Here is a 143083-nt window from a genome sequence, read left to right as displayed (position 1 = left end):
CGAGTTTTTAAATCGTATATTTAAAAAATTGGGAATCCGTTCTAATAATTAAAAAAAAATCCATATAAAAACGTTAAAAACCGGGTTGGAAAATTTATCCAAATATCCAAATTAAGCAATAATTACGTAAAAAAACGTATAAATTATTAAAATAATTTGCGATTTTGAAAAACCTATAATATTTAAAAAAAATAGCCGGTTATTAGAATATTATATCGAAAAATTTAAAGGTTGGAAAAAGGAAAATTTTAAAAAATATAATAAAAGGTTTATACGAATTTTGAAAAATTATTTACAAAATTAAAAAATTATAATACCAGGTCGAAAATACGGAAAAATAGGCCGAAAATTAATAAATATTATAGAAATTACAAAAAAAAACCGCAAACGGTAACCACGCAAAACCGTAAATTTAACAAACTTTTAATTAAAAAAACAAAAAATCGCATTTTATTATTTATTAATTTATAACCCGTATATTCCACGTTTAAAATAAATTTTTTAAAGCCCGATCCAAAATTACAATTATTACCCAATATACAATATAATTATACCCGCCACCTATTTACCGTTTCCGGAAAATAATTTTTTAATAATATAAGGCCGTTTAACGAAAAATATAAAAATTTTTTTTGGATTAAACGGACAAATATTTAAAAAGAATAATTAATTGCGTACGAAATTTTCCAAACGTATAATCGTTTTACCACGGTATAAAATATTATTATATATAAACGTTTACCATTTATTTAAATATTTAATTAAACGTTTTTATTTACCACATTAAAATTTTTTTTACAAATTTAAAAAAAAATAATAATTATTTGAAAAATCCATACAATTTTTTAAATAAAAAAATATTTAATTTTATAAATATTTGCCAAATAATACAAATTAAAATTTTTTTAAATATAGGCCGTATTTCCGTAAATTTTAAAAAAACAAATTAACGATTATTTCCGAATATATATGGGTAAAAATAAAGTTTTTAGGAATATATATTTACGTTTAAAAAAAAGGTTTAATATCGATTTTATCCGTTAATAATACCATTTAAATTAAAATTTAATTACGTTTTATTCCGTAAAAAATAAACCCGAAAATACAAATAAAATCCCAAAATAAATTTTGGAACTTTTTTTTAATAAATTATAACGGTATTAAAAAACCATGGGATTAAATTATTAATTTAAATACCAATTCGTTAATAATATAATAGGGGTTATATAAAAAATATTAAAATTAAAATTAATATTTGTAAATACGAAAAAAAAATCGTACGAAAGGTTTTGCAATTAATTACACCGGTTAATAATTATTAAAAATAAACCACAAACCAGCGGCTAATATTTGGTTAATCGCAAATACCAAATAATAAATTAAAACGAACGGCCGTTATACCGCAAATAATTGGGTTTAAAAATTTAAACAAAATTAGGGATTAAATTTAAAAAAAACAATATAAAAAAAGGGAGGGTATTATATTTGTAAAAAAAAAATTATAAATCGTGGAAATATACCAAAAAAAATAACGCGTTAAAAAAAAACGTTGGAAACGCGAATAAAAAAATTATGGCCAAAATATATAAAATTATAAAACGTTTTTGCAAACCACGGAAAAATTTAACGAAAATTTTGGTAATAATAGTTTAAAAATATTAAAACATTATTTAATAAAATCTGTAAACGAAAAACCCATTATAATTAACCATTATATAATAATATAAAATGTAAAATTTTTAATAAACGAATTTTTTAAATATAAATTTAACATTGTATAAAAATAAAAAATAACGTAATTAATTAATCGTTTAAATTATATATTTGTTAACAGGAGCCGATTTTATAAGGCTACCCTGTACCCAAAATAAATAAATAAACAAAATAAATAAATAAAACGCATGCACGCACAAAGCTTTAAATATTACATCTTTTTTACAATAAAGCAAATAAGACAAATAAGTAATATAGCTTAGTGGTATAATTCATATAATAAATATAACAATAATATAAAGTGCATGAGTTCGATTCCCAGTATTGTCGCATTTTCTTATAAGTGCAATAAGTGCAATGAGTGATCCAGGTAAACGGTTCCAGCCAGCCCTGCGTGGCAGAACCGGTCACGTGGTTCTACCCCGCACTTCCGGCAATCCGGATCGAAGAGATCATACCATAAAATCGGTACACGTATCCAATTCTAATACTCTACATAACAACGAACATAACAACGATCTTACAATCAATTGTGCAATCAACTATAAAAACAATACAAATTTCTACTATCCGCTAGCAGACGGTTATCTGCCATTCTACGGTTCAATTATCCCTACAAGTGATCTCCAACCTTAAAACCTTAAAGCTACCTCGTAACCTCCCTCAGAATATTTATACAAATTAATATAAAATGGAAAAATCTTTTACCAAATATAAACGCGGTTAAATATTTAACGGCAGGATTTAAACAATTTATAATATTATAACGATATAAAATAAATTTGTATATAAATTAATAACGCATTGGAAAAATATGTATACGTTTTGGCCAAAATGGCGTGGTAATATTAATAAAAATTACCAATATACCTACCTTTATAAAAATAATTACGTTTTATATTATGGAAATAAATATACCATTTTTAATATTATTAAAAAATATGGATAAATTGTAAATTTATTATAATAACGTCCAAAACGAAATTATTTACGGTAACGGTAAATAAATATTTGTAAAACGGAAAAAAAGCACCCCTGGTTTTATTTGGATAATATCGTATAAGGGATTACATTTTTTACCGATTTTAAAATTGCGGAAACGTTTTTAACGGAAAGAAGGTGCGGCGGGTTTATAAACGTTTTAAATATTTTCTCATTAATAAATTTTAACGTTTATTATAGCGTATAAACGAAAGCGCGGATTTTAAAATAATTTAAATAATTAATAAAATGTGCCATTTTTACCAAAAAAAAGAAAAATTACCGCAACGTTTTAAATTTGCTTTAAAAAAAAATATTAATTTTAATTACGAAATTATCGTTAATATTATATATTTGGATGGCCGGTTAATATTTTATATAATTAATGTAAATATTATATTTTAATTAGTCCAATTTTTGGTTAATATATTAATTAAAAAAACGTGGAAAACGTTAAAATAATATTGGATTAATATTTATTTAGGTCCGTTAAACGTATTAACGTTCGACCCAAGGCTTAATTTCCGTGCAATTAAATTTTACGTAAAAATACGTTTTTTAGGGATTATATATTATTAAATTTTTATAAAAGCGTATTAAATTATAAATGAAATCGAACGTTTTTATATATCTTTAAAAAAAGCGTATAAAATTATCCGGACAAAATACGGTAACGATTATTTATAAAAAACTACCTTTTAAACAGCGGTAAAAATGGTTAATAATATTACCGGACCGAACGGGCTAATACCCACGTTATTTATTTTTAGAATTATACCAAAAATAATTATAAATTTATTATTAACGTTTATTTAAATAAAACGCGCGGGAATAATAAATAAAACCATAATTAAATTTCGCAAAATTACCGTAAAAAGGAAATTAAATAACGTGTTAATTATTAAAAACGGGCGTAATATAAAAAATAAATTACCGCGTACGTTGGCGGTAAATAATAAAATATTAATATACCGCGAAAAAATAATTAAAATAGCCTTTATAAAATTATTTTTATTATTAAAAATATAATACGGATAACGTTACCCGACGGCAATTCCAAATTTAAAAACACGCACGTTAAATTTTATTATAAATATTAAAAATAACCGAACGATATATAAAGTAATTAAACCGAATTTGCGAATTTAAAAAGAATTTAACCACGACGGAAAAAACGCCCAAAAACGGCATTAAAACCTCCGAAAAAACCTTTTAAACCAACGTTGAATTTTTTTACAAATATATTTATTACACCATAATAAATTACCCCCGAAAATAATTTTATAATTTATATAACGGTTAATTTAAAAAATTAACGGCGTAATGCCAGGTAAAAACGGCCCAAATTACATTACGACGAAACGTTTATATTAATTAAAAAAACCCAATCCAAAAAATTGGCTATTAAATATAGGGTTAAGAAAAAAATAATAACGCCAAAAACTCCATTCGAATAATTAAATATAACGGAAATAAATATTTTATTAAACGTAAAAATATTCGAATTAATATACGGAAATAACGCATATAATCGAATTTTTAATGTTAAAATAGTACGGAAGGTTAAAAAAATAATAAATCGCCCGTACGAAAAATTACGCCTTATTATCCAAAAATATAATAATAACGAAAAAAAAACCTATTAACCCAAACGTTAACAATTATACGGTGTAATTAACGTTTAATTTTAACGATTATATTTATTATAATGGCGTAATTTGGCTATATTCTTATAATTAAAAATATTAACCAAACGTATACCCAATCCAAAAATTAATTCGTTAAAAACGTATTAGTAAAAATTCCGAAAAAATTATTATATAAATATCCGCCGGAAATCTACCTTAAAATTAATAAACCATTATAAGGGTTAATTAAATTAAAATTACACTGGTTTAATATTTATTAACGTTATTATAAAAAAAATTAAATTATATAATATTTAAATACGATATTTGTTTTTTAATTACGAAAAACGGCCCGTTTGGGTTAATGGGCCTATAAATAAACGATACGTTAAATTTGGAGGATTTCGAATTTGTTACGTGCGAAAAAACAGAATTTTAAAAAATAGGGTTATTAATAAAACCGCAAAAAATATTACAAACGGGGAACGTTAAAAATTGTAACGGTTGCAAAATAATATTACGAAACGGCGATATATTAATATAATAAAAAAAATAAATAAACTATTTGGAGTTAATAAATTTGCAGGTATTAAATCGTAAATAATAATACGTGGCCCAGCGGGCCAAAAACGTTTATATTTCGATTATTTACCAATTTAAAACTATATTGGATTTTTTAATGGCCGCGCAGGTAATTAACCCGTTAAATATAAAAATCGAAACGTTTAATAAACAATTATAATTGCAAATCGAAAATTAGCAAAAAAGGTTAAAATATATTCCGTTACTTATAAAAATAACAAAATTATACGTATTTATGGACGAATTATTCGCCAATTTGAAAAATTTAAATTTACAAATAGGTTACGTAATTTTATATGGTAATAAAATTAACCATAAAAACGAAAATAATTTCGAAATATAGGGTAATATTTTACATTGGTTTTCCACCAAATGTAAACGCGTAATACGCAGCGTTTTGGTTAACGAAATTTACGGTATAACGAACGGATTAAATATAGGTTTTATATTAGCACGTACGTTCCGAACAATTTATAAACGTAATAATTTACCGCCTTTAAATCTCGTTATTTGCACAAATTCCAAATTATTATACGATTATTTAATATAATTTGGAATTATTATAAAAAAAATTAAAAATTAATATTATGGCGATTAAATAATTGTACGAAAAACGTGAAATTTAAAAAATCCGATAAATTAATAAATTAAATAACCTTACAAACGCCATAACGAAAAAATACCCGAATAATACGTTGGAAGATTTAATATTAGCGAATAAATTACAAATACGTGTAAAAGATTGGGTATAACGTAATTAATAAAAAAATGCGAGGGAGGGTTATAATATAAAATATAATATAAATAAAATATAATATACGGATTAATATTTACCCTTTAAAAAGGATATAAAAAATAATAATTTTTTAACCCCCGAAAGGGATTTGCAGGGAATAATTAATAAATTAAAACAAAACTTTTACGAGCCGTAAAACGGCCCGTTTGGCCTTTTTTTTCGGCTAATATAACCGCCACGGTTACGCCACCATCCTCCTTTTTTTTCAAATTTCCATTTTTTTTTAACGACGGGGCGTTATTTAGTAATTATTTAAAATATACGTTAATATTAAATAAAAAAGGAAAAAACGGTAAATATTATAATTAATAATTTTATCGTTTTTGGCGATAATCGTTAAAAGATGGACGGTAAAAAAACGGGTTAAAACGGGGATTTTTTCGCAAAAATATCCGGAAACGTATTTATAATATCGCCCAAAAAAGGGTTTATTTTACGGTAAACCGTAAAATCACCGGAATTTTATTTACCCGCGAAAATAAAACGCAGGTAATTTAAATAAAATTTCGGCCGGATTACGCCGGCGGCGGGACGGAAATAGGGAACGGTAATAATAAAAACGCGTATTATATATAAATTATTAATTTTAAACAATTAAACGAAAAATAAATAAAAAAAAATACGTATATTTGTTTTTAATTTTGGTAATCCGACCAACGGGCGTAATAATAATAAATTTTTTACTTTTACGGGCACCGGTAAAAATAATAACGGTAACGGTAACGGTAACGGTAGGGGCGGGGGTAACGGCGGCGGTAACGGTGGGCGTAAAGGCCCGAAAACGGCCCGAAAATAAAAGGTGCCGGATAGGGCCGGTAAACGTAAAATTATAAACGGCGCAAACCGTTAAACCAAAAAATAATAGTTTAATTATTTTTTAATTTATATTAACGATAATATATTTACCAAATAATTGTTAAAAATAAATGGCCTATTTACGATAAATTTAATAAAACGTAAATTGGAAAATTAAAACGAAAAAATTACGAATTAAAAAAAACGGTTTATTTATAAAAGGATTAAAAAAAATTGGTAATTATTATAATATAAAATTTTTATTAAATTTTCGTATTATGGTTGGTTATTTATAATAAATTAAATGTTTACGTAAATAAAAGGTTATTTTATTATTATTAAAAAATAATAAAATCCCCCCTATTTATTAAAAAACGGTTGGAATAAAATATTTGTTTATAACGTTAAAAGATTTTACAATTTCCCAAATACGTTATTTTTATTTATTTATTTATTAATAATTATTTACGGGTTTAGGGGGTACGTATATTTGCAATTAATATAAAAAATAACCTATATTTATTCGCGGGCAAATATACGTGTAGGTAAATTACATGTGGTAATACGTAATTTTAAAACACGTAATAAAAATTTTAACGGATTTCTGTAGGATTATAAATAGTTACAAAACGATAAATAATATATATAAAAATACCGTTTTATTTATTATATTATTTTTACCGATCGCAGCGATTACTCTATTTCTATTAACAGTAATAATATTAACCGCGGCCAAAGTTTTCCAAACCGCGTTACGGTTTTAACGGAAGTATTTTCGACACCCCTTATTATACGACGATTTATTAACGTTATTTAGGGTTTAAATTTATTTTATAAAATATAAATTACGCGGAACGCAAATTTTATAAATAATTATTAAAATTAATATAAATATTTTTGGATAAATTTAAAATTTACCGTCCAAAAAATCGTTTGTTTTTATTATAAAATCGGCAGTAAAAATGAAATTTATAATTACATTAATTTTAATTTTTAAAATATTTAAAACGTATATATAATAATTTTTATAAAAATATTTAGGTTTTCGCCAAATTTAAATTATTAAAAATAAAATTAGGTTAAGTTTTCGTCCAATTTATTATAATTTTCGAAAAAACTTTAATAACGGCGGGCGGGTTTTTTTAATCGGACGAAATACGGATAAATTTTTTACGTTTTAAAATTTTGGCCCAAATTAAAAAAATATACGTAAAATAAAATACCGTAAATAATTTATATTTTAACGCGGTAATAATTTACCGTTAAATAACCCAAAATTTGGAAATTTTTAATTTGGAAAAAGGGTAAAATTAATATTACGTCCAAATAACCACGATTTCGAAATTTATAAACGACGGAAATATTTTAATAACGGGCGTTAATATTTTAAATATAAATAAATATAATTTACCCAAAAATAAACGCCGGTACGGACGTTTTTCGGTTTTAACGACGACGGGGGGCGAAATAAAATAACGCGTTTTTTAAATTTTACAAAAAAGATATTAACGGCGGTATAAATTAAAGGCGTATTTCCGTTATAAAAACGTTATTTACTAAATAATAAATTGCAAATTCGTAACGGTATTACGCCCAAATATAAAAATTATTATAATATTATTTAAAACTTTTAATAAAAAAATAAATAATTCCTAATACGAAATTTAATTAAAAATTTAAACCAAATAATATAAAAAAAATGGAAACCGTAAAAACGGTAAAAATAATAACCGAGGATAATAAAAAAAAATTTACCAAATTATAAATAATTTACCCTTTTTATCCCCGTTTCTTTAAATAATTTATAATTCGTTAATATATAAATAAATTTAAATTACGAATATTACGCGGCGATAAACGAATAATAAGCGGTTTAATTATAGGTCGATAAATCTCCGTTATTTACCCTGCGTTAATTGGGTATTTAAAGGAGGTTACAAGGTAGCTTTTCTAAGGGAGGTTACGAGGTAGCTTTAAGGTTTTAAGGTTGGAGATCACTTGTAGGGATAATTGAACCGTAGAATGGCAGATAACCGTCTGCTAGCGGATAGTAGAAATTTGTATTGTTTTTATAGTTGATTGCACAATTGATTGTAAGATCGTTGTTATGTTCGTTGTTATGCAGAGTATTAGAATTGGATACGTGTACCGATTTTATGGTATGATCTCTTCGATCCGGATTGCCGGAAGTGCGGGGTAGAACCACGTGACCGGTTCTGCCACGCAGGGCTGGCTGGAACCGTTTACCTGGATCACTCATTGCACTTATTGCACTTATAAGAAAATGCGACAATACTGGGAATCGAACTCATGCACTTTATATTATTGTTATATTTATTATTGTATGAATTATACCACTAAGCTATATTACTTATTTGTCTTATTTGCTTTATTGTAAAAAAGACGTAATACTTAAAGCTTTGTGCGTGCATGCGTTTTATTTATTTATTTTGTTTATTTATTTATTTTGGGTACAGGGTAGCCTTATAAAATCGGCTCCTGTTAACAGCTTTAAGGTTTTAAAATTGGAAACTACTTGTAGGGATAATTAAACCGTAAAATGGCAAATAACCGTTTATTAGCGGATAGTAGAAATTTGTATTATTTATATAATTAATTGCACAATTAATTATAAAATCGTTATTATATTCGTTATTTTTTAAAATATTAAAATTGGATACGTATACCAATTCCATAACATAATATCTTTAATCCGGATTGCCGGAAATGCGGGGTAAAACCACGTGACCGGTTCTGGCCACGCAGGGCTGGCTAAAACCGTTTACCTAAATTACTTATTACATTTATTACACTTATAAAAAAATATAATAATACCGGAAATCGAATTTATACATTTTATATTATTGTTATATTTATTATTATATAAATTATACCATTAAGCTATATTATTTATTTATTTTATTTGCTTTATTGTAAAAAAAACGTAATATTTGAAGTTTTGTGCGTGTATGCGTTTTATTTATTTATTTAGTTCATTTATTTATTTTGGGTACAGGGTAGCCTTATAAAATCGGCTCCTGTTAACAATATTGGGAAAAATAAAACCAATTTTAAATTTTTAACGGGGTAAATATATATTATTTTGGCCCGAAAACTTGGAAAAATTCACCATTGAAAATTAGTAATAACGTAAAAGTACACGAAACGTAATAAAAAAAAAGATTTTATCCACCCACCCATTTACGGAACGGAAAAAAACCCATTTACTTTGTTAATAATTAAATTATTGTAAAAATATGATTATAAGTATATATTAACGACGATCGTATTTATTTATTTTTTAATTTAATTTCCAATTATTTAAATTATAATTTGGAAATAAATTGAATTTAAAATTATTTAAAGGATTATTTTGGGAAAAGTCCATTTCCGGGGCGGAAATTTGCCAAATATAGGAAAAGTTTGGTCGGAATAATTACGAAAAACGTTAAATTGGTTATAAAACCCGCTGCGGCGAAAATTATTGAATATATTAAGATTAAAACGGCGAAAAAAATTCCTCCTAAAATTATTTTTAACAAATTTAAGAAGTTTAATTTAACGGTAACGTTGGAAAAAATTATAAAAATATATTAATAAACGTAAAACGAATTATAATAATTGGATAAAAATTTACGTTTAATTTTATTATTATATAACGGTAAAAACGAAAATAACCGCGTTAATTTTGCATTAGACGGCGATATATTTACGTACGTATCGTATATATATTTTAAAAATTTTAAAATAACGTTAATACAATGGGATTATAAAGGGGTCGGCCAACGGCCCTATAACTATTGGGTTTCCAAATGGAGTTATTATTAAAATTAAAAGGTAAAGGTATAAAACCGTTATTTATTCGCGTTGGAAAGGTATTTATATAAAAAAGGGTCACGTATATTCCCGTTATTTTAACACGTTATATAATACGTGTATTTAACACGAATTCGTTATATAATTTTTTTAAACGTCCTTTTTTATCGGGGCGAATTGGCCCGGGTTTAAAATATCGCGTCCCGTAATTTTGTATTATTTTTTTTTTATTTCGATATTATATTAACCGGTTTTACCCAATTATTTAAATTATTATTTTTATAATATTGGTTGGGGCCGTGGTCCGTATTTCCTACCCGTTTTTTTTGCGCGTATTTCTTTTTTTATAAATCTTTTTTATTTCTTTTTATTCCGTTTTTATTTTATTTTTATTTCGTTTTTATTTCGTTTTTATTTTATTCTTAATCCGCGGTTATATTTAAATATATTTTAAATTAATCCGGGGCGCGGGTTTTTTTTTATCGCCCCGTTTACGGTTTAATGGTAAATAAATCTTTTTATTTACCCGTCCGTTATTTATTCTTTTTCGCATTTTTTATTTATTATTATAACCGTAAATAAAATTTTTACTTTATTTATTTTTTCCGTATTTTTATCCTTTTTTCGGTTATTTTTTTTTTTTATTTTTTTATTTTTTTTTAAATGACGATTTTTCGTTTTCGCGTAATTTCGCCGTTATTTCTCGTTTTTTGTAATTCGTTTTTTGGTTTGGCGTTAATTTTTTTTTCGGCCACGATTTATTTTTTACCCGTTTTTTATACGTTTTTCGCCTATATTTATTATTACGCCGCCGTTTATTTTTATCGGATTATATTTAATTGTAAATTGGTTAATACGTTTACCGGTATTTTTAAAAAAAAAAAAATTTTTAATATTTTTTTAATTTACCGGATAATTATAATAATTTTAATATTTCCGTAATAAATTTACGCCGGTATTTCTTTTTTTTTATTTTTTTCCGTTAATATATTATATAAAAATCCCGCCGCGTTATAAACGTAATTATCGTTAAAAATAATTTTAACGATAAATTATTCGTTATATTTAAATAATAATTTCCGTTTTATTTTTTATATATTAATACGGCGAAAATTATTGGTATTTTCGATTACGTCCCCCGTTTTAACAATACGGTTTATAATAAATGCCGTAAAAATAAAAAATCGGCCTGCGATTATAGAAAATCCTTTTACGCCAAAAACCCGTTTTTCCGCCGTAAATTTCGTAAATTGTAAAAAATTATATATTATAATTAATATATTACCGCCGTTATTATATTTTGCGAAAAAAAAACGGCCGTATTATAAAGTTTGGCCGTTATATCCGTTTGTCGAACGAATTTTATATTATTTACGCGGTTTATTTAAAAGATATTATTATTTATATAATATTAAAAACGTAACCATTTCGGATAATAATTGTAATAATAATAATATAATTATTATATATAATAATGGTAATAATAATAAAACTACGTAATAATTTACCCGTAAATTCGTCTAAAATATAAATTATTTCGAAATAAATCCCGTTTTCTTTAATTTTTATTTCGCCGCGTTAACGTATCGGCGTCCAAAAACGTAATTATTAATAATATTTCGAAATTTTTAAAATATACGCGTATTACGTGCGTAAAATTATCGCCGTCCAACGTAAAATTAACGCGGTTATTTTCGTTTTCGCCGTTATTTAATAATAAAATTAAACGCCGGTTTTTATCCGGTAATTATAACCCGTTTTACGTTTGTTTATCCGTTTCCGTAATTTTTTTTAATATTACCGTTAAATTAAATCTTTCGAATTTATTAATAATAATTTTAACTATATTCTTTTCCGTTATTTTAATATTAGTGTATTTGGCGATTTTCGCCGCCGTAATTTTTATAATTGTTTTAACGTTTTCCGTAGCCGTTTTATCCAAATCCCTTTTTTTTTGGCGGATTTCCGCCCCGGAATTTGGTTTTTTATAAGATAATTTTTCGGGTAATTTTAAATATAATTCGCCCCGGGACCATTATTTAAATAACCGGAAATTGGACGATAAAATAAGCGAATACGACCGTTTTTAATATATACCCGTAATAAAATTTTTATAATAATTTAATTATTAGGTGGGTAGGTAGGTTTCTTTCCGTCCCGTAAATAAATAAATGGGTGGAATTTATTTTTTTATTACGTTTTATACGTTTTTATATTATCGGCCGTTTTTAATGGGGAATTTTCCCCGGTTTTCGGGCCAATATAACGTTTATTCGCCCCGTTAAAAATTTAAAATTTATTTTACTTTTTTTAACGTTTATATTATAAAATATATAATTCGCGTGGCCTTTATATTATATATATATTTTTTAATTTTCCGGCTTTTTATAATAATTTATCGGAATTATTTACCCCCCGGGCCGTTATTTATATATATATCGTTTTATTATATTTTAAATCGGTTAATAATTTGTAAATTTTCGAAATATTTTAAAAATTCCTATATAAAATTATCGTAATTTATTTATTTAACCAATATTATACGGCCGTGGCCCTTTTTTTTGCGGTTTTTTACGGATAAAACTTTTTTTATTTTTTATTCGTTTTTTTATTTTTTTTTTCCTCGTCCGCCGTTATTATCGGCCCCGGTTTAATATTAATACGTAATTAAAAAAAACGGGTCGGTAATTACGCGTTCGACCAATTTCACGTGGAAAATCGGGTAAATACCCCCCAATACGTTTAACGTAATTATTAATGGCGTAAATACCGTGGTTATTATATATTTTCCATATATATAATCGAATTTACGGCACGGACGATTATTATAAATATTACGGAAATTAAAATATACCTTATCGTTTATTTTAAATATTTTTACGGAATATTTAAACAAATTCGCCCCAATTTTTTATTATTATATATATATATTATAATAATTTGGATAATATTTATATTTTAACGTAAATATTCGATAAAATGGGTCGCGCGTTTTTTTAAACTTGTGGAAAAAACGGGTAACGGGGGTTATTAAAACGGGGTGGTTTTAATATTAAATTTTAATAATAATATATTTGGGTTAATACCCGTAATTAAAACATTGTTATTATTAAAGGTTAATTGGATTGCGTTAAAATATTCGGACCAATCCCCTTGGTTAAACGTTACGTAAATTCGTAAATAATATTCCATTTTTTAATTCGTTTATTTTATACCGCCGTCGGTTTCGGGATAATATATTGTAAAAAAAAATTATTTAATTTTTATTTATTTGTATAATTCCGTCCAAAATTCGCCCATTTAATTTAATTTTTTATTTAAAATAATTTGGTCGGAAAAACCCCGAAATCGCCATTATACCGTTTTAAATTTTATAACGTAATTTTTTACTTTTATTAAATATATTATTTTTAATTATACGTATTTGAATAATTTATCGGTTATAATTATTAAATACCGGGGGGCGGTTTCGTTATATTTAAATAAATCCGTTATAAAATTTATAAAAATTTGTTTTTAATATTTGTCCGGCGTTGGTAAAAATTATAATAATTTTTATCGAAAACGTTAAAAAAAATTTAATTTTCGGTATATATTATAATTGCGAATAAATCGCTTTACGTATTTTACTATCCCGTTCCAATAGTAATTCTTTATTAAAACGGCGAAAATATTATCCCGGTTTATATAATTTATAATAAAAATTTATAAATTTTTTAAAAAATAACGGTGGTTAAAAATTTTTAATTTGGTAATTATAAACGTTTTCGGTATAAAAATATATTTAACGCGTTAACCAAATAATTTATAATTTACGTTTTCGTTTCGGTTTTTGGGGGGAAACGTCGTATGTTATTATTAACCGTTTTTAAACGTACGTGGTATATATAATTTTTCCGCAATATTTTTTATTAAAAGGCGGCTAAATGCGGTTATAAAAACGGGATAATGGGTAATATATTAATTCAAATCCGAAAATTAATTTGGTTTAATACCAATATTATTACCGGGTAAAAAAAACGTAATACGGTAATTAGTTTTAATTTATAATATTCGTCTTATTTTTTCTTAATAAACGTGTCGGGGATTATCGTTAATTACCCCGGACGGAAACGGAAATGGTAATAAAATTTGGCAAATATTTTTGCCTATCGTATTTATTTTTCGAATATTGTTTTTAATTTGGAAAAAAGTTTAATATTTTATAATTTGTTAAAATTAAAAACGGTTAACGAATATTTTATAATTTCGCGTTTCAAATTTTTAAATATATTATTACCGTTAAAATTTTTTTATCGTAAATTATATAGTTTTTTTATATTGGGGATAATTTCGCCGAATGGAAAATTATTAATTTTTATAATCCGTCCGCCTTTTTTTAAAATAAATAACCGTTTAAAACCGAACCAAAATAATTGATTTTAATTTTAATTTTTATTACGTCGTTCCATTAAACGAAAATTAAAATTTGGAAAATTCTTTTTTTAATTTTTCGAATATATTATTAATTTTTGGAATTTAACGGAAGAATATCCCTTTTTTTATTAATAATATAAATAATTTAATTAAAATAAAATCATTTTAAATAAAATTTCGGTAAAAATTAGCGAATTTTAAAAATTTTCGTAAATTTTTTAACCGGGTAAATATTTTTTATTTCCGTATTGTTCGAATTTTTTCCGAATCCGTTTAAATTCCCTTTTTTGTTTTAATAATAAATTCCAAATATTTTACCTTTTTTACCGCGAATACGTTTTTTTTAAATTTAAATTTAATCCGGCGTCGTTCAATTTTTGGGAAATTAAACGAATTTTTCGTTAATAATTGTTTTTAAAATTTAACGAATAAATTAAAATATCGTCCAAATACGCCGACGTAAAATTACCCAAAATAGTTTCCAATATTTTATTAACGTAACGTTAAAAAATTGCGGGTGCCCCGGTTAAATTAAAAAAATATACCAGCTATTTAAAAAAACCCGAACCGTATCCGGAACGCCGTTAAATATTCGTCGTTTTTTGTTATTTTTATTTTATAAAAAACGGTGCGTACGTCCATTTTTATAAATTATTTAACTTTTATTAAAAAATGGATTATTATTTTAATTAACGGTAACGGGTAATGGTTTTATATTATAATATTATTACATATCCGGTAATTAACGTAAAAACGCCATTTTTCCGACGTTTTACGAATTATTAATATTGGTGCCACCGCCGAAAAAAAATTTATTCGAATTTAATTTTTATCCATTATATTTACAAATTATTTTCGTAATTTTAATAATTGGTTTTTAAATATATTATGTAAATATCCCCAAAATAATACCGGGGTACGTTTTTAATCGTTTTTTCGTAATTAAATATAATGGTTAAATTATCGTTTATATGGGGAAAATTCGAATAATTGTATTTGGTTAAATAGGTTTTTAAAAGCGGCCAATTTTTTAAATAAATTAGTCGGTCCGAAATTATCCGTAATAATAATATTTATTTTTAAAATTTGGGCCATTTCGCGTAAAAAAATCATTGTAAATTTTATTTACCCGGGGGTATTTTATTTTATTTTTTATAAATTATTAAAAATACGTTACCAATAATTACGGTGGGTTTATTTTAAATTCGTCGCGCCAATAATTCGCGAATTAATATTTCCTTTATTATTTTAATTCGGAATTTATTATGGTCGGTTTCGAAAAAAATCCTTTTATAAATTATTTAAAAAAAAATTTAATATTACGTTCCGGATTAAATTCGCAATAATATAAAATAATATCGGTATTATTTATTTATCCACGTTTATTTCGTATTTTGCAATTTTCTATATTATTGGGGACGCGTAATTTAATACGGTGCCCAATTAACGCGGGATAAATAACGGAAATTTACTAACCCGTAACCGAATTGCGTATTTTTCGTTTATCGCCGCGTAATATTCGTAATTTAAATTTATTTATATATTAACAAATTATAAATTATTTAAAAAAACGGGAATAAAAAAAAATAAATTATTTATAATTTGGTAAATTTTTTCCTCGCCGCCGTTAATTATTGTTAACAGGAGCCGATTTTATAAGGCTACCCTATACCCAAAATAAATCAATAAACAAAATAAATAAATAAAACGCATACACGTACAAAACTTTAAATATTACGTCTTTTTTTACAATAAAGCAAATAAGACAAATAAATAATATAGCTTAATGGTATAATTCATATAATAATAAATATAACGATAATATAAAATATATAAATTTAATTCCCGGTATTATCGCATTTTCTTATAAGTGCAATAAGTGCAATAAATGATCCAGGTAAACGGTTCCAGCACAGCCCTACGTAGCCAGAACCGGTCACGTGGTTCTACCCCGCACTTCCGGCAATCCGGATCGAAGAAATTATACCATGGAATCGGTACACGTATCCAATTCTAATACTTAATATAATAACGAATATAATAACGATTTTACAATTAATTGTGCAATTAATTATACAAATAATATAAATTTCTACTATCCGCTAGCGGACGGTTATTTGCCATTTTACGGTTTAATTATTCCTACAAATAATTTCCAATTTTAAAACCTTAAAACTACCTCGTAACCTCCTTTAAAATTATTATCCATACCGTTTTTATAATTTTTATTTTTTTTATATTATCCGGTTTAAACCCCTAATTAAATTTCGAATTAAAAATTATTCGTTTTTTTATTAAAATTTTTTAAATAATATTAAGGTAATCGTCGTATTTGGGCGTAATATTATTGTAAATTTATAATTTATTATTTGGTAAATAATATTCCCGTAACGGAAATATACCCCTAATTTACACCGCCGTTAATATTTTTTTTATAAAATTCAAAAAACGCGTTATTTTATTTCGCCCCCCGTTATTATTAAAACCGGAAAACGTCCGTACCGGCGTTTATTTTTGGGTAAATTATATTTGCCTAATTTTAAAACGTTAACGTCCGTTATTAAAATATCCCCGTCGTTTACGGGTTTCGGAATTTTAATTATTTAAATATAATATTGGTTATACCGTTTTTCCAAATCGAAAATTTCCAAATTTTGGGCCATTTGGCGGTAAATTATTACCGCGTTAAAATATAAATTATTTACGGTATTTTATTTAACGTATATTTTTTTAATTCGGGCCAAAACCCTAAAACATAAAAAATTTATCCGTATTTCGTTCGATTAAAAAAACCCGCCCACCGTTATTAAAATTTTTTCGAAAATAATAATAAATTGGGCGAAAAATTGGTTTAATTTTATTTTTAATAATTCGAATTCGGCGAAAATTTGGGTATATTTATAAAAATTATCGTATATATATTTTAAATATTTTAAAAAATTAACGTAATTATAAACTTTATTTTTACCGCCGATTTTATAATAAAAACGGACGATTTTTTAAACGGTAAATTTTAAATTTGCCCAAAAATATTCGTATTAATTTCGGTAATTATTAATAAAATCCGTATTCCGTCGTAATTTATATTTTATAATATAACGTTAAACCGTAAATAACGTTGGTAAACCGTTATACGGTGGGAAATTCCGAAAGGGTTTCCGTCGAAATAATAACGCGGTTTAAAAAACCTCGGCCGCGGTTAATATTATTAAAACGCCTAATTAAAAAAATTGGATTTTCTTTTGTAATTTATTAATTATTCGTATAACGGATTCGTGCTAAATGTACGTATTATATAACGTGTTAAAACGACGGGGATATACGTAACCCTCCCATATATAAACACCCTCCCAGCGCGAACAAATAACGGTTTTATACTTTTACCTTTTAGTTTTAATAATAATTCCATTTGGGAACCCAATAGTTACAGGGCCGTTGGTTTACCCCTTTACAATTCGTTACATTTTTTGGAGGGCGATCACCGTTATTAGGGCGGTGTTTTTAATTATTAGTGGTAAATTTATAAATAATCGAAAAAAAAAACGAATTTTAATAAATGTAAAAAAATAGGCCAACGGCCCTGTAATTGTTGGATTTCCAAATAAAATTATTATTAAAATTAAAGGGTAAAGGTATAAAACCGTTGTTTATTCGCGCTGGAAGGGTGTTTATATAAGGGAGGGTTACATATGTCCCCGTCGTTTTAACACGTTATATAATACGTGTATTTAGCACGAATTCGTTACAGGGATAAAAATTAGAAAAGATTAGAAAAAAACGGGATTTGTTTTAAAATAATTTATATTTTAAATAAACCCGCGAACGAATTATTACGTAATTTTATTATTATTATTATTATTATTATTATTATTATTATTATTATTATTATTATTATTATTATTATTATTATTATTATTATTATTATAAATAATTATAAATAATAATTAATGCCCGAAACGATTATATTTTTTTATATTACGTAAATTATAATATTTTTTCAAATACGCCGTGTAAATAACGTAAAATTCGTCCGTTACACGAATATAATAATCCAATTTTATAATACAGCCTTTTTTTTATAAAATATAATAACGGCGGTAATATATTAATTATAATATATAATCTTTTATAATTTACGAAATTTACGGCGGAAAAACGGGTTTTTAACGTATAAAGATTTTCCGGGGTTGTAAACCAATTTTTTATTTTTATGGTATTTATTATAAACCGTATTATTAACCAATATAATAATTTAAAATATAAAATAAATCGTTATTAATTATTTTGCTAATTGCTATATTTAACGTACAAACCGTATATTTTTAGGATTTTTATTTAATTAATTATAACGGAATATCGGTCGCCGAATTACCGAAATTACCTTCACTTGCGACGAAAATAAACAAATTATCTTTAAACCTAAACCAAAATAATTTTTGGTTGGATTTACAAATACAAGCAAAGCTACGAATTAAACCACGGTTTAATTAATAAAGCTCGCGTTTAGGGATAAGCCCTAAGATTACAAATATAAATAAAGCCACGAATTAAACCACGCGGCTCAATTAATATAATTCCGATTTAGGGATAGTTTTAAGGCTTATCTTTAAACGCGAGCTCCATTAATTAAGCCGCGTAGCCGTGGCTGAATTCGTGGCTTTGTTTATATTTGTGGGTCCAACCAAAAATTATTTTAATTTAGGTTTGAGGATAATTTATTTATTTTGGGTTTAAATGGAGGTAATTTCGCCAATTTGGCGACCGACATTCCGTTATAATTAATTAAATAAAAATCGTAAAAATAGACGGTTTGCACGTTGGATATAGGAATTAACGAAATAATTAACAACGATTTATTTTATTTTTTTAATCGTTATATTGGTCGAATTGGAATATGGGTGCCCTTAATTTTTAAATGGAGGTGGGATTTTTAATAAATTTTTAATTTTTTTAATTTCTTTTAATTATATTTTTATTTTTTAAATAAAATTTAAATATTTTTGCACATGGGGGGTGGTATATACGTATATACTATATATATAAACTTTGGTTAATATATTACGTAGTATAAAATATTAAATAATTAAATAGGTAAAATAATAAATATTTTTAATAAATTTGTAATCGAAACGGGATTATATTTTCACCAATTTTAACGGTATTAATACCAAAGTTTTAACAGTTATAAAACCGGTATACCCAAACGGCTAAGTTGAAAAAATTATCAAATATTATTAAACTTGCGTATCCTATCTCCAAATTTAATAAATTTACATATTTTTAAATTTTATTTTATATTTATTTTAAATTAAATAAAAAAATAAACGTTATTAAATTATTATATAAACTAAGTATAAGGATTTATTATACCAAATTATATTTTTATAAAACCTTTTATTAATAAATATATTAATTATTAAATATTTATATAAATAAAAAACTAACGAACGATAATTTGGAAAACAAATTATACGTGGATATTAATATAAATATATTTATTATTTTATAAAAAATAAAAGGTTTATATATATTATTATTTATATATAAATTTTTAATGGGGCGTTAAAAATGATAATATTATTATTTATTTTTATTTTTATTCCTTTATAACGATTACAAATATAAGGCTTTAACCGTTAAAAAGCCCCAATTTTAAGCTTTATACCACTACTTTCTTTATATTTATACGATTTTTATTTAATCAAATATTTATAAATAAAGGAATACACAATGTTTTCACTATATCGTTATTACGTGTACAGTGCATGCACAGTGTGTATATTATGCGATAACCTCCATTTACGGCGATAATCGATAACATATCCTTAGACTAAAACGGGCGCGATTTTTTTGGCCAATTTAATTGGCCGAAAAGCCGTATAGCTAAAAGGTATATGGAACGCCCGGTCCATATTGTAACGCAGGGGGGTTTAAATAGTTTTAATGCTCAAACTAGACCACCCTTGTTTCGCAATGGTGGACCGGGCGTTTCATATACCTTTTAGCCATATGGCTTTTTGGCCAATTAAATTAGCCGAAAAAATCGCGCCCGTTCTAGTTTAAGGATTAGTCTCAATGCTTAGACTAGACCCCCCTGCGTTATAATCTCAATACTCAAACTAAACCACCCCTGTTTCGCAGTGGTGGACCGGACGCTCCATATACCTTTCAGCCACACGGCTTTTCGGCCAATTAAATTGGCCAAAAAAATCGCGCCCGTTTTAATTTAAGGACATTTTGTCGATTTTCGTCGCAAACGATATAAATTTTACCATATTACGAATAATAATTTTATTCGCTACAAAAAAAAAAAAAAAGAATCTACGCCTTTATTACCCATTATTAAATCCAAACCAAAATCCCTTTTATTAAATTATACGAATAATTCGTTATATATTTTAAATAAAAATATATTGGCGATAATATTAAATTTAATATTTACGGAAATACTCCTATTTACGCAATTAATAATATATTATTTTCCGTCGTTAAATTTAAATATTTTACCCCTTATATTTTCGCCTTTTTTATTATTTAATTCCGAATTGGAAAATAAATGGAAATTTACGCGTTTTTTATATAAATAACGTTAATTTTCGAACGAATTTAATTTCGAACGCGATAATATTATCCCCGAAACCGACCCCAAAATCTTTTTTATCCGAAATATTTTTAAATTTTAACGTAATGGTACCCGACGTATTAATTTCCAACAATTTATCCGCGTTTGGGTAATAATATTAAATATTTATAATATTTACCGATTTTTTTCGTAACGGATATATTATTTTAAAAAAATATTAAGATATTTTATTATTTAAAAACGTTTACATAATAGCGGGGTCGAATACCGTTTCGACGAAAAAAAAATATTAACCTTATTAATACCGCCCTATTTCGTTAAAAATTCCGGGGTTTAATATAATATTTTTTTAATTTTAAACGTTTTAAACCAATAAATTTCCAATTTCCGGGGACGGAGGAATATTTCGCCAAAAATATTTGTAATATAAATTAATTTAAATAAATATTCGATACGTTTTCCTAAAATATTCCAATTAAAGTTTTAATATTATTTGTATTTATAATATTATTATTTTCGTATTTTCGGAATTACCGTCCGTTTTATATATTATTATAAACCGCGAATTTACTATATTAGGCCCCAAATGCCTTTTTCGAAATTATAAACCCCTTAATATTAACGGATTAACGCGTTACGTTAATATTGGTTATTTTAACCTACGGATATTCCCCGCAAAAAAACAATTATTTATTACGCGTATTTACGATATATTTTATATATAACGGGGTCTTAAAACGTATTATAAATACGTTATCCGGGTTTGGAATATATTTATTATATAAAACTATTAAACGGTAAACGTAATAGTTTATTACCGTTACCCAAATACGTAATAAATAATAATTATTTATATACCTAATATTAAAAATAATAATAATAATATATATATGCAAACCAATTTAAAAAAAATTGCCCGTAACCCAATTTTATTTTTCGTATATAATAATTTTAATTTCCTGGAAAAAATGCAAAATTTCGGTTATAAAAAATATAACCGAATATAAAATTTAACCTCGTATTTCCTTATATTAACGCCAAAATTTAAAAAATATACGTAATCCTAATAATACGCTATTGTGCCTTTTTACCAAAAATGGCTGTAAACGTCCAATTTTTTACAATATTCGGATATTTATTATAAAAACGCCAAATATTATATTTTGGGCCAAATTTGCGGTTTTTTATTCCCCGATAGCCTTTTTTTACCCGATATAATTTTATAATATCCTATATTTATATAAATTATATTAATATTTTATTTTATCCAAATTCCCGCCATTATAAAAAACGAAAGGGATTATATAAACGTTATCCAAATTTATAAAATCCTGTTTAAATATTTTTTAAACCTAAAAACCATTTATTTTAATTATTTATCCGTTTTGGTTTTCGTTTACGGGGATTAAAAAACGATATTATATATCCGTATTATATAAAACATTTATATTAAATCGTCCTAACCTTTCGATAAAAAATAATAAATATTACCCGTACTAAAGTTTTTCCATATCGAATTTAATTTTATTAATTATTTTTGGTATACGTATATACCTATTATATTTATAAATATAACGGAATTGGGAAAAAATAGCAAATTTTAAAAAAATAAAAAGGAAGTTTACTACGTTTTACGGTTTTTACAAAATATTTTCCGTTCCCGTATTTTATATATTATTATTACCGCCCTAATTTACAATGGATTATTAAAAAGGGATTACATATCGAAAAACGTCCTAAAATAGGCTTTTGCCGATATATTATTTAATATATACGCTTTTATAATAAACCGCGTTTACGATAATATATTTACCGGTTATATTAGCGGTTTAATAGGTGCAGGATTATAAAATTTAAAACCTAAAATTAACCTTATTTTCCGTACGTAACGCCGTTATTTGCAAATAATCGCCCTTTTATAAATAATGTTTAACGCGTTTTAAAAAGGAAATTACGGTATATTAGAAATTATAATACCGCAATTAATCCTGTTTTTTTACGGGTATAAAGCTAAAAATTATAAACCGGAATTATTATATTTAATTTGGTTATTACGACCAAAGGTTATAAATTAACCGTTACGGACGGCGATTTTAAAATTAACTTTTGTAAAATATATTACGGCCGGAAATAAATATAAATTAGCAAATTTGGCAATTAAATATATTAATAGGGGTTTCGTTTTAAATATTAAAAATAACCGCAATTTAACGTACGATTTGCGAAAAACCTTTATAATTTACGCAATTTTAAAACTAATTGCGAATATATTACGCAAAATTTTGGAAAATATTTCCCGTATTCGTATTAATAATAAATACCATATAATATTAACTAATAACAATATTATATATTATACGTATTTGCTATTTTAAAATGGTTGGGGAAACGAAAAAAATAAAATAACGCCCAATTTCGATTTTAACGCCCCCGACCTATTATATTTGGGTATAAAAGAATTAATAGGCGATAAATTGGCGGCGTTTAACCAAAAAATTATATATCCCGATAACGTATTAAATTAAATAAATATTAAAAAAGTAGGGCGATATTTGGAAAAAGGAAATAATAAACCAAATAGGTTAAATATAAATAAAATAATAAACATTAAAAAAAAGTTAATTTACGGGATATACGCAAAATCCGACGAGGAAAAAGTATAAATATTTTAAAAATAAATAATACAATATAAAAGGTAAATTAATTAAAAATAAACAGGTTTTTATTTAAAATAGGACGTAAATAAGGGTCCGAAAATTATTTTCCCCGCAAATAACGAAATAAAACAAAATACCGAAATATATACCTATATAATAATTTTAATTATAATAATTAAAATATATATTACCCCTTTTAAACCCCCCAATAAAACGACGAGCCGTTTTTTTTACCAATTTTATCCCCCTTATTAAACCTTTTTATTAAAAACCCAAAAATAAAACCAAATAAAAAAAAACCGCATTTGTAATTTTCGTTATAATAATATATATATATAAACTTTATTTTTCCACTAATAAACCCCAATATTAAATTACAAAAAAAAAATAAAAACAAATTAAAAAAAAAAGGAACGTTTAATAACGGCCAATTTTTTTTTAAAAATAGGATCTTTAAAGCCACGTTTTTTTTTGCGGGTGGGGGTCCGGGTAAACGAACCAGGCGTTTTTTCGCCCTCTTCCTTACCTTCGACTAAAACGGGTATATAAGGTTTTTTAAATAAATCGAAATCGATTTTATTATAATCGTTATTAAATTCGACCGACGAAAAAGGTGGGATAATAACGGTTAAAAAGTCGTATTCGCCGTTATTTTGGATATTTTTTTTAAAAGGCGCGTTGGTTTTCCGACGTTTAATTACCCAGGCATTAAAATTTTTTATAAACGCCCCGATTACCTGTATATTTTCGGTAATTTCGTAATATCCGTTATTATTTTTAATCCATTTTATTAATTTAACTATAAACCTTTAATTTATAGTGGTAAAATTAAAATAAAATAAATATATACGATTAATATAATCGTTAATCGTATTACGTTTATTATTTTAATTTTGGTACTGGTAATTAATATAAGTTAAATTAAATAATAAAATAAATACCGAGGTTTTTTCGATTAAATTCTATTCGTTAAACGGGATAAAAATATTAAAAACAAATATGGAAATAAGGCGGGAATAAAATTCGCCCATACGGCGCGTTTTATCGGAATAAAAATCGTTAAAACGTTATAAGGGTTCCGTTATCCAAATAAAATAGTTAAATGGCCAGGAAAATATAACCGTTATTATTTCGTACGTTAAAAACTATTTTACAATAAAAAAAACGATAATTTCCGGCAAATATATACGCGTAATATATTTTAATAATATTTAATATATATTAGCAAAATCCGCAAAAAAAGGGTTCGGGAATTAATTTTTCGGAATATCCGGTTTTTTACCCAATCGAAAAAGGTACCCCGCATTTCGAAAATCCTTTAAATAATAGGTTTGGATTAACCCAAACGAATTAACCGATTATAAATTTACAATTAAATATTAACGTTCCATATTAAAAAAATAATAATACCGGTATAATAATTATAGTATAAATTAAAGCCGGCGTTCGAAATATTAATATTTAAAACGTAAACGTTAAAAGTGGAATTTGATTCGGTAAAATCGGTAATTATTTTATTACGTTCGGTTTGGAATAAACCAAACCGGATGGTGATTACGTCGAAATTAACCTTTTCCAAAATAATAACGATTAAATTAAAAAAGTTAACAATAAAATTTAAAATTGTAATAATCGTTATATAAAAAACCAAAATTGGGATTTATAATAGCTATTATAAATAAATAAAAAATAAAAGGGCGTTTATAATTATTATTATAATAAAAATAATTTACGATTAAATTTATAAATTCGGCGTTATAATTAAAACGCGTTAACCTTTTTTTTTTTTCCATGCAAATTTCCATTACGCGGGCGATAAAAGGAAATTCGTTTAATATAAAATGGACTATTTTAACCCTATTAAAAGGAGGTAACGTTCGGGAATTAATATAAATTTTCGAATAAACCCAATTAAAGGGACCGTCGCCGTTATATTAAATTAAAACGCTAACGGTAACCGATCCGAAATGGGTTTTTTTTTTTTATAAATTTTTTTTAAAATTTTATCGGATATTACGGTATTTGGCCTTAAATTCCACATTTTTTAACGTTAAAATTTTATTTAATTCGGCCGAATCCGTATTCCGGATATTATTTTCGGCGTAAATTATAAACCAAAAAAAGTAATTTATCGTTAAAAACTATAATAATGGAATTAGCTTTATATTTAAAAAAGACGAAATTTTTCGCCCTAAATCCGCGTTATTCCCGTTTATATCGTTTCCAAATGGGGCGGTATTAATATCGTTTATATTTTCGCCTACGAAAAAAATGGAAATATTTTTTAAAATAATTTCCGTATTTATTATTATATTTTCGAATTGGTGGCCAAATTGCAATTTTTCCGTAATAATATAATAAAAAGGGATTTTTTCGCGGGAATAAATAATAATACCGTTCGGTAACGTTAATTTAATATTTATACCGTAACGTATAATAAAAATGCCGGTATAATAAATAATAAACGTCGATTTGGCGTTGGGCGTTATTATAGGTATAATAAATTCCAAAATACGAAGGTAAAAAAATTACCATTTTTAATCTATCGATTTAAATTCCATTAACGAAATTTTAATATTAAAATTAATATACGAAACGATAAAATAATTATTACCGTTCCAAATATACGTTATTAAAAATATATTTTTTTAAAATAAATTTTTAAAACGGGCGAAAGGGATTTAAACTTTATTTTATATTAACGTACCGGGCCTAATAACGTTTTTAATTTTATTAATAATCGGGGTTACGGTAGCCAAACCCCGATTAATATAAAATACGAGGCGAAATACGCGGTATATTATAAATTTCCGGTAACGGAAATATTGGGCCTCGTTTCCAATTATCCGTTAAAATAAAATTCCAAAAAAGAAATATATAACCAAACGTCGGATTTATTTGGTATTTTCGCTAATAAAAAAATCGTTTTTACGGCCGTTTGTACGTTAACGGGATTTAACGAAATTATTAAATTTAAATAAAATATTATTAAAAAATAAAATTATAATAATTATTACGAAAAAAAAATTTATTGGAAATTATTAATTACGTCGAAATTATCGTTAATTTTTTTGATATTGGCGGCGTATAATTAAGGGGTAATATTAATAATTTTATTTATATATTATAGGTTAAATATTTTATTTACGTTATAAATTTTATTTAATTATTCGGTTTCGCGGATAAAAAAGGTTAAATAAAACGTAATAATTACGGTACCGGCGGATTTAAAATCGGATTTACTGGTAATAAATTTCGTTAATATTTTATAAAATTACAATTAGGTTAAAATAATAACCGCCCGCGCCGGGTTAATAATATACGTTTTCGCCGAACCGTAATAATATTTAACGTCGAAAATAGGAAAATTCGTTACGGCTTTTTTAAAAATTTACGAAACGAAATTAACGAAAACGATAATTAGGGTGGGAAAATAACCGTTAAAATTTTAAATGGTTTTATCGTATAAATAACGAAAATACTATATATAAATAATCGTAAAATAAATAATCGTTTTACCTATACCCATTTTATTTGCAAATAACCAATTTTTAAAAACCGACTATTCGAATTTAAAAAGGGTATAAACGTTTGTAAATAAACAAAATTAATTCCCTAAAATTAAAAATTATAATAATAATTATAAAAAAAAAGGAAAAAATAAAATTAAAAAGGCCAATAATTGTAATTGTAATTATAATTTTTATAAATAATATATAAAAAATTTATTAACGAATTAATAGGGAAACTAATAGCGACCGGAAAAAATATTGGGAAAATTCCAATTCGATTAAAAATATTTGCCTTTAATTTTTGGGTAATTAAAGCCTATTCCACCATCGACGTCCAACCCGTTAATAAAAAAATCGTTTTTGGAAAATTGCAAATTTTGGACGGTAATTTAAATCGCGTCCGAATTAAATATCCGACCCGACCAGGGGTAATTTTTGGTTAAAATGGAAAATTGGGTATAATAAGCTAATAATATTTTAAAGATTTTTACGCGGGTTTTTTCGAAAATTTTTTCGTTACCGCGGTTAATTTCGGCCAAACGATCGGCGATAATTAATTAAATTTGTATAAAATTAAAAAAATTGGCCTATTAATTATTATTAAAAAATTTGGAATAAAATTTAATAATATTAATTTTAGGTTTAATAACGATAAAACGATAAAAACGATTTTCGTAATATAAATTGTTAATAATATTTTTAAACGTTAGTAAATTTAACGGGTATATTTAAATTTGGTCCGTACGTTTTTTTTTTTTTTTTAACCGTCCGATTTCGGTAGGTTCGAAACGGGATTAAATATTTACAACCAATATTATTATCGTCCTATTATAACAAATACAATTTAAAACCGATAAATTTATAACGTCGATAATTTAATTTATTCGCGAACGAATATTTAAACGATATTAGGATTTTATTAAATGGAAATTATTTAAATCGATAATATTATTGGCGATTGTTAAATAATTAACCGCGGTAAATAGGGTGGATAATTATTCGATATTAAATTTAAATAAATTCCGGTAATCCCCGCCGAAATTATTGGAATTTTTTTTATTACCGACGATAATTTTATTTTACCGGCGAAATATAAAATAAAAAAAATAATAATAGGTTTTAAATTAATTATCGATATAAAAACCGCCGTATATATAAAATTTTAAATCCGCGGATTTAAATTTTAAAATCCCGGATCGGAAATTAGGGCCAATTGTTATTTTCCGCAAATAAAATAATATCGTGGTAAAAATGGTAGAAATTATAACCGGTTTAAATTTTTCCGCAAATATTTTTAAACTAGGGGCGTTAATATTATTTTAACGTATAAAAAAGGGGATAACGGGTAAACGTTATTAAATGGCCAAATTATTAAAAATAAATTTAATATTTTTATCGCGGAATATATTTGGAATAAAAGCCAAAATTTTTTACCAAACGGGTATTTTATTATTTTTAATAAATTTGCCGGGATTACCGGTCTTAAAATAGGCCAAATAACCGAATATATCCGCCATTAAATAAAAATTAATTAAAAAATATAAATTATAATTATTATTACAAAAAAAAAAAAAGCCAAAAAATTTAAATTATAATAATAATTACAAAAATTTAAAAAATTAAAACGTTTAAATTATAATAATTATTATAATAAAAAAGGAAATTATAATTTATAAAATATAATAATTATTATAATTTCCAAAAAATGTAAAAAACTTTTATTTAAAATATTTATATATTATACCAAAATATTGGTCGTTTCGTAACCGAAAACGATTATAATTTCGTTTATATTTAATAAATTACTATTAAAATAATATATCAAAATTTGGCCGTTAACGCGCGTTTTCGCCGCGGAAATTCCAACGTTTAATTAAATACGTTCGGGTATTTAGGCGATCGGAATTTTTTAAATATTACGAAAAATATTATTTCCGGTTCCAAACCAAACCGGGGGTTGGATATTATTATCGACGTTAAAATAATTAACGTAACCCAAATAAAAATAAATACAAACTATTTTAACGATATTAATATTTCCGGCTTTACGCCAAACCGTAATTATTATCGCCGTTAATATTACGTTTTTTTCGATTTGGAATTTTTTCCAAAACGGGGCGGGTAAATGGTTTAATAAACCGGTATTTTTATACGACGGAAAATAATATTCCGGTTAAACGTAATTTACCGGTTTATTATCGGGGTTACCGTCGGATTTGGAATATAATTTTATTATTTTTGTAAAAACGGTTTTAACGGGTAAAATAATATTATTGAATTATCGTTAAAATAACGGCGGTTTTTAACCAATACCGTTCGCGTTAATAAAATTAAACGCGTTAATTAAATTAATACCGGAATTAATACCGTTTTCATTAATGGGATTAGGCGCGTTAGTTAAACCCGTACCGGAACCAATACCGTTTTCGGTAATAGGATTAGCCGGTTTATTAATAGTAGGATTAACCGGTTCGTTAATAATAGGATTAACCGGTATATTAATAGTAGGATTAACCGGTTTATTATTGGTAAAATCGATCTATATTTTAATGGTAGGATTAGCCGGTTCGTTAATAACGGGATCGACCTATATATTAATAATACGATTGGCCGGTTCGTTAATAATAGGATAATTAACCGGTTCGTTATTAATAGGCTCCATTTATATATTATTAATTTATTAAAACGTATTAAAAAAACCCGTACCGTTATCGTTAAAATTACCGGCCTTTTTATTAATAATATTATCGTTTTTAAAATTAGGGATAAAAGGTAAATTTAACGTTACGTTTATTATATTAAAATAATTTTGTAATAAAACGCGGTTTTTACGCGCAATTTAAAATTTTATACCTACCCGGTAGGTCGGTTCGTATTACCCCAAATCCTTTATATATTAATTTAATATTTTCGTTCGGATTATTTTTTACGGTATAATTATAAAACCGGTCGGCAAATCCGTATTTAGAAAAATATATCCGAATATAAATTGTACGGGCGCGTTAATTCTTTTACTTTTTTTACCGCTTTTTTTCGAAAATATTACAATTTACGATCGTAATTGTAATTATTATTACAATTTTTTGGGATTTAATGCAAAAATTGTAATTACTATTATAATAAAATTAATTAAATTGTCCCGGATTTAACCGAATAGGGTTATAATTATATTACGCTTACGTTAATAAAAACCTATTTTCGTTATAATGGAATTAATCCTTTAATAATTAGGTAGGTACGGACAGCTTTATCCAATTAAAATATATTTAAATAATATTTAATAATTTTAATTTGGCCAATATAAAATATTTTTACGATTATAATAATTATTACGTTTAGCGACGAATTTAAATATTGGTTTAATCGTTATAATTTTAAATTAATAATTATAAAATCGAATTGGTAATAATTAGCAAATTAATAATAAAAAAAAAAAAAAAAAGTTGGAAAAGGAAAAAAAGGAAATATTTATAATTATGGTAAAATATAAAACCCCCAATTATTTAAATAATATTTCCGGTAAAACGGTAGGCCCGATTGGGTTTAAACGTAATAACCGTTACAATTTATAAAAATAAAATTTTTTATTAATATAAAGGTTTATTCCGGAAACGGGCCTTTTCCTATTAAATTTATTTACGGTCGCCCAAATACTTAAAACGTAAAATATTAAATTAACGTTATTTCGTTAAATAATTTTAATATTACCGTAGTTTTTTTTACGAACGGTAAATTTATTTACGACGGTTATAATAATACGGGCCGCGGTTACGTAAAATTTATATAATATTCCGATTATTTGTAATACCCGTTTAAAAGGAATAGGGCCGCGGTTACGTTAAATTTATATAATATTCCAAATTTTCGAAATATACGCCCAAAACCAAAACAATCGGGCGGTTAATTTCGGTGGAAATAAGGCCCAATTTATTTAATATAATACCAATAATATAATAATATTTATTCGTGTAAAAGACCCCGTAACCGTACCCAATTTTTTTACCCCCGTAATAATAAAAACGGCAAATAAATTATTTTTACCCAGGGCGTTAAATTTTTTTAAATAGAATATAAAAGACGGATTATAAACGAAATACGGGATAATTTCGCGTTATTATAAAATTATATATATAATAAAAATATAACGGGGTAAATATTATTTTTTAGAAATTATAAATAAATTGGCGTTAACCTTTTTTGGAATTTTTTTCGTATTTATATTTATTTATAAAAACGTAACGTAATACGATTATATATATATGGTTTATATAGTCGATTGGCCGTTTTCCCGTAATTTTTATATTATTACAAATACTGTAACGATTATTATAATCGGATTATATTTTATTTTTTTATTAGGCCGTTAAAAAAGTATTTTCGCCGTTATACAAAAATAACGTTTTAACGTTTTTATATATATTTGTGTAAAAAATATAAAAAATATATATTAATTTCCATAAATATTTTTTCGTGGTATTAATATTAAAAAAACCGTTAAAATTTTTTTAAAAATTCGCCGTATTGCCCGTAAATATGGTGGTAAATTGGGCTATTAATAAAAAAAAATCGGAATTTTATACCCGTATTTTTACGGAATTATATTTGGTTTAACGATTCCGTTATTAATTTCGTATTATTAACGAATTTATATATGGTTATAATATTTATTATTTGGTCCGTTATCGTTTGCGCCGCTTTTTTCCGTTTCAATTATTTATTTAATTGGCCGGTTGCGAAAATCCTATAATATTTATATTTCCGCGCCTTTTCGCCCGTTTTTTTTGGATATAGGATTTGTAATTTTTTACGTTATATTTGTAAATTTTGGGGAATTTAGCTGAAAAATAATCGCCGTATTATTTAAATTATAAATATAATTATATAATTAAAAAATATTCTAATAAATCTTTTTTCGTCCAAACCTTATTATAAAAATAAATAAATATTTTGGTAAAAATACCAGTTTTTAATTGTAATAATATTAATTATAAAAGTAAATTATATAAATATCGCGGGTTTAAAAATAACGTAATTATTACGAAATGGGTACCCCATTTTTCTAATTGTTAAAATATATAGGTTTTTTTGGAATTTTTTTTGGGCAATTTATACGGTTATTTTTTTGCAGGTAAAATTGGCAAAACCCCGATATTATACTAATAAACGTTATAATAATTTTCAAAATAATTTATTATATCGGGTAGTATTATTTTTTATATAAAATTTAAAATAACGCGCCGAAAATAAAAAATATTCGCGAAAACGTATATATTTGGTATTTATTATTTTAATTTTTTTTTATTAATTATATCCTATAACGATTAATAAAAAGGAATTTATAGTTTAAATATACCGAAAAAGCCGGTTTGGGGGGATTTTACCGGTTATAAACTATTATTTTCGTTTAAATTTAATTTAGGTATATTTTAGAAATTTATAGGGAAAAATCGCGTTTATAAATACGTCGAAAAATTCGATTATATAATTTGTAAATTATTGCCATTTTTTCGTAATATTACGGGTATTTTGGCTAGTTTGGCGGTAAATTTTAACCTAATTGGTTTATATTTCGCGGTTAAATTTTAAATATCGAAATATTAATAAAACGTAAAAAAATATGCGGTTTTTTTAAAATTGGGCCCGCGTACGGTTTTTCCAAATTTTTATTATAGGTCCGCGGGGTCGTTTAATATTAACGTTTTATATTATATTACGCGTTTTACGTTTTATATATTTATATTTATACCCAAAAATAAAATTACAAATATAATTCGGATTTTGGATTCCGGTTTGGAAAAGTTTTTATAGATTTTGGTTTTATCGATTTTTAATATAAATAAATCGTACCGAATAATAATATTGATAGCGTTTTATTTATTAAAACCCCGGAAAATAAGGTTTTTTATTAAAAATTAACGTATTTAAATAATACGGTTTTTATTATTTATATATACGATAATTTTAGGGATTTGGAAAGCGGTTAATAGGGTAATATCCGCGGTTAAAAAAAAAAAACGCCTATAATTATTAGCGAATAATTTACGTTCCAAATATTATATTATAATTTTTATATTGGGTTTATTAAAGGGAATACGGACAAATTATATTATTTTTTTATAATAAAATTGGTCGAAAATATAAGCTTTAATTTTTATTGTAAAAATTGCGGTATATTTAAATAAAGGTACGGTTTTTGGTATAATTAAACGAATTATACGTAATATAAAAAACGTTTTTTTAAAAATTTTTTATTATAAAATTATATAAAATTCGTTAATGGCAAATAACGCGATACGTTGGTAAAAAATAGGATTTCGTAAAAATTTAAAAAATCGGTAATTGGTAATTTATTTTGGACCTAATAAAATATATATATATTTGTAAACAATATACGGATTTTAAAAATTATTATATTATAAACGGTTAGTTTTGGTAATTGGTCCGGGGTATTTATATTTACGTTTATTATAAATTAATCGATTAATTTAGGGTTAACGGCGGAATACCGTTATATATTACGGAATTATTTTTTCCCCAATTTATTTAATAGGATTATTTGGATAATAATCGCGTTATTCCGAATAACGGATATGGTTTATAATATTAAATTTTTACCGTAATCCGTTTTCGCGAATAATATAATATTTGCTATATAGTAAAAAACGCGGTATATATAATTAATTTAATCGTAGTAAAAAATTCGCGGGGGGATATTGGGTAATATTTATATATTTAAAAAACGTATAATAATTAAAAAAATAAATTTGTATTGGAATATTGGGTTATTTAATATTTTGGTTTATTTATATAATTCCGGAAAAATATTAATAATAATTAAACCGTGGTTCGAACCGGTAACGAAATTAGGGTTATTTGAAATTACGTTAATTTGGTTTAAAAAAAAAGTATATACGGAAAAATATTTAGGTATGGTATATATATAATTTCGTCGATATAACGAAAAATTTGGGGGAATAATAATTTTTTTTTTTGGGGATTATACCGTAAATACATTATTATATTACCCTACGAATTAAAAATAATAAATTCCTTTATTTATTAGTAAATATATTTGTATATGGGTATTAATTTCGCCTTTACGATTTTCTATATATTAATTTTAAAAGGTTTTAAACGGTTAAAATAAAATAAGGGGTTAATATCGATATTATTTAAGGTTTGGGAAGGGCTAACCTTTATTTGCAAATTAAAAAAGGCCTATATTAAATTTTTAATTAAACGGGGGTATGGTAATTTTTTAAATTTTGGGTAAAAGCCCTGCTAATTCCTATTTTTAACGATATATTTAATTGTTTGTATTATACGCCGTTGCAATATTATTGCGGAGTAAAATTATTTAAAATGTCGAAATTATTTCCACGTGCGACGAAAATAAACAAATTATTTTTAAACCTAAACCAAAGTAATTTTTAGTTGGACTTACAAGTATAAGTAAAGCCACGAATTGAGCCACGGTTTAATTAGTGGAGCTCGCGTTCAGGGATGAGCCCTGAGACTACCTACGTTGCAGGGTGGACCGGGCGCTCCATGTACCTTTTAGCCATACGGTTTTTCGGCCAATTAAATTGGCCAAAAAGATCGCGCCCGTTCTAGTCTAAGGACATATTATCGATTATCGCCGCAAATGGAGGTTATCGCACAGTGTACGCACTGTGCACATACTGTACGTGTATTATATGCGCAACGGCGATATAGTTTTTTAACTGTATATTTTTTATTTACAAATATTTAATTAAATAAAAATGGTAAAAATAAAATAAAAATATTAGTATAAAGCCTAAAATCAGGGCTTTTTGAAAAATAAAACCTTATATTTATATGCGCTATAAATAAATTAAAATAAAATTAAATAACAATAATATTATTTTTAACGCCCTATTTAAAAGTTTATATATAAATAATAATATATATAAGTTTTTTATTTTTAAATAATAATTGGTATAGTTATATTAGCCCCCACGTACAGTCTTTTTTTCCAAATTATCGTTCGTTATTTTTTTATTTATATAAATATACGTTAAATTTAATATTTTATATAAATATTTAATAATTAATATATTTATTAATAAACGGTTTTATAATAAAAAATTTCGATATAATAAACTTTTATATTAATTATATATAATAATAAAAAAACGTTAATTTTTTTATTTAAATTAAAATAAATATAAAATAAAACTTAAAAATATATAAATTTTATTAAGTTTAAATATAAAATACGCAATTTTAATAATAATAAAAAAGTTTTTAAACGTGGACGTTTGTTTTTACCGGTTATATAATCGTTAAAATTTCGGTTTTAATATCGTTAAAATTGGTAAAAATATAAACCCGTTTCAATTATAAAATTTATTAAAAATATTTAATATTTTACCTATTCGAATATTTAACACTTTATATTACGTAATATATTAATAAAAATCTAAATATATAATATATACGTATATACCACCCTTCACGTACAAAAATCTTAAAATTATATTTAAAAATAAAAATATAATTAAAAAAAATCAAAAAATTTCAATTTTTTTTAAAAACCCAACCTCCATTTGCGAATTAAGGCCACCCATATCCCAATTCGACCAATATAACGATTAAAAATATAAATTAAATCGTTATTAATTATTTTGCTAATTGTTATATCCAACGTACAAACCGTATATTTTTACGATTTTTATTTAATTAATTATAACGGAGTGTTAGTCGCCGAATTGCCGAAATTACCTCTACTTGCGACGAAAATGAATAAATTATCCTTAAACCTAAACCAAAATAATCTTTGGTTAGACCCACAGGTACAAATAAAACCACGATTAAGCCACGCTTAATTGTGGAGCTCGCGTTTAGGGATAAGCCCTGAGACTATTTAAGGATATATTGTCGATTATCGCCGCAAATGGAGGTTATCGCACAGTATACGCACTGTGCATGCACTGTACGTGTAATAGCGATATAGTAAAAATGTTATATATTCTTTTATTTATGAATATTTAATTAAATAAAAATCGTATAAATATAAAAAAAATATTGGTATAAAATTTAAAATTGGGGCTATTTAATGGTTAAAACCCTTTATTTATTATCGATATAAGTAAATAAATATAAAAATAAATAATAATATTATTATTTTTAACGCCCTATTTAAAAATTTATATATAAATAATAATATATATAAACTTTTTATTTTTATAAAATAATAAGTATATTTATATTAATATCCACGTATAATTTTTTTTCCAAATTATCGTTCGTTAATTTTTTATTTATATAAATATACATTAAATCTAATAATTTATATAAATATTTAATAATTAATATATTTATTAATAAAAGGTTTTATAAAAATATAATTCGGTATAATAAACCTTTAAGTTTAATATATATAATAGTTTAACAACGTTTATTTTTTTATTTAACTTAAAATAAATATAAAATAAAATTTAAAAATTAATAAATTTATTAAATTTGAATATAAACTACGCAATTTAAATAATATTTAAAAAAATTTCAACGTGGACGTTTCTTTATACCGGTTATATAACTGTTAAAATTTTAGTATTAATATCGTTAAAATTGGTAAAATTATAAACCCGTTTCGATTATAAAATATATTAAAAATATTAAATATTTTACCTATTCGAATATTTAACACCTTATATTACATAATATATTAACCAAAATTTGTATATATAATATATACGTATATACCACCCCCCACGTGCAAAAAATTTGAAATTTTATTCAGAAATAAAAATATAATTAAAAAAAATCAAAAAAATCAAAAATTTATTAAAAATCCAACCTCCACTTGAAAATTAAGGGCACCCATATCCCAATTCGACCAATATAACGATTAAAAATATAAAATAAATCGTTGTTAATTATTTCGTTAATTCCTATATCCAACGTACAAATTTTTTATTTTTGCGATTTTTATTTAATTAATTATAACGGAATGTCGGTCGCCGAATTGGCGAAATTACTTCCACTTAAGCCCAAAATAAATAAATTGTCCTTAGACCTGAACCAGAGTAATTTTTGGTTGGACCCACAGGTACAAGCAAAGCTACGAATTGAGCCACGCGGCTCAATTGGTGGAGTTCGCGTTTAGGGATAAGCCCTGAGACTAGGGTTTAAACCGGGCGGGCCTAAAGTGGTCAGGGCCCTAAAGTGGTCATTTCTCTTTTGCTTTTATAACCTTTATAATAATCCAGCCAAATGCCCGATACAGGCCAAATTTGGTACGTATATAGAACCGAAAAACCGCTTTTCAATGGTATAATATATATATTTGTAACGCTAATAATAATCGAAATATTAAAGATAATATAAATTTGTTATTTTTATTGTTTAAAATTCGAATTTAAATATAATAAATATAAGGTAAAATCCATTAAATAAATTAAAGTTTAAAAAATATTTAGCATTTTAGTTTGAGTGTATAGTATATTCGGTTAATTTTATACGATTTTTTAAAATAAAAATTATAAAAACGCATATTAAATTAAAATTTAATTTATGATATTTTTGGTTAATAAATAAAAAAATAAAAAAATCGTACTAATAATAAAAAAATAAAAACGAAATTACGAATTTTTTTGGCTTTAATTATAAAATTCTTTATATTTAAATATTTATTTAAAAATTTTATTAGTAAAACTTTACTATGGGGATTTTTTAAAAAAATATTTAAATATAAAAAACTTTAAATACAAATTCAAAAAAATTCGTGATTTTGTTTTTACTTTTTTATTACCAGTTAAAATTTTTTATTTTTTTATTCATTAATTAAAAATATTATAAATTAAATTTTAATTTAATATACGTTTTTATGGTTTTTACTTTAAAAAATCGTATAAAATTAACCGAATATATTATACATTCAAACTAAAATTCTAAATATTATTCAAATTTTAATTTATTTAATGGATTTTACCTTATATTTATTACATTTAAATTCGAATTTTAAACAATAAAAATAACAAATATATATTATCTTTAATATTTCGATTATTATTAGCGTTACAAATATATATATTATACCATTGAAAAGCGGCTTTTTGGTCTTATATACGTACCAAACTCGGCCTGTATCGGGCATTTGGTTGGATTGTCATAAAGGTTATAAGAGCAAAAGAGAGATGACCACTTCAGGCCCGCCCGGTCTAGTCTGAGCACTGAAACTAATTTAGGGATAAGCCCTGAGATTAAACCCGAATAATACAGTTTAATAAATTGGGCCACCTCTTACGATGATAATTATATAATTTATAACAGTTTAAAGCTAAACGTAAAATAATATCCGCATAAATTTATAAAAATACCGGAATTCAACAATCGAAAATCGAATTTTTAATGAAATAAAACCACTAATTAATTTACAGACGTTGCAAGCTGCGAGAAGGTTTGGTCCAGGGACGGAATTCCTCCTTTTCAATATTGCGCTTTAATTCTAGCATACAGTATGCTTGTGATTCAGAAAAAGGCTTTCTCGTTCGAGACTTCAACAAATATAACTTGGACCCTGAACGGCCGTACCCTATCCTCGCAGTGTCCTTTATACCTCAACCTTTCGGGGTTTGAGGTAAACATATTGGGGTGGTTTGTCCCACAAGCCAAAGACCTGCATATTATCGGCCCAGTTCTCGCTGCGATTGTCCAGCTGGATATCAAAGTTCCAAAGCATGCGGGCCAAAATAATGCGCATTTCGGTATACGCCAAGCTGTCGAGTGGTTCATCGAACGGTTAGCTTTTGTCTTTCGTTTCTGTTTTGCGAAGTGGTAACTGGGAAGCAACTTACTTTTTTCCAATGCAGTCTCGACTGCCGTGGGAGAAAGGCTGGAAGGCCATTTTTTTATCGTTCTTGAAAATGGCATTGGCTGTTGGGAGCCACCGGTCCGGGGCGAATATCTCGGGTTGAGCAAAGTTCTTTTCGTAATGAGCCATCGTCCATTGGGAAATGGTCAACAAACACTGGTCGAGAGTTGTAAGCGAAATGTTTAACACGGAGCACTCAAACGTTTTTCTTCTTCCTTCACTAGATGTTATCTCTGGGGTTTAAAAGGGATAAATACTCACGTCGCCCGGAATAAAATCCCCACACACCATGTTTCCCTCCGGAGGGGTTCGTCTGGTCAAGCTCCATGGCACCGCAGGGTACAAGCGCATAGTCTCGTTCAGAACGGCTGAAAGGTATTCCAGATGCTGCACACGCACGGCGTCGATCTCCTGCTCGGTTGCAAAAGCCGCGCGAACCTCAGCCACTGCTTTGGTACAGATTTCCGGGTGTTTGCACAAGAGGTACGTGGCGAACGAAAGCACGGTGGCGGTGGTCTCGGACCCGGCAATGATTATTGTGCCCGAGGTTTTGCAAATTTCATCCATCGTCATTGTCGTAACATCCTGACGCCTCATAGAATCCATAAAATCGGGCCGGTCCGTCTTCATTTCCAATCGTTTGCTCACCCTGTTGAAAATCAAGGCTTCGTGCTGTTGACCGGCCTCCGCGACGAAGGGCAGAAGCTTGCGAACTACCGTGTCTGTGGAACTGAAGAAATGGCGACTGACGTTGAACAATATCATTCCTTTAATGCTTTTAAAAATGATTTTGACCCATGGATGTAAATCGTGATTTTCGAGACAGTGGAACGATTCGCCAAAGGTCAAATCGCCGATAACGTCAAAAGTGGTGTAGTTGTACCAGGCAACGATGTCGAGCGATTGTGTTCCGTTGTCGGAATTGGAGTGTAACTTTTCAAATAAAAGATCAATATATTTTTGGATCAAAGGCTGCTGTTCAAACATTCGCCTGGCAGAAAACCCGTGGCTCAAACTGCGGCGTATTTGTCCGTGTCTTGTTCGCTCCATTGTAATAAGACTACCCATTTGTTCGTGATACGCAATCGGGTCTTTGGAATTTTCCGGCTGACCTTGTCTGAGATAGCCCATAACATCTTTCCAGGCATCGGGCCGGGCGAAGGAAAGTTCGTTTGGTGCAATTCTAACGATGGCGCCGTAGCGGTGGTGAAGTTCGACCATTTTGTGGTGGCTACGGCCGCTGAAAACGGCGCAGGCGTGGGGGATTCGCGATGCCGCCCACAACTTAGGACCGGGATATTTGCTAAGGGGGTGGAAAAGAATGTTGTAAATGGGACGGGCAACAGAAACGTAAAGCAAAATTGCGGCAGCGATATAAACGAAAGGACGTAATGTAAAGCTGATGTTTGCAAGCCCTAAAGGCTGCGGTTCCCGGGCTGTGTCCATTCCGTCAAACAAGGTAATGTTGGATAGAAATGTTGCGGGATGAAACTTTAAATCTAAACACAATCAGTAAAAAACTTATAAAGACAACCAAGATCAGCAACAAGAAGCCCAGTTGAAGGCTATATATTAAAAACGATGGTTGAACAGACCCACTTTATAGGTTGGTTATACGTGTTTCTAATGTTACGCCGTACCACCGAGTCAAGAATTTTGAACATTCCGGCCGGGGATCGCGCTGTTAGTCATGGGCGTCGCATATTATGAAATTGATTCATATATCAAGCTGCATATGCAGCCAGTCAGTGGGAGGGGAAATTGCTAGGGNGGGGGGGGGTTGTTTAAGGGTTTAAATGTTTTGCGAAGCGTTTGACAAAGACGAACGGTTGCGCTATGTCATGTTCCAGCATGCCTGGCTGTCGGCTGCTGTTTGGTGTGTATGATAGGCGTTTTGCAGTAGACATGTAGGCCACTTTTTAGTGTACAATACGACTCGCTATTGGCATACAGGTACTTTTAATGCGCCAAAACCCCTAGACCGGAACTTGGGTAAAACCCTCAAGTTGTACAGTTTGCTCGCTCGCGGCCAATGGCGCTCCAGTACGAATAGTTACAGTCCTAGTTTTATCAAATTCAATAGGTAGCTTATTCAACCCTTTACCGGAGAACCTCTTGCCTGTAAGTTCCTTGTCATTGCTGGAAACAAGTATCTGGAAATTATTAACAACAAGACCTACATTACCTGGCCAGGTAGCCACCAATCCAGCATGGGTACTACGAGCAATTAGTACCACGTAATTCTCCCTTCATCCTGACAGCACCGATCTTGTCTGCACAAAATCTCTCAATTGAACTGCCAGCCGGCTATTGACTACAGCATCGGAGCTGTTTGATCGTTTTGATGAGTCTTAAGGATTGCAATTGGGTCATGATTAGCTTCTGTAGCAGCAGGACGCAGAGCTGGGCAGGCGTGGGCGCGTTCCCACTATAATCAACAACGGGTTTTATATGTTCAGTCACAGCAACCGCGATGAAAAGGATGGAGAATGGAATAGGAAGCATCTTCGTGCTGGTTTTGGTCTTGCAAAGTTCAAGTTTTCTTGTCATGGCAAAGAGATAAAGCTTGACACTGTAGGCTAGTTTGACTTCTTTCTGATATATGCAACTGTGTGCAGAATTAGCCAGTGTACTTATAATTATCGTGAGCCTCCCAGTTCAAAAAGAGTGTTCGCAGGCCTTTTTACTGCTGTGTTGACCTAAAATGCCTCGCTCAATATCACTAGAGGACCGAAATGACATGTTAACTATAGAGCTTACCACCTTATTGGCCTTTATGCTCTTAGGCAGACTATTAACATCTCAGATCCGCTCATCTTGTACTACCCTACCTTTAATGAAAGAAGGCAGTACTCCCTGTCCAGGTATAATATAGAGCGCAATGCTTAAACTTCTGTACCCATTGTTTATCCCACTAATCTTCAATCTTTCAAGGAAGGAGCATAGTACTTTAATAATGTAGTCTCCTGTATATCTGTTACGACCAGATAGTTGGGCCGGTACCAAAGAGGCCAGGTGGGATCACACCCCTCCTGACGACATTCATCCAAAAAAATCACCGACCGGCAGAAACCGGATTACATAAAGGAAAAAACACGTAACATCACGTGATCGCCAAAAAAGAGATATAATTAATATATCGCATATTAAATATAGCAAAATAAATAATATATCGGTTATGGAATATATTAAATATATCGCGATTAAAACCACAATTTATATAAAACGCATTTATTACCATATAAATAAATTCGATTTTAGGATTATTTAATAGCAATTAAACTTTAATTAATTTTAATATTTATTTAAAACCGATTATAATTTTACCCCAATTGTTAAAAATATTTAATTACCAATTAAAACGTTTAATTGTTTCGACCCACTATATTTTATTATAAAAATAAATTACCCTGATATTTTAATTATAATATTTTACGTTAAATAATTACGACGTTTTAAACCGAGAATTGACAATTTTAGGAATAAATAATCGAATAAATTAACCGAATTAATAAAAATAATATTAAATATTTTTTGCCTACGCCTTTCGACGGTATTATAAATATTTTATAGGGATTTTTTACGGGAATCCGGGTTTAGTTATATTTTAATAAAATTATTTACGTAACCTTATTTTTAAAAAACGACGCGTTTACCTAATTTAAACCTATATTACGAAATTATTTGGATTATAAAAAGAAAACCGTAAAATTAAAATTAACCGTATTTTCGACGATTACGATAATTTCGAAAAATATTTTAGGGGAATATTTTGTAATTTAAACGAAAAATATACGGTTAAACGTAAATTAATACGTTTTACCCAAATTAAAGCGGTATTTAAATATACCAGTAAATTTCGATAAATTACCGTGAAATTGTTATAAGGCCCCGAAATTTTAATAGCACGTTTTTATATAAAATTTAAAAAAAAAATTAAAAACGAATTTATTAAAAAAAAACGACCCGATATTTTAATTAAATATGTAAAATTAATAATTAAAATTAATAATTAATAATACGAAAAAAAGCTGGAACGACGCGAAAAACGTAATATATAAAAATTAATTTTGCGATAAATTAATACCGGACGTAAATATTAATATTTTAAATCGCCTCGTTAATATAATATTTTATACGGAACGTATAACGGATTTATAAATTTTAACGCAATATAATATAAAAAACCTCGCAAAAACCCCAAAAATGGTAAATATTTTAAATATAATAAAATAAAACATATTGCCAAAAATTGCCCTAAAAATTAAAATAATATTTCCGGTTTTACCTTCGATTTTAGGGGTAAACCCGAAAAAATATAGGGATTTAACGTTATAAACCACCAATAAATACAGCCTAATTAATATAATTTAATAAATTAGACCATTTATTACGACGATAATTATATAATTTATAATAATTTTAAAATGGATATAAAATAATATTTTTAAAAATTAAAAGGTATTTAAATATTGGTAATAAAAAACCGAATATTTACAAAAATAAGGCCATTAACCAATTTACACCGATAAAACGCCATATTATTCGAATTTACAAATTTAAACGTTTTAAAAAAATCCAATACAAAATTATTGGAATAAACCCACCGTATTAAAATAACCAACCAATTTTTAACGGAAATTCTTTTTAATAACGTTTTAAAAAAAGGTTTAAACGACGAAAAAAAGGTAATTTTAACCGTTATAACGTGGAAAAAACCAACAATTTTTATAAATACGTTAAAAAATAAATTAATTTATACCGAAACGATTAATCAATTTAATTTCCAGGATATAATCCGGTATAATAAAAGTAAAATCTTTAAAAAACCCAAATCCTACGTTTAAAAACCACCCAATATTTAATATTAAATATCCGGAATATTCACGTATTTTTTGGGCCAAATATTTTCGAAATAATTATAAAATCCATTTAAATAAAAAAATTTACCATAATTTCTTTTTTCGACGACGATTAATTATAAAAATTAGCAAAATTTATATAATTAAAAAATTATTAAATTGGGAAATTAAAATTAAATTACGGAATAAACCAGTAATTATTTTTACGCTATACGATAAATATTTTATAATATATTATAACCAATTTAATTTTCCATGGTACGAATATACCCGTAATATATATAAAATCCATATATTAACCAAAATATAGGATTGGTACGCGCGAAAATAATAATACCAAATATTTGCACCCATAATTAAAATTATATGGAACCCGAAAATAAAAAATAAATAAACGCCCACGAACGCGTATAAAATATTTATATTAACCAAATATTTATTCGATAAAATTAAAACGAAAAACAGTTTCGCACCCCGAAATAAAAAAATAAAAACCCAAAACGCAAATTTAATAAGTTAAAAAATTAAAAAACCAAACGGTATAAAATACCGAACGGCGATAATAAAAACGAAATAAAAAACCCTAAATATTACGTAAAATACGGTAATAAAATACGAATATATATTTTTTAATATATAATTTGATAAAAAATTTATACGAATATTTTTCGATAATAAAATATAAAATAATTATATATTACGAAAAATTGTAACGGAACGATAAATATTTTAATAATAAAAGAAAAATTATATTAATTATAAACCGTGGAAAAAAAAAATTTTATACGGGAACGATATTATTAAAATAAAAACCGTATATTTTTGGATAAAAAATTACGGACGAAAAAAATAAATTATTTTAAATATTACGGAAATAAAAAATAAAAATATAATTTTAAAAACTCCCTAATTTAGGAAAAATAACCCCAAAATAAATTGGATAACCTGCCAAATTTATTAAAAAAAACACCTAATTATTAAACAATTTACAATATATAAAAGTTTATATAGAAAATATAAGGTACGGACAAATTAAATAAAATAAATGGCGTATTTACGAAAAAAACGATTAAACCCGGAGCTAATATTGGAAAAAAAACGATTATTTACAAATTAAAACCAATCCAATTCCATAATACCAAATATAAACGGATAAACTAAAAATAGCAAAATTCCAAAAAAATACCAAATTTATATACGATTATTTAACCGAAAATTCGAAATAAAATTACCCGAATATAATTTATTTAACTATAAAATACTATTTAAAAAAAAATCCAACCAAAATTTTACAAAATGTACGGTTTAAATTTAATATAAATAAAAATATTAAACGAATATTTTGCAAAAAATTTCGAAAAAGGTTATATTAAATTATCGATATTACCAATAAAATACCCAATTTTTTTCGTATTAAACAAAAACGGAAAATTACGATTATACGTAAATTACAAATAATTAAACGATATTATTATTAAAAATTATTACCCATTCCCATTAATAAAAAAACTCCGAAAAATATTTTATTAAATATAATAATTTACAATATTAAATTTTAAAAAAACATATAATTTAATTCGTATAAAAAAACGAAAAATGGAAAACCGTGTTTCGCACCAAACGAAAATATTATAAATATTTAATAATATTTTTCGGTTTTATTAACGTTTTAATAATTTTTTAAACCATAATTAACCACGTTTTTAAAAAATGGTTAAATATTTTCGTCGTTATTTATTTGGACGATATTTTTATTTTTTCTAAAATATTGGAAAAATATAAAAAATACGTTTATACGGTTTTACGAAAATTATAAAACGTTAAATTTTTAATTAAATTAAAAAAATATTTTTTTTTACATTAAATAAATAAATTTGTTAAAATATATTATCGTTTTTAGAAAAATAAAAATGGAAAAATTAAAAATCCAAACAATAAAAAAATAATTTTAACCGCAAAACGTAAAAAACGTTTAAACCTTTTTCGAATTTATAAATTTTTACAAAAAATTTATTAAAAAATACGGCGCGATTACCATTTTATTAACCAATATAATTAAAAAAAATTTAAAATTCCAATGGACGGAATAAATATAATAAACTTTTAAGTAATTATAAAACGTAATAACCCGAAAATCGATTTTCAAAATATTAAACCCAACGAAATTTTTCGAAATTAAAGGATAATTAAACCAATAAAACGAAAAAAAAAATTGCATTTTTACGTTTTTTTTTATAAAAATTATATAAATTAAAATTTAATTACCAAATGTACGATAAAGAATTAATGGTTATTATTCGAATATTCGAAAAATAAAAATCCCAATTATCCGGAATTAAATACGAAATGTTAATTTACACGGACCCTAAAAACCTAATCCATTTTACCATTAATAAAATATTAAATAAACGATAAATTAAATGGTTAAAACTTTTATTAAAATTTTATTTTAAAATTATTTACCGAAAAAAATAAAAAACGGCAGAGCCGACGTTTTTAACCGAAAACCAAACCACGAAAATATTATACCAAAAAAAACACGCGTTATTTTTATAATAAACGAAAATAAAAACCTTTTATTAATATACCGGAATTTTATAATAATAAATATAATAATTATACCAAAAAATAACGGAAAATCCACGAAAATAAAGCCTACGGACATTAAAAAATTTCCAAAATATGGAAACGGTTAAAACAATATTATAATTTTAAAAAAATACGATAAAGAATACGAAAAACCATTAAAAATTGCGAATTTTACGTTAAAAATAAATCCGCAAAATATAAACCTTATAAATTATTATAATTTTTACCAACCCCTAATAAGGTTTGGTAAATTATTATAATGGATTTTATCGTTAAATTACCACCTTTTAAAAACCATTTACACGAACCAAATATAATAATATATTAATTATAATGGATAAATTTATTAAATATATTTATTTTTTATTATATAAAAAAAATAATAATATCGAAAAAATCGCCTATCTATTTTTACGAATAATTATTAATAATTACGGATTACCAAAAAATATTATTACGGATAAAAACAAATTTTTTTACATTAAAATTTTGAAAATTATTAATGGAATAATTAGGAATTAATTACAAATTATTAACAATATTTTACCCCCAAATAAACGGATAAATAAAATAAATTAACCAAATATTCGAATAATATTTAAGATATTACGTAAATTATAAATAAAATAATTGGGTATAATTATTACCTATAATATAATTCGTTTATAATAATTTAAAAAACGAAAATACCAAAATAACCCCGTTTTACGCCAATTACAAATTTAACCTTATAATATACGAAAAACCCAAAATAATTATTACGGTATTACGGACCAATAAACAAATAAACGAATTACGATAATTATATAAAAAATTCCAGCAAAAATTAAATTTCGTACGAAAAAAAATAATAAAATACGCCAATTAATATCGGATAAAAAAACCATTTTTTAAAAAAAAATAACGTTTACTTTATTCGACGTAATATTAAAATATAACGACCAAATAGCAAATTAAATTTTAAAAAATTTGGACTTTTTAAAATTAATAAAAAAATTAGCGATACCAATTACCGATTATCGTTACCAAATATTATAAAAGTTTATCCAATATTCCATATATTATTATGGGAATTAATACTATACGGTATTATTATATAAAAAACGATTAAAATCGACGTAAAATAAACCTACGACGTTAAACGAATATTCGACCATAAACAAAATTACGGCAAAATAAAATACCTTATTAAATAAAAAAATTATAAATATAAAAAAAATATTTGGAAATTTTTTAACCATTTTAAAATTATTAAAAACCGTTCCGCCAATATTATTAAAAATTAAATCTACTAATTAATTAACCAAAAAAGAACGATTTAAAAAAATATTATTTATTATTTTTAAAAATTAAAAACCGACCAAAATTTAAAATTATACCATTAAACGAATTTATAAAAAAATTATTAATATATAATATAAAATAGGAAATATTAAAAAACAATTTATTAATGGAATATTACGTAAAAATATTTATTTCGTCCAATAACGAAAAATTTAAAAAACCCATCGGAAAAATTAAATTTTAAACAAAATTAAAATCCGGAAAAAACGATTTTAAAAATATTTTAAAAAAAATTTCGGTTAATTACCGCCGTTTTATTTATTTTATTTTTTCGCGTTTTACGTAATCCAATTTTTCCAAATTATCAATACCCCGACGGACCGTTTTTATTATTTTTTTAAATTATATTTTTTTTTATTTTCGCATACGAAAAATTTTTTTTCCGCCGTTTTTAATTTAAATTTAAATTTTAAATATTAAACCGTAATTTTATATAATTATTTCCGAAAAACACCCATAACGTTATATCGCGAACGATTTAAACAAATATATTCGATATAACGAAAAAAATTCCGAAATAATACCGCGTATTTCGTAATTTTTTGCGATTTGTAAACAAAATAAAAAAATATTTTAACCGCCGAAAAAAATAATATAAAAAATAAATTGTTACGACGAACGGTGGAAAAACGACCGTAAAATTTATTAATTCGGTTAAATATAACGTAAAAAAATTAATAAAAAAAAAACCAAAAACTAAAAATAAAAATTAAAAAAATATAAATTATTTAAAATTAAAGAAATTTGGCCAAAAAAAAAAATTTAATATTACGACCAAATAATTGGGCCGGTATTAAAAAAGCCAGATGGGGTTACACCCCTTTTAACGATATTTATCCAAAAAAATCACCGACCGGTAAAAACCGGATTATATAAGGGAAAAAATATATAATATTACGTAATTGTTAAAAAAGGAATATAATTAATATATCGCATATTAAATATAATAAAATAAATAATATATCGGTTATAAAATATATTAAACATATCGCGATTAGGACCATAATTTATATAAAACGTATTTATTATTATATAAATAAATTCGATTTTAGGATTCTTTAACAGCAATTAAATTTTAGTTAATTTTAATATTTATTTAAAACCGATTATAATTTTACCCCAATTATTGAAAATACCCAATTACCAGTTAAAACGTTTAATTGCTTCGACCCACTGTATTTTTCCATAAAAACAGGTTACCCCGATACCTTGATCGTAACAATATCCAGGCTTGAGAGCGTTGTTTGCTCTTTTCGACAATCTTTTGTGAACACAAGGGTAAAGCCACTTTTGCAAGAGCTGGCAGTTTAGAGACTCTGCTTTTACCCAAAGCTGCACTTTGGCTGCAGATATTACAAACTCTTGTGCTGAGATTACTTTTTATTTAATTTCTTTGTTTCCGTTCTTCGTATTCCGCCGCTGGCAATGCTAGGGGCTCTTTGGCTGAATGCGACACCTACACCAACCAGAACGGGCTCGGGGACCGTTACCCTTCACTTTATAAAGTAGCCAACCATGCTGGTACTTGACATCCATGTCATCTTTCAGTCGATCACCATTTTGTACGATACGCGCTCTGATGGTTTCTATCTCCTGTCCTAGTAGCTTCATCAATGGCCGTTGCTGCTCAAAACTTGAGTCTAAGGAAAACCTGAATCAAGGCAACTTGCAACAAGGGGTAAAATTCGAAAATGATCATTAAAATTTATGGCTAGATCTTGGATGGAGCAGCAGGCAGTCGAGAGCAAGAGGCTGATATAGGTGCAGCGGTGATAATGTTCACTTCAAGACCGACAGTTACCCTGGAGTTGTGAGATGGATTGGGTAGCATCTTTCATGAATGATGTCCGACTGCACAGGTGACTTTCATACTGAAGATACTCGAAAAGGGTCCATTAAGGAAAGTTCATCAGACGTGTTCATAGTGGGTTTGCAAAGTCGTTGGCTCTTATGTTTACTCCTCTTTATGCTGGTTCTGCACGTGAGTCCTCAAAACATTGTCCTCGGCATAACGCACCACCATCTATCATAAATCCGCTGCAAGAAAAAGCCTCTAAATAACCCTTTGCACTTAAACTCGATGATTTGACAAAATTGATACGAGGATTCAGGCCCGCAGAGCATTAAATAGCTCCATCAACACCTGGTTCTTAACACCTGTAGTCCTCTCTATGTTTTCCACCTCGGCACAAAGAGACTTTTCTATCTCGCCGAGCATTTCGGCCGTGTGTTCGAGAGACCCAGCTTCCTTGAGGATAGAGAACATCAACTCTTTGTGGCGTTCCCCCGCGCAGCCCGCTCTGCTCGTCTGCAGGAGGAGATTCTTGAGCAGATACCGCGCATGTGGTTTGGCGTTGTTCATGGCGTGCAGTATTATGAAACTGCATTTACCTTCGTCCAGATCGGTGCAAAAGCCTCTGGCGTCATTATACTATACGAAGGGTTGGGAAATTATTTTAGCACCAATATTGTAAGCAGCCCACGGAGAAAGTCGGTGTCATTTACCTGGGTCGATGCCAGATTGACGTAATCGTCTCTTATCTGGAAATATCGTCCGAGAAGCAACATGAGCTTTTGTAACGGCGCCTTGGGCGCCGACGCCGGTAAGAAAGCTTCCATAAGCCTAATTACCATGATGAACAAGGCTCCCGTCTCTGGCAAATCTGTTAGAGAGAAGATATAAACAGATTTGACTGTGTCCGGCAACAGGAGGTGCTTACTTCTGTCAATCATTTGCAGGTATTTTTCCAAAGATGGAACTGCGACCTCGGATGTCCAGGCCAGATCCAGACCCTGTCCCACCAACAACTCCTTCATTCCCTCTACGCATGTCGTCAGCGCGAGCAAAGTTGTGCACACTAGGATTGATACCTATCTTACCCGTTACTACCTGCACCAGTTGCGGATTTCCCTTGTCTGAGGCTCTCTGTATCGTGTGAACGGTCTGGTAAACAGCCGAGTTGATTGTCTGTGGTATGCCAAAAACGGTGTGGGTAGCAGGGCTAGACCGACGAAGCGCGGAAGAATCTTGAATATCATCCAGCCTGGAATCATATGGAGTCTGCCCGTTAGAACGAGAATGAAATCGACCCTTTTAGTCAACGGTGTTGATTTGCTTACATCAAGGAGGTGTTATGTATGTCCGCCACGAGGGACATGACAAACTCGAGATCTGGGTGCGCGATTGGAACCCAGGGTTGCAAGGCACAGATGAGCTTTTCGCGAACATATTTGGATTTGAGCGAGCAGATGTATTCAAAAGGGGCCGTTACAGGCTGGGACAGCGGTAAGCATCAGAGTTAAAAAAAAACCAAAGAAGCAGAAAAAAGGTATCGTCGAGGGCTGCACGTGGCTGTGGGCCTACCTCCAACGTTGGGCTGAGAACATTGACATTCACCAATGCTTGGATGACATCAGCTTTCCTTTCTGAGCCATTCAAGTAGTCGGTCTTTTTGATGTGTGTGCCGTTACTAGTATGACACAACGAAGGAATGACATCTGCTTTCAAAGATTGGGAGCAATCTATGGCCTCTAGTAAAGGTTTCGGGGCCTCAGTGGCAGCGGTCAAAAAGATAAAATCTTAGCACATGCAGTTTTGTATAGCCTTTGGGTCAAGACTCACCATCTTTGATTCCTGGAATGATGAAGGAGGGAATCGAAGGAGAAGACAGAAGCATAATAGTTTACCCCAATTTTGTAGGAAACAGGGACTAATATGCTATCGGACGAATGAATGCGCTCAGGTGGTATTGGTGCATATTTAGGTACATAATAACTGCTGGGGGGCTCTATATACGTGCTATCTTTCACTATGATGTACTGTGGCGCCCGCTACGGGAATGCCATGTGCGGCTTAACGCCGCAGCTGGGGCTTGCTGACACGTATTTCTGGCGTTAAGCCTAAGAGTTTCAAACAAACGACCATTTTATGAGCATATATGCGGGTGTATTACTCGCCCTGTAGTATGCCTCTCAACATACCAAGCTAACCCCGTGACTACATACAGCCTCTCAAGGTTGCAGTTTTCTACCCCGTGTATTGTTCTATATAATTGGATATAATTGGTCCATGAGGTCTTTGGGAACACCCTGCATGTGATATTCATTCACGGTTTGGGGTGTTAAATTTGGAAGAGCAATGGTTTGTTTGTCATGGAACTTTTACCTCGGTCAGGGTAATTCTACTACATAGGTGAGCCCCCCGTAAGGATGTTAAAGTTCTGTGCTATAGGTAGATGATAAACGTTATGTCGTAAAAACGGAAGCATGTCCCTTCAAGAACCGCTAGTCACTGTCATGAAATCTTTTATACTTGACGGTATCAGGCGAACCCCCCCCCCCCCCCCAAAAAAAAAAAAAAAACTGCTGTTCTGAGTAGCGTGAGTCTGAGCCGACTCTATTTCGAGAGGCTTGGCGCGTTACATCATCCAAGGGTAATTTTAGTGTCAAAAAAATTCACTTTTTTTTTTGTTTTTTTTTGTAGCAGTTCAACTTTGGCTTTTGAAGAGAAACAAAAAAAGAAAACTGCTGTTCTGAGTAGCGTGAGTCTGAGCCGACTCTATTTCGAGAGGCTTGGCGCGTTACATCATCCAAGGGTAATTTTAGTGTCAAAAAAATTCACTATCCACTATTAAACGCCTCTTCCTAATCGATTTCCCCCCAAAAAAAAAAAAAAAAATTCGTCAGCATATGTGTATACGTGGGCTTCTACTAATTAAACTGTTTGCTAGAGCCAATAAATACCGCAATGACTTCTTTATTCAAAACTATTACCAAACCTGGCAAAGCCTAGACGCCCCAGACACTGTACAGGGGCATCGATTTTTATCCTTACCAGCATCGTGGTTTTATGTAGGTATCCAAACTTTCAGCGTCAGCTTGAGCTACAATGCGTCAGGTACGGTTCCCGAATGGGCGCTAATACTGATTAAGCTACTTAAGACGATGCGAACTACCGGTGAATTCCTAGGTAGGGTTGGAGCGTTCGTTTCATTCGCGCATCTACACTGGATGTACCGTTTCACATGGGTCTACACCGTGGTCGGCTGATTGGTCGCCCTGTCTTTTTCAACCTACCCTTATCTAAACTTTTTGTTGGTTTACGGATTCCTTAGTCGAGATAAACTTCGCGTCCTGGGTTTGTAGGTAAGATCTCATTGCAGAATTCGGCGATTACTCTATGCGACGTTCACCCACTTTTTCTGCATGTAGATGAGGGTCATATCCTTGCAGACCCGCGCTTGAGTTTGTTCCCAATATCAACGACCAAGAATAGTCGTTCAACTCTGAAATACCGATGAACGGTGAGCTCCACGCGAGCGTTTAGGTCATGTTAGCCGCTTTGTGTAGCGCCGGCCTAAGAAAGAAAACTGAGATAACCTGACACAGTATATAGAAATTTATCAATAGAATTCGTAAGACAGTCTTTTACAGACATACACAATGAAAATATCGCATTTTCAAGGCAGACTCTGGACTCCCAGATCGCCTCTTTCCCTGTGGGATCCTAGGGGTAACAGCCAACAAAGTTTGAGAAGTTCGACAAAAGGGGAATTCCGGTACCCAGGAAGCTTGTCGCAACCCTTAACTTTATCAGACTCTGGCCACGTACGTCGCCCACATTCCTACAGCTGTGTTATACAAATTTAAACCGAGAGCGGGCGGGATCTCACTATAGCTTGCGCAGCTTTGATATGAATTTCTGACTCGATTGTTGTTGGGGATGGGAGAGTCAATTGCCCTGGCTGAATGCACCCCCTGAACTAATAAACGGTTATATTATCGACAAATGCATATCTCCTTGAAGATTCCAATTTGTATCTCCGATGCAGCTAGAATTTTCCGACTTTTGCCGATTTCTTTTCTCAATAGCGAACAGAGACTGGAAGTTTGGCATCGTTGTGAATCTGCGAACCCTTGATTCCAGGCGACGGGAGCTCTTGGGGGGATTGCGGTTCTGATGGTTGGCTAGTGCGTAATGTACATCCGTACTTCCTAACAAGGGGTACGCTGGCGGGTTATTTCTCCTTTTTGGGAAAAAGAAAACAAGCCTGTAGTCAAGACTTGCGGCATAATATTTAGGCTCACGCAAGGGTTTCATCAAAGATGAATGTGTTTTGATATATGCATGCAAAACGTATTGATACCGACCTGCAACCGGGCCTCGATTACAAAGAATTATGCGTCGGGCAATATAGACTTGGATCGAAATGGTCTCGCTTTCTTTAAACTTTCTAAAGATTTGAATGAGACAGAATACGTAGATTGACCTTTGGAACCTAGATTAGAAAAAAAAAAGAAAGAAAAAAAAAGCTTTTGACTAGGTATTATGTGTTCTTTCAAAATCTGACGGAATTAGTCATTTCCTAATGCGGGGTATGCTTTCTTATTTATTTTATCTTCACGGGGAATTATCATATGATTGTTCATGGGTACCTTGATACGAGCTGCCACGTTTTTCGGTCTGTTTCAAGCTCCCACCTAGTTGAACTTATGCTGACACGTGTTAACCACGTAAATTCAGCCGATTTGGGCCCGAAATCTTATTTTGAAGCTGACTTGTCCAGCAAACAGTTTCCAAGGGACTGGTCTAGAGCTCTAGACTGCAGACACCCCAAGCCCTGTCTGAATATGGACGTCAGGGCTCCTTGCAATCTACCCACCAACGAATAAGTTCAGATTAGGATAATAAGCGGGACTGAAACCAAGGGAAGTACGAAGTGGTTTGAAAAATCGTATGTGATTACAGGGTAAGTTAAATACCCTATAACACAGACTTGTTTGGGAAATATGGGAGGTACTAAATGGGGCTTTACAATCTGCGTGTATTTACATGGTGAATTTGAGTAACTATCAAAATGCACATTAATCTAGGGGTTGGGGTGTACTGTGGATTTCAGGGGTAATGTAGTGTAAATATACGTGGGGCTGGGCAAACACACTTCATTGACCCGTTCAACGCGCAGGCTGGAAAACAGGAGCCGAGAAATCCCGCAACACCCAGATTTGTCCATACAAATCCGTAATGTCACAATACATGCGCCAATACTTCATCCTTATCTCGGTCACCTTTTTCTCTTTCTCCCCCATGCCAGCCATACGCTTCCTTGTGGCACGGAACAGTCTCGCGAGGGCATCTTCGAAAGCCTCCCTTTCGAACTGGGCAATATCCCACAGCGCCTGCTTTTTGTTTTCAGCGACTGTCTTGGCGAACTCGGGGAAATGGACCGAATTGAGATTCTTTTCGGCGGTGTCGCGCGGAATAGAGCCCATATCATTATACATGCGGCACATGGCGCCAGAGTGCTTGCTGACCGCCTCGCCGTAGTACTTTTCCTCCATGGTGGGTAGGATGTCCGAGCCAGCCAGCGAGGGCAGCACGGATTGTGGGATCATGCACGCCATGAAGGAAAAGTAGATGGGCGAGGCAATGTGCTCGGTGCCGACAATGCGTGCCCACATGAAATAGCTCTGAGGATGCTTGAATGCGTCACCTTGTCGGGCTATCTGGATGTTAAGCCCCGTCTGGTGGATCTGCGAGAAGAGGTATGCTCGCAGCTCACGTGCCATATCGAGTCTGTCGGCGGGAGTAGCCCTTTGGACGGCCCAATGGTTCATAATATAGTCTGTGTAAATTGCCATTGGCTTGAGGCGGTCGATGCCTGGGACCTTGTCGGGCTCGAAATGCGAATCATCAAACTCGATTGGGACGAGGTATCGTACGTACCGCCTGAAGAGGTCCAGGTCTTCAGGCCGCAAGATCCCCTCGAAGAATTCGTCCGTTTGGAAGCCCAACACACCAACCTTGGTCATTTCCCAATACCATTCAGCCGACGGCTGCAGGCCATTAAGCATGCAGGAGCCTGTCCATGTGAAAGGTACCAAGGTAAAGTATTTATCTTTGGACACGCCTTCCCGCGAGAATATATCGTATTTTCGCTCCCTCAACACTTTTAAAAAAAGCGAGCTTTCAAGAACAGCGGTGAAAAGCTTTGGTTCTGGAATTTTGCAAAACAATGGCGTGCGGCTATATACTTTGATATAGCCTTTCGATTCGGGCCAAGAATCGGCGTTGTCCAGGCAATTTCCTATGGTGCTTTTTGCGGCTAGGAGAGACGCGCACTTAAGGGCGGCGAGGCGGAAGGCTCCAGTTAAAAGAGAGCTTCCGTAGGTGACCTTTCCAATCCAAAGGTGTTCGCCCTCCGGTGAGGCTTTGGATTGATTTTGTTGAAGCCAATTTTCGCCAGTTCGCACCGCATCGACGAGCCGTTGCCGGATTGGGTCAAACATGGTGACTTGGGCTGCCATCGAAATTAGAATGACAGCGTAAGCCGTCTCTTCCACTGACTGGTTCCAAGAGCCCTCGCCGTCCTGCGCCTCGAGCGTGCGAATGGCTGCATGAAATATAGCCAACGATATTTTAGTCTTGATCATGGTGTCTGATACCAGAGATTCGGGGAGTTTGTTGCTTTCCACCAATTTGATCAGGTCAACAAGTGTTTGTACAACGAGCATGCAGGGATAATAGGGAGAAAGGTTCTGTTGTTTTTATTTCTCAAGAGTTAGGCACTAACTTGGCTCTATTGCAGCTTCTCATCGGGACACTTACCCTTTTGTCTTGCATCGGCCAATTACTCTTCCACCAGAAGGTGCATATAACCTCGAGTAATTTGGCAATTTGGTCGATATATTCGACCGCATTGGGCTGGTGCAGCAGCGCGAGGAGAATGTTGCAATTGGCGCTGAAACTGGTATCCCGGTGACTGCCTGTCTCATAATCTTGTACCAAATTTGCGGCAGATTTGGCAATCCCGAACCTGTTTATCAAGCTGAGCATTTTGGCCGTTTCGTCGGCGTCGACCATGATGTTGGGCACTGCAGGGCCGAGTTTGATTAGCATTCCTCTGCCTTCTCAATGAGTGCAAATCATGACATACCAAACCCAACTGCGTCGCTTCCTGCCTCAAACGCTCGGTCCAGCACATGAGCGACCTCTGTGGCCGATGAGCCTAGCTGCTCAGCCGAAAACCCTGCATGTGTCAAAGCCGACAGTACCTTTCTCCTGATGTTAGTTCTTGCTGTGGTTCGTGGAAGCCAAGGGCTCAGTATCATACCCATAAAAGTTCAAAGTTTATGGAGGGGAATGCATTGGGAACACTTCTCCCACCCGTCCTTGTCAAAACCTTGACCAAATAACCTTCTGCCTCATCATCCCACGCTGCATCCGATAAACCAATCAGGTATGCCGCCGTAGAAGAAGGTGACCACATGAAAGCACCATTGACCTTGTGGTGTGCAATTTTGCTGTAGTCGATTTGGCCCAGAAATGCTTCGAGGTAGTGAATGGCTGTGATTTTCGTCTGTCCATAAAGATCTTCTGGATTGCAAGCCAAAAGTCTCGCCCTGTATATCTCAGTTAGGGCAGCTTCACCCTGGAATTCGAACGAAATCCCTTCATCTTTTAAAAGACGCAGCAACGTTGGTACTATAACTTCGTAGCCAACATGCGTGTTCTCCTCGGCCGTCTCTGCCACCTCCCAGGCATTCAACATGACCTGCAAGGCAGCCGTTGCTCGTTCCACCCGAGCATGCACATCTCCAGCCTGCACGATCGCGATTTGTAGCGGTTCAGAGGCATGGCGGCGGAGGGCCAGCAGCGAGGCCGCAGTGTTGAGAATGCCGTCCACCTGAGAGTAAGACTGCCAACCACCATCGGCTAGCTGCGTGTCGAGGATGTATTGAAAGCAATCTGAGAAAAGCCATTGGTGCTCTCCGTTGGCATTTCGCTTTTTGACTAGCGCTAGCCAGGCTGTATCGTAGACACTCGGTGTATTGAAACCTGCGTCAAGACCTGGGCTCTGGCTGTTCAACAAATGCCTTGTTAAACTCGCGGCTTCTTGGTCGACATCTGTCTTGTGGAGTACAGTAGTGGAGCTCATTGTTGTAGTGTTCTTTCCAGCTAGGGTTTTGATTAGGGCGGTATGGAAATCTCCCTTCTTGCTGGTTTTTCTTTGGTTTTATCTTCTGGGTTTCTTTTTTTCGTTCTCAAGTACAATCTGATAGTATGAGAACTATTTGGTCGCCACGACTGACTTCAAGTCACGCTGCAATGGCTATTAATTTCTTGGTCAGGCTTGACTAATATAAAGTACTCTCACGGCCTGGGTTTCGCCTCTGCTCTTCTTGTTTTGCTTTTCGTTTCTCTTTTCCATTTTAGGTTTCCACATACAAATCTTTCCTGCAGTAGCACTGGTACAATAAAATAGCCTTGGTCAGCCCCAACACTCAAAATGGGGGGGGCTTTGTACAGTATCGAGACTTTGCGGGATAGGCCAAATCCTTAGTCAAGGTGAAGATATAAAGTTTCTCGGTGGATTGAGGAATTCCACCCTTGTACATGGGAACATTGCTGACATTTCCAGGGGCGTGGGCGGAGCTCACCAAATCTATTGGTAGATTTGGCCTAACACTTGAGTAATCACACAATTGATACAGAGCTAGGGAACGAGTTTGTACTTCAGCTGATATTGCAGAGTTTGAGTCTTTGACAGCCTAGTCCGGATAAGGCAAGTATCACAACCCCCTACATAGTAGAAATTTTATGCTTTGTAATTGGATTAGAACCATGCTGTACATATCCTCTCACATTATCTGCAACAGTCTGATTAGAGATGAACGGGGCTTGTTGAAAGATTCAGATATCAGGATCATGGTTACTGTTGATAGTTTCAGGCATTTTCATATTGTTCGAAGTTTTGACACATTAGCATGTCGTATTTGTATTTGCACAAAAACCACTGAATCAACGTTGCATGGGATGCAAGGTCCAAACGGTCACAAGGGCCACGATCAACCACGTCAAATAAATTTTAACTTTTGGTTTCTCTCACCCCCTTTCGAACAAGGTACCCGCTGGGTCTCAAGTGGATCACCAAACTCCTGACCTCAGATAAGGTTAGCTAAGGTCAGCAATGTGTCAATACGCCGCGATATGTCACTAATATAGGGGTATGCAGTATAATTTGTATAGAAATTCCGGGTAGATGTTGAACACTGCTTCGCCAAGCCCAAAGTCCGTTATCGCCCTTGACCGCCTCTACAAGTTCCGACTAGCTCATCCGATGTACTATGATATCGGGCGGAAATATCCCTCCCCTGCCACCGTACGTATATACGTGGCCCTTTACCGGTACAGCCTTACTGTTTGCGGGAGGAACCAAGTGCCTGAATCAAATTTTTCTCCAAAACTATCACCAAAGTCAGCAACGGCAACGCCCACAATGCCCACCCCACATGACGATACTACGACCGAGCCAGAGGAGGAATTCTTACCCGTACCATCCTAGTGAACATGGGATTTGGTGTTCCTTATGCAATGAAATAAATAGGCTTGGAGGTATATTAATTTGTGTTTAAACCCTTTGTCAGTTACACGTACCCCACAGTAACTACCATACCACGTAGTGATCGCGGGCCGTACAGTACTAACATAGTACGCACTGCTGACCCTTGTCAACTTTCTTGAAGGTTTAGGGGTCTAGACCCCGACTGCAGTTACCCCCACAGTGATATTCACTTTACCCCAAAATCCAATCTGATCATACTGTGCCGTACTCCTCCTAGATGCTACACCGAGGTCTTGACTAGCTAGCGCCTGTTCAAAGATGAATAGTTCCATTATGCATGATCGGGTTCGTGGCGACTCGCCGTGCTGCACTCCGGCCGGATGCGGTCCCTTAGTTTAGGGCCACGAGAACAGTGTAACTACGAATTCAAGGCTGATTCATGTGTCGTGTATCTGCAGATGGATTTGTTTACATTCCACTTCCGGAATCAGCCTATCGCGTGTAGTGGCTTGACCAAAGGTTAATGCTGACGCACATACCTCAACATAGTACCACGGAAGCCTAGTAGTCGCGAATATTTGTGCATGGATTCCATCCCTACTTCGTACGTACATCTTTTTATTTTCAACTTGTTGAACCTCATATATTTTCCCCCTCGCTTATGTCTTGCCCTGGTCTTGGAGCCATTGATGCAACGGTGTATTTGATACTGCCAGCAAGGTTCATCTCGGCGCTGTTTACTGTAACAATTTCCTCTTAATCAGAAGCACAACAACTGCTCCAAAGCTTGGATTGTTAGAGTAGCGAGTGCTTTTAAATACAACTCTTTCTTGCTTATAATCTTGAACACAAGCAGCTGGCCACACAAACTTCATTTCAGTCTTTCAGAGATGAACGGAACACAGCCAAAATCATCCAGCGCAGCCGCGAGCCTAGCGTCGTCTGCAAAAGACCTCATTAGACGGCTATCTTGCATCAGCCATGAAAAATATTCCTTCAGCACGGCCAGCTGTGAGCCTTATAATACGGCCTGGGTGGCCATGGTCACAAAGGAGACCGACGGTCAGAAGAAGTGGCTATTTCCGGAATGCTTTTACAACCTGCTGAAAACGCAGGCCAAAGATGGAAGTTGGGCTTACCACCCCAAAAGCAAAACGACGGGCGTGCTGGCAACGGCAGCAGCTTTGCTGGCTCTGTTAAAACATCTTAAAGAGCCTCTTCAAGTCTATGACGTGTCCTCCGAAGAGGTCCGCAAGCGTATCGCTCTGGCAACCGAATCCTTGAAAATTCAGCTGCAAAATTGGGACGACGCCCAAAGCACCAACCACATTGGCGTCGAAATTATTACGCCGTCCCTGTTGGCCTATTTGGAACAGGAAGATGCGAATATGCGGTTCCAATTTCCGGCCCAGGCCGGACTTCAAAAAATGTACAGCGCCAAAATGTCACTTTTTAAACCCGAATGCCTGTACGAGCAAAAGGTGTCGACAGCCGCCCACTCGCTCGAGGCTTTCATCGGCAGAATCGATTTCGACCGCGTTTCCGGCCATCTCTGGAACGGGTCCATGATGGCTTCGCCGTCGTCCACGGCCGTGTACCTGATGTACGCGTCAGTGTGGGATAACGAGGCCGAGGGTTTTTTGCGGCATGTTGTGGCGGCTGGTTCAGGCCGCGGCGATGGAGGAGTGCCGGGGACTTTCCCGACGTCGTACTTTGAATACAGCTGGGTAAATTATTCCGTGTAACCGGTATCTTTTCTTTGTCGTTTATCTCTAACAAGCATGCAGTCAGTTGTGACCCTTCTGCAGAACGGGTTTTCTGTTCAAGATTTAGGTTCCAAGGAATTAGGCGTTATAGCCGATCATCTCGAGGCTGGATTTAAACAAGAAGGCGGAATTATCGGATTTGGTATGTTACAAGGAAGTGCAGCATTACTTGCGAGTTGATTAAAGTTAAAGATTAAATTGGTGTGCTAACATACCTCCAGCGCCGCGAGCCCCGGACGCAGATGACACGGCCAAAGGTCTCATGGCTTTGGACTTGATGGGTCGTCATATTTCCCCCGACCAAATGATCAAAGTCTTCGAGGGCCGTAATCACTTTACCACATTCGGCTCCGAACGCGACCCCAGCCTGACATCTAATTGCCATGTTCTTCTTGCCTTACTACGGCAGCCAATCGTTTCTCAATATTACCCGCAAATAACCAAAACGGCCAATTTTATTTGTGAGTATTGGTGGAAGACCCAAGGCCATATTAGAGATAAGTGGGTAAGTAAAAATCCAGATGCTCGGTCCCAGCTTCAAAGTCAACTAGATCCTTTTCACTAACTATATACACACAGCATCTGAGCCACATGTACCCAACCATGCTAATGGTAGAGGCATTTACCGAACTCCTCCACCATTTGGAAAGAAGCAGCGCCTTGCTCGAAAACACTGGCCAAAAACTGCTTTGGCGCGCCCGCATTTGTCTGTTTCAAGCTTGCATTCGCACCCTGCTGGACCAGGACGAAGACGGCTCCTGGGAGGGTTTGCCCGAACAGACCTCGTACGCGATCCTTGCGCTGGTCGAAGCACAAAAGTCCAACCTCTTCAACGACATCAACGTCCAGCTTCAAACCGCCATCAGCCGCGGGGCCCAGTCTCTCAAAACACGGAAGGTCGGCGCCGGAGAACAAGGCTGGACGTCCAAGGCGGCTTACCGCGTCGAGTTTGTTGCAGAGGCTTACGAGCTCGCGGCGCTAAATTCGGCTGCCCTTGCTCTGGGGAACAAGGCCACAGACGCAGGGAGTGACGTAGCGATGCCCTTGGCTGGTCCCAAATTCGAGGCCTATATCGGAATTCTCAAAGAAACGCACCCGTTCTCGGAATTGCCCGCGTGGAAGCTTAGGGCGTCCTTGTTCGAATCTAGTCTGTTTGTGCCGCTGCTCCATGACCAAAATGAGGAGTTCAAAACTTCCGACGACAAATACCTCGACATGATCCCCTTCACCTGGGTTATCTGTAACAACACGAGCCGCTTTTGCCTGTCGACCGCACGGCTGTACGACATGATGCTCGCCTCGTTGCAGAGCGCTCAGGCCGAGCAGATCAGCCACGATGGCGCCGCAACCGCCGCCCCCGACATGTGTGAGCTGCGCCAGCTCATGGACACCGTTTTCAAACAAACTCCACAGACGGAGAAGCCTCTCCCGGCAAACACCAATGGCCACGCTGTAAACAAACCGGCTACCAATGGCAGTGGCCTCTCGGATACCCACGGGAATTTCGAGGCTTCCATAGGCCGTTTCGTGGCGCATGTCCTCAACCTTGTGCCCTCGGTTGCCTAGGGACTTTCCAAGAATGCAGCCAGGCCCAAGTTGTCCAGGAATGAAGCTCTTGTTTTGCCATAAATTTGCAGTCGCAGCACCGTGTACCGCACCGTGCATCGCCTCCTTTTCTTTTCTTTTGCCGGAGGCAGCCGAGAGGTGCCTGGTTTGTGAGTCTTTGTGGTTATACATAGGGTCTAGAATGGAAACATGACCCTTGGGTAGCGAGTGATGTGTGGACTGGGATACTGCTAGAAGAGGAATACGGAAATGTTAACTCCATTATGGAAAGGGTGTCCCCACCCGGAGTCTTAAGAGGAGCGACGAGATAAAGCACTAGGGATTTGGAAGACAGAAATCAGTGAACCAAACTATATGTCATTTGCCAATATTGAACAGGGTATGTAGACTTACAAACTAAACATTAACTTGCATTACAAATCTTGAGGTTGTAGCTCTGGACAAACAGGCAGAGTGGAGCACGTTCGAAATTCCACAACAACCCAGTTGATTCGAAAATATCGTTTGATACAGAACGGCAGTCTGACGAGACCCAGCTTGACGCACGTGTAATGAATGTCAAACAAGGTGAGCATTAGTCATACTTTAAAGCGAATCTAATCTCGAACTTACCTAAGGTAGTTAGTCAAATGACAGTCAAAGTTACAATGCAAGCTGCAAAACAATTTCGACTTTTATAACCCGTATTTATTATGGTAATCCCTACTTGGGACTGGGGATAGTTGCCTATCAGCAACCTATTGGGTACACAAGGTGCAGAATTAGGAAAGAATCACATTCTACGTACATGATCTGCTTCTATACTCCGCACTGTACCGCTCCAGCCCTCTAGTCGGATCAACGCTTAACCCAGGCAGGCCCTAACCAATAAGATTACTACAACCCTTTTCTTATCACTACCTTGACTAACTTGTAGCTTTACTTCCAGTTGCGGCTATGCGAGTAACATGTGTACAGCGGTGTATATAATGGCAATACTATCAAGCTGACCGGTTCGGGTTAACTGCTTCGACAACTCCCATTTCGCCTTGATGAACAGATTACGTGGATGTGGTGGGCTAGCCCTTCGACCCCCTTGTTGTGCCACGAGTAATACTAGTATATGGCCGCATTCAGACATGGGATAGGGAGTCACCGTACTCTGTTACAACTACGTCGTACGATTGGGAATGACACGAGAAGTAAGGTTTGTTTCGTTAGGTTCCCCCGCTTTGACTCGGTGTCGTCTTCAAATTCACTCGCTGGAAAAACACACATACTACCTAGTTGCCCGGTGTATCATCCATTTTCCTTCCCATAGTGTGAGTATTGGGACCGGACCCCATGAAATGTCGCTCAAACACTGCTGGTGAACAACCCACATCACCCGCCACCAGAGCGCACTTTCAACATCTCCAAACCAGCATCACAAGAACGGCAATACAAGTTATGGCTAATCCTCCTAATGCCCACTCAGCCTGGCTCCAGGACCAATTCCTGGGCGGGATTCCCTCATTTCATTTTGACCGGTCGACAGTTGCGCTAACTTTGGCCGCTGTTGTTATGGTTCCGGTGATCGCTAGCTATATTCTTAGCGGCCGCAAAGATGACAAAGTTCCATTGATCAACCCGCGAGGGCTGTTCGAATTAAGTCTCATAAAAAACGTGGAATTCATGACCACGGGTATGGGTCTTTTTCACGAGGGTAAAAAACGTTTTCCGGGACAGCCTTTCAAGCTTTTGAGCAACGTCGGTCCCGTGACTATTTTGCCTCCTGATCGGGCGAATGAGGTCAAGAGCCTGCCGACATTGAACTTTCGCAAGGCATTTGCCTATGTAAGTTAACTGGGTCGTAAAGGCCTCCATAGCGAGTATGTCTTCGATAAATGCGATTTCTAACATGGATAAAAACAATTTGATAGGCTCTCCCTCCTGGTTGCCCGGGCAGAGATGTTTTTTGGCTGCTCGACCACCCGAACGAGATCGTGCAAAAGATTGTCATGAAGCATTTGACAAAACGCCTTAGTAAGTATCGAACGGTTTGCTACAGCATCGCCCTGGCTTGCGACTTTTACTGACCCAAACCCAATTCCAAAGACACCGTCACAGGGCCGATGGCTTTGGAGGCCGCCTTTGCTATCGACAAGGTTTTTGGGAACAATCCCGGTAAGCTGTCCTTGCCTCCGTCCCTACCAATCTGTCTTTACACAAAACCGTAGTGAAGATGATGTCGATGCCGCTAACCGATAGTCCGTATGCAACCTGGGGTGTTGAAAAAGACTGGACCGAGGTCACAATTTATAACAATATCACGCAAATCGTCGCCCGGATCTCCTCCCGCGTGTTCCTAGGACCCGAGCTTTGTCGGAACGAGGAATGGCTCGACGTAACTATCAAAAACGCCATGGTGTCCTTTGGGATTTTGATGTCGGTGCGCTGCTTCCCCAGCTGGCTGAGGTCGCTCATCTTTTGGACCAGCAAGCCCGGCAAGGAATTCCGGGCATTGTATGCCAGCGCGTGCAACATTGTGGAGCCGGTCGTTGAGCGCCGGCGCAAGGAGCGTAAGGAATGCGAGGCAAAGGGGGTGGCCCCGCCCGTGTACAACGACGTTATTGAATGGGTCGAGATCGAGGCCAAAGGCGATCCCACGTGCAGAACAACGGGCGTGCAGCTCGTCTTCTCGACCGCGGCCATCCACACCACGGCGGACCTGTTCACCTATACCCTGATACAGCTGGCGGCCAACCCGCATCACATCGATGCGCTGAGGAAAGAGATATTGGAAACCCTCCCCGTCAACGGGTGGAAAAAAGTATCGCTCTCGTCGCTCAAGCTACTGGACAGCACTATCAAGGAAGCCCAGAGGCTCAAGCCCGTCCAGGCCAACTCTATGCAGCGGATGGTGACGAAAGACACCGAGATCGAAGGCGGATATGTGCTGCGCAAGGGCGAAGTTGTCAGCGTCGACGCCAGCAGGGTTTGGGACCCGGCCAGGTTCGAAAACCCGAGATGTTTTGACCCCTACCGGTTTTTCGAGGCCCGCAAAAAGCCTGGCGGTGAAAACATCTCGCAGCTCGTGTCGGCCACGGCCGACCACCTACCTTTTGGGTACGGCAAATACGCCTGCCCGGGCCGCTTCTTCGTCGCCCACGAGGTCAAGCTGGCATTTTGCTACCTGCTTTTGAAATACGATTGGAAAATATCTGGAAACAATGCAGCTTCCTTCACCATTGATGCGGGCCTCGATACTTTGGTCAATCCGCAGGTTAAACTTGTATATCGACGGCGCAAGGAGGAGATTGATCTAGACTCGTTGGTCTTTGAGACTGCGGAATAGGGGAAGAAGCCAGGGCTGCGCCTAGAATAGAGATGTGACGTTTCTACCAAGGGTATTTCTCTTGAGATAAACCAAGCAGTTGGGATCTAATTTATATCCCAGGGTTTGGGGGTGGGGGGTATGTGACTGTGTGCACTTCTCCTCCAAGGCCTGAATTAAAAGTCCAAGTGCATACATGCCTACCCATCACCTGGTCACGATAAATACCATGATAAGCAATAGAATAAATTCCAATATGTTTGGTTGGCCGTCTGGGGGACACTGGGTCAGTAAAAGAATTGTCACTATATCAGGCAGGGATGAAGCTCCGCCTTGGCCTCATAACGTTGGCTACCTCGAGCTTTCCCAAGTTCGAACTTGGCGGCAGACAATTTTAGCTCATGCGTGTACATGCACATCCAATCAAGGGCACGGTTGCACTAAGCTACTTGCCCTAAGATGGGGAGGGAAAGGGGTTCATGACCTCGGCTATTCGACTCGAAGGTGGGTAAGCCTGACTGACTTGTATCACTAGTACGGAGGTTGGAATGGACAGGTTCTGACAGGCTGGAAACAGTTGAAAAGCATATTGTTTACCTCAGAACCCTGCATGACATTGCAGCACGTTGATATATTTCGTTATTCTAGTTCGTTCTCCACTTGCCACATCATCAGGGATCGGGGAAGATGAAAGCAAACCCCAAGCATTAGTGCCATTCGCAACTGTATGAAATAACGCTGACACGAAGTGTCACAAAACATGGTCATTCCAAAATGACACATACAAATAAGTGAATTTAAAACTGCAAATGACAATGTGGCCCATCCAGCAAACAGGGGTCGGCTTCTGACTCTGAACATGTCGCATTTGAAGTAGCTTGCCCAAGTTTGTGTGCGGGCTAATCTACTCCCCACTCGCTGAATATCTCAACTATGTACGCGAGTGAATGTAGAGACGCGCGCACTTTTCTTTTATCTCTTCACAAATCTGGGTGCATAAAAGGCATCAATTTCAAAAAATAAAACGGCACCTTGTACGGATGCAAATACGTTTCCTATTACAAGTGAAGAAGTGGTTGCACACTGCTAGCGGGCTGCCGTCCAGTTACTCACGATTGTTCATCTCAAAGTACTCGTCTCCTCAAATCCGAGGGTGCATTGTTGTTAAAAGTTTCGCTTCATCATATCTTTTATCGTCACCGTACCTGCTCAATGGCGGCTGAACTTGTAGCCAACATTTCCCAGGCCGGAATCCTCCAGGGGCTCCGCACTGCAACATCAGCATGGTATGCTCCGTACGTTGTCACGGCCTTGCTTTTAGCCATTGCCGCATACACCTCGCAGGATAAATACCCAGCTGTTCCTTGGCTGAACCCGAAAGGTTACATCGATTTGATGGCATTCGTACCGCGCTACAAATTCTTCATGAATCCTCGAGAAACACTGAAAGAAGGCACAAAACGGTTCGGAGATAAACCTTACAAACTCAATACGGAGCACGGTCCCGTGCTCTTACTCCCGCACAAGTACGTGGCCGAGGTGAAAAGTGAGCGAAACCTCAATTTCACGGCCGCAGCTGGAGATGTGAGTAAACGGATCCACATCGCCCTGCGATTCTTGTTATTTGCTAGCTTATAGTCTTTCTTTCTGTTATCAATCAAGCGTGCTGACGATGGGATGGTGTCCAGTATGTTCATAATTATCTTCCGGGCTTTGAACCACTTAGCGCGCCCAAAGAATTGCCTTTCATTGTCAACCAATATTTGACGAAACCGCTGTGTAAGTTGTCAGTCAATATTTGCCCTCCACACCTCCAATGAAAGAACACAGGGCATTAACTGACACGGCACTGTCGATATTATAGCGACCTTGACGAGGCCATTATCACTTGAGGCTACTGAAAGTCTAAAGGATGTGTTTATGGAATCCGAGGGTAAGTCTTACCGTAATAACTCGGTCTGCGCGGTAACGCTAAATAAAGATATGGAAACTCTCCAGAATGGACCGAAATAACCCCTGCCAGCATCACTATGGTCGTCTCCCGGATGTCGTCTCGAATCTTCATGCAGGAGCTTTGTACAGACATGGATTGGATCAAGGCCTCCTCCGAATACGTAGTCAATATCTTCCATTTTGGGTTTCTGCTCGGGGTGTGTCCAAAGTTCTTGCGGCGCATCGTGAACCGATATCACCCACGAGCCTTGAAGAACCGCCAGCTACTCCAGCGCTGCCGGGACATATTGCAGCCGCATTTGGATAAGCGCAATGCCGTTATCAAAGAAGCCGAGGCTCGCGGCGAAAAGAACCCATACAACGATTCGATCGAATGGTATAAAAAGGAAGTTAAAAGTAGAAAGGTCGACCAGGCAGTGGAGCAGATATCGCTTTCCCTCGTGGCGGTACACACCACTTCGGACCTTTTGGGGCAAACCGTAGTCGACATTGCGAGGCACCCGGAGCTTTTTGCTCCTCTGCGTCAGGAGGTTATCGACGTGCTGGGTGCAGAGGGTTTAACGAAAGCGGCGTTCCAGAAGTTGGTATTAATGGATAGCTGTTTCAAGGAAACCCAAAGGATAAGACCAATCTTTAACAGTAAGTTGAAAGGCGCCAACCTTTTATGACTGGGAAAGAAGCAAAGATGCTCAAGCTCGGAAACGATGGCCAAAGCTCCCAAAAGAATAGACAATTCAGGGCGCTGTGACATTTTCTAACTGCTCCCCACCACAGCATTCTTCCAGAGAAAAGCCCTTAAAAACGTCACACTGAGCGACGGTTTCGTTATCAAAAAGGGCACCAACGTCGCAGTGGACGCCGTTCTCATGGAAGACGAAAACATTTGGCCAGAACCGCACCGCTACAACCCCCATCGTTTTGTCGAGATGCGCAAAACGCGGGGTGAGGAGAGCAAATCGCACCTGGTCAGCGTCAGCGCCCATCATTTTGCCTTTGGCCACGGTGTCCACGCCTGTCCCGGTCGCTTTTTCGCCGCCGTAGAGCTCAAGATCGCCCTGGCGCATATGCTCCTCAAATACGACTGGAAGCTGGCCCCGGGCAGCGAGGATATCGGTCCCGCCGCCCACGGAATCAACTTTAACCTCAACCCCGACATTAAGCTTTTGGTCCGCCGTAGGGAGCAGGAGTTGGACCTGGACTCGCTGGCCTGTTGAGGCGGGGGTAGGAGATTGATAGTTATGTGCAAGTGAATGCCCGAAAAGGCTAGAAACTTGGTGGGGGACTTTTGATTCTTAGAACGGGTTTTATCAACCTGCCTCGGGGGGGTTTAGAAAAAAGACCTCGGCCGATGACAAGATTTGAATCCACAACTTACAGGTGTCAGTGAGTTGGATTTGAGACGGCTAATGCTGATAAGAAGGTCAGGGTTAGAATTAAGGGCCTTGTATTTTTGTCGATCCGATTTTCGTGGCTAACCACTTGATGATTGAAACTTCGTTTTGTTCGTCAGTTACCTTTCTCGGCCATCAGCTACAATTGCGCCACATGGTCGCTGATGAGGAGAGGCTATATGCCAGTCTCATGTCTCCCTTTATATTAGCTAGCTGCATTGTAAGAGTGCCAGTTGTGTGTCTCAATTGTTGGGAGCCTTGGTACTACTATCAACAGTTCACCAAGCAAACTTGAGACTATTAGACTCGATCCAAGCCCTTAGTTGGAAGCGGCTCAGCTCTCCAAGACCATGTAGCACTCATTTATATCTACGGCAGCAAAAAGGCACATGCCGCAACCAAAGCCATTTCCAACGCCGAGTAAAAGAAGAGCCAATAAACATCCCTCTAATATAATCCCCCTGGACTGCAAACATTCGGCTTCCCCGGCAGATAAAATTCCTCATGCAACGCAGTAGGCCCCTCCGTTCTGCAAAACACACCTCCCCGGACCGCACCTGGCGCTCAGGCTCCAGTCGCCACCGGAGTTGCACACATACATGTTGCTGCCCGAGCAGTTCCACGCGGGGGGAGTGCAGACCCGTGCAGCGGGTAGCGGGTTCGGTATCGGTGCGCGCTCGAGAAGCTCGCCATCTTGAACGGGGGCGCCGGGTGCCGCGGAGCACAGTCCTGCGAAAATGAGGGCGACGATGCCTGATGATTTCATTGTTGTGCTGATGGGTTGCGGTAGTGGTGGAGGTGGGCCTTGGTGGTGTTGTTTGTTTGGAGGAGTTTGTGATAGTGGTTGTGGAGGCTTATTTGTAGAAGAAAGATTGATTGTATTGAGGACCAGAAGCGGCTGTTCTTGGTCCCTTTTATAGGCAGTATATGGTTGCAGCGCTTGCTAACATTTTCAATTTGATAGTTGGTCAACCTTGGTTGTGCTATCGTGCCCCTTACTGGCTCCTGATACGACTTTGCTGCTGGTTGAGATTCGACTATTGGATGACTGCATTGCTGAGAAGCATATTTAAGTTGTTGATCATCAATTCGTCAATTTCAAGTGAGGGGGGAACGAGTCTTGGCACTGCAAGTCAAAGTACCGTGCAGTTTTGCCCATTTCGTCAGCCAGGCAGGCTGAGACGTTTATACCGGGTGGAGGGATAAGAAGCCAAGGCAACATTGATGACTGTAAATCTAAATACAAATTCAGTTGGGATACCTGATAGCATGGTTTGCTGTTTCCAAGTAATCATGTTGAGATTTGTGGCAAGATACGTAGACAGGGCCCCTCAGTCTCACTATCATTTGATAAGTTGCAGAGTAAGATGAAAAACACGCGTATCAATGGGTGGATTTGATCTTCTAATTTTCGATTTCAGTTAGACCTGATTTGGAAAGATCCTCTCCATACTGCCTAGTCGATACAAAATTTGATGGTTGTATGGTGAACCGAGGCTTTGAAATTCCATGTAGACGCGTAGATGCACGAAGCCCTTTGCCGACCAGTCTGAAATAGTTTGGTACCCAATACTGCCAGAAATTGCCATATCCTTCTTTTCCCGTTATCCACAGTATTCTCATACTTAGATGCAGTAAGCACCACCGTTCTGCTCGCTGCACTTTTTCGGGCTGCACTTGGCGCTCAGAATCCACTGCTTGCTGGAGTTGCAGACTTGGATGTCGGACCCTGAGCAACGGTACTTGCCGGGAGTACAAGTCGATGGGGAGGCGGTTGGCTGCGGCCTGGGCGTTTGCTGACGCACTTCAAGCATGTCACCCTGAACTGGGGTGCCGGGCGCTGCGACTGAGACGCCGACGAAGATCAAAATGAGGATGCTTGATGCCTTCATGATGAATGACGGTAGAGGAACGGGCTTGATGGTGGTATAATTATTGCCGCTGCTCATGCTCGTGTAAAGAGGAGGAGGGAAGGTTGCAGAGGACGCCCTGTGGAATAGAATCGATATGGGAGAGACGTAAGAGAGTCTGCTATTCATGGATAAACCGGACTTATATACAAATTCATGGTTTTAAAATTTCCGATAATGTTATGAACAATGCGGGCTGGCACCTGACCTCCAACTGTGCCGCAGTCGGGCTTTGGAGTATACTCTGTCTATTGGATACTGCTTCGTGCAAGGAACCTGATTGGACCAGTCACTACTAGTTGGTCTGACATAAGAGCCGCCAGAGAGATATTGGAATCGCCCCGTTTGTAAATACACGATCTATACCGCAGGTTTCCTTTGCAGCTTGCTTGTTTTTTTAAACAATAGTGAGTGCGAGGTGATGCATGGGGTACGGGAGAATTTATCTTGTCCAAAAGAGTTCAGAGCAATCAACCATCTCACCTAATTACCAAAGCAGTTAGTCAGGCAAAAACTGAAGTTCTAGATTGGTTATAATTCTTCAAGCCAAGGAACATGGCTTTCGAATGGAAATCTAAATCGTGTCAGCTCAAAATCTAATGGAGGATAAGCGCTATGAGTATAGCTTATAGTAGTCAAGTGGAATAGTCTGATATGTCGCGAATGAGGTGGTGTTGTGAGATGTCTGGGGTTTGGACTTCATTTCCTGCCCTCCGGGAAACCCATTAACGAGAGTTCAGAACGAAACCATGCCACGCATGGGTCCCTCCTCTTGATATCGGTTGTGGGCCCTGTAGCCAGTTAATGGAGAGCCAGCGTTCTGTTGAAACTACTTATGCAGGTGATATTCTAGCGGATGTGAATTCTTCCGTTGACCGGGGAAATGTATTTTTGATGACCGTAATCAAGACCTTGGCGCTCGGCTACTAGCGTGAGAGTAATATGATTACATGCAGTCTTTGTGAAGAATTTGGCTGTGAAAATCATACATATTTTGTGAGGCGAACATTTGCTTCTGCTTACGAGATCATCATTTTGATTTTTGTATATATCTAAAACCCGATATTTCGAGTCGAGGTGAGAGTCTCGATCGTGGTCACGAAGACGACGCGCAGAATGGGTAAGCGGCTGAGTATACCCATATACCTCAACAATTGGATGTACAACTCGACCAACGGAATAACGGAACGCCCTCACGGTGGTTTAGCAGGAAGCGCAGAAGGTTTTTTCGACTAGTCTAGGGCAAAGATCGACGAACAAAACTCAATAAATAACCATACGTTAGTAAAGACCTTGCTTGGTGCAAAAAATTAGTGATCACAGAAAAATTGCAGGTTGGCTCAGAGCAGTTTTTGAACAATGCCGGACACCGAGACTTGTTTGCTCGGGTCTAGCCGATATAGTAGGGTTCGGCGCCGTTCGAATGTGTTCCTTCGTTGAAACGCCGTTTACTCTCATGTCGGCGCCATCAACATTCTAATGTGCCCAACTGACCTAAGTTAGATGAGACACAGGTACCTGTTGCGAACGGCTCTACCTGTGGGGCTGTTCCAGGCGTGATCCTTGACTTTCTTTCGAGGTTTGATCTAGACATAAGGCACTAACTCATAAAACCTGATCAAGCCGTGATAAGAACGCCTTACCATTTACAATTAAGATGGTCGCCTGTAGATACTGTCTCTACCACAAGGTAACTTCAATTGGTGCATATGGATGGCAAGCAAGACATCGTCTGTCCAATTAGATTCCAGGGTTCCATCTGACCCAGACCTGGACACAAAAAAGAATTTGGGTGCTGATGTACAATAACGTCAATCAAATTGCTTACTACACCAGGACCCCTGCGCCCCTGACTACCGGCTGTGGTTCATGCAAGGAGCCAATTGAAATTAGGCGCTTGCCCGGTGGCCTTAGGAGCTGGTGCTAGTGGGCTGGTGCACACCTTTGATCCGATGTTGTACCTGGTGCCTTTCCGAACATGTCCCGTGCGGGGGCGAAGTCAAACGCACCGGCCGCATGGGGTGTTGACAAGCGCCTTGATTCGTCAACGCCGCGGCATGGAATTTCCGTTTCCAGTTGATTTCTGGTACCCAAAGCCCGGTGGCTACTGCATCGCCCAGATGACATCTGCTCCAATTGAATAAGCACAGCAGTACCGAGAAAAAGCAAATCCTTCCGCAGCGCCAAAGCCCCTCAAATTTCTGCAACGGGCCAACCGGGACGAGACATGGGCCACATGCAGCAAATGCCAGGTAAATATGATCGCGGGGCCACCCCTAGGGGCATTCGGAGGAAAAAAAGATGGCGGAAGATTTTGTTTACTTTCTTTCAAGGTTTTTTTTTTTTTTTTTTTGTCATTTTGTATATTCGTTTTCTTTTGTTATTGTTTTCCCATAATCCGTCACCATCATCACTGTCGTGATGGCGTACGGCACTCTCATCTTCTGGGCGCTATGCCTAGTGCCGCAACACGCCCTCGCGGTAAACCACATCGACAGTGAACAGTATGCGATTGGGTCAGAAGCTTGGAAGCGAGCAGGAGACCACTTGAACGAACACGTCCCGGACCTGGCCCTTCACAAACGCCAGATAAGAACCGCCGATGCAATCCCCCTCCGCGTCAGGGGTGCAACCCAATCAGATATCGATGCCGCTCGGGACATTGTCCAGGTCGCCATGGCCGAAGCCGGCGTGCGCAACCAGAAGCGCATGCTACATCCGGCCCGCAACATGTACTACGCCGATCAGGTATTCGAGTCGACGCTCCAGAAGCGCGACGAGACGGTTCCACAGCTACTGAAAGTGTCAGAAGAGACAGCTTCAGCCGCTGCGCTTTTGGCTGAGGCGGACTCGCTCAAGTCTCGCCCATCACTGGCAAAGAGGACGGCCAATGGCAAGACCAAGTTTTGGATGGAGAACATTGCGCGCAAGGGCTCCATGCCTTGGGGAGATGATCCGGACTACCAGGTCTTTCGAAACGTTAAGGACTTTGGCGCCAAGGGCGACGGCATCCACGATGACACTTTTGCCATCCGACGCGCCATCCTCGCCGCGTCCAGCAAGAAGCCTGAAGTCAACGTCCGCTGCACGGGTGATTGTGCAGGTTCGACGACACAGAATGCCATTGTTTACTTTCCTTCAGGCACTTACCTTGTCAGTGGTACGATCCCAGCTTTGCCAGCGACACAGCTCGTTGGCGATGCCACCAACCCGCCAACTCTCAAGGCCGCCCCATCGTTTCTTGGGCTAGGAGTTATCTCGACAAAGGAGTACCGCGATAATGCCAACGTCACCAAGATCAAGGAAAAGCGAGACGACTCGAACGGGGCTTCCACGGCGGCTGGCGATAGCTTCTATCGTCAAATCAGGAACTTCATTGTAGACATTACTTCGGCACCACAGGACGGTTACATCAGCGGCATACACTACCATACATCTCAAGCGGCATCGCTCTCTTTTGTGGAGGTCCGCGCGACCACCCTCAGAAGCAATCCGAACACGACACAGATAGGAATATTCTCTGAGAATGGCAGCGGAGGTCAAATCAGCGATTTGACCGTTGTAGGAGGAAAAGTTGGCTTTTATGGAGGGAACTCACAGTTCACCGCCCAGCGCATCAAGTTCCGCGAATGTGGTACGGCGGTCCGACTTCTCTGGGACTGGAGCTGGGTATGGAAGAGTGTGGAAATTGCAAACTGCAACATCGGGTTCCAGCTCCACGGCGACGACACCTTGAACAGTGAGAGCGAACCCAGTGGCTATCTGGGATCTATCCACGTCATGGACTCGACCTTCGACAATGTCGCCACCGCCGTCCGCAATGCCCCTGCCTCGCACGAGCCTGGCCAAGAGACCACCAGCATTACTCTTGACAACGTTGCCTTTACCGGGCGGGTGGAACATCGGGTCTGGGACGGAGAGAAAGAGTATGTGCAGGGAACGCCCAGTAAACTCGACACGTGGACTTTGGGCGCCTTGTACTTGGATCCTTCCAAGCGTGATCTGTCTCTTGGTTTCGAGCATGAGACTCGTCGCGAAGAGAGCCTCACTGGAAACAAGACGACCTCTTCGTTGCCCAAAAAGGCATACTTTGAGCGCCCTAAGCCTCAATACACCGACATCCTCGCCGACAAGTGGGTACACACCAAGGACTCATGCAAAGGAGACGGCAAGACAGATGACACATCGTGTCTGCAGAAGGTTTTGGACAAGAGAGGCTACATCTTTGTCGATGCAGGCGTCTACATGCTGTCCAACACCATCACGATCCACCCCGACACTTTCATCATCGGCGAGGCGTGGTCCCAGCTCGTCGCCCAGGGCCCAAAGTTCTCCGACTCCGGCCGGCCACTACCGATGATCCGAGTCGGCAACAAAGGCGACAAGGGCTCAGTGGAGATGCAGGACCTGCTCTTCACAACCAAGGGCGCCACCGCCGGCGCCATCCTCGTCGAGTGGAACATCAAGGCCGACGGGGAGGGCAAAGCCGGCATGTGGGACTGCCACGCCCGTGTCGGCGGTGCCAAAAACACCAAGCTGACGCCCAAGGAGTGCCCCTCATCGCCCTCGGGCGGTAGCAAGCGAGAGTGTCACGCCGCCGCCCTGATGATGCACATCACCCCAGGCGCATCGGCCTACCTCGAGAACGTTTGGCTGTGGGCCGCAGACCACATGATCGACGGTGCCTCTCCTGGCCGTGCCGTCAGCAACTCGGTGTATGCGGCACGTGGCATGCTCGTCGAGAGCAGCGATCCTACGTGGCTTTATGGCACTTCGGCGGAGCATGCCGGTCTGTATCAGTACAACTTTTACAGGAGCAAAAAGGTCCTTGCGGCCATGATCAGAATCGAGACGCCGTTTTTCCAGGCTGAGAGGCCGATGCTGGTCCAGAGAGGTATCACTTCGATGTTTTCGGGGGACCCGATCTGCACGGCGGATAATCTTTGCGGAAAGGCTCTGGGAGCTATCGTCAAGGGCACTAAGGATGTCACCATTGCTGGGGCCGACTTATTTTCTGGTTATAACAAGGACAATAAGAACTGCGGTAAGTCTATTGTATCCCGCTTTTGGCAGCAAGCTCCACTGAAGTATGATTAGGCGCTATACAATGATCCATCTTTGCTGACATTTCCGCACCATAGCCACCAACAACTCCTGTCAGAACACAGCGGTAGTTGCGGACGACAACCAGAATCTGCAGATGGGTAACGTCGTGTCAGTCGGTGCCAACAACACCATCGTATCAGACAAGAAGGCCATCCCGGCCAAGGACAACGTCGCCACCAACACGAATCCAAAATGGTCACAGATCAATTCAGTCGCTAGTGTGCAATCCGCCCGTGACGTGGGGTCCTGCCGCAACATTGACGCCTGGCCAGCCAAGCCCGGCGATGGCAAGTACTTTGACCCCATCAAGTCCAAACTGCCCATGGTGTACCCCAAGATGTTTGTCAGCATGGTCAACGGCTCCCCCCTGCGCTTCAACAACATTCAGAAGAACAGCTACCAGATCAAGCCGTTCGACTTTTCCAACGTCGACCCGGGCTTCAGTCCCCAGGCTTCGTTAGAGTACGGACCCGGTACGTTCACCGACTGCAACGGCGAGGCCGGGTATCAGCTAGACGGGACGGGCAACAAGTTCCAGATCCGGGCGACGACGAACAGCAATGACAAGGACAACAAGATGCGCACGCAGTACAAGTTTGACTTTCCCGTCAACGGCGTCAAGCAAGGCGCCATTTACGAGATGAGCTCGCGTGGCAACGACCGCGCGGTGAACTTTGTACTGACGGGCAGCGACAAGGTCGGGTATTGGAGCAGCATCAGCCCGCCCGTAGCATGGATGACGGAGCTGCTCCCCATCATCGGCGGGCGCAAGATTCGCCACATCACCATGCTGGGGTCGCACAACGCGGGCATCTCGGTCAGGACGGGCGGCACCATCGGGCCATCGGAGGCGTCCATCTGCCAGGGCGTCGACATCCTCGGGCAGCTGCAGGCCGGGTCGCGGTGGTTCGACGTGCGACCTGTGATCGGAAACGGCGGACAGCTTCTTACGGGTCACTACAGCGGGCAAAAGGCGCCCGTGTTTGGCATCAGCGGCCAGTCGATCGACGACATTGTCAGCAACGTCAACGCCTTCACCAAGGACAACGCGGAGCTCGTGGTGCTGTCGCTGACGCACGCGATGCAGACGGACGAAAAGTACCGCGACCTCAACGACGGCGAGTGGGACCGCGTGTTCGACGCCATGGAGAAGCTCGACAACCGCTGCGGCGGACTCAAGGGCCAGATCCCGGACATGAAGCTCGGGGATCTGATCGGCAAGGGCAAAGCCTGCGTGATCGTCCTCGCCGACGGCGGCAAGGTGCGGCCAGACAAGGGCATCTACCGACCCGGTGACAGCTTCGACTTCATCGAGCGCTGGAGCGACGTGGACAAGGCGGCCGACATGGCGACGGACCAGGAGTCGTGGGTGCGGGCGAACCGGAACCTCGTCGCCGACGACAAGACCAGGAAGGATAAGTTCGCCATCAGCCAGTGGATCCTGACGGTCAAGTCCGTGTCGGTGCTGACGTCCAGCATCGAGGACTACGCGCTCAACCGCGCCTACGACCCCGTCTTCTGGAGGGGCTACTCGAGCTGGAGCCCATGGAGCTACCCCAGCGTGGTGCTTATGGACTTTGTCGGTATCATCAACAAGGGAGACAAGAAGCTGACCGACATGAGTGGGGAGGTCAGGGCGCTGATCATGGCTGTTAATGTCGGTTTGGCTAGTAGAAACTGCTGGGTTGGGGGCGGCGGTTTGGAGTGATTGAGCTGGGATTCGCTTCAATAATATTCTTTTCTTTCTTTTTTTTTTGGCGTATTTGCATTCTTGATAATTTTGGATCAGATAAATATTGGATACCCTTTTCACGTTACGTTGATTTTTATTGTTTTACTTCTATATTAGAATATTAGAATAAATTTCTCACCTGCCCAACTTTGTGAAACCATCAACTAATCAGTTGTTTGTAACTCCTTCGTTCTTGTCCGCTACTAATATTATTGTCAATGCTCCATTCAATGTGAGATACAGTAGGTGTGCAATTTTATTGCAACCACCAAGATGGGAGGTTGACCCTGTTGGGTTGCAATATTTTTGCACAGATGCTATATGTACAATGTATCGTAAAAAATAAAAAAAAAAGAATTCATACCCCCAAGCTCATACTTTACCAATCGCGATAGATCTGCAAACAAATTAACTACAACAACAAAGAGGAATACTTTGATTTTTTGGATCCTAAAATATAAGCTACGGCCATCAAGTCTATAGGTCATACCGGTATGTGGATTTCATACCATGAAGTCTCCGATATTTCCCAACAGGAGAAATCGCACATTTTGTTGTTATTGTGGATGTCAGTGGATTTTATAGCGTGTCCAACTCTTTATTTTTTTTTGTTCAGATTTTTTAAGTTCGGTAACCATGTGTGATATTGCAAGAGTTATTTAATCTAAAATGCCAACACATATAATCTAAACTTTCAAGTCTGGATAATCCTTTCATTTCACTGTATTTAAGATCGTTGCAAAGTTATGGCGGTGTGAAAACAATGAGTTTAGTGGATATTGTATGGGTGTTTTAACTCATTGCGATGTTCTTGGCGGCCCACTGTACACGTATGAAAGATCTACCTGCTACGGCCGAAGAGCAAAGAGCAAAAGTCGTCAAGTGTACTGTAGGTTGATACAAAATTCAGGCTTATCCTGTTGAATAATTCACCCCCGCCAAGTATGATCGACGATCTAAATTGTCGGCAAGTTCATGTAGGTGAGTGAGTCGGTACCTAGGCAGGTGGTACGCAATAAAAAAAAAGATGGTGACGGAAGCCATGGCTCGTCTGAAATGTCTTTTTTTTCCGACTTGGGGTGGTGTTTTGCAACATACGGAGTAGACCCTTGCCCCTCTTCTTGAAGTGACGCGGGCCAAGACCAGGGTCGGCGCTGTAAATCCCTGCGACCACTTCCCGTTTGGGAATCAGGCTTGTCAGGGCATCGCTGCTGTTAATGTGGATGACATCACTGTTGATCAACCATTGTAGGGAATCAGATGATGTTTGCTCTACAGCACTGTTTGACCTTGACGTGAATGGATTTTGTATAGTGGTACAATTTTTCTGATAAATTTAAACATGCTGCCCTACCGATTAGGCTACTGCAATCGCATTATTCCTTTCTCGATCTTATTCACTTCTTTCTCTGCAATCCTTACAAAAACCCAGGCCAACTAACTAGGTACCTACTTAAGTAACTGCCTGAGTGTTTGAACCATCAAACGACGTCCCGTCAGCACAGTGAACTTGGAACCAACAATGGTGTCCCTCCCACCAATGTTCAACCGTCGTCGGCGGCATCATGATGGCCCTGAGCTACCAACGCATAACAAGCACTCCTCGGGTCGGCGCGACAGTAGTGCAACTCGCGTCCTCGCCGAGGAGTACAGCATGCGACGCCGGCCATCGGTTAAGTTATGGATCAAGCTGCATTGGCTGGATTTGTTAACTATGGCCATCTTTGGCGCAATCACTCTCGGCGTATGTAACCTTAGATTGTTATTGTGTTTTCTTTTTTCTTTCAACTCCTTTTAAACTACAACTACTCTGGAACCGATGATGATCTAACGATTCTCAAATTACAGATCTTCCAAGCGCCTCTTGTAACTCACCGCCCGTTCCCCGTTCGTTTCAACAACAACTCCAACGGCTCATCCTCGCCCTCTGGCGACATCGTCTATCCCGAGTTCGCCTACCCGCACAGGCCGCAGATTGTGCCCAACTGGGCCGCCACCATCGCGGCCATGTTCTTCCCCATACTCGTCATGGCACTGGCGCAGATCCGCGTGCGCTCCTTTTGGGACTTTTCCAACGGCGTCATCGGCCTACTCAACGCGCTCGTCCTCAGCACTTTCTGTCAGATCCTGCTCAAGTGGCTGATCGGCGGCCTCCGGCCCAACTTTTACGACACGTGCAAGCCGGACTTGTCCCTGGCCGCCAGCAGAAACCAGAGCGGCACCGAGGGCATCGGCTACGGTGGCATCATGTACACGACGGCCATCTGCACGGGCGACAAGAAGGACATTGACAATGCGCTCGAGAGCTGGCCCAGCGGCCACACCACGGCCGCGTTTGCGGGATTCGTCTACCTCAGCCTGTACCTCAACGCGAAGCTCAAGGTGTTTGCGAACCACCACCCGGCGCTGTGGAAGCTGGCCCTCGCTTACTTTCCGATCCTGTGCGCGGTGCTCATCGCCGGGTCGCTGTCTGTCGACGGCAGCCACAACTGGTACGATATCCTGACGGGCATGGTCATCGGGATCACGTTTGCGCTCTCGGCCTACAGGTCAGTGTACGCGTCGGTCTGGAACTGGCGGACCAACCACATTCCGCTGCACCGGGGCTTGCCGTTCGGCGAAGGGGAGGATGACATTGTGGGTATGCGGTGGACCATGACCAGGAAGGCCGGGTGGGGAAGGCGGACCAAGACCAAGGGGATGCGGTTCGGGAAGAAGAAGCGGGGCACTGATGGTGGTGTTCTCGGTGGTGAGAAGCACGCGACCGAATTAGGGCAAGGGAACAGCGTGGCACCCGCCAATCACTATGAGGGCAACAACTTCAACAACGACATGGCGTTTGGCGCCGGCCCTACGGTGCCAGGCTCAGCAGCGACGCATCATGATTCTCGCGTGCCGACGCAGCATGAAGTGCGACGTGGGGGAGACAATATTGTCTAGAGAATTTGTGGTGTGTATCTTGGTTACGGTTGGTGGTCATAATAATAAGCAAAGACTGGTGGATGTTTCGTAATGGCGTTTGGTTGGTCACTTGAGATTGGATGGCGAGTATACCCGTTATTTTCTGCAGTTACGATTGTACTTTTGTTTGGGATATGTCGGGCATCAGTTAAAGCAGAAATTACTAAATAAAACCTAATACTCAGCCTTGTTGTCTTCCAGAGAACAACACTTGGACATATGCTTTGCCAAAGTGCACTGTGCTTTGTAGTGAAGCCAGCTAGCCTTGCGTTGTAGCTAGGTACCTACCTAGCTATCCACCTGGCAACTTGCAAAAAAGTAATTGTGCAACACGCCAACCTCCCAACTTCGGGCATAGTAAGGCAGTAAAAGTTGTTTTGTTTTGGATTTCTGATTCAAGGCTGTCTGCTCCTCGGATAAAATGTTATGCGTTTGTCGATCGTGTTTGCCTGTTGGCAGGAACAGGTTGCAAAACAACTAGACTCCTCTCTGTTATGCCGAATTGTAAGTGGCCAACATCTCAATTAGGCCTGCCTAAATGCGCTTCAGTATCACTATTGGGGCTCGTACGATTTACTGTTGGACTGTTGAGGTAGGCTTCAAAAGAAAGGAAAAAAAGAAAACAATCACAGCTTAAACCAACAAGAGTTCTCAAAATTTGGGCAATTACCAAATAATTATCGGTTTTGGAGGCGCTGCTTACTAGATCCGAGCCGCACCAAGGTGTTTGGTTAGTGGATCCTGAAAGCTGACAGTGAGGTGAAGGGCGTGTCGTGTGTGAGGTGCCGCGCCTCAACGTGCAATGCAAGTCAAAGTACACAGGCACCTGTAGATGCATTGATTGTTTAAGAGCACGGTTCAATAGGCACGGTACAACGTGGAATCCTAAGACACGCCCCAACGACTGCCATGTTGGCAAGCAAGTCTCCAACGGTTCGTCAATGCAGTTATTTGTTTTATTTTTATTTTATTTTTGCGATAAAGAGAGGGTAAGACGCGAAGATGTACACTACAGTCATGCAACGCGCTGATTGCAACTGAAGACAGAGGTTCAGCCTCAAAATACGAGACAGTAAACGAAAACCCTCTCAAATCCATGGTGGCTTTGGCTGCATCAGGTAAGCGTGCTTACATCAATGCAGTTCTTTTAGGAGGGTCCAATATTGGTGGACTTACTACAGATCCAGGCACGCTTAAACAAAATCCGAGGGGGCTAGGAGGTCGCTGTGATTCGTCGGGAAATCGCCCGCAAAACGGGGTTTCTTCCCGCTTCTGTAGCGCAGCCCTGCACCAAAAGGTAACCGGGTCAACTTTCCTTTCCGGTTGGCTGCACATCGCTAAATTCCTTCCAACCCAAGGGAGAAAAAAGCTTGAGCCTCGAACCAAAATTACTGTTCCCCCAGAAATTCTTTTGTCAGCGGGTCTCCCCAAGGCTTGACAAGCTGAACAACGTCCATCTTTGCTTGCTTGTGATTCGCCTTGACGAGTTTACTACAATGTGCCCAGGATGCGCGGGTGGGTCTAGGATTACATGGATCCATTCCCTCCCGTGATGGATTCAATCCCTTGGTGCACTCAACTACCGGTATATAGAGCAAGGCACGGTACTTGATGTTTCCCAATCTTCACTCCCCTATCATTATCGGCATAACAAGACCACGTCAGGATACTAACGGCGGCAAACAAGCCACCGAACAGTTCTGACGATCAGCTAACCATTAATCCCAGGCTCGACCGAGACATCTGTGCTGTTCTACTTTTTTTTCTTCTTCACCTGGAACAACTAACCATCAGAACCTCAACACTGACCGTTACAGAACTTGCATAACAAGAGCTCAACGGCCTGCTCCCGTTCTCCCTTCCCACCCCCCTCCAACCATCTCCACCCCAACCCTCATCAGATCTCTTTACTACCAAAAGACTATCATATTCTAGGAAACAAAAAAAAAATGCATTTCACCACATCTGCGGCTGTGGCCTCCCTTATGGCCTTTGCCTCCCTGGCCAAAGCCCACATGATGATGGCCATGCCGAAGCCATTTCCCGGTACCATCAGCAGTCCCGTTCAAGACCTTGGAGCCAACTACATCTGCCAGGGCAAGCTCTCAGGAGGCACGCCGCAAGAGCTCAAGATCGGATCCAAGAACAACAAGATCACCTTTGCGGGAACGGCCGTACACGGCGGTGGCTCCTGCCAGGTCGCCATCACGTACAAGGAGAAGCCGACGGCGACCGACTTTCGCGTGATTACTTCGTTCCACGGAGGCTGCCCCATGGAGAACGGCAACGAAAACCTCATGCCGGCTGACGCCGCCAAGCCCCTGGACTCCGGCCTGACTTACGACATCCCCGAGGGCATCCCGGGAGGTAACGCCATCCTCGCCTGGACCTGGATCAACAAGATTGGAAACAGAGAGTTTTACATGCAGTGCGCCCCCATCAAGCTCACCGGCACCCCCGGATCCAAGGCCGCTCTGGAGAAGCTCCCCAGCATTGCTACTCCCAACATTCCCGGAAGTGGCTGCGATACGAATGCCCAGGGTGACTTTTCTTACGAGTTCCCGGGTCCCGTGGTCAGGATTGGCCACAACCGTCCGATGAAGGTTCTCACAGGCTGCAAGGTTGACAAGGGCACCGGCGGTGGTGGTGGTGGCGGTGGTGGTGCTGGATCTACACCCACCCCTGAGCCTCCCAAGGAAGACAAACCTCCTAAGGAGGATAAGCCTCCCAAGGAGGACAAGCCGGCCAACCCTCCCGCTGCCAGCCCTCCTGCTTCCGGTGGCGGTGGCGGCGGCGACGGCGGCTCCTGCACCGACGGAACCTTCAACTGCATCGAGGGCGGCACCAAGTACCAGCAGTGCGCCCACGGCAAGTGGCAGGCAACCATGCCCATGGCGGCCGGGGTGTCCTGCAAGGTCGGCGTTTCGACGACACTGTTCAAGCGATCCGTGGACAGGCTGCACGTGCGCGACTTTGGTCACATGGAGATGGTGTAAGTCGGAGACGAGTACGTCTCTCTCTCTTTTTTCCTTTCTTCCCTCACTTTATTTTGATTTTTTCCCTTTGGTTTTTATATCGGTATTCACTTTCTTTAACGCTCTGCATATGCATTCTTTGGAGTTTTTTTTCATTTGTTTGTTTGCGGATTGGTCGGGTTTCTTGGGTTTCTGGTTTTTGGATGGTCCAGGCGTTTCTTTTTTTATCATGACATAAAATGTGCCATTTTTTTGGGAAAACGGCAACATTTTGGATCTTCTCGGGATACCCTCGTCGTCTTTTTTTTCTGTTCTATTTCTCCACTGTTCTACCTCGGCCTGGAAGCTACAAAAGTGCGAATTTGGTCATTTTAGCGGTTCTAGGATTGGCATACGTGCCTTTGACAAAAGCATACAATCTTTTCTTTGTTGTCTTGGGAATTTAGATCAAATACATTCATCATCTTCATCGAAAATTCGTCGCAGTTGCGTGTGAACCACTTGGTGACTTCTAGATCCATTTGTGATGATTGTCCACGTCCAGTCCAATCCCGACCCTGTCTGTAGTAAGACAACTTACAGCAGGGCACACAGCTGTTTTGGTCAGAAAACGTGGCGATTACAGTAAGCGACAGGGATTCCCCATCTGCCAACATCAGATAGGGGTTCTGCTGCCTGGCCTGCCTGATTTGGAATTCTCACCTTAATGTTTCCCCTTGTCTTTCTTTCTCTTGACTTTTCTTCGACCACGGAGCGACGATGAAAAGAAACAATGCCTAGTATCTGCACGTCATACTCTGTCGCAGTACTAAACCTCCGGAGCTGCAGTCACTCTCAAGACGTTGCTGTAATTTTCGAGGATCAAACGGGTGACGTTCAGAAGCTGCCATTCGGCCTTAAAATGAGAAAAGTTCCTTCCTAAGCGCCTGTTTTCTTTTAGGTCAATATCATTTTCTCAGGGGAGCACACCCAGCTGACAATAGCCTAGCCCGGACCCTCGGCTCAGACCATATTCTCGGCGTGATCCACCATCCAATGGGGTACCACCACTGTCCCGGATGTCCAGGCCGTGAATGGGGGTGGGTCGTACCCGTTCATAGGGCAGCCTGTCCATTTTCCAAGCATCAGCCGCAAGGGTTCGAAATTACACCTATGGCCGTATGCAACTTGACTCCAAATAGAGCTTTTTACTGGCAAGGGACGCATTGCTTTATCTTTGGCGGCCTCTGATGTCCCTATTGCCATCATTTATGGGCTTTCGAGCCCTTTCTCCATCCAATAGAAACTTTGGATCTTCCCCCTAATCGTCCCGTGTTGAAAAATCTGGGCGCCTCAAAAAGAAGACAGAACTAGATAAAAAGTCACAATGCCAGAGGGTAGCTGCTGTGCCATTTGCGGCGGCCACTTTTACGTCCGCATCGCCGGTTGAAGGCCGGATATCACGATCGACTCCCGTCATCTTCTTTTCGTGACCTAGGCGGAAAGGTGAAAAGTGACCCGTTGAAGCAGCTAAACCTGCAAAATCATGTTGAAGATGGGCAAGGGTCTCGGCGATTGGGGCGACCTGGGCGAACGCATCGTGGTTTGCGCACGTCAGCATCCACAGCGGCCCGCTGTCATTCTGGAGAGACGTCATCGCCACCTAGCTGGCCTGGTTCTTCGAGCTCCAAGACAGCCTCGCCGAGGAGCAGCCCGATGATATTGCGACAAAACCCAAAAGCTTATGCACCGCGTGCGATTGCTCTACATCTGGGTAGACACCATCTGGAAACTCCGCCGTTGGGATCGAACAAGGATGCCTCCTGCGCCTAGCAGACCGCCGCCGCATTTGGAGGCCGCCGTTCGCGGCGCTGGCTGACCTCCACCGCTCAAAGTGCGCTGGGGAACTCGCGGGCTCCGGATGGGAGCAAGCTATGCTCCTCGGCGGCCAAGATCTGGAAGAGATTCACGGTGACCAACAATGAGGGGCTTTCCCTGCTAGGCGATGAGGACAACTTTATCTTTGTCGAGGGTTGGCAGGATACGACGAAGTTTCAAGGGTTCGAGGCCTTTTGCCGGGCAACGGATGCTTGGCTGGTCGGCCTTGGTGTTACCACCGAGGGCCGAGAGCCGCGAAGGATCAGGGCGACTGGCGATGTGGATGGAGTGCAGGTTGTCGGTTCGGTAGCAACCGTGCCCGCAGGCGACTGGATTTGCGGTATATTGCTGCATATTCCCGCTATTGACATTGTCGGGGCCGTCTCCGGTGATAGGAAGACTTCTGTCAAGTGCCTAACGGTATGTGCTATCATGTCGGGGCTCTCTGAGCCACAGATGCAGGTTTTTAACTCCCAGCTCCCTTGGACCATATCCAAGTTGGGCTTCACCTGACTGTCCAAGTTGCCCGCAGGACGGACAACAGCCATGGAACTCTGCCATTTGCTGACATCGGACTTGTCACTCTGTGGGATAGCGAGCTCGGAGGCGGCGATGACGATGGCAACAACGACAACAACAACAATGACAACGGCATTCGTCCCAACGGCACCGCCCACCTGCGCAGCGACGAAATGGCCATCGACCACGTCCTCTGGTCTCAGCCGGCAACGCTCCACTTCACCCGGCCGTACTACAACAACCACTCGCTACGGATTGTGAACTACGATGCACGACGAGCGGATGCAGAACTCTTAGAGGTCGGCGACGACCTCGCGCCTCATGAAGTTTTGCTGTGGGCTGCAGACGCATCTGAAATCGCCCAGCTGAAACGCGTCTTCATCTTCATCGCGTACTCGGACGAGGTGGACAAGACGCACTTTGGCATGTTTGACATCTGCGGGTTGGCCGTGGAATACCTCGATTGTCATCCCGACGAGGGCAGGCTCGTCGGTCGCATGGGGGAGGGAATCTGGCTCCATGGAGCAGGTTGAGGGGACGGCGCGACAGCGGCCGAAGATTTCGCGAGAATCAGACGCGATACTCACAAAGATGGAGGGATGCAGTGGTAACTGGTGCGTAGATATGGATATTGACGGCCGGGAGGGGAGTTCATCACAGGAGTTGCTCACTATCCAGGTTACAACAATTGCCCGGTGCAATCAAAGTAGTGATACCCGTGTCCTGGGGTTTGGTTTCGAATCGGATCCTTGGCTGTTTTACCTGTTAACTTTGTGGATGAGCAGTTCGGGACAAACAAAGGTCGCGAGACTGGTTGCTGGTTGGATCGCCAAAAAGACCATGGTAGCATTCTGCAATGGACTTCATTCGAGGATCCGCCGGGCCGTACTTTGATTGAGATGCTTGTGCGACTTGACTGCGGGCGTGGAAGGGACAGCAAGGGTAGCCGGGTAAATATTTATTTTCCCCCTTTCAAACTCTTTTCCTAAATCTTTCCAGCCCGTTTCAGCGCGGCGTTTTTTTTTCATGCCGAATGGATTGAGCCAGTATACAAGTAAACCAGGATCGCCAACAGCAATCTTCTGGGCTAGACTCACAAGACCCTGACCAATATCGACTGGATTGCGATGCAACTTGGAATCGGTTTAGAGGGTATGATACCCGACGACGAGTCTGGTTACGAGGATACCAGACCATGCTACTACAGTTCTGACGAAGATGATGAGAACGATGAATGAGGAGAATGATAGTGATGAAGAAGATTGGATGAAGAAGATGATGAGCGACTGTTGGATCATTAAAGGTTGTGGTTGTCGGGCATGGCTCCAGATTTTTCAGGCGTTCCGCAACAATCGGGAATTCTGAAATAAACTAGTTGCCCAATTTTTCGTCGTTAGTCTTTACAGCCGTCATTTGGCTAGAGAAGTCGCGTGTGCTTCGAGACAATGTAATGTTTCGACTGATGGATGGCTATGAAGACTGTACAGCTGGAGTTTTTGGACTGCTTTCAACTCCAGCAGGATTTGACGCCGGGACCCGATCTTGAGGTTCCTTGACTTTTTCATCCCCAATGCCGTTCGCATCATTTTTCTCTGCATCGCCAGAATCCCTCCCAGCCCCAGCATCCCCAGGAGCTTCCCCAGGAGCCTCCCGAGCAACATCCCCAATAGCCTCCACAGGACCCTCTAACAGCCCGTCCCTCTTCTTCCTCTGCAGCATGTTCTGCATGTCCTGGTAAGAGAACCCAACCCCCTGCCCGTGGTAATCGATCTCTACTGCACCCCCGCTACCGTTCTCCTCCCCTGGGTGTCCCACTGCGCGCCGCTCCTCAATGTCCTTTTCGATCTGCGCCAGGATCTCCCTCGGCTTCCGACCCTGCCGGTAAAGCTCCAGGATGCGAGCCTCATGCCGCTTCAAGTTCCGGTGTCTGAACGTGGAAAAGGCCGTCGGGAGGCACAGGTCATGGTTGTGGCCCTGGAGCAAGCCGGGCCCGCCGCTGCCGCGGTGCTGGACGCGGTCGATGCGCCAGCCCATACCCTCGTACTTTTGCATCTTGATGTTGATGCGGTACGGGCAGCCCGTCATTTGGGAACGGGCGCGCCGACGTTTTTTGGCCGGCGTGCCGCCGCTGCCGTCGCCGCCTCCCTCGTCGTCGTCGTCACCACCACTGTCGGTTGTGGCGGCGGCGGCGGCAGCGGCGTTGCCTGCAGCTGGACCACGAGCGCTTGACGGAGAAGAAGACGAAGCGCCGGCAGCGGCAGCGGTTGTCGGTTTTGGTTTTGCTGCGCGGCCCCGGACGCAGCGGAAGGTGAGGCGGGTGCAGTTGTCGCCAGACCCCCGCGGGTAGCGCTCTGCAATGATCAGGTCGAAGCCATTCTGCAGGGCAAAGTCTTTGAGTGCCTCTTCGGCGGCTGCAGCATTTGGATAGAGTAATGAGGGGGGCTGGGGCTCAAATGACATTGTCGGATCTCTGTATGCTGGTTCCCTGCTGATTGAACAAAGCGGACAGACCAGACATGGATGGGGGAGAGAAAAAAAAAAAACTTAGTAAACAGCACGTGAATGGCGTGTCGTGAACTATAACCCCGCACTTTACATGCTTAGTAATTCTGGTGGGCTGTCTGGTTGCCTGTCTATCTGTTTGGGGCCAATTCAACATTTTCTTTTTCATTGGAAACCTTGGGTACTTGTTGACTGACTTTTCATCCAACATTATGTCGACTGTAATACGGCGGAAACCTAACCCTCGGATGCTTGCATAAGGTCAATACTATAGTATTCCCCGTTGTTTGTCTTCAGGGGATGCATACGTAAGATCGTATTGAACTTGTAAGTTTTGAGTGAAGCTGCAGATCGACAAAAGCGTACATGCTTGGTCAGGTGTGGTGGAGTAATTAACGCGCAGGCGACAAACCGTCTATGCACAGAATTTGTGTGCAATTTAATTAATTGAGAGACTAGTCTATCTTTGTCGTTCATATTTGTTTTATTTGATTTTTTATTTGCTCATACTCAAAGGATCCCCAGGTCACCCCATCATACAAGGATGAGTTTTACTCTAAAAGCTAACTTCCAACCCCTCCAATCCACCCTTTTTCCTCCACTCGTCCAAAACTCTCGCATACGCATTCATTCCGGGTGCATATGCCGTCGCGCCCGCCATCTTAGGAGTAAAGTTCAGTGATCCCTCGTCTGTCACGTAACCGGGCGTACAGGTGGCCAGAGGTGCCCCGTAAGCCGCTCGCATCGCGAGCTCCATGGCCCAGGCGGCTTCGGCCTCGGCTGTCGGCTGGATTTTCAGTCGGTCAGCTCCTCCTGCCTCCTCTGCCCGCCGCGTCGCTTCGGCCGTCACATGTGCCGCGTGTCGGGCCATGACGTCGAAAACATACGTGACACTGGATGACGAGCCTGTCATCAGCGGTCCGGTCAAGAAAAGCTGCATCGTTTCAGGAAGACGGTGTGTTAGTATGGACAAAGATCAAAGGCGGGGGCACACTAAAAGTCCAATGCAGATATATATGCCTTGCAAGGAACGAAGGGGAAGTCTCACGTTGGGGAAATCGTTGGTAAGCAGGCCATGTAGCGACCGAGGGCCAGTCTCTGACTCAAGCCACTTGTGCCGGAGCGTGGTACCGCTGCTACCGGTGATAGTGGCATTCGACATGCGGCTAGGCTCGGCAAAATCTTTGGATGGTGCCCGAAACCCAGTCCCGAACACTATAATATCGAGTTCATATTCCTTCCCATTAACCACCAGTCCTTTGCTGGTTGCCCTTTGCACTCCGTGATTTTCGGTCTGCACGAGAGTGACGTTGTCGTGGTTAAAAGTCTCCAGATATTCGTCGTGGAACGTCGGCCTTTTGCACCACACGGGGTACCACGCCTTGAGCGCCTCTGCCGTCTCCTTATTTCTCACCACCTGGTCGACCCGCTGCCTCGCCCGTTCCGACGCCGGCAAGTCCAGCATCATTGCGTTTTGAACATACTCGGGGATCTTTTCCATCGGCATGGGTTGCTGGGCATGAGGGCCGCCGGTCAGCACCTTGTATGCGTCCAATTTGGTCCACCCGTCATCGACTAGATTCCCCATCTCCATCATTTCGGGTTCGCGGGCCACGACGCCTGAAAAGTTGGCATTTCGTATGGTCCACCACCCAGGGCCCGTGGCGACCTTTTCTTTCCACTCTTTAGTGTCGATTTCCTTTTGGCCCCGTTCGTGGATGGCTGAGGGGGTACGTTGGAAGATGAAAAGCTCCCCGGCGCATTTCGAAAGCTCAGTCGCGCACTGCACACCAGTCGCCCCTGTACCGATAAATCCCACCCGTTTGCCCTGGAGTTTATCGCAAAACGGGTTCCCTGGGTTACCGCCCGTAATGTCGTACTTCCAGCGGGCCGTGTGCAGCATCTGGCCCTTATAGTCCTCGAGTCCCTCTATTTTCGGCACTTTGGGGTGGCACAGGATACCGTTGGCCAATACGACGAACTGAGCCGTCACGGTTAGGTTTATGGGGTCTGCCGCCGGTCCTCTCTCGGTGGTTAGGCGCACTACCCACCGCCTGCGCTCGTCGTCCCAGGTGAAACTCGTCGCCGCCGTTCTGAAAAGTGCCTTATCTCTAAGCCCCCATTTTTCCGCAATGCGCACGGCGTGTAACCGAATCTCCTCACCCCGCGCGTAACGGTGCTTCGGAATATATCCCGTCTCCTCTAATAGGGGCAGGTAAATGCTGGCTTCGGAATCGCATTGCAGGCCTGGATACCTATTCCAATACCAGGTCCCACCGACGTCGCCGGCAATATCGACCAGGCGGATATCGTCGACGGAAAACCCAGCCTCGATTAGGCGTACGGCGTGCACGAGGCCGCAAAAGCCCGTGCCCATAACGAGGAACTTGATATCGTCGCCATCCTTGAGTGGGGGAGTCTTCGCGTTGAGCGCCTCGTGGTCAACCCACGGGTCGTCAATAAGGTTAGCAAAGTGACGCGACGATTTGCGCACGTCTTCTTCCTCCTCCAGGTCTATATACTGCTCGCCGCCGTCCTCGCGCCTCCGTTTATGCGCCTCTTCCTGGTACTTTTGGTAAATGGCGGCAATGTCGGGCTGTGAAATGTCTGCATCGGTGGCGGGGCCGATTGTCTGGCCGTTCAAGCCATTCTCTACGTTGTTGATTGCCATGCTTGCTCTGACCCCTCTCGCCGATGGAACTCGAAAACCTTTGTGGGAATAGAGTGTCACTAAGTGAATACGACTGACAGATATCGCACTGAGATGTTTATAAGGCACCGTCTCTCTTTTTAGATTACTAGTGCGAGCAAAAGCGAATCCGCCCTTGCTGCAAGGCAAGCACACTTTATAATCTCCTACAGTCTCACAACCAGCAACTTTTCCCCGCAAACGAACAACCTTTCGTCACTAACCAGTCATGCCACTCTCAAGCGGGGTTGTGTTACCCAACCAAGCGGTCTACATTGCTACTTTGTTATACTTTTCTAGGGATACGGGATACTGTGCTACTATGTGCGTGTCTCCGCAAAACGCTGAAGTGGCCACCCTATCGCTTGGGGCTGTGGTAAACCCCGGAGGCGGTAACAGTAATCGCCGGTAGAAGCACACGGATGAAGTAGCCAACACGGCCGGGTTGACGCCGGGGAGTCAGAAATTGTCCAAGGGAAGTCTTGACTCTACACATTCTCCTGAAAGTATACTTGATTATTTGTATATCTGATCTAACTGTCCTGGCTGCCTACCTAGTTCTTAGCTCTGGCGGTGGTGATATCACCATAGAACAAGAAAAGAAGGCGTGGCATTCACCGTAAGTGCAGCAGTGTGCATGATGAAGCTTACACATTTGACCCACTTACTTGGGGCTTCCTGATTGCTTGAATTCTTTGTTTTTGTTGGCGAGGCTAAAGTCTAAAGTTTACCACGTACGAGCTGGGCATGAATGCGAGTACCACCTCATCCTAGCAAAAAAAGGAAAGAAAAGAAAAATACAAGGGGAAACGATGCATCCCGTGCATACGGTATACCTGTTTTTTCTCCCTTTACGGCCGAAATCACATCGATCGTCGGCTTGCACCAATTAATACTTGTCATACTGATGCTCTGAAATTTGGGTTGTTGCCGTTCAAACTCGGGAAATCAGAGGAGCGACGAAGCATACCCGGATTTACTGTGGACTAAACTGGACACCGGGTCCTTGGTACTGCCGATTTGATGCTGCGCCCGTCATATCAGCGAGTGCTTGATATAGCACACTTCTTTTTTTTGTCGGGACCTATTTATTACAAACATTTTTTTCTTTCTTTTCCTTCTGATATGTTTTTCCGGGTCATGCAAGTTATCCAGGTACGGAACAAAAGATGACACAGTTCGCGGACGATAACGATGGAGTTCAATTTCTTCTGACATTTGGCGACTATGCGTTCCGAAAAGCTCCAGATGGATCATCGGAGCCGATGTTTTTGCACCAACGAAATACAACCAAGCTGACAAAGAATTTAAAGGTTTGTATTGCTTCTTGGCACAAGAAAAGAGCAAACGTCAAGCGGAGACATGACCGACTCAAACAACAAGGACATTCCACAAAGCGACGTCTCAAACGGATATAATCATATAAGACGCTTGAATCATCATCTACATTTTTCAAATACGATAATATATTTCCCAACGATGAGAAAAGGGAGCCCCATCTGTGGAATCCCCCTGATGTCACATCCATGGCACCGGGCACCAAACCCGGAAAAATCGGTGGACGAGTCAGCTCGTTGATTGGACCGGACCAGCTAGCTTCTCCTGAAACAGTGACAATCTCCCTCAACCATAGTACACACCATGGAAAAAACGAACAGGGGGGTGACATGTTGGCATCTATTCTTCTGTTTTAACAACAAACCTCTTTTTTTTTTTTTTTTTTTCTACTGACGCCATCTTGAAATTTTCCAAGTCCAAGGGTCCTCGAGTCCCATGTCGAGGTGTCATCGTGGGCTGGATGCTTCGTGTGCTCGGTAAACCTCGTGTCAGTCCCGCGTTCCACAGAAACTGACAAAATGGTGATCCGGGGTTGTAGGGCCTGGTAAGCCGTAGTGGATGATCTACGACATGCACCTAGTCTAGAGATTTTTTTGTATTTTGGTTCATTTTGGCCGCCAACACAACACCGAAACAATGGAGTGAGGGAATCTTGGCAGTCGAACAAAAATTGTGGCGTCTTACATCAGCATCATCAGAATAATTAATTAGTAACTACCTTACCTAGATGTGCTAATTCGTCCAGACCCATCGGCCTCTGGCAGTAAAGCTCTATCATTTGCTCATTCCATCTAGGGAGTGGTTCTTCCCAACACTGATGGGCCTCGACCCATTTGTGTTCCTGGTTCTGGACTCTTGAAAAAGCCAACAGGCAGGTGTTTCTGTTTATTCTCCGATATTGAAGTGCCCGCCCAACCCCTCTCGAAAAGAAATTCTCCGATGGGCTCTCTCAGGGAAAGAAAGTCGCTCACGCCTCAGGTCTGGCGGCTTGGCATTGACCTGGACATCTCGCTAGTATGCGGGCACACGCATCCAAGCTCTTCGTGATGGACCCTCCTCATCGTATCTTAGCAGGTTGGGTTTTGATGAGTCTGGTTTCAGTACGCGGCTGAACCACAACTCGTCATTTTCCATCAATCATGTTGAGCAAGAGATTACGAATGAAGTGGAGTGGAAGGATGTTGTCGACGACAGGAAGAGGGTTATAAAGGCGTCGATGTCTTCTCGAGGATTGCTCTCATATTTTCCTTTTTCCTCATCGGCCTTTGCTGAATTCCTCTCCTTACTACTTTGACTTGTACATCCAACCTCTTTTTTTACAGAGCTTCACATTCGTTCGCCTTGATCGGCAAAGTCACTCACATTCTTTTCACTCCTTTTTGTCAAATTTTGCACCACATTTTTTTTGATCTGTTGATCTTTGTCTAGCAACTCTAGTCAGCAGACTTCTTTTCTTCACCCAAAAAAAAAAAAGGAAAACCTTTCAACAACCGCAACCATGAAGTTCACCATCGCAACCTCGGTCCTCGCCGCCATCCCCCTGGCCAGCGCCCACTACACCTTTGGCGGGCTCATGCACAACGGCGCCATCGTCGGCAAGGACTGGCAGTACGTGCGCGAGCACACGCGCAGCTACATGCCCACCTTCAAGGAGGAGGCCGCCACCTCCAACGACTTCCGCTGCAACAAGGACGCCGGCTCGGGCAACAAGACGGACGTCTACACCGTCAAGCCGGGCGACAAGCTCGCGCTCAGGCAGGCGTTTGACCCCAGCGGAATGAAGCACCCCGGCCCCGCGCAGGTGTACGTCTCGCGCGCCCCCGGCTCGGTCAAGGAGTACGACGGCGCCGGCGACTGGCTCAAGGTTCACCAGTCGCTGCTCTGCAAGGACCCCCTCGTGGCCACCGACCTGCAGAACAACGGCTGGTGCATGTACGGCGAGAACAACATCGAGTTCGAGGTTCCCGAGACCCTGATTGACGGCGAGTACCTGGTCCGCGCCGAGCACATCGCCATCCACGGCGCCCACGACGGCAAGGCCGAGTTCTACTACGCCTGCGCCCAGATCCGCATCCAAGGGTCCAACGCCACCGCCATGCCCACCGGGGCCGAGACCACCAAGATCCCGGGCGTCTACAAGACCACCGATGCCGCCATTAACTTTAGCGTCTGGGCAGGCAAGACCGCCTACCCTTACACCCCCGGCATCGCTGTCGCCCCGGGCGGCACCATCAGGGGAAGCGCCGACGGCAAGAGCAAGGCCATCGTCAAGGTCGACGCTGTCGGTTCTGATGCCTCCCCTGCCGCGTCTGGTTCCGCCGCTGCTGTCGTTGCTTCTTCCTCCTCCTCTTCTTCTGCCACCGCTGCCGCTTCTACCGCAGCTGCCACCGCCCCGGCCTCGACCCTGGCCACCAGCGTGATCGCCACCCCGACCACCGCCGCCGCCGTCGCCACTTCCGCCAGCGCCTCCTCCACTGCCCCCGTCAGCGAGGCCAAGCCCACCGAGTCCGCCGGAGCCGGCTGCAAGGAGGGTTCCCGCGGCCGCCACCACCGCTTCCGCGGTGCCACCCGCGCCTAAGAAGCCATCGCTCCCGAGAGAGAGAGAGATGGGGACTTGGGTCTTTGTCCTTGCCGGACCAACAGTGGAGCAAATCGGCCAAGCGCCAGTGCTCGTATCTATTCATCATCACCTGGAGCTCCCACGTAGCAGGGCCTGCGGAGTCGCGAGTATCTTCATATCATTCTTCTCCTTTCTCAAACCTTATTTTACCATTCATCATTGGGCATTGACAGTCCATCAGTCCTGTCTTTTTTCTTGACAGGCTTTTTGTATATAACTTCCCTTTTTTTTTTCTCTCTTTGTCATCAGCATCGTCAAAAAGCGTTCTCTTCCGAGCCTGCTCGACCAGCATTTGGGTGGTTTCTTTTACTGCAGCATTGCGCTTAGGTAGGCTGGGGAAGCTAGGCTAGCTAGTTAGTCCAGCTCCTCTTGTTTTGCATTCGATGGTAACTTTTAGATACATCGCTGGAATACACATTTAACTGCTTTTCATATTCTGATCCCTAAATTATCGTAGATGACTGTTGTACATGCTTTTTGGAACGTGATCTGATGTATTTCAGACAGCGGCTTGGCCCCAAACTATCAATGGTTTTGACATGTCGAGGAACTGCTTGTCATCTTGTGCTCGTCCGATGTTGGGACTTAAAAGCTGAGTTTATTGGATTGTGTTCCTATAGAAGATACTGTAAGCTATTATATGTTTAGCACCGGATGATGCTCTACATACACTGGAGCAATCGTATGAAAAAAAGCTTGACAATGAAGATATATGATTACCTAAAGATTAAAAGAGAAATACATAGTAGATATCAGACAACAGTCCATGCGCCCGTCCCCTTTGGATGCAAGATAACATTGCTTTCCGCTGAAATGTCACGACATTGAAACTCCAGTTTTCTCAAAAAACACACCTTGTTCTTCAATAGTACGTTCCAAGAAACGCCATCTAAGCCAATATTGCACAACACAAAGATTAACAAAGCGAGCGGACCCAGCCAGCCTGCACTTCTCTACCCTCTATCACCTCACAACTTCTTCGCCGCTGGTTTTCCGCTTCGCCTTTTCACCATCACCCTCCGTCGTGGTGGTCATCGGGGCATCGCTGCCAGCGACGCTCGTCCCCAGAACGGCAGAGGTCAGGCCCTCCACCTCGCCCTTTTCTCTTTGCATCTTGGCCTTCTCGTTGCTAGTGCTCGCTCTCGTAGCACCTGCACCAGCACCAGCGGCGGCGGCATCAGCTCCGTTCTTACCACCGAGCTTCTTCTTGGGCACACGCACAGCCCAGTATACAAACAGGGCGCCGATTATGTTGAAGGCGATATATGCAAAGATGAGGGCAAAGTTTCTCCACCGGTCGTTGTAGCTGGCGTGCGAGCCCACGAGGAACACATTCGTATCTTTGATCGTACAGTAGGAGCAGTCGGACCTCGACGATTCCGAACCCGGGCGCAGGTAACCACCAGCGCCTGGGACTTTCCCCACGCCGGGGATGTCCACCCCGTTGATGTAGTTTTTCATGAACTCTCCGCACGTCCCATTTAATGGGTCGAAATGAAGGTACTCGTTGTTGGCGCACCGAACCTCGCTGTTTGCGACGGCGACAGACAACAAGCCAGACACAATGTAAGTGAATGGCGAGACGCGGTACATAAAGATCCAGAACTTGGGCATGGTGTCCGGGTTGGCAAGCACACCGCAGAAGATGAGACAAAGGGAGAAGAACAGGTTCGCAATGTTGCCGCCAGCCTCGGCCGTCTCAAAGCCAGCAATCATCAGGTCAGTAAAGGTCGAGGTGAAGATCAGGAACCCCCACAGATACAAGAATGCTAGAGCGCCACGCTCTGTGACCTGGTCGGCCAAGATGGCGTTCTTGTACAGGCCGACGGGGTAATACCAGCAGAAGAACATGACGACAGCCATCAGTGAGTTCCAAGGGATTTCGACGATGATCTGTGATAGCATGAAGACCTTCCATGAGTAGACCTTGCTCGGCCTCTCTCTGACCTCATACAGGTCACGCTGGATAACAAAGTGCGGCATTGTCTGCTGCACCAGCTGGCCAAAGACCGTAAGGATGTTGAAAATGGCAAACATCTGATTCTGCAGACCTTGTTGTGTGTTGGGCGCGTCGTAGAAGACAAATCCGATGAACAAGGCCGTGACGGCACAGAGCGCAGTTTTGGCGTAGATGTAAGACGGTGTGCGCCAGTACTGCTGGAAAACGCGGTGAGTCACAGCGAATATCTGTTGGTGGAAAGGAGCTGCAAACTCGCGGTAGCTGGCTTTGTCTTCAGTCGGGGGCGGCGTGTTCGGGGTCTGCTCCTTGAGTCGGTCAAGCTCTGCATGGACATCAGCACACTCGGGGCTCTCCCGCCATGTCTGGTGCCAGTCGATGTCTGATGTGGTTCCTGGAGCTGCGCCAATGACCTCCAACATCCATTCGGCTGGGTTGGCATCGTGGGGGCAGGGGAAGCCACCATTGCGCTCAAAGTAAGCGGTCATAATCTTGGAGTTTTCACCAATGTCGCCAAAGTAAACCGTTTTCCCGCCCTTGGCTAGGAACAAAAGCCGGTCGAACCGTTGGAATAGCATAGCGGACGGTTGGTGGATGGTGCAGAGAATTGCCTGTCCGCTCTTGGTGAGCTTTTCGAGCAGGTCAAGAATAGCCCAAGAGGTTTGTGAATCCAATCCAGAAGTTGGCTCTGCGTGCAGTTAGTAAGAAAGCTCATAGCGGTAATGGAGCGAAGCACAGCGTGCTGGTACTCAATATGAATCACATACCGTCAACGAATAGCAACAGAGGGGGCTTGGCTGCGAGTTCCACTCCTATGGTCAAGCGCTTCCTCTGTTCCACGTTCAACCCTTCTCCAGGGACACCGACGACGGCGTCGGCGTACTCTTGCATATCAAGAAGTCGGATAACTTCGTCAACGTAGGCGAGCTTTTCGGCACGGGGAACATGGGCGGGTTGGCGGAGCAGTGCACTAAAGCTCAATGCTTCACGGACTGTTGTCGTCTGCAAATGAAGATCTTGCTGCTGAACGTAGCCAGTTTTGCGTTGGAAAGAGGCATCTCGCTGGTGGCCATCTACGAGCATTTCACCGGTGATGACTCCCATCGAGGTTCTGTCGGCCAAGCAGTCGAGTAACGTTGTCTTTCCGGCGCCAGAAACACCCATCAACGCTGGGTTTCGGGTTTGGAGGTTAGTATTCTCTTGATGGACAACCAAATCGTGAGGTGGAATTCCGACATACCTGTCAAGGTTCCGGGCTTCACCCAACCATCAACATGATCCAAGATTTGTTTTGTCTCTTTTTTGATCTGAACCTCGTAGCAAACATCCCTCCAGCCAAAAGTACTCGTTTGTCTCTGAATAAAACCACCGCCCTCGTCGGTCATGTTAGCAGCAACAACCGCGCCACCGACCTTGGGCGGCCCAGCCTCGGGGTCTGTCTTGGCATCCTTGAGAGCTGCAGGCTTTTGTCCACGGCGGAACACAAGCACCTCACCCTTGGACTTTTTCTCCCGCACATTTTCAGCCGCAACCATGTACGTGAACAAGAAAAATATCATGAAGGCGATGACGATGCCAAAGTTTCGCCACTTGTTTGATGATTGGTACCTGAAAGAGCTGTAGAGGTAATCCTCGCCCCTGACGAATGGCTGACCAGGAACAGAGCCCACAGCCGAGCAGACCCTGTTAGTGCCAGTGAGGTTTGCGTAGCCGGGGAACTGCGGTGATGGAACATATTCGGTACAGGTGTAATTTTGACCGGCAAACTCGTTGATCAGGAGCGACTCGAAGGAATATGCCAAGACGTCAATGTAGTTGAGCCATCGACACCAGCCCAACATGTAGTCGAGCGGTATGACAAATCCGGTGAAAATAATGAGGACCAAGATGATTGTCGCAGCCGGCACCATTGCCTGTGAAAGCGAACGAGACATGGAAGCGATGGTACGGAACATCATCGACATGGCCAGAACAGTCGCGAACGAAATCAGGAGGTAGAAGAAGAACGCTCCTGCTTCCCTACGCAGGTTGGCCATGAAGTAGAGCACGAGGTTGAATACGATGGCATTACAAACTTTGTAGGGCATATCGCAAAGCATCGAGGCCACGGCTTCGGCGGACGGATGGTACAAGGCGTAGCGATCGTGTTTTTCGACAATTGGACGTTGAGCGAACAGAATCAGAATCTGAATGGATGAGTTAGTACAATCAGGCGAGATCAAGACAATATGAGAAACAGGGGTTATTTACCTCGAGCGCAGCAGCAAATCCATTGAGTAGACAGGCAAAGAAGAGAAGAGCACCTCTCTGAAAGAAGCTGGCGGTCGTCATTTGCAGGTTGAAGAAGATACTTGAGATAACCAGAGCCATGAGGGTATTGGCAAACAATGCGCCGACGGTGAGGGTGGGATCACCCAGGAGACGCTTCCACCCACGCCACAGGCATAGCTTGGTCTGTTCGTAAAAGGATAGAGTGTAAGGACTGTTGGGCCTCTGACCCCGACCTTGCTGAGCCGCCCTGGACTTGCGGAACGCCTCGGCATCGGGGCCGTTGATAGGATGCCTTGACTTGTAGTCCTCAATGTCGGCCTGAAGTGAGGTGTACTCGGCGCTGTTGGTCCAGGCAAGGGCAAATTCCTCAGGTGTCCTTGGTGCCTTGCCCTCGAAGCCGGGACGAACAATACGTTCCTGTGGCGATGTCATCGAGGTCAAGAAGTCAGGAGTTGTGGCGCGGGCAGGGCACTCGAAGCCCAGGTTTACAAAGTACTGCTTTGCCTCGTCTGCGGGACCGAAGTAAATCTGGTAACCCTCGTATAAAACGACGGCTTTATCAAACAAGTCGTATGCCGATTGCGGCGCTTGATAGATACTGACGCATGCTGTGGTTTGGAAGAGTCTTGTCTGCAGACGAAGCGTCTTGCAGAACTCGATTGCGTTGGCGCTGTCCAGACCACGGGTACTATTGTCCCAACATTGCAGGGGAGCGCCAGACAATGCAGCTTCTGCGATTGTCACACGTTTTCTCTCACCACCAGAGACACCGCGGATGTATTCATTTCCGACTCGGGTATTGATCGTGTGTGAGATTCCGAATATTGCCATGACAACATCGCGGAGGTGGTTTGCGAACAGGTTCTTGGAGACCCCTGGAGGGCCCCTGCGGGGAGACCTTGCATGAGCCGCAAAGGTAAGGGTGTCTCCAACCGACAATTGTGGGAAATGTACGTCTATAGGGAAATACCGATTGGCCGGGTAAGTATGTGTAACTTGACTGAGATCAATGAATGCAACCACTTACCAACTTCTGCAGTGTAGATTGCCTCTCCTCGATGACGTTTGTGCATTTCCTCTGCTGACAAACCTGTCTCACATAGTCTGGTTAGATATTGTTCTGCATCATGGCGCAAAAGACCAAAAAAAAAAAAAAAAAGGCCCCGATTTCGGCACATTGAGAGGTGCTTTAGCTCCAGGGACGTGGCACCACGAAGACCGGGGTCTATTGAGGCTAGCCACCGGGCGCTAAGACAACCGCAACTACCAAAGAAAAGAAAAGTATTAGGGCGCAGGACAGGAAATAGCAACTCACCCTGGTAGTTGAAGTAGGCATTCTGGTCGATGTTCAGCCCATTCGTCTCGCCGGCAATTGTTTTGAGGAATGTACTGCACCCGGAACCTGGTGGGCCCAATACAACCAACATCTCGCCCTTTCGTACCACGCCATTGAAACCCCGCAGAATGTCAATTCTTGTTGTCTTACCCATGCCCACAAGGGTCCGGAGCATGTTTGCTGCCTCAAACCAGACGTTGGACACTGTTTTCTGGTAGTCCGTTGCAGCGCCGAACCCGAAGACGTTCATGTTCTGGAAGCAGATACCGCTGGTCCGGAACGAGCCGCCCTCAGCCGTGACCATGCCAGCGATGGCCTTGGCCCATGCATAGGCCTTGAAGTTGTTACCGCTAGGGTTCAGGGGCGAGTCCGGGTCCTCACTTGCGATCAGGAACGGGTTTGCGTTGCCATCTTCTTCGCCAGCGGCGGCCGACGCATTAGACCGGGAGGTGTATGTGCGCGCAAGCTGCTGCACCATCTCGTTTCGCCGCCTCTGCTCCGACTCGTTGTCGTCGAAGAACTCTTCATCTTCGGCTGTGTCGCTGTCGACCGAAGCGGCGGGTTCAGCAACGGGAGCCTTCTCGGTCGAGGGGTCGGGCGTGGGCGCTGCTTGTTTCTCCTTGTCCATCAACGTGCCTGCCGGTGAGGAGCTGACACCGGTGGGTGAGCTATCATGGTCATGGCCGTTCGTGTTGGGCATGCTGGCGTTGCCAGTATCGGTTGTTTGCGCGGTGTCTATGTTTGGTTGGCCAGCGCTCTTTTCGTCCACAGGTTGAGACATGGCAACGGGTTAAGAAAGGTGGCCGGCTGCCACTGCTTAGTCGTCCTAAACCCCCTCTGAAGGGAGCGGAAAAGGGTACACTGCGGAGAAGTGGTTCGTGGAGTTTTAGGTTATAACCATACGGAGGGACGGTTTCGTGACCGCTATCAGACGAGGAGCAGCAAAGACGACATGTGCTTGGGCGGCCACGCGGCGGGTTTCTTGAGTAATTTTACAGAGAAAGAGTGGAGTGTTTGTTAGAAGAGGTCTAAGCACCTTGGATATGCAGACATCCCATATTTCAGAAGACGGACTATTTACAGAAATCTTTGTAGAAACCCACGGGCGGAAAGCGGGTTAAAGAGTCAAGCAACAGCCCGACCGCGAAGGTGATAACGACAAAGGGGGGACGGGAAAAAGAAACGGAATAAAAAAAAAATCAGCTGGTTTATCCCCCAGGACCCCAAAGCACACCTTCCTCATGTCCTTTCATTGATTGTGGTGGGGGTAAAAGTCTAGCTATCCCTGTCGGTGATCATTGATCTTTCTCGAATCAGATTCGATGTGGCCAATCCCGCTGGTTCTCGACCCTGGCCCTTGTCTAAGCTTAGAATTCCAACCCACAATCGAACTCGTACCTTGGAATACGTGGGTGAAAAGCCAAGTTGGGGTTCCATTCGTAGACAGTACGCACGCAGCATATCAATGGGTTGTTGGTTGGTGGCTCCGGCCCGCCCAGCCCTTGCATTGTGCGAATTAGAATCGTGCGCAAACTGTGCCGTTTCCTTGGGCTTTTCCAGGGCTAGAACGCTTCAATCTAACGTCAACGTTTTGTCAACGTTGACAGCTTGGTCAGACTGCCTGCGCGGCTCCGGTTGGTTCCCAGATTATATCACGCATAGGTACCTTTACTTTACCAAGCTAGGAATTTTTTTGCAGGCGGTACGCTTGGTCTCTCTGCAACCAGCGTCACATGGACCTGGTGGCGGACTCCCATAATACGGTACTTACTGAATTACCTGGGGACCCATTCCCGTTGCTTTGGAACTCATACGCACCTTATTCTACAGTACAGTACAGCCCTGCCGGTGTCGGGCCAGCTGCATCCGAGCATCCTTGTCAATGTCAACAGCTTTGAAAAAGACCCGAACTGGGATCTTGTTCGGTCTGTTCCCTACGGTACCTAAGACTATGGTCATTGTTTGGAAATCCATCATGACCAACACTAGCATTGGCGGATGTCCGCTAGTGTCGCATTTGTGCCGAAAAAAAAAAGTCGATGTCTGCAGCTGCATGCAAGCAAGCCTTCAATCTTTTGACACAAAACCCGAACTCCATAACGGTGTGAAGCAAATCACTTGACAACCAGCCTACAGTACAGCACGTTGAGGTACAATTTTAGGTACTTCGGATCGCAGCCGTTGATTGCATGTGGGATGGACTCACCGTGTGCAGGGGTGATCCCTGAGATATCTAACTAACCAGCTGGGATTAGCGATGGAGGCTCTGGCAGCTAGCTTACCACGGAATAATTAAGAAAAAGAAAACAAGATCTCCAGACGTGTTCGGCAATCATCAATCTACAAAGTAAACCCCACGACGATTGACGATTCCGTCGAACTCAATTCCTACTACATACAACGAGACAATTTTAGATCGGGGATACTGAAACTGTGTCAACCATCAAGAAAATAAGTGTTGGTTTCCTGCTTGTGATTTTACCATGAGATGATATCACGGATGTCCTCTGGAATGTTCCATAAAATGATTTAATTCGAACAAAAAAAAAAAAAAAGAAATTGTTTCGACAGCTGGTAAACAAATGAGAAAAAGAAATTGTTTCCACACAGTCTCAGGGACCCATGAGCTGCTAATGGACCGTTGAAGATGGCATAGTTGCTTGCTGGTTTGTCGGGTTCCTCCAAAAACCCGAAAACCCGTGCAGGCGGGAACTTTGTCGCGCCCGTAAGCGCGCCAAGAGGGGACTGGGGCTTTTTTTTTTTCTTCATGATCTCAATGCACCTCAATAATACGAAATTGTTAATTTTTAAAGGGAGAAACAAGAGAAATTCAACTAGGACAATCGGCACCGTATTCGTTTTCGGAGTAATCTCGCCAGCTTCCAGTTTCCCGAATACATTGCACTGTACCGCCGCCGCATCCAACAAACGGGTACGGATCCGGAGCTTATTTTCCTTTGCTATCCAACCTGTTTTTTCTCCCCTTTTCCTTGGTGCGGCTGGACTTGTTCCAGTCAGAATGCATTTTGTGTGCACATTTCGGGGTCCCGCGAATAATGCGTCCCCGAGCCGGGGGCGATGTAGACTGCGAGGTATGGTTCACTGATGGCTCTTGTAGACAACAAGGTTGATGTTCGCCACCGACTCCGCCTTGTGCATCGCTGCAAAAGAAGAAAAAAAGAAGAAGAAGAAGAAGAAGAATAAAAAAATATAAAAAAAAATCATCAGATAGCCGAATACTTCAGCGTGTTCGGCATGCAACATCACCCGTTCTTGGGTCTGATCTCCATTACTGATTGGCTCCCACGCTGCGCATAGTCACACATCTGCTTTTGTTGCTTCTGGGGAATTTACCAAAGACCGACTTTTTGATCAGACGCCGTCTCACCTTTTTTTTTCAGCTACCGTCCAGCTGATAACTCCTGAACATCTGCTTTCAGTCTGGTGTATCGGTCGCCAAAATGGTAACGGTCTTGCAGTTGTAACTTCGATCATCTCGACGCAAGATTGAACTGTAACAGAAAAAAACCTATAGGATTAGCTTGACTAGCTAAGTTTACGTCTCATGTAGTAGCCAAAATTTCCTAATGAATGTTTCGGTCGAGTTCGGGTTGGACGACATATGACACGTATAAATCTAACTGGACCCGACCCGACGAAACGACACGGCCGTTCATCCCAATGATAAATGGACTAATATTACTCGCATCTTTGCGGTTGGTGTCATATTTTTGTCGACGGACCGATGACATCGAACCCAGCCAAGGGCAGAACGGCGTGTCATGAAGTTGTATGGACAGGTATGAACAAATCTTGTCCAACTCATGCTAGGCGCTCATGTCAGGTTATTTACTTCATATACGTCTCCATCACGTGTCAAATATGATAGACAGCGCGCTTCTGCGATTCATCTATTGTTTGTTGAGGATCCATTCGCAATAGCCATCAGAACTATCGGGGCAGCATTACACGCCGACATTAAGCGAACATTTGAGGATAGCAGCAAGTGATAGATGGGTACAGCCTGTCATGATCAGTGAGGAACCAAAGAAGGTTTCCAGAACGAGGCCAGCCACAATCTGAAAAACGCTCGCCGAATCTCCTCGGTACAGTAGAGGCAAGTTGGAGTAAAATTAAGGGAAAAAGAAAAAAAAATCCAAGGATCAGCCAGGAAACGTCCTGCAAGGTGGTGTTCTATGTGTGCTACAATGTCAGCAACAGACTAGTATCGCTTAAGATAGGAAAATATTGCCCACTTAAATGCCTCTCTAAGCTTATCTTGCAGTCGGAATGGTGTGTCGGTTGATATATTTAAATGATATCTGTAGTTACCCTTTTCGTGTGCTCTATGGACGGGAAATCGAATCTACCCGAGATTCCTATCTAGCCCCCAAGTGCATACACTCCAGGAACCTTGGTACACATCAAGACATCTACAACCCTTGTTTACACACTCCGTTGACGTTTGACAATCATGTCCTTTACTTGTTTCTCTCGGTCGGTGTCTTGGTTGCGAGGTTTGTAAGTAAGTTTGATCTCAATTCCAATTATGGCTTCGAATTAGTATTCGTTCAGTCTTAGGGTTTTTATCGTGGACTTTTGATCGAGGTTACACATGGACTGAGAAGATCAGTTTCGAAACGTGCCGCTGATCGACAAAATAAAGTCCTTAATGACAGAGAAGAGATGCCTACCTGTTCTTCTCGTTGCAGACATGCGTCCAATTGGATTGCCCAGGCATGGTGGTAGGTAGATAGCCCCCTTTTACGTTGTGGTGCTTAATAACTAACCCCTAGTGTTGAAAGCGTTCATATTTTAGTAAGGATACTAGCCAGTCGTGCGGCTTGTTGTTGACCGCATGATCAAGGCTAGTACTCCAAGCTCATGAGAATCGAAAGAAAGAGCAACAACTTTTGATCAATACTCTTTTGCTCTCCGATATGCTGAATGGTTGACCACAGGCCAGTCTACCTTTTGCCTAGCATTGGAGGTAAGGCCTGACTGAGCTTGGAGTAGATTTTTCTTCGATGTTTTGATAACTAAAACATCCAGGGAGTGAAATACAGTTTAACAACGTAATAAAATACGCAGGATCCCACATACAAGTGGTACAGTACATAGTAGCACATAAGGACGGGAGGTAAGTACCACGATCCCTTCCTGTACAGGTAGCTGCAGCGATGGCACTTGCCCTAGCCCGTAGGCTGCAAGTCCCCGCCCGGCCATCGAGGTGCCGGCGCGGAACGGCCCCACCATCAACGCTCGGACCCCTCTTTTCGAAGGAACCAACCAGTAAGCTTTTCTCCCGTCTTGGCATCCATCTCGTCCAAATCAGCCCATCATCTCCTTCCTTCTTCCATTGATTCTACAGTAACCTTTTCTGCTGAAAAACACTATACTTGGAACTTCTCTGGATATTTAATAATAGGTACCTAGGTAGTCATCAATCAGACCATCACAATGTCAGAAACCGAGAAAAAACCGACCGGCGCACCCGAAGTCGAGGCAGCACCTTTAGCTGCCCAGCTGCCTACAGACCCGACCCCCGTCGTCGCCGACGCTCCAACCATAGCCGTGTCGACCGAGACGGCCCAGGAGAAAGCCAGCAAGGACGAAACGCCTGGCCCGATTGCGGCTATTGCTGAGCCAGCTGCCACCGAAGCAGCCGCCGCTCCCAATGAATCTGCATCTACTACTGCAGCACCCGTGCCAAAGGAGCCCGCCGCGATCAGCGAAGAGACGAAAGCCCCGGCCGCCGAGGCAGCCACAACATCCACTCCCGCAGCCGCCACCTCTGCCGCGACCGAAACCACAAAGGAGAAAGACCTCGCCGACGCCCCGGCCGCTGGCGAGAAGACCGGGGTGGCTAAGCTCTGGGAGGTCTGCCAGTCGCACGAGCACAAGGAGATCTGGGGTGTGACCCTAAAAGACCCGAGCACCGACGTGCCGACGGAGATTGTCTTGACCAAGTACCTCAACGCCAACGATGGAGATGTCCCCAAGGCTGTGGATCAGCTCACAAAGACGCTCGACTGGCGCAAAAAGATGAAGCCGCTCGAGCTTCTCAAGAAGTCCTTCCCCAGAGCCAAGTTTGGCGGTCTGGGCTACGTCACGACCCACAGCGAGGCCGCAGACTCCAAGGACCCTGCGCTGAAGGAGGTGTTTACATGGAACATCTATGGCAACGTCAAGTCGATGGAGGAGACCTTTGGAGATCTTCAACAGTACGTGCAAGCAGTTCCACCTAGACTAGTGACTTTGTGGATAGTCGTGAGCGACATGAACCAGCAAACTGACAAGCGCATTTACCTCCCTTATGCAGATTCGTTGAGTGGCGAGTCGCCCTCATGGAGCTCGCCCTACAGGAGCTCAATATCGCCGGCGCGGCGGCCCCGTACACCATCACGGCCGACAGCGACCCGTACAAGATCTACCAGGTGCACGACTACAAGTCCATCAGCTTCCTGCGGCAGCCGCCGAGCGTCAAGGCGGCGTCCAAGGAGACCATCTCGGTCTTTTCGACCGTCTACCCGGAGCTGCTAAAGGAAAAGTTCTTTGTCAACGTGCCCGTCGTCATGGGCTTCATGTACGGCCTCATGAAGCTCTTTGTCGCGCCCAAGACGCTCAAGAAGTTCCACCCCATGAGCGACGGCGGGGCGCTGGCCCGCGAGTTTGGCGCTTCCAAAATCAAGTCCCTGGGCGACGCGCTGCCCAAGGAATATGGTGGCAAGGGCGAGGAGCTCAAGGCTGCTGGGAAGGAAACGATGCTCGAGTGAAAAGCCAGTTTCCGGGAAGACTGGTTCAGTCGGATGCTTGTCTGAAAAGGTGGTTGATGACCCAAGTGTTTACCAAGGTTCTCGGTGCCGATTTGAATCATGTTGTTGTTTTTCCTGTTCCATTCCAGAGATATCCCGATTTTTTTGTTTCGAATTCCAATACTAAAGGGCAGCCTACTGCTGCTCATATAATACCATTTTCATTCTGGTGTAAAGCTTCGCTGACTCTGTGATTTGAACAAGTTGTCCAGCCTGAATCACATACCTACATTAGCTTGGCATGTGTCCAGCCATTATCTCTGCGTTTCCTAGGATATGGGCCGGTTTTTAGCTTGATGATTACGCAAGACTGATGGCTAAAGGCTGAGTCATTTTTCCAATACCTTTGATCCTTTAACTAATTATCCCACCAACAGAGCCGATTTTCTACGGAGAGTTATCCCCGAAGATAAGATACCCCTGCCAAGAAATAATGATAGTGTGCTCCACCCATCTCTCTCGATTCAGGATATTTGCCAACTTACACGTGCAGGCAACGTGCAGGCGACGTGGATGTTTGTGGTCTACTTGGGCCATTCTCCTTCTCATCGTTCTTTCTTTTTCTACCCTCTTTGTTCTATTACCACTTTCAGGTCGAGTCTTTTGTATTCATTCCCTTTCGTCTTGCTGCTGGGCAGCCAACGGAGCTTTGAAAAGGCATCGGCTTCCCTGGTTGGAAACCACTGTTGAAGACGAGCTGTGTCCCGGTGACGCAGTTGAGGATTTCCCGAGTTTCTTTTTTTTTTTTTCCTTTCTTCTTCTTTATTCTCTGCGGCAGGGCCGTATCTTCGACTGCATAAACATTAAGCTTATTCCAATGCGGTAGGTGAAATCCAGCAAAACTCGCGTATATGCAGCCTTTAATCTAATATTTACGTTCAAATTATACGACAATATGACAGGGCTGCATCTATTGAGCGAGATAGACTCCCTTGGACAGAAGGAAGAAGTACAGGCTGGCTTGCACGTCGCGAGTACATGCTCAATCCATTCCGTGCGCCCGTCGGAGAGAGTTCGCTTAGGGATACAGGGTAGAGTTGCCGTCGGGTGACGATGGGCCCGTCCTTTAATCTCTCGAGGCAATAAGCTCCACAGCCAGAGACAGCTCATAATGAGCGCCATGCTCCGCCGCCTGGCCGTCCTGATATCACTCACGGTAAGCGCCATCGCACCGGTCGACGCGGCGAACAGGAACAGCGGCCGCTTCATCGTCGAGTACGCCAAGCACGTGCGGCGCAGTCAGGCCCAGGCGTTCGCCTCCAAAGTCCCGGTTGTCACGTCGTGGGAGAACGAGGTCTTCAGGGGCGCTGCCGTCAATTCCGAGAGTCACACCCTCGAGTCGCTCCTGGACATGCCCGAGGTTGCTCGCGTGTGGTACAACCGCGAGATCCCTCTCGACAATGCAGGCCTGACTAACACTTTTACCGATGATGCTGAGTACCTCAGATACTCTACCCACCGCGCCACGGGCGTCGATGCCTTGCACGAGGAGGGTATTACGGGGCAGGGCGTCAAGATCGGAATTGTCGACTCGGGCATCGATTATACACATGATGCAGTTCGTGCAATCTTCTCCCGCTCCTTGCAAACACGACATCGTTGTTTTCACTTGTACTAACCTAGAATTAGCTCGGCGGCGGAATTGGAACTGGGTTCAAGGTGGCCGGAGGTTACGACTTTGTGGGAACCGGCGACTGGCCAAACGGTCCCAAGCAGCCAAGCAACGACCCCCGGGATAAACTTGGTCATGGCACGCACGTCGCCGGCATCGTCGGCGGAAACTCGACCTTGTTTAGGGGCGTGGCTCCCGATGCAACCATCTATGCCTACAAGGTGCTTGCGAACCCGGGCACCACCGACGACGCCACCATCATCGACGCTTTTCTGCGGGCCTACGACGACGGCATGGACATCATCACCGCCAGCCTGGGCGGTACCGGCGGGTGGGCCGATAGCCCGTGGGCCATTGTCGCCTCTCGTCTTGTTGATCTCGACGTCGTAGTGACCATCGCTCAGGGCAACAAGGGCGCCGCCGGACCGTTTCATGGCGGCACCGGCTCCGAGGGTAAAAACGTTCTCGCCGTAGGCTCCGTGAAAGCCCAGTCGGGGGCCATGGCGCGCTTCAAAGCCACATTTTGGCAGCCCGATGGTTCTAAAAATACTGTGGGAATCGGCTACATGCCCGGCAACGGCTACTGGGGAGAGCCCAATGGCTGGCGCATCGTGCCCATGATGCTGGATATCAATGCCACCGATGATGCCTGCGCGCCCTACCCTTCGGGATACGCCAATCTTACCGGTCTCATCCCCTTGGTCCGCCGTGGCACCTGCTCGTCCGACATCAAGAAGAGCAACCTGCTCGCGCTTGGTGCCGAGTTCGTCCTGATGTATAACGACGGAAGGGAAATGACGCAACCCTACACCACCGACTTCAGCAACTACATTGCCATCATAGACAAGGATTCTGGCGAGGCTATCGTCCAAACCATAGCTGCAGGCGGAGAAGTCACGGCCGACTTCTCTGGCGGCTTTGTTCCTTACGTCAGCTCACCACTCACCGAGACCAATTACCCGAGCGATTTCACCTCGTGGGGCGGCAGCAACGACCTCGGCTTCAAGCCCGAGATCTCAGCGCCCGGCGGTGACATTTTCAGCACCTGGCCCGACAACCTCTACGGCACTTCGAGCGGCACCAGCATGGCAACGCCCTATATCGCCGGTGTCGCGGCGCTTTACATCGGCAAGCACGGTGGCAGGGATAAGCACGGGTCCGGGTTCGCCAGGATGCTCACGCGGCGCATCATCTCCAGCGGTGAAGGGGTCCCCTGGTACGACGGCAAGGCCGATGACATGTACGCGCCGACGGCGCAGGTCGGTGCCGGACTAATCAACGCAGTCAAGGTGGTGAGCTCGACGACGACGCTCGACTTTGACCCCATCGCGCTCAACGACACTGCCAACTTTGTCGCCACGCACCACATCAAAGTGCGCAACGACGCCGACAAGCCCGTCACCTACAACTTCTCCCTCGTCGCCCACGCCGGCGTCAACATATACCAGGAGCTCGACTCGACCGAATACTCTCCCCGGATCAAGGCCCTCGAGGAGCTGTCGCCCGTCAAGATGGCCGCCACGGCGTCCCTCCCGGACCCGCTGACCCTGCAGCCAGGCGAGTCCAGGGAGGTCAACGTCACGTTCGACAAGCCCTCGTTCGGCCACCCGCGCAACCTCCCCCTCTACGGCGGCAAGATCCTCATCAACCGCAACGACAGCGACGAGGTGCTCGGCGTGCCGTACATGGGGCTCGCGGCGGACCTCAAGGCCGAGATGGACGACATGTTCATGCAGAACACGGCCAAGGCGACGCACTACTGGTCGTTCCAGACGCTGGACCAGAAGCCCGGGGTCACCTTCAGCCTGTGGCATGACGTCGACTTTCTGCTGCTGGAGCCGCAGCTCAAGTGGGGCACGCGGGAGCTTCGCTTCGACATCTTCACCGCCGACTACAACGAGACCCGCTGGACGTGGCCGCCGGTCGAGGGCGTCAACGGGTACCTGGGCTCGGCGGCGTACTACCGCTTGTCAAGCAGCACCTGGAACCCCTACAGCAACGCGGATCCGAACGACGCGGTCGCGTTCCCGGCGCGCAACCTGTACCGCAACGCCGTCACTACCGACTACAAGTACAGCTACATGTGGCAGGGTCTGCTGGCCAATGGGTCGCAGATCGAGCTGGGCAGTTACAACCTGCGTTTTGCGGCGCTGCGGCCGTTTGGCGACCGGAACAAGTCAGACGACTGGTCCGGCTTTGCGAGCCCGTTTCGGGTGCTAGGCAAGTTTGAAACCAAGAACAACAAGTGAAGGTTATTTGTGACATGCTGTAGCCATATTTTTTTGTCTGTGTATATAGTATATAGAGGCTTCGGTCTGGGGGACTTAGAGTAATCCACATTAGATGAGCGACCAAACAGTGTTATGATAATGTATTATGTGACACTACTACTTTATCACCATGCGCCATCATATTTTATATGTCGACATATCCGTGTCTACAAATTCTGGTCATCATCCCAAAACCTAAGTAAACTGCTGAAAGAACTCCCAAGTCTCCGCAGGCGCAAACGTCGTACTGCCATTGTCCCCATCGGTTCCATCGGCAGGGGCCGCGACGTGACCCCCGTCGAACGCGATCCACATCACGGGGAACCCGTCACGGCAGCCGCTGTACACCGTCTTGACGTGACGGAGGCTGCCCTGGACCGACTCGGGAGGGTTCTGAGGCGTGCAGCCGTTATTGGCCACGAACCTGTCGCGCAGCTGCCGGCCCGTCGCGATGGGGAGCACGTTGTCCCTCAGGCCGTGGATGCCGAGGTAGGGGACTGGAGACGTCCCGGATTCGCAACCGCTGTTTCGGAACAAAACCATGTCAGTCTTTTTTTTTGGATAGCAACAAAACATACAGAGAGATAAGAGAAGCTCAAAACAGGAAACGAAAAAAAAAAGAACTCACGACATCGGCCCACCCGCAATGACAGAAACGGCGCGAAACACATTGCTCCGGCCGCAGGCGAGCGCGTAGCTCATCGCCCCGCCGAAACTGAACCCCGTGGCGAAGCGCAGGTTCGGATTCACGCAGAGGTCGTCCTCGATGCTGCGGACGAGGGCGTCGACAAAGGCGACGTCTTCGTCGCCGGTGTTGCCCCAGCCCGCGTTGAGGCCGTTGGGCGCTACAAAAATGGCGTTCTCGTCGGCGAGTCGCCGCAGGCCGTAGTATTCCCACGTCCCGGACTGCACGGTGCGGCCCGTGGCTACGTCGTCCATGCTGCCGCCTAGCCAGTGGAAGCCAAAGATTAGGCGGTACTGTAGGTTGGGGGATTTTGTATGTTGTGTTAGTTGGTGTGTCAAGGGGGGGGGGGATCGGAAAGGGGGCTAAGGGATGGGTTTGTGGTGGGTGTACTGACGGGCTTGTCGCTGTTATAGTTGTTCGGCACGCGCAGGATGTACTGGCGATTCTTGCCATTCACGTTGATGGTCTTGGAACCCGATGTTATGGGAGCTTTGCCGCAGCCGGCAGATCGGTCGCCGGTGCTAGGTGGGTTGGTCGGGGGGTTTGTTGGCGGGTTCGTCGGTGGGTTGGGAGGAGGGTTCGTGTCGCCGCCACCACAGTTACCACCGGGAATACATTGAGAGTACCACTGGTTAGAAGCGACGCAGCATGATCCAGACGCGCAGGTTGTCGGCCCAGACCAACCCTGGCCACCACCTGAAGGGGAAAAAGAGTAAGTGTTCAGCGTGGCTCAGTCGTAATGTTGACCACAGTGGAGAAACTTACATTGACCCCAGTGGGCAACCTGTCCCAGAGCAGCTGGAAGAAAGGCCAATAGGCTGGCATTCACTAAAGTCAAAGTCTTCATAATGCTCTTTGTCAACTTCTCGCAATTTAGTTATGAAAAGGATACCTAGTTTGGGCGTGCCTCGGAGGAGACCAAATGAGTCGGCAGGATGTCTTTCATTGTCTTATGTACACTGAGCATACTTGGCATTGATTCCTTTCCTTTACCCTGTACCACAACAACTCACTCTCTGACCTTGCAAGTCTAGAAACCCAAGGCATCACGGCCATGCCATCACAGCTACAGCAAACAAACTACCAAAGGTTTCCATTCGCCGAGGCAAGACAGGCCCAGAAAAAAACAAGAGCAACTGAGGAAGATTCTGGTTGTGCGCGGGTGCGGTCGCCTAAAATGGTATTTATGGCCACAAAGCCGTGGTTCAAGGTCTTGGTCACAAGGAGGCTTCCTCTCCGATGTTGTCTTATTTGTGGAATGAACCTGGAGGCGGCAGGGGTAACTATTGGTCCATTTAAAACAGGGCAAGGGAAGCTAACCACTTTGAAGACCACCTTCTACTCCGCATCGTTTATCTTGCGAAATAAAGGCAGCTAGGCTAATATAAGCAGTTCAGATCAATGGTGCATATGATCGACTCCGCATATTTTGGAGGGGGAGCCTGAAAACCTTGGGTAACATCAGAGCGCGGCCGAGCTTGCTCATATATGGGAAGTGTGCCACTATATTTGGGACTTTGGTTCACCTCATGACGACAATATGACTACTATTTCGATGATCGGCTGACCTTGGTGCCAGCCAAGGACTGTTATGGAACCATACAATTTCCTCCACAGAACAACTCCATTATTTTGAATTGGCAGGGCAAACGATAGAGTATCAGCTTGCGCATTTTCGTTATCGAAGTTACAGAACCACCAAAGCCAGCTGCAACATTGTTTCCTGCATGCCACAACTCTCCAGTTACGCTGCAGATCTCCGACCTGCAATACCGTTGGTGCAGACTCACGCATATCGGGACGACCACAGGGCACCGTTAGCCTGGTTGACCATCCTTCCGGTCTGAGGCTCCGTCACCTTGATGACAGCCATATCGTACCTCTCCAGGTCAAAGCTCACACCCGTACCCGTTCCCGTCTTGCCGCTGTACACCTCGGTCCACGACCACGTGCCAGCGCCGAGGCCTGGGACGTCCTCAAAGTCGACGGCGAGCGTCTGAGGGCCCGTGCCCATGGCGTTGGTGAGACCTATGACCACGCCGTCGCTGAGCTGTCCGGCCCAGTAAGGATACAGCTCACCGTCGACGGGGGCGGGCTCTCCAGGCGGCTGGAAGTAGGTCGCAGCTTTACCGAGCTTGTCCTGGTTGATGGCGATGAGGTCCTTGTTCTTGATGATGGCCAGCGACGAGTCAGAGATCTTGGACAGGTCTGTGCCCAGGATGATGGGGGACTTGACGATGGCCCAGATGCCCATGTGGGTGCGCTCCTGGGCCGGATTGAGGGCGCCGTTGCTGATTTGCTGTTTTTGAACCGAGGTCAGTCATGTGAGCAGATGGATGCAATGCAAGCGCCATCAGAGATACAAAGCCTAAAAAAAGACTAAACAAACTTACCATCATGTCCAAATCATTAAAACCCCCCGGCGCAGCGTACTGCGCTAGTCCGGCCGCAGCCGATCCGATCCTGATGACGGAGGCCCAGTCGTTCCAGATGTCGATGCTCATCCTCCACGAGTTGCCATAATCCTTACCCCACTCCCAGACCCGATCGCGACCCCAGTTGCACAAGCTGAAGAAGATGGGCTTTTCGGTGGCCAGGATGGCGTCGCGCATGGTGCCGTACCAAGTCCTCGTGTTTCCAATCACCTGGTCCTCGGGGCAGGTCATGGGCAGACCCTGGCGGCAAGGGGTGTAGCAGTTGTCGTGCTTCCAGTAGTCGACCCCCCACTCCGCCAACAGCTCGGCGTCCTTGCGCTGGTAGCCCTGCGACGCGGGATAGCCGGCGCACGTCTTGGTGCCGGCGGACCCGTAAAGGCCGAACTTGAGCCCCTTGGCGTGGATCTCGTCGACGACGGGCTTGATGCCGCGCGGCCACTTTTTCGGATCCGCGACGAGGTAACCGGACGAGTTGCGCTCCATGGTGCTCCAGCAGTCGTCGATGTTGACGTACGTGTAGCCCAGGTCCTTGAGGCCCATGCTGATGAAGCGGTTGGCCGTGTCCAGGGCGAAGGCCTCGGTCGCTGCGTCGCATTGCGCAACGTTCTGGGTTTGTTTGTATGGGTTAGCGGTTGGGGTTAATCAACGGAAGGAAAGAAGAACAGTGGATTGCGAGTTGTTGGAAAGGGAGGTCGTGAGAACGGAACCTGTAGATGAATGGAAGGGAAAAAAGACGTTGGCCAGCATACCCAGCTGTTCCAGCCCAGAGCTGGTGTGCGACCCAAACCATTCTCCAGACGCTTCTCCACGGGCGAAGCGCTGACCAGAGCAAATATCGCCGTGCTAGCGATGGCAACCGTCTTAGCGACCATGGCTGAGATGAAAAAAAAAGCACGAAATCGGGATGTTTTGGTTCTAGACGAGGATGCTTTCTCTCCTGCTCAAACAGAAGGTTGCGGGCAATCTGCTGTCTATCGGTCTACTCCTTGAACTTTCAATGCGATCAATTTCAAGTCATTATATACTCAGAGCCTGAGGGGGGAGGAAGATTGAATATCGCAATCCAGGACAATGAGCAAGTGTCTCAACACAAAGTCGCGTGGTCTACGAAGATCTCATTGTCGCGTGAGGGGAAGGAAGAAAACAGGCGCACGCGTCTCCACACTTGATGCGGCTGGTTGGACGCATGCGGTAATCTGATATTTCGCATGTCTGTCTACCTTACAGTAGGTGCCCAAGGTAGGTAAGCAACCGCCGAGGGGAAGCTAATTCCTTTGATGGCTTAGTCTGTGAATCTGGGTGGTGGATCTTGGCTTTTACTTTTTTCCTAGCCGGTCGAAGTATTCACCGCCGCATTGAGCCGACGTTAATACAGAAAAAACTCTACCATGGTTACTCTTTGTCATATTCATGATGCTTTTGAAATGTGGTGAGAAGGGATTTACAATTATGATGAGATGATCAAATGTTTTGATGGTTGTCCATTGCGACACGTTCAATTGGCAAGGAATGTGCAGCCCTTGAACCCACCTTTTGGAAGCTCAGCTGGCCCCCCTGAGCAGCTGCACCTGCCATGTTGGTGGATCCCAGCAGCTCCCCCGCACCCGGGAATCTAACCTCCAAAACCCTGAATTGGTGGGGAGCGGGGACAGAACTCCAGCAGTAAACGCGGGGAAAGCTTACCATCGCGGCGAATGTCGCTGCCGGCATTCTCCCAAAACTGATAGCGGCGGCAAGAGATTTCACTGGATCAAAGGCAGTTCAATGATAGCATGGATGGCTGTTGGTATTTCAATGGCCGAAAATGGTTTTGCAGTAATGTACCTATGTATTAAGAATCAAAGGGGAATGGTCAATGATGTCAACATGAAGGATCGTGTTTTGGCCTGTAGAACCCGGGGATCTTACCCGAGAAAATCCCTTATAATGCCAAAAGCTACCCCGTCCGTAGACGTATTTATTACAAGGTTTACATTACTCGGTGGATTGCACAACACGACACTGGAGAAGAAAGCGTCATTGCCCTGTAGCTACTTGATCCAAAACATGGAATTAGACAGACAGTCGAAAGATAAAATAAAACTGAAGAAACAAAGACAAACCCCGCCTTTTTGTCATTTATACGGAATTTCTCAATGCCTTTCAACTCTGCAATAGCCAGGCGGAGAAATATATTCATGTTACATCGGCGCGTCTGTTTCCGCTTGGCTCAAGACATCTGGGGAATTTGCCATGGTTTCCTTAGGCGCTCGAATCAGAATCTCCAAAATCGTGCCATATGGGGGGTTTATCCATGACGGTTCCGGAAGAACTCCCATCGCCAGTCCGAATCATGACATAATTCTATCATTTTATCGCCCTCTGAGTCGCGACGCTAACAGGTAGACGTAGCATAGACAGGTGTTACCGTCGTTGCACCAAACAACGGACGGACATACACATCCAAGGCAAGTAAAAATGTCTGCATAAAAAGTCCCTTGGTCTGGAGTGGGCCATTTCCCATTCATACCAGGTTTGCTTATTCCTCTTTTCTCTTTTGCCGTCCTTCAGCCGAAATCGAGACAAACTTCCAGTAAACAATGGTTCTGACACGCTTCCCAGCGGCGGTTCTTGCCGGCGCCCTGCTCACAGCCACGGGCATGGCGCTGCCCGCCCGCACCTCTCCGTCCTCGCCTCTACTGGAGCCACGGCAGTCGGCGACGTTCACGAACCCGATCCTGTGGGAGGACCTTCCGGACATTGATGTGTTCCGCGTTGGTGACGTCTTCTACAAGACGACGTCGACGTTTGCTTTTAGCCCCGGCGCGCCCGTACACAAGTCTTATGACCTGGCCAACTGGACGCCCGTGTCGCACTCGGTCCCACGCCTCGACTTTGGCAACGAGTACAATCTCAACGGGGCCGACTCTCGCGCCTACGTCAAGGGCATATGGGCCAGCTCCATGAGGTACCGCGCAAGTAACGACATGTTCTACTGGATGGGCTGCATACAGAGCACAGGCAAGACTTACGTCTACACCAGCGCCGGCAGCCGCGCCAAGGACAACAGCGGAGAGGCCCAGAGCTGGAATTGGAAGCAGAGCTCAGTCATCAACAAGTGCTACTATGACAATGGAATCTTGATCGACGACAACGACACCATGTATGTTGTGTATGGCAACAGGAAACTCACCGTGGCCCAGCTGTCGGCCGATGGCTTGAGTGAGGTCCGCTCCCAACAGGTCTACGACAGTGGTGACATTTACCTTGAGGGTGCGCATATGTACAAGATCAAGGTATGACTTCCACGACTAGCTCAACCACCGCACGATAGAAACCATCCAAACAAACAAACGAGCACGCACTTACAAAAACCCAAAAACAGGGCTTCTACTGGATCGTCCCGACCAAGGTCGCCTCGGGCGAGTACGTGCTCCGGTCCAGCTCCCCCTTTGGGCCCTACGAGGCGCGGGTTCTCTTCGACAACGTGCCAGGCCCGCTCAGCAACGCCGGCTGGGCGCACCAGGGCGGCATGGTCGACACCAAGGACGGCAACTGGCACTACATCGCGTTCCTGGACGCGTACCCGGGCGGCCGCATCCCCGTCATGGCGCCCCTGACCTGGACCAGCGACAATTGGCCGCAGCTGGTCAAGGACAGCCAGGGACGCTGGGGCACGTCCTACCCGATGCCCGTGCGCACTTCCAAGACCGTCCCCGGCCCCAGGGGCGTCGACCTCTTCACAGGATCCGCCCTCGGCCCCAAGTGGGAGTGGAACCACAACCCGGACACGAGCAAGTTCCGCCTGGCCGGCGGCAGCGGCGGGCTGGTGCTGCAGACGGCAACCGTCACGGACGACCTGTTCAACGCGCGCAACACGCTCACGCACCGCATCACGGGCCCGCAGACCACGGCGACGTTCCAGCTCGATGTCAGCCAGATGCGCGACGGCGACCGTGCCGGCGTGGCCATGTTCCGCGACAAGGCGGGCTACATCGGCGTGCACAAGACCAACGGCAACGCGCAGCTGGTGCGACTCAACAGCGTCAACCTGGGTTCCGGCTGGGTCACCGAGAGCAAAGGGACGGTGGTGGCGACTGGGCCCAACGTCGGCGGTGCGAAGCTGTGGCTGCGCGTCGAGGCGGACATCACGCCGGCGTTTGGCTTGCAGCCGGTGCGCCAGGCGAATTTCAGCTACAGCACCGACGGCAATACGTTCACGAACCTCGGCCCGTCGTTTACCATGATCAACGAGTGGAACTTTTTCACGGGGTATCGGTTCGGCGTGTTTAGCTTTGCCACGCAGGCTCTCGGTGGTCAGGTCACGGTCAAGGGGTTTGCGAACGATGGGAGCACACCAAGGAATGGTTGATTCGGTTCAAGGCGTTTTGTTTCTGTCATTTCTGATTCTATCATAACTAAATGACATCCCCGAGCCGACACGGCTCTTAAGATTAAAGCCTGATTAGGTGACTGTCTTGTACATTAGAGGCTATACAACGGATGCCTTGTCAACGTGGAACTCCGATTAAACCCTTCATAACAAACATGTGACAAAATGCCCAGAGTAAAAGCAAACTAGGCAAATCTTGATTTCCCAAAACACCTTCAAAATGACATTTTACTCAGAACGCCATGTTCAAGTTCCTAATGCGATTCCTCAAAGCGTGTTCGTGAGTTCAGTTTGGATTATCTTTGCCCAGAAATGTCCAATTCAAAGCAATCATCCTCGTCCACACTTTCCACAGGCGTCACTGCTGGTGTCTCAATTTCTCCACTTAATTTCGATCCATCGTTAAGAACTACAGGAAATGGCTGGCAGTTACCATAAACCCAGACAGCCTGTTTGGAAATGGTCGTGCTTTGAGCTGGTTGAGCTGGAATCTTCACTGAAGAACCGTCGCTGAAGACACGTTTGATAACACATTTATGTGCTTCTGCCGTAGGAATATAAGCGGCTAAGGCAACTAAGATATTAAAGATAGTGTTGACCTTCATAATTGTAGAGAAAAGCAGTACGGATTAAGGGTATCAAAAGAAAGATTTCTTAGGTAAAGAAAAAGAAAGGTTCTAAAGATCCTAAGAGAAAAGTTGAAAAAAAAATAGTTGAAGGAAAAGAAATAAGAAATACATACCGTACAAAGTTTTTTCTCGAGGAAAGGGTAAGCGGTTCCTTCAAGTTATAAATGGTCAAAATCCATCCCAATAACGCTGATCAATTTGAAATGTAATCAGAACTGTATGTATGCAAAAGCTAATCTATTTTGCCTTGATACAAAAATAGGTTATATAGCCACGTAGTACGTTTCATCATCGCCGAAAATAGTAACATTATTCGTAATCATAACATAAGCTTTCCGCAGGGATTTCTTTGGGTGTTCTTTTCTTTTTTCTTTTTTTAAAAAAAAGAATACCCTGGGAAATAAGACATGGCTACAATTCTCCGACTTTGTTTTCAATTTCCAGGTAGCACCGTGAACAGCCTTGGCGAGCAAACTTTCCATCGTATCCCGGGATAGCATCAATGTGTCCAGAAGTAGACCAGGATACGTTATTCGGCAGGAATGGAAGAAAATTTATTTCCTGCAATGCATGTCTCGGCGTTTCAATAGACCGGGGCTCCTTGTAAAGAATGCTATTGTTTGCCCAACTTTAATCTGTATTTTTTTCGGGGTGCTTGCAATAGAGGGAGAAATATACTGGTGAAAAAAAGCATTAAGACTGGAAATAAGTTAAAGAACATCATTCCAAAAAAATAACACAAACAATGTGGTGCTTGATCTTCATGAATTTTCAAGAGAGCTGTCAAGAAAAAGATTGCTAGTTCATAATCCTTAGGCGAGAAAGTATATAATGCATTATCCGTCATTTTTGGAAGCTGTATTAAGCTTCTGCTAGATTCTTTTGATTGAACATCTTTTCCTAAACAAGCTCCATTTTCATTTGTGGCCAAGGCAGTAGGTTTGTTCAAACTGAGGTACCTTTCCCCTGGGCTTTCCATCTTTGATCTTGTGCCACCGTCTATTTCTCCCTTTGAAATGACTCGGCATGGTCACCCGACACTCACAGCGTGCTTGGTCTTCGTTGGATGCGATCCAAGAAGGTGTCTTTCCAGTCCCAAAACACCAGTCATCTCCCTCCTGTCTAAGGCCTGCCAAAGCCCGAAAAGCTTGGGGGCCCGGCCCGGCCCATTAACCCATAAAACTGGAATGGGGGCCCGTAAAAGCCCATGGGTTTTCTTGGCGGGTTAATAAGGGCCCGCGGGTTCGCGGGTTTGGCCCGAATTAGGTAACCCGCGGGCTTTATACAAGTTTAAGGTTTACGAAAAAATTATTGGAAAAAATAAAATATTTATATATTTAATTAAATAAAATAACGTAAATTTTAAAAGGTTATAATTATTTTTTATAATTATTTTATATTATATTAAATTATTAAATTAAAATAAAACGTATTATTATTTTTTTTAAATATAATAATAAATTAATTTTTTTTTTATTTTAGTCGGATTCGGCGTTATCGTTAAAAAACTTTTCGTTATTGTTAAAAATTTTTTTAACGATATAAAGGGTAAAATTAAATAATTTAAACGGCGAAATGTTTAATTCGTTTTTTTTTTGGACCGGAGGTAGGTTTTTAACCGAAAATTTAAAATTAAATTTAAAATTTTTTCCGGAATAATACGTTATCCAATAATAAAAATTTTACTATTTATTTTTTCGCCTATTCGCGGGCGTCGCGTAATAAAAAATTATAATAATTTTTAACCAAAAGGTTTATTTATATTAAAACGGGCGGTTCGTTTATTTTTTTTTTGGGTTTGGGGCTATTTATAACGGATATAACGTTATAAAATATAAATTTAAATTATATATTAACGTACGGATACGTTTAATTATTTATAATATTAAAAATAAATTTAACGAAATTTATATTTTTAATTTAAATAATAATACGGCGAACGTATATAACGTAAAAATTGGAAATTATTTTATATTAAAATAATTATAATAGATGGTTATAACGTAAAAAAATAAAAAAATTTACCAATAAAAAAATTGTTAAAAAACGTTTTAATGGTTTTTTGCAAAACCGCGATAATAAACGTAAAAAACTTGCAATTAAATAAATATTCGTGGGCAATTTTTCGGACTAAACGTTAAAAAGGTATTTTGGGGATAATTAAATCGAAAATTCGCTATATTTTTCGAATTTTCCGCAAAATAATAGTTAAAATAAAATTAAATAAATAAATTAAATATATAATAGGAAAATAAAAATATATTACCGAATTTAAAACGTATGTTTTTGCGTTTTTTGGCGATATTTTTTTTATCCGCGGTTTTATAAGGTATTTTGGACGTTTTACCCGTATAAAATTTGCGTATTATTTTTATTTTAAAAATTTTACGAAACGTTTTGGCGGAAATAAAATATAAAAAGGAAAATATTATAATTAATTAAAATTAAATAATAAAATGGTTATAAAAAATAATTATTAAATAAACGATTTAAATTGGTAATAATTAAAGTTGGATAAATAATCGGGTAAAAAACCGAAAATTATTACGCGATTGCCAAAAAAAAAAATAAAAATTATAAAGGAACGAGGTTAAACCCGATTAAAATTAACGTAAAAATTTTTTTAAACAATAACGTTTTCCTAATTAAATAAAATACGGGGTAAATATAAAGTTAACCCAATTAAAAAAATACCGCTTGTAAAAAAATTTCCGAATTTTGGAATTTAATTGCAATAATAAAAATTTTAAATTTTTACAAATTTTACAATTTTATAATTCGATCGCGGTTTTATTTTATATGTTACGACCAGACAGTTGGGCCGGTACCAGAGAGGCCAGGCGGGGACACACCCCTCCTGACGAACGCTTGGTCAGAGACACACCGACCGGCAGAAAACAGGATTACGTAAGGGGCCAATCACGTGACACCACGTGACCGCCAAGGGAGTGATTTCGAGTAATTTGTAAGACCTCGATTGGGAATTACAGATCAAACAGATCAAGAGAGATTACATTAGGAATATAGTCTATATAAGACACGCTCATTACCATGTAAATAGATTCGATTTTAGGATTGCTTAGCAGCAATTAAACTTTAGTTAACTTCAATATTTACTTGAAAACGATTATAATTTCACCCCCAATTATTAAGAACCCCAGTTACCCAATTAAACGTTTAATTGCTTTAATCCACTGTATTTTACTATAAAAACAGGTTACCCCGATACCTTGATCGTAATATTTTAATTGCTCCTGTTCAGTATTTTGCTTTGAAATATACCGAATAGTACCGCCGATACAATGTCTTCTAACAGGATTACCCCTTAGACCCCTTTTATTACCAACGTTCCGGCCAGCGTTAACGTTTTGCGTTAGATGGTCGCGACGCTCCAAGCCGAAAATCGACAATTTCAGGAACGAGTGACCGAATAAATTAACCGAGCTAATAAAAATAGCATTAAATATCCTTTACCTACGCCTTTCGACGGTACCACAGGTACCTTGCAGGGATTTCTTACGGGAACCCGGGCATACCTTCACTTCAACGAGGACAATTTCGATAGCGATGCAGATAAGGTTACCTACGCAGCCTCGCTTTTGAAAGGCGACGCGTTCGTTTGGTTCGAGCTAACTTTGCGAGATTATTTGGACCATAATGAGGAAAAGAACCGTAAGGCTGAGATTAACCGCATTTTCGACGATTACGACAATTTCGAAAAATGCCTTAGGGGAGTATTCGGCAATCCAGACGAGGAACGTACGGCTAAACGTAAGCTGGTACGTTTTACCCAAACCAAATCGGCATCCAAATATGCCAGTTAATTTCGATAAATTACCGCTAAACTATTATGGGGCAAAGAGGCCCTAATGGTACGCTTTTATACGGGATTCAAAAAAAAGGTTAAAAACGAGCTGGTCAAAAAAAAGCGACCCGATATACTAGTAGAGTATGTGGAGCTAGCAGTTAAGATCGATAACCGATTGTACGAACGGAAATTGGAGCGACGCGAAGGACGTAGCGCATGGGGCCCGGCCTTGCGATAACGTTGCGTACCCCCTGTTCGGCACCCCCCCTGTTCGGCACCCAAAAATAACAACACTTTTATTTTTATCCTCCAACTTCTATTATAAATATCTCGATGAATCTTTCACTTTTGGATTTACTTTTTTCTAATCTTGATTCTCCATTTTCCAATGAAGCAATATACTGAAAAACAGCTTATATCTGCAATTAACGACGTCAATAATGGCAATCCAATTGCAAAAACCTCCCGAAAATGGGGAATACCTAGGTCTACACTTCAAAGTCGACTTAAAGGTTCTCAAGCTTATAAAAAAGCACAAAGCCCTTTTCAAAGGCTTTCTACGGAACAGGAAAAGCATTTGGCTGATTGGGTACTTACCCAAACAGCTTTAGGGCTTCCGCCAACGCATCAAGAATTACGCTTTTTTGCCGAACGAATTCTTCAAGCCGCCGGAGAGACAAAAGGCCTTGGAAAACGTTGGATAACTCGTTTTTTGGCTCGTTATCCAATCCTTAAGACCCAAAGGCCCCGTCGAATAGATAATGCCCGGGTTAATGGCGCTACTACGGAGGTAATTAAATCTTGGTGGCTTTATATTACGAACCCGGTTATTAACGCTATTAAACCGGAAAACCGTTGGAATATGGACGAAACCGGTATAATGGAAGGTAAAGGATCTAACGGCCTGGTATTAGGGCTTAACGGGATCCGGCCGTTGCAACGGAAAGAGCCCGGAACGCGGGGTTGGACGACTATAATCGAATGTATATCGGCTACGGGCGTTGCCCTCCCTCCCCTTGTTATATTTAAGGGAAAAAACGTACAACAACAATGGTTTCCGACGGATTTAAGCCTTTTCGATAATTGGAAATTTTACGCAACCGAAAACGGGTGGACAAATAACGAAACGGCTATCGAATGGTTAAAAAAAGTGTTTATTCCGTATACCCAACCTTTAACCCCTGAAAAGCGGTTATTACTTTTGGATGGCCATGGATCACATATAACGGACGAATTTATGCTTCTTTGCTTGCAAAACAATATTTAACTCCTATATTTACCCCCTTATTCGTCACACGTTCTCCAACCATTGGATCTATCGGTTTTTGGGCCGTTAAAAGAAGCTTATCGACGTCAACTTGGATTTGTTAGCCAATTTTGCTGTTTAACAATTATTGGAAAACGAAATTTCCTACTTTGTTATCGAAAAGCCAGATTAAAAGCATTTATAGCAAAAACCATTCAATCTGGTTGGCGTACAACGGGGTTATGGCCGGTAAACTTGGTTAAACCACTTTTAAGCCCTTTTTTGTTAGAAAATAGCAATGCCAACGTTATAAAAGATAAAAACAACGGTTTGCAAAGGGATAAAACACCGGAAAGCCCAGCCCAAAAAATTAACGACCCGTCTTTACTTATTTGGAAAACCCCTAAAACGACCCGAGATGTCCGATTTCAACTGCAAAAACTTTCCCAATCCAACAAAACCAACGCTACTTCACGTCTTTTATTTGCAAAAGTCCAAAAAAGCTTCGAAGCTAAAGATACCCTTTTGGCTAGCGCCCAGCAAAAAATCAGCTTATTGGAAGCACAACTGGAGGCAATACGGCCGGTTAAAAGGAGGAGGGTGGTTCCGGATCCAAACGAGCTTTTGGTTAACAAACAGAACATTATTGGATTGCAGGAAAAGGATATAGAAAATTTGGAACCTTTAGCTGATGAAGAAGAGGTTAATGAACCGGAGAAGCGTGAAAACGATTGTATTTTTGTCCGTTGATAATTTTATATTTAAATCAGCTTATAAAAGTAGGCATTTCGTTGTTAGATTTTCAGGGTGCCGAACAGGGGGGGTGCCGAACAGGGGGTACGCAACGTTAGCATATGAACTTGGCTTTTCAAATCTTATTGTAATCTTAGCAGAAATCTCCAAAATCATTGTCTTTTGGCATATCATACCATTATCATCCAGTTATTCTAGCCAAAGATTCGTAACCGCTTACTAATGAGTTACTAGCTATCTAAACATGTGTCTTCAGATTATAATTGCTGCCTTTCTGCCTCTGGCGCTGTCGCACAGCTGGTGGACACCCCCATCGAGAAAGTCTCCTCCCACAGCCTTAAACGAATTCGAAACTTGAAACGAGTGAAGGGAACACTGTGGCGCACAGCATCTCCGGGTTGGGGCTTCCACTTCTCCTTCTGACAACATTCTCAAGTTCTCTCCAGTTAAACCTTCTTTGTCAGGCTAAATGTGCTAAGGCGATGGAACATCAGGCAAAGATGGCGGAAACGAACAGTCAAACTAAGAAAAGAGCCCAACAAGATACCCATAGAAAGAATTTCCCTCCCACACGAAAATATTGCGAACTATCAAACGTGCACAAATGATTGCCATCACAACTCTAAGCGGTACGGCGGTTCTGATTGCCTGAAAGACCTAAAAGGTCAAACAGAGCGTGTGGCAAAGGCCTACAAAGAAGACTTGAAAATACCTTAAAATACCTTAACCACAAAGCCGAGGGAAACAATTACTGGAGGAGAATCGGGACAGTTGTGTTTGGGGAAAGATCTTCGTGATGCACCATGAAAATTGGGGTAAAACCAGAGAGAGAGAGAGAGAGAGAGAGAGAGAGAGAGAGAGATTTGGCGGCAAACCACTGGCAAAAGAAGATACATTTACTTTTGACTTGTGTGGTTTGACGGCCTGGCAAATATCGCTCCGTGGTACCTGATCAAACTGGACGCACGAGGAGCTCACGTAGTAGTAGTAGCAACTACGTAGTTCTAACAGTTGTCACGCATGACATGTTGGAGATGAGGGTTTAGGCAATTCAACGGCAGGCCATCGGTTGTGAACCGCCCAAAAGGCTGGAGAAAAAACAAATATTAGGGCGATTTGCATGTGTAGTCCGAAATAGGTCAAGGTACATTCTTACAAATGGAGGTTGGTTTTTTAATAAATTTTGGAATTTGTGTATCTTGTTTTAAATATGTTTTTATTTTTGGATAAAATTAAAAGTCTTTTGCACGTGGAAGGTGGTATATACGTATGTACTTTATATTTAAGATTTGGCACATATACTACGTAATATAAAATGTTAAATAGATAAATATGTAGAATAATAAAATATTTTGTATAATTTGCGATTGAAACACGTTTATATTTCTACTAATTATAGCGATATACAACCCAAAATGTATAATATTAAATATTCGGTATAAACAAACGTCCACGTAAAAAGAAATTTATATTACATGAAAAATTGCTTACTTTATATATAAATTTAACGAAATTCAAATATTTTTTAATTTTATTTTATATTTATTTTATGATAAAAATTAATCTTAGGTAAAAAAATTTTTATTGTAAACGCATTTTAAATAATATATGTTAATAAAATTTAAGTTTTTAATAATAAAATTATTATTAGTATATAAATAAATAAAAAGAACTTAACCAAAATACTTTTTACGTATTAAATATATTCTTAATATAAAATTTAATTATATTTACATTTTATTAAATTTCAATTGAAATAAAATATTAAAACGTTATAATATATATTATAATCTTAAATATGTATTTATGTACATAAAATAAAAACATTTTCTCACCGTTTTAACAAAGTTTTAATTTAAAGTTTTATATCGATGTTTTTATTATATTTTAACCCTTTTTATTTAATTAAATATTTGCAAATAAAGATACATAGTTGTTTAATTATATCGCCGTTACAGTTACAATGTATATACAGTGCGTATACTGTGCAATTCCCGTTATTTGCGACGATAATTGACAAGATGTCCTGAAACTAGAACGGGCGCGATTATTTTGGCCAATTTAATTAGCCGAAAAGCCGTATAGTTACAAGGTACATGGCGCGCTCGGTCCAGCCCTGCGAAACAGGGATGGTTTAGTCTGAGCATTAAGACTAGGTTCGAGTTTTATTTCTTTTATCTTGGTTATTAACGAGTTTGTCAACGTGATAAAAAATAATTGCTTCGGTTTTTTTTTTCGTTCTACGGGTTGAAATGGTAGTATTTAATATATTTTATAAAACTATCTCAAGATAAGCTCCTGAACATCCTTCCGTCTTATAGCAGTTTTCGGCCAGGTGAATTACGTTCAACAATCACGTGCGGCACTGCGCGTGAGTATCGCTCAAGTGATAAATTAAACGCACAAACCTTTATTCCAACCGTTATATTGCTTTTACCGATCGCAGCGACGATACTATTCCCATTACGGGCAGCCGTATGTGGCACATTGTGCAAATAAGGCGTTAGTATCGGCGTGCGTTATTCTTTCTTCGCTGGACAGCCCGTCCAAATAATGCAAACCCCACCTGTTATGCTCATACATTTTCCTCGCTTTAGCACTAAGCGCCAATCTTAATATCATAGCCTCTTGGTACCCAAGCTCTGCCCAAATACCATTTCGTGGAAGCGTCCTAAAATAACGAGGGCATAGGGCTATTTTCCCATCCTGCAAATAGCCGTCGATCACAAAGCCTTCTTGTTGTGGTTTGTCATTGCAAGAGTCTTGAAAATCTTTGCAAGTTATAATGAGTCTGTTTTTCGAATTTATCTCCAGTACTTTTTCCATTCTATGAAAGGTTTGCCGAACTCTTTGAATTGCGTTGGGATCGTTGGTTAGATAAAACCATTGAAACATATAAGTGTTTTTAACTGCTTTTTCAAGGGCTTTTTGTGTAAGGGCATGAGCCCCAGCCACAGCTTTTTCGATTATTTTTTCTTGGTTTGTCGAACATTCCTCAATTTGAGCACGCACTGATGTGAAAGGCGGAGCCCGCTTATCCAAAGCAAAATTTCCAATGTGCGATGCGTTCGCAAAGGTTATAAGTCCGCTCGTGGCGAAAAAAACAAAGATTGAAGATGGTCGCATGGTGAATAATAAAATAATATATAAGACTAACTTGTGCAGGGTCTGTAAAAGTTTCTTTTTATTTTTTGGTTGCGGAGGTCGATTTTGTTAAGTAGAATTATTCGTTTTAAAACAGGGTATTACGCCCTTAATATACTCGACTTTTTTTTAACATTTTATTATTTATATTATTATTTATCATTTGGGCGAATAATATTAATGGGCTGTAACTCGCACAATTATTTAATTTATATTTAATAAGTAATATTAACTTTCGATTCGTGTAAAATATATTATTAATATAATATACTTCGCATTGGTTATTACCGCGTGGTATATAAATATATCCTAGTTTATTAATAAAAACCGATGGTATACTTTAAAATTTTTATGTAAATTACAATTAATTTATTATTTAAATCTCTTATTTTCCAGACTTTGCTAAAAATAATAATTAAAAACGGTTAATATTACGCCATTATAAAAATTAGTTCCGAATCATCTTAAAATAATAAAGTCATTTTATTTATTATTAAGGACGGATTTGATTTTAGGTTTATTTAAAAAGTAATAAAATGTTTACTTATTTTACTTCTTATTTAAACCCGATTACCTAAATAAAACATTTAATTATATCAACCCATAATATTTTGATATAAGAGTAAATAACCGCGATAATTTAATTATAATACTTTAATTAATTACTTGTATTAAACATATTATTTAATATTTTATTTAAAAATACGCTGGGTAATATTACCGATAATAATTCTTTTAAAAAGGGTTAAAATAATATTTTCAAGCCCCCGCTATATAAATTATAATAATAAACGAAAGTAACTTATAACTAAAAAAACTTATACTATATAATTATTATTAAATTAAATTAATTATTAAATTAAATTAATTATTAAATTAAATTAATTATTAAATTAAATTAATTATTAAATTAAATTAATTAATTATCAGATTAAATTAATTATTAAATTAAACTTTACTTAAAATAAACAGGTTATTAGAACTTTTATTAAATTTAACGTTTATCCCTAAATTGGAACTCCACTAATTACGCCGCGTGGCCGTTATTTAATTCGTGGCTTTGCTTATATTTGTGGATCCAACCAAAAATTACTTTGGTTTAGGTTTAAAAATAATTTGTTTATTTTCGTCGCAAATAAAGGTAATTTCGCCAATTCGGCGACCGATATTCCGTTATAATTAATTAAATAGAAATCGTAAAAACAAACGGTTTGCACGTTGGATATAATAATTAGCAAAATAATTAATAACGATTTATTTTATATTTTTAATTATTATATTGGTTAATTTGGTATATGGGTGGCTTTAATTCGCAAATGGAGGTTGGGTTTTTAAAAAAAATTAGATTTTTAATTTTGTTTAATTATATTTTTATTTTTAAATGTAATGGGAAAGGTTTTACACGTGGGGGGTGGTATATACGTGTATATTATATATATAAATTTTGGTTAATATATTATATAATATAAACTGTTAAATATTTAAATAGGTTAAATATTAAATATTTTTAATAAATTTTATAATTGAAATAGGTTTATATTTTTACCAATTTTAACAATATTAAAACCAAATTTTTAACGATTATATAATTAATATAAAAAAACGTCCACGTTAAAAAAGTTCTTAAAGATTATTAAAATTGCGTATTTTATATATAAATTTAATAAAATTTATATATTATAAATTTTATTTTATATTTATATTAAATTAAATAAAGAAATAAACCTTATATTATAATTATATATAACTAATATAAAGGTTTATATTATTAAGTTTCTTTTAATAAAACTTTTTATTAATAAATATATTAATTATTAAATATTTATATAAAATGTTAAATTTAACGTATATTTATATAAATAAAAAATTAACGAACCAAAATTTAGAGAAAAAAATTATACGTGGGTGCTAATATATTTATATTTATTATTATTTATATATAAATTTTTAAATAGGGCGTTAAAAATATTAATATTATTATTTATTTTTATTTTAAACTTTAGGTGAAATCTGTATGTATAAGGTTTTTATTAATAAAAAGCCCTAATTTCTAATTTTATAACGGTATTTTTATTATATTCCTACCATTTTTATTTAATTAAATATTCTTAAATAAAGAATATACAATATTTTAACTATATCGCCGGTGCGCATATAATGCGTGTACAATGCGTACACTATGCGATAACCTCCATTTGCGACGATAATCGATAATATTAGTTTTAATAGTTTCAATGCTTAAACTAAACCCCCCTGCGTTATAATCTTAATACTTAAACTAAACCTAGTCTCAGGGCTCATCCCTAAACGCGAGCTCCACTAATTAAGCCGTGGCTTAATTCGTGGCTTTGTTTATACCTGTAGGTCCAACTAAAAATTACTTTAGTTTAGGTTTAAGGACAATTTGTTCATTTTGGGTTTAAATAAAGGTAATTTCGCCATTTTAAACAATTTTACTGCGTAATAATTTCGCAATAACGTATAATAAAAATAATTAAATATATTGTTAAAAATAGAAATTAGCAGGGTTTTTACCTTAAATTAAAAAATTTACAATATTTCCGTTCGATTAAAAATTTAATATAGGCTTTTTATTATTTTTAAATGGAAATTAGCATTTTTTAAACCGTTAATAATATCGATATTAACCCTTTATTTTCCTTTAACCATATAAAACCCGTCGAAAATAATATATAAAAAATCGTAAAAACGAAAATAATATTTATATATAAAAATATTTATTAACAAATATAAGGATTTATTATTTTTAATTCGTAGGGCGATATAATAGCGTATATACGGTATAATTTTTTAAAAAAAAATTATTATTTCCCCAAACCTTTCGTTATATCGACGAAATTATATATATACCATATTTAAATATTTTTCCGTATATACCTTTTTTTTAAACCAAATTAACGTAATTTTAAACGACCCCAATTTCGCCACCGGTTCGAATTACGGTTTAATTATTATTAATATTTTTCCGAAATTATATAAATAAACCAAAATATTAGGTAATTTAATATTCCAATATAAATTTGTTTTTTTAATTATTATACGCTTTTTAAATATATAAATATTACCCAATATCCCCCCGTAAATCCTTTATTACGATTAAATTAATTATATATACCGCGTTTTTTACCATATAATAAACGTTATATTATTTGCGAAAACGGATTACGGTAAAAATTTAATATTATAAATTATATCCGTTATTCGGAATAATACGATTATTATCCAAATAATCCTATTAAATAAATTGGGGAAAAAATAATTCCGCAATATATAACGGTATTCCGTTATTAACCCCAAATTAATCGACCAATTTATAATAAATATAAATATAAATATTCCGGACCAATTACCAAAATTAACCGTTTATAATACGATAATTTTTAAAATCCGTATATTATTTATAAATATATATATATTTTATTAGTGTAAAAGGGTAGGCCAACGGCCCTGTAACTGTTGGGTTCCCAAATGGAATTATTATTAAAGTTAAAGGGTAAAGGTATAAAACCGTTATTTATTCGTATTGGGAGGGTATTTATATAAAAAAAGGTTACGTATATCCCCGTCGTTTTAATACGTTATATAATACGTGTATTTAATACGAATTCGTTATATAATTTCCTTGGACGCCCTCCTTAATCGGGGCGGGTCGGCCCGGGCCCAAAATATCGCGTTCCGTAATCCGTATTGCCTTTTTTTTTATTTCGATATTATATTAGCCGGTTTCGCCCAATTATTTGGGTTATTATTCCTATAATATTGGTTGGAACCGTGGTCCGTATTTCCTACCCGCTTTTTTTTCGCGTATTTTCCTTTTTTATAAACTTTTTTTATCCTTTTTTTATTCCGTTTTTATTTTATTTTTATTTCGTTTTTATTTTATTTTTAATCCGCGGTTATATTTGGGCGTATTTTGGGTTGGCCCGGGGGGCGGACTTCCTTTAATTGTCCCGTTTACGGTTTAATAATAAATAGATTTTTTTATTTGCCCGCCCGTTATTTGTTTTTTTTCGTATTTTTTATTTATTATTATAATTGCGAACAAATTTTTTACCCTATTTATTTTTTCCGCGTTTTCGTTTTTTTTTCGGTTAATTTTTCTTCCACCATTTTTTTTTTTTTTTTTAAATTACGACCTTTTATTTTTGCGTAATTTCGCCGTTACGTTTCGTTTTTCGCAATTTATTTTTTAATTTGTCGTTAATTTTTTTTTCGGCCCCCGATTTAATTTTTACCTATTTTTTATACGTTTTTCGCCTATATTCGTTATTATACCGCCGTTTATTTTTATCGTATTATATTTATTATTAGGTCGAATAATACGATAACCGGTATTTTTAAAAAAAGGGGCAAATTTTTTTAACGTTTTTTCGGTTTATTAAATAATTATAATAACTTTAATATTTCCGTAATAAATTCGTACCGGTATTTTTTTTCCGTTTACTTTTTTCCGTTAATATATTATATAAAAACCCCGCCGCGTTATAGGTATAATCGTCGTTAAAAATAATTTTAACGACGAATTATTTATTACGTTTAAATAATAATTTCCGCCCTATTTTTTATATATTAACGCGGCGAAAATTATTAATACTTTCGATTATATCCCCCGTTTTAACGGTACGGTTTATAATAAATGCCGCAAAAATAAAAAATCGGCCTATAATTATAAAAAATCTTTATACGTTAAAAACCCGTTTTTCCGCCGCAAATTTCGTAAATTATAAAAAATTATATATTGCAATTAATATATCGCCGCCGTTATTATACCTTACGAAAAAAAAGGAAACCGTATTATAAAATCGGGCCGTCGTATCCGTATAACGGACGAATTTTACGTCGTTTACGCGGCGTATTTAAAAAAATATTATCGTTTACGTAATACCGAAAACGTAACCGTTTCGGGCGGTAATCGTAATAATGGTAATATAATTATTATTTATAATAATAACGGTAATAATAAAATTACGTAATAATTTACCCGTAAATTTGTCCAAAATATAAATTATTTCGAAATAAATTCCGCTTTTTTTTAATTTTTATTCCGTCGTATTAACGTATCGGCGTTTAAAAATATAACCAATAACGTTATTTTAAAATTCTTAAAATATACGCGCGTTACGCGCGTAAAATTATCGCCGTCCAACGCGAAATTAACGTAATTATTTTCGTTTTCGCCGTTATTTAATAATAAAATTAAACGCCGGTTTTTATCCGGTAATTATAACCCGTTTCGCGTTCGTTAATCCGTTTTCGCGATTTTTTTTAACGTTACCGTTATATTAAAATTTCCAGATCCGTTAAAAACGATTTTAACCGTATTTTTTCCCGCCGCCCTAATACCGGCGCGTCCGGTAACCCCCGTCGTTACGGTTTTTATAACCGATTTAACGTTTTCCGTAACCGTTTTACCGCGGTTTTTTCCTATTTTTGGCAAATTTCCGCCCCGGAAACGGGTTTTTTTTAAAGCGATTTTTTAAATAATTTTAAATTCGATTTGCCCCCGGATTATTATTTAAACGACCGGGAATTTAACCGAAAAATGGACGAATACGGCCGTCGTTAATATATATCCGTAATAAAATTTTTATAATAATTTAATTACCGGGTAAATGGGTAGGTTTTTTTCCGTCCCGTAGGTAAATGGGTAAATAGGATTTATTTTTTTATTACGCCTTGTACGTTTTTATATTATCGCCAATTTTTAATAGGGGATTTTTCCCGGTTTTCGGGCCAATATAATATATATTCGCCCCGTTAAAAGTTTAAAGTTTTTTTTATTTTTTTTAATATTTATATTATAAAACGCGTAATCCGCGTAGCCCTAATATTATAAATATATTTTTAGGCTTTTTGGCCTTTTATAATAGTTTATTGGGATTATCCACCCCCCGGACCATTATTTATATATATATCGCCTTATTATATTTCGAATCGGTTAATAATTTATATATTTTCGAAATATTTTAGGAATTTTTATATAAAATTATCGTAATTTATTTATTTAATTAATATTATACGGCCGTAATTTTTCCTTTTACGGTTTTTTACGGATAAAATTTCCTTTATTTCCTATTCGTTTTTTTTATTTTTTTTTTTCTCGTCCGCCGTTATTACCGGCCCCGGCCTAATATTAGTACGTAATTAAAAAAAAAACGGGTTAATAATTACGCGTTCGACCAATTTTACGTAAAAAATCGGGTAAATACCCCCCGGTACGTTTAACGTAATTATTAATAATATAAATACCGCGGTTATTATATATTTTTTATAAACGTAATCGAATTTACGGTACGGGCGGTTATTACAAATATTACGGAAATTAAAATATATTTCGTCGTTTATTTTAAATATTTTTATTAAACGCCGAAACGAATTTGCCCCAATTTTTTATCGTTATTATATATATATTATAATAATTTAGGTAATATTCGTATTTTAACGTAAATATTCGATAAAATGGGTCGCGCGCCTTTTTAGGTTCGTAAAAAAAACGGGCGACGGGGATTACCGAAACGGGGTAATTTCGATATTAAACCCCAATAATAATTTATTCGGGCTAATACCCGTAATTAAAAAATTTTTATTATTAAAGGCCAATTAGGCTACGTCCAAATATTCGGGCCAATTTTTTTGGTCGAACGTTACGTAAATTTGTAAATAATATTATATTTTTTAATTCGTTCGTTTTATACCGTTATCGGTTTCGGGATAATATATTATAAAAAATAATTATTAAATTTTTATTTATTTATATAATTCCGTTTAAAATCCGCTTATTTAATTTAACCTTTTATTTAAAATAATTTGGTCGGGAAAACCCCGGAATCGTTATTATACCGTTTTAAACTTTATTACGTAATTTTTTATTTTTATCGAATATATTATTTTTAATTATACGTATTTAAATAATTTATTGGTTATAATTATTAAATACCGGGGGGCGATTTCGTCGTATTCGGGTAAATTCGTTATAAAATTTATAAAAATTTATTTCCAATATTTATCCGGCGTTAGTAAAAATTATAATAATTTTTATCGAAAACGTCGGGAAAATTTCGATTTTCGGTATATATTATAATTACGGACGAATCGTTTTACGTATTTTACCATCCCGTTCCAATAATAATTTTTTACCAAAACGGCGAAAATATTATTCCGGTTTATATAATCCATAATAAAAAATTTATAAATTTTTTAAAAAATAACGGTAATTAAAAATTCCCAATTTAATAATTATAAACGTTTCCGGTATAAAAATATATTTAACGCGTTAACCGCGTAATTTATAATTTACGTTTTCGTTTCGGTTTTTGGGGGGAAACGTCACGCGTCGTTATTAACCGTTTTTAAACGTACGTAATATATATGGTTTTTCCGTAGCGTTTTTTACTAAAAAACGGCCAAATACGGTTATAGGAACGGAATAATAAACAATATATTAATTTGGATCCGGGGGTTAATTTAATTCGGTATTAATATTATTACCGGGTAAAAAAAGCGTAATACGGTAATTAGCCTTAATTTATAATATTTATTTTTTTTTTTTTTGGTAAACGCGTCGGAAATTATCGTTAATCGTTTAGGACGGAAACGGAGGTAATAATAAAATTTGGCGAATATAATTATTTACCGTATTTATTTTTCGGATATTTTTTTTAATTTGGAAAAATATTCCAATATTTTATAATCCGTTAAAATTAAAAACGGTTAACGGATATTTTACAATTCCGCGTTTTAGGTTTTTAAATATATTATTACCGTTAAAAATTTTTTATCGTAAATTGTATAATTTTTTTATATTAGGGATAGTTTCGCCGAATAAAAGGTTATTAATTTTTATAATCCGTCCGTTTTTTTTTGGGATAAATAACCGTTTAAAACCGAACCGGAATAATCCGTTTCGATTTTAATTTTTACCACGTTATCCTATTAGGCGAAAATTGGGGTTTGGAAAAAAGCTTTTTTTAATTTTTCGAATATATTATTAATTTTTAAGGTTTAACGGAAAAGTATTTTTTTTTTATTAACGATAATAATAATTCGGTTAAAACGGAATAATTTTGGATAAAATTTCGGTAAAAATTGGCGAATTTTAGGAATTTTCGTAGGTTTTTTAACCGGGTAAATGCCTTTTATTTCTATATTATTCGGATTTTTTCCGGGTCCGTTTAGGTTTTTTTTTTTTATTTTAATAATAAATCCCAGGTATTTTATTTTTTTTATTATAAATACGTTTTCTTTTTAAATTTAAATTTAATCCGGCGTCGTTTAATTTTTGGAAAATTAGGCGGATTTTCCGTTAATAATCGTTTTTGGAATTTAACAAATAAATTAATATATCGTTTAAATACGCCGACGTAAAATTATTTAAAATAATTTCCAATATTCCGTTAACGTAACGTTAAAAAATTGCGGATATTCCGGTTAGGTTAAAAAGGTATACCAGCCATTCGAAAAACCCAAACCGTATCCGAAACGCCGTTAAATATTTATCGTTTTTTACTATTTTTATTTTATAAAAGGCGGCGCGTACGTCCATTTTTGTAAATTATTTAATTTTTATTAAAAAACGGATTATTTTTTTAATTAATGGTAACGGGTAACGGTCCTATATTATAATATTATTAAATATCCGGTAATTGACGTAAAGGCGTTACTTTCCCGACGTTTTGCGGATTATTAATATTAATACCGCCGCCGAAAAGGAATTTGTTCGGATTTAGCCTTTATTTATTATATTTATTAATTATTTCCGTAATTTTAATAATTGGTTTTTAGGTATATAATATAACCGTTCTTAAAATAACGCCGGGGTACGTTTTTAATTATTTTTTCGTAATTGGATATAATGGTTAAATTACTTTTTATATAAAGGAAATCCGGACGTTTTAATTTGGTCGAATAGGTTTTTAAAACCGGTTAATTTTTTAGATAATTTGGTCGGTCCGGGATTATTTGTAATAATGGTATTTATTTTTAAAATTTAGGCCATTTCGCGTAAAAAAATCGCTGTAAATTCCATTTATCCGGGGGTATTTCGTTTTACCTTTTTATAAACCGTTAAAAATACGTTACCGATAATTACGGTAAATTTATTTTAAATCCGTCGCGCCGATAATTTGCGGACCAGTATTTTTTTTATTACCCCGATACGGAATTTATTATAATCGGTTTCGAAAAAAATCCCTTTATATATTATTTAGGGAAGGTTTAATATTACGTCCCGGGATAAACCCGGGATAATATAAAATAATATCGGTATTATTTATTTATTTACGTTTATTTCGTATTTCGTAATTTCCCGTATTATTGGGAACGCGTAATTTAATACGGTATTTAATTAACGCGGGGTAAATAACGGAAATTTATTAACCCGTAACCGAACCGCGTATTTTTCGTTTATCGCTATATAATATTCGTAACCTAAATTTATTTATATATTAACGAATTGTAAATTATTTAAAAAAACGGGGATAAAAAAAAGTAAATTATTTATAATTTAGTAAATTTTTTTTTCGCCGCCGTCGGTTATTATTTTTACCGTTTTTACGGTTTCCATTTTTTTTATATTATCCGGTTTAAATTTTTAATTAAATTTCGTATTAGGGGTTATTTATTTCCTTATTAAAAGTTTTTAAATAATATCGCGGTAATTATCGTATTTGGGCGTAATACCGTTACGAATTTATAATTTATTATTTGGTAAATAACGTTTTCGTAACGGAAATACGTTTTTAATTTACGCCGCCGTTAATATTTTTCCTATAAAATCCAGGGGGCGTATTATTTTATTTTACCCCCCGTCGTCGTTAAAATCGGAAAACGTCCGTACCGGCGTTTATTTTTGGGTAAATTATATTTGTTTATTTTTAAAACGTTAACGCCCGTTATTGGGATATTTCCGTCGTTTACAAATTTGGGAATTGTAATTATTTAAATACGGTATTGGCTATACCGTTTTTCCAAATCGAAAATTTCCAAATTTTGGGCCATTTGGCGATAAATTATTACCGCGTCGAAATATAAATTATTTATAATATTCCGTTTTACGTACGTTTTTTTAATTCGGGCCAAAATTTTAAAATATAGGAAATTTATCCGTATTTCGTCCGATTAAAAAAATCCGTCCGCCGTTATTAAAATTTTTTCGAAAATCGTAATAAATTGGGCGAAAAATTGGCCTAATTTTATTTTTAACGATTTAAATTCGGCGAAAACTTAAATACGTTTATAAAAATTATTATATATACGTTTTAAATATTCCAAAAAATCGACGTAATTATAGGCTTTATTTTTACCGCCGACCTTATAATAAAAACGGACGATTTTTTGGACGGTAAATTTTAAATTTGCCTAAAAATATTCGTATTAATTTCGGTAATTACCGATAAAATCCGCGTTCCGCCGTAATTTATATTTTATAATGTAATATTAAACCGTAAATAACGTTAGTAAACCGTCGTATAATAAAAGGTTCCGAAAAAATTTCCGTCGAAACGGTAACGCGGTTTAAAGGGTTTCGGCCGCGGTTAACGTTATTGGAACGCCTAATTAAAAAAATTGGATTTTTTTTTATAATTCGTTAATTATCCGCCATATTTTTTGGAAGGCAATCCCTATTATTAGGGCGGTATTTTTAATTATTGGTGGTAAATTTATAAATAATCGAAAAAAAAACGAACTTTAATAAATATAAAGGGGTAGGCCAACGGCCTTATAATTGTTGGGTTCCCAAATGGAATTATTATTAAAATTAAAAGGTAAAGGTATAAGACCGTTGTTTATTCGTATTGGAAGGGTATTTATATAAGGGAGGGTTACGTATGTCCCCATCGTTTTAACACGTTATATAATACGTGTATTTAGCACGAATCCGTTACAATTAGGTCCAAAATAAATTACCAATTACCGATTTTTTAAATTTCTATAAAATCTTATTTTTTATTTTACGTATCGGGTTATTTATTATTAATAAATTTTATATAATTTTACAATGGAAAAATTTTAAAAAAACGTTTTTTATATTATATATAGTTCGTATAATTATACCAAAAACCGTACCTATATTTGGATATACCGTAACCTTTATAATAAAAATTAAAATTTATATTTTCGACTAATTTTATTATAAAAAAATAATATAATTTGTCCATATTCCTTTTAATAAACCTAATATAAAAATTATAATATAATATTTAAAACGCAAATTATTCGCCAATAATTATAGGCGTTTCTTTTTTTTAACCGCGGATATTACCCTATTAACCGCCTTTTAAATCCCTAAAACCATTATATATATAAATAATAAAAATCGTATTATCCAAATACGTTAATTCTTAATAAAAAGCCTTATTTCCCGGGATTTTAATAAATAAAACGTTATTAATATTATTATTCGGTATAATTTATTTATATTAAAAATCGATAAAACCAAAATTTATAAGGATTTTTCCAAACCGAAATCCAAAACCCAAATTATATTTACAATTTTATTTTTGGGTATGGGTATGGATATATAAAACGTGGAACGCGTAATATAATATGGAACGTTAATATAAAACGACCCCGCGAACATGTGGTAAAGGTTTAAAAAAACCGTACGCGGGCCCAATTTTAAAAAAACCGCATATTTTTTTGCATTTTATTGGTATTTTAATATTTAAAATTTAATCGCGAAATATAAATTAACCAGGCCAAAATTTACAACCAAATTAGTTAAAATATTCGCGATATTACAAAAAAATGGTAATAATTTATAAATTACGTAATCGAATTTTTCGACGTATTTATAAACGCGATTTTTCCCTATAAATTTTTAAAATATATTTAAATTAAATTTAAACGAAAATAATAGCCTATAACCGGTAAAACCCCCCCAAACCGGCCTTTTCGGTATATTTAAATTATATATTTTTTTTATTAATTATTATAAAATATGATTAATAAAAAAAAATTAAAATAATAGGTACTAAATATATACGTTTTCGCGAACGTTTTTTATTTTCGACGCGTTATTTTAAATTTTATATAAAAAATAATATTATCCAATATAATAAATTATTTTAAAAATTAATATAACGTTTACCAATATAATATTGGGGTTTTACCAATTTTATTTACAAAAATATAACCGTATAAATTACCCAAAAAAAATTCCAAAAACATTTATATATTCCAATAATTGGAAAAATAAAATACCCATTTTATAATAATTATATTATTTCCAAATTTGCGACGTTTATACAATTTACCCTCGTTATTAACGTTATTATAATTAAAAACCGCCATTTTCGCCAAAATATTCGTTTATTTTTACAATAAAATTTAAATAAAAAAAAATTTATTAAAATATTTTCCAATTATATAATTATATTTATAATTTAAATAATACGGCGATTATTTTTTAATTAAATTCCCCATTATTTACAAATATGGCGTAAAAAATTACGAATTTTATATCTAATAAAAACGGGCGAAAAAACGCGGAAATATAAATATTGCAAAATTTTCGTAACCGGCCAATTAATTAAATAATTAAAACGGAAAAAAACGGCGCAAATAATAATAAATTAAATAATAAATATTATAATTATATATAAATTCGTTAATAATATAAAATCGATAATAGAATTATCGAACCAAATATAATTCCGTAAAAATACGGGTGCAAAATTTCGATTTTTTTTCGCTAATAATTTAATTTATTATTATATTTACGGATAATACGGTAAATTTTTAAAAATTTCTTAACGGTTTTTTCAATATTAATATTACGAAAAAATATTTATAAAAATTAATATATATTTTTTATATTTTTTATATAAATATATACGAAAACGTTAAAACGTTATTTTTATATAACGGCGAAATTATTTTTTTAACGGTTTAATAAAAAAATAAAATATAGCCTAATTATAATAATTTTTACGGTATTTTTAATAATATAAAAATTGCTGTAAAATGGCCAATCTATTATATAAATTTTATATATATAATCGTATTACGCCACTTTTTTATAAATAAATATAAATACTAAATTAATTTTAAAAAAAATTAACGCCAATTTTTTTATAATTTCCAAAAAATAATATTTGCCCCGTTATATTTTTATTATATATATAATTTTATAATAACGCGAAATTATCCCGTATTTTATTTATAATCCGTTTTTTATATTTTATTTAAAAAAATCCAACGCCCTGGGTAAAAATAATTTATTTACCGTCCTTATTATTACGGGGGTAAAAAAATTAAACCTTTTATATATTATTTAAAAAAATCCAGCATTTTAAATAAAAATAATTTTTTTACCGTTTTTATTATTACGGGGGTAAAAAAATTAAATATAATTACGAAATCCCTTACGTAAATAAATATTATTATATTATTAATATTATATTAAATAAATTCAATTTTATTTCCGCTAAAATTAACCGCCCAATTATTTTGGTTTTAAACGTGTATTTCGAGAATTTAAAATATTATATAGGTTTAACGTAACCGCGGCCCTATTTTTTTTAAACGGGTATTGCGAATAATTAAAATATTATATAAATTTTATATGGCCGCGGCCCGTATTATTATAACCGTCGTAAATAAATTTACCGTTCGCAAAAAAAACCACGGTAATATTAAAATTATTTAACGAAATAACGTTAATTTAATATTTTACGTTTTAAACATTTAGACGACCGTGGGTAAATTTAATAAAAAAAAACCCGTTTCCGGAATAAATCTTTATATTAATAAAAAAAATTATTTTTACAAATTTTAACGGTTATTACGTCCAAACCTAATCGGGCCTACCGTTTTACCGGAGATATTATTTAAATAATTAAAAGCCCCATATTTTACTACGATTATAAATTCTTTTTTTTTTTCCAATTTTCTTTTTTTTTATTACCAATTTATTAATTATTACCAATTTAATTTTATAATTATTAACCTAAAATTATAATAATTAAACCAATATTTAAATTTGTTACCAAACGTAATAATTATTATAATCGTAAAAATATTTTACATTAACCGAATTAAAATTATTAAATATTATTTAAATATATTTTAATTGGATAAAGTTATCCGCAC

General features: G+C 38.9%; 23 protein-coding genes across 23 annotated transcripts; 11 read left to right on the top strand and 12 right to left on the bottom strand.

Moving 5' to 3' along the window:
- Positions 1 to 39057: 39057 nt before the first annotated feature.
- PgNI_12058 (uncharacterized protein) lies at positions 39058 to 40539 on the bottom strand (the record flags this gene model as incomplete). Its single annotated transcript, XM_031132015.1, has 3 exons — positions 39058 to 39223; positions 39302 to 39474; positions 39580 to 40539. 3 exons carry the CDS (start codon positions 40537 to 40539, stop codon positions 39058 to 39060), a joined length of 1299 nt encoding a protein of 432 aa, XP_030977109.1.
- Positions 40540 to 50220: 9681 nt separating this feature from the next.
- On the bottom strand, positions 50221 to 51690 carry PgNI_12057 (uncharacterized protein; the record flags this gene model as incomplete). Its single annotated transcript, XM_031132014.1, has 6 exons — positions 50221 to 50544; positions 50619 to 50767; positions 50834 to 50935; positions 50994 to 51157; positions 51234 to 51388; positions 51478 to 51690. Coding segments are annotated over 6 exons (1107 nt in total), but the record flags the coding sequence as incomplete, so codon positions are not given.
- A 3377-nt stretch (positions 51691 to 55067) lies between these two features.
- Positions 55068 to 58051, bottom strand: PgNI_12056 (uncharacterized protein; the record flags this gene model as incomplete). The annotated part of the gene is made up of 4 exons (XM_031132013.1): positions 55068 to 56651; positions 56722 to 57020; positions 57050 to 57167; positions 57227 to 58051. The coding sequence occupies 4 exons, from the start codon at positions 58049 to 58051 to the stop codon at positions 55068 to 55070; spliced, it is 2826 nt and encodes a 941-aa protein (XP_030977125.1).
- A 2297-nt stretch (positions 58052 to 60348) lies between these two features.
- On the top strand, positions 60349 to 62790 carry PgNI_12055 (uncharacterized protein; the record flags this gene model as incomplete). The annotated part of the gene is made up of 4 exons (XM_031132012.1): positions 60349 to 61185; positions 61246 to 61366; positions 61446 to 61729; positions 61804 to 62790. 4 exons carry the CDS (start codon positions 60349 to 60351, stop codon positions 62788 to 62790), a joined length of 2229 nt encoding a protein of 742 aa, XP_030977153.1.
- A 1428-nt stretch (positions 62791 to 64218) lies between these two features.
- Positions 64219 to 69252, top strand: PgNI_12054 (uncharacterized protein; the record flags this gene model as incomplete). Its single annotated transcript, XM_031132011.1, has 9 exons — positions 64219 to 64605; positions 64692 to 64794; positions 64867 to 64935; positions 65049 to 66085; positions 67331 to 67669; positions 67774 to 67864; positions 67950 to 68018; positions 68084 to 68677; positions 68813 to 69252. 9 exons carry the CDS (start codon positions 64219 to 64221, stop codon positions 69250 to 69252), a joined length of 3129 nt encoding a protein of 1042 aa, XP_030977154.1.
- A 679-nt stretch (positions 69253 to 69931) lies between these two features.
- PgNI_12053 (uncharacterized protein) lies at positions 69932 to 70195 on the bottom strand (the record flags this gene model as incomplete). Its single annotated transcript, XM_031132010.1, has 1 exon — positions 69932 to 70195. One exon carries the CDS (start codon positions 70193 to 70195, stop codon positions 69932 to 69934), a length of 264 nt encoding a protein of 87 aa, XP_030977110.1.
- An 859-nt stretch (positions 70196 to 71054) lies between these two features.
- PgNI_12052 (uncharacterized protein) lies at positions 71055 to 71497 on the bottom strand (the record flags this gene model as incomplete). The annotated part of the gene is made up of 2 exons (XM_031132009.1): positions 71055 to 71418; positions 71490 to 71497. The coding sequence occupies 2 exons, from the start codon at positions 71495 to 71497 to the stop codon at positions 71055 to 71057; spliced, it is 372 nt and encodes a 123-aa protein (XP_030977111.1).
- Positions 71498 to 73655: 2158 nt separating this feature from the next.
- PgNI_12051 (uncharacterized protein) lies at positions 73656 to 78319 on the top strand. The gene is made up of 2 exons (XM_031132008.1): positions 73656 to 76383; positions 76481 to 78319. Exons 1-2 carry the CDS (start codon positions 73761 to 73763, stop codon positions 78151 to 78153), a joined length of 4296 nt encoding a protein of 1431 aa, XP_030977150.1. The 5' UTR covers positions 73656 to 73760; the 3' UTR covers positions 78154 to 78319.
- Positions 78320 to 79699: 1380 nt separating this feature from the next.
- PgNI_12050 (uncharacterized protein) lies at positions 79700 to 81117 on the top strand (the record flags this gene model as incomplete). Its single annotated transcript, XM_031132007.1, has 2 exons — positions 79700 to 79921; positions 80026 to 81117. The coding sequence occupies 2 exons, from the start codon at positions 79700 to 79702 to the stop codon at positions 81115 to 81117; spliced, it is 1314 nt and encodes a 437-aa protein (XP_030977151.1).
- A 1970-nt stretch (positions 81118 to 83087) lies between these two features.
- PgNI_12049 (uncharacterized protein) lies at positions 83088 to 84134 on the top strand (the record flags this gene model as incomplete). The annotated part of the gene is made up of 1 exon (XM_031132006.1): positions 83088 to 84134. The coding sequence occupies one exon, from the start codon at positions 83088 to 83090 to the stop codon at positions 84132 to 84134; it is 1047 nt and encodes a 348-aa protein (XP_030977075.1).
- Positions 84135 to 85479: 1345 nt separating this feature from the next.
- PgNI_12048 (uncharacterized protein) lies at positions 85480 to 87022 on the top strand (the record flags this gene model as incomplete). Its single annotated transcript, XM_031132005.1, has 4 exons — positions 85480 to 85524; positions 85545 to 85891; positions 85988 to 86467; positions 86503 to 87022. The coding sequence occupies 4 exons, from the start codon at positions 85480 to 85482 to the stop codon at positions 87020 to 87022; spliced, it is 1392 nt and encodes a 463-aa protein (XP_030977074.1).
- Positions 87023 to 87080: 58 nt separating this feature from the next.
- On the top strand, positions 87081 to 87727 carry PgNI_12047 (uncharacterized protein; the record flags this gene model as incomplete). The annotated part of the gene is given in 3 exon segments (XM_031132004.1): positions 87081 to 87309; positions 87327 to 87439; positions 87581 to 87727. The coding sequence occupies 3 exon segments, from the start codon at positions 87081 to 87083 to the stop codon at positions 87725 to 87727; spliced, it is 489 nt and encodes a 162-aa protein (XP_030977331.1).
- A 232-nt stretch (positions 87728 to 87959) lies between these two features.
- On the bottom strand, positions 87960 to 88949 carry PgNI_12046 (uncharacterized protein; the record flags this gene model as incomplete). The annotated part of the gene is made up of 1 exon (XM_031132003.1): positions 87960 to 88949. One exon carries the CDS (start codon positions 88947 to 88949, stop codon positions 87960 to 87962), a length of 990 nt encoding a protein of 329 aa, XP_030977330.1.
- A 501-nt stretch (positions 88950 to 89450) lies between these two features.
- PgNI_12045 (uncharacterized protein) lies at positions 89451 to 91778 on the bottom strand. The gene is made up of 2 exons (XM_031132002.1): positions 90040 to 91778; positions 89451 to 89925 (listed from the first exon to the last, which is right to left on the bottom strand). The coding sequence occupies exons 1-2, from the start codon at positions 91660 to 91662 to the stop codon at positions 89548 to 89550; spliced, it is 2001 nt and encodes a 666-aa protein (XP_030977329.1). The 5' UTR covers positions 91663 to 91778; the 3' UTR covers positions 89451 to 89547.
- Positions 91779 to 94516: 2738 nt separating this feature from the next.
- On the top strand, positions 94517 to 95596 carry PgNI_12044 (uncharacterized protein; the record flags this gene model as incomplete). The annotated part of the gene is made up of 1 exon (XM_031132001.1): positions 94517 to 95596. The coding sequence occupies one exon, from the start codon at positions 94517 to 94519 to the stop codon at positions 95594 to 95596; it is 1080 nt and encodes a 359-aa protein (XP_030977328.1).
- Positions 95597 to 96334: 738 nt separating this feature from the next.
- PgNI_12043 (uncharacterized protein) lies at positions 96335 to 102481 on the bottom strand. The gene is made up of 6 exons (XM_031132000.1): positions 101182 to 102481; positions 100894 to 100956; positions 99846 to 100822; positions 98836 to 99781; positions 98363 to 98764; positions 96335 to 98283 (listed from the first exon to the last, which is right to left on the bottom strand). The coding sequence occupies exons 1-6, from the start codon at positions 101981 to 101983 to the stop codon at positions 96602 to 96604; spliced, it is 4872 nt and encodes a 1623-aa protein (XP_030977073.1). The 5' UTR covers positions 101984 to 102481; the 3' UTR covers positions 96335 to 96601.
- A 4074-nt stretch (positions 102482 to 106555) lies between these two features.
- On the top strand, positions 106556 to 108189 carry PgNI_12042 (uncharacterized protein). Its single transcript, XM_031131999.1, has 2 exons — positions 106556 to 107426; positions 107525 to 108189. Exons 1-2 carry the CDS (start codon positions 106663 to 106665, stop codon positions 107976 to 107978), a joined length of 1218 nt encoding a protein of 405 aa, XP_030977264.1. The 5' UTR covers positions 106556 to 106662; the 3' UTR covers positions 107979 to 108189.
- Positions 108190 to 109128: 939 nt separating this feature from the next.
- Positions 109129 to 111878, top strand: PgNI_12041 (uncharacterized protein; the record flags this gene model as incomplete). The annotated part of the gene is made up of 2 exons (XM_031131998.1): positions 109129 to 109575; positions 109647 to 111878. 2 exons carry the CDS (start codon positions 109129 to 109131, stop codon positions 111876 to 111878), a joined length of 2679 nt encoding a protein of 892 aa, XP_030977230.1.
- A 216-nt stretch (positions 111879 to 112094) lies between these two features.
- On the bottom strand, positions 112095 to 113431 carry PgNI_12040 (uncharacterized protein; the record flags this gene model as incomplete). Its single annotated transcript, XM_031131997.1, has 4 exons — positions 112095 to 112422; positions 112528 to 112877; positions 112979 to 113280; positions 113350 to 113431. 4 exons carry the CDS (start codon positions 113429 to 113431, stop codon positions 112095 to 112097), a joined length of 1062 nt encoding a protein of 353 aa, XP_030977332.1.
- Positions 113432 to 113664: 233 nt separating this feature from the next.
- On the bottom strand, positions 113665 to 113933 carry PgNI_12039 (uncharacterized protein; the record flags this gene model as incomplete). Its single annotated transcript, XM_031131996.1, has 2 exons — positions 113665 to 113848; positions 113905 to 113933. 2 exons carry the CDS (start codon positions 113931 to 113933, stop codon positions 113665 to 113667), a joined length of 213 nt encoding a protein of 70 aa, XP_030977165.1.
- A 162-nt stretch (positions 113934 to 114095) lies between these two features.
- On the bottom strand, positions 114096 to 116202 carry PgNI_12038 (uncharacterized protein). Its single transcript, XM_031131995.1, has 3 exons — positions 115769 to 116202; positions 114978 to 115625; positions 114096 to 114883 (listed from the first exon to the last, which is right to left on the bottom strand). Exons 1-3 carry the CDS (start codon positions 115889 to 115891, stop codon positions 114371 to 114373), a joined length of 1284 nt encoding a protein of 427 aa, XP_030977166.1. The 5' UTR covers positions 115892 to 116202; the 3' UTR covers positions 114096 to 114370.
- A 1377-nt stretch (positions 116203 to 117579) lies between these two features.
- On the top strand, positions 117580 to 119370 carry PgNI_12037 (uncharacterized protein; the record flags this gene model as incomplete). The annotated part of the gene is made up of 2 exons (XM_031131994.1): positions 117580 to 118294; positions 118384 to 119370. Exons 1-2 carry the CDS (start codon positions 117599 to 117601, stop codon positions 119368 to 119370), a joined length of 1683 nt encoding a protein of 560 aa, XP_030977169.1. The 5' UTR covers positions 117580 to 117598.
- Positions 119371 to 119687: 317 nt separating this feature from the next.
- PgNI_12036 (uncharacterized protein) lies at positions 119688 to 119996 on the bottom strand (the record flags this gene model as incomplete). The annotated part of the gene is made up of 1 exon (XM_031131993.1): positions 119688 to 119996. One exon carries the CDS (start codon positions 119994 to 119996, stop codon positions 119688 to 119690), a length of 309 nt encoding a protein of 102 aa, XP_030977170.1.
- Positions 119997 to 143083: the final 23087 nt, after the last annotated feature.

Source organism: Pyricularia grisea, assembly GCF_004355905.1.
Source record: "Pyricularia grisea strain NI907 chromosome Unknown Pyricularia_grisea_NI907_Scaffold_8, whole genome shotgun sequence".
Lineage (NCBI taxonomy): Eukaryota > Fungi > Ascomycota > Sordariomycetes > Magnaporthales > Pyriculariaceae > Pyricularia > Pyricularia grisea.
The sequence above is the reverse complement of the archived record's forward strand: the minus strand, read 5'-3'. Positions and strand labels throughout refer to the sequence as shown.

What these genes read in the sequence shown, in the direction of transcription:
- PgNI_12051 (XM_031132008.1), top strand. Translation starts at nt 73,761, where the DNA reads ATGGCGTACGGCACTCTCATCTTCTGGGCGCTATGCCTAGTGCCGCAA. An exon ending in CAAGGACAATAAGAACTGCG is followed by an intron (nt 76,384 to 76,480) that starts GTAAGTCTATTG and finishes TCCGCACCATAG; the next exon opens with CCACCAACAACTCCTGTCAG.
- PgNI_12045 (XM_031132002.1), bottom strand. Translation starts at nt 91,662, where the DNA reads ATGGCAATCAACAACGTAGAGAATGGCTTGAACGGCCAGACAATCGGC. An exon ending in TTACCAACGATTTCCCCAAC is followed by an intron (nt 89,926 to 90,039) that starts GTGAGACTTCCC and finishes GAAACGATGCAG; the next exon opens with CTTTTCTTGACCGGACCGCT.
- PgNI_12043 (XM_031132000.1), bottom strand. Translation starts at nt 101,983, where the DNA reads ATGTCTCAACCTGTGGACGAAAAGAGCGCTGGCCAACCAAACATAGAC. An exon ending in AATCTACACTGCAGAAGTTG is followed by an intron (nt 100,823 to 100,893) that starts GTAAGTGGTTGC and finishes ATTTCCCTATAG; the next exon opens with ACGTACATTTCCCACAATTG. An exon ending in TCTGTTGCTATTCGTTGACG is followed by an intron (nt 98,284 to 98,362) that starts GTATGTGATTCA and finishes AACTGCACGCAG; the next exon opens with AGCCAACTTCTGGATTGGAT.
- PgNI_12042 (XM_031131999.1), top strand. Translation starts at nt 106,663, where the DNA reads ATGTCAGAAACCGAGAAAAAACCGACCGGCGCACCCGAAGTCGAGGCA. An exon ending in ACCTTTGGAGATCTTCAACA is followed by an intron (nt 107,427 to 107,524) that starts GTACGTGCAAGC and finishes TCCCTTATGCAG; the next exon opens with ATTCGTTGAGTGGCGAGTCG.
- PgNI_12038 (XM_031131995.1), bottom strand. Translation starts at nt 115,891, where the DNA reads ATGGTCGCTAAGACGGTTGCCATCGCTAGCACGGCGATATTTGCTCTG. An exon ending in CTCTGGGCTGGAACAGCTGG is followed by an intron (nt 115,626 to 115,768) that starts GTATGCTGGCCA and finishes AAACAAACCCAG; the next exon opens with AACGTTGCGCAATGCGACGC. An exon ending in TTAATGATTTGGACATGATG is followed by an intron (nt 114,884 to 114,977) that starts GTAAGTTTGTTT and finishes GTTCAAAAACAG; the next exon opens with CAAATCAGCAACGGCGCCCT.